The sequence below is a fragment of the Hyla sarda genome, chromosome 9, assembly GCF_029499605.1.
Source record: "Hyla sarda isolate aHylSar1 chromosome 9, aHylSar1.hap1, whole genome shotgun sequence".
Taxonomy (NCBI): domain Eukaryota; kingdom Metazoa; phylum Chordata; class Amphibia; order Anura; family Hylidae; genus Hyla; species Hyla sarda.
This window is the reverse complement of record NC_079197.1, coordinates 84589540-84714274: the sequence shown is the minus strand read 5'-3', so window position 1 is coordinate 84714274 and position 124735 is coordinate 84589540. Positions and strand designations below refer to the sequence as shown.

Sequence of the window (124735 nt, the reverse complement as noted above, 5' to 3'; positions counted from 1 at the left end):
ATATCAAAAGGGCATAGATGCACAGGACAAGAACATAATTCTACCACTGTATAAATCCCTAGTCAGACCACACATGGAATACTGTGTACAGCACTTGTAGACAAGAAAGAGAATCAGAATTAAGGTTTTATTTAGTTTAGAAAAAAAAAGTCCTCTTGGGTGGCTATTTATTTTTCCCTCCCCTGGATCAACACTGTTTTAGCACTGTTCTTCTTAGGTCTGGGGTACCAGCTTACAGCAAAAAGATTATGCCAGAGTACACCCAAGGGAGCTTTTCACATGTTAGAAATGTCATCCAAAAATAGGAAAAAGTGAGGATTAAAGAAAAATAAGTAGATAACTAATATAGATAAAGTCCTTACATACATATAAAAGTAAGAAAGATCTGCTGGAAGCTGTAAATCCCTGTCTATGTAGAGGACAGGAGCTTCTTCAGGGTCCTGTACAGTACATGCAATGTCCTAAAAAAAAAGTAATGGAGCCACCCTTACTTGATGTCCTTAGGAGCAGTTAACTGTGGCGCAGGCAAAGAGTACCTCCCTGTACTGCAGGGGGTGTAACCAGACAGGAATTCAGTGCATACGCTTCAGATATACGGATGTTTTACAAGTGAGTGCCCATTCTAATTGGTCAGTTCTTACAGCCATTGACATGTTTTGCAGATCTGGGCTGTCCGTACCAATGTACACTGCTCAAAAAATAAATTAAGGGAACACTTAAACAACACAATGTAACTCCAAGTCAATCACACTTCTGTGAAATCACACGGTCCACTCAGAAAGCAACACTGATTGACAATCAATTTCACATGCTGTTGTGCAAATGGAACAGACGACAGGTGGAAGTTATAGGCAATTAGAAAGATGCCCCCAATAAAGGAGTGGTTCTGCAGCTGGTGACCACAGACAACTTCTCAGTTGCTATGCTTCCTAGCTGATCTTTTGGTCACTTTTGAATGCTGGTGGTGCTTTCACTCTAGTGGTAGCATGAGACGGAGTCTACAACTCACACAAGTGGCTCAGGTAGTGCAGCTCATGCAGGATGGCACATCAATGCCAGCTGTGGCAAGAAGGTTTGCTGTATCTGTCAGCTTAGTGTCCAGAGCATGAAGGCGCTACCAGGAGACAGGCCGGTTCATCAGGAGCCTTGGAGGACACTGTAGGAGGGCAACAACCCAGCAGCAGGACCACTACCTCCGCCTTTGTGCAAGGAGGAGCAGGAGGAGCACTGCCAGAGCCCTGTAAAATGACCTCCAGCAGGTCACAAATGTGCACGTGTCCACTCAAATGGTCAGAAACAGACTCCATGAGGGTGGTATTAGGGCCCGATATCCACAGTTGGGGGTTGTGCTTACAGCCAGACACTGTGCAGGACATTTGGCATTTGCCAGAGAACACAAAGATTGGCATATTCACCACTGGCACCCTGTGCTCTTCACAGATGAAAGCAGGTTCACACTGCGCACATGTGACAGAGTCTGGAGACACTGTGGAGAACATTTTGCTGCCTGCAACATCCTCCAGCATGAACGGTTTGGCAGTGGGTCAGTATTGGTGTGGGGCAGTACTTCTTTGGGGGGGCTGCATTAGGTACCGAGATGAGATCGTCAGACCCCTTGTGAGATCATATTCTGGTGTGTTTGGCCCTGGGTTCCTCCTAATGCTAGACCTCATGTGGCTGGAGTGTGTCAGTAGTTCCTGCAAGAGGAAGGCATTGATGCTATGGAATGGCCCACCAGTTTCCCAGACCTGAATCCGATTGAGCACATCTGGGACATCATGTCTTGCTCCATCCACCAATGCCACTTGCACCACAGACATTCCAGGAGTTGGCGATGCTTTAGTCCAGGTCTGGGAAGACATCCCTCAGGAGACACTCTGCCACCTCATCAGGAGCATGCCCAGGCGTGGAAGGAAGGTCATATGGGCATGTGGAGGCCACACACACTACTGAGCCTCATTTTGACTTGTTTTAAGGACATTACATGAAAGTTGGATCAGCCTGTAGTGCGGTTTTCCATTTTGATTTTGAGTGTGACTCCATATCCAGACCTCTATGGATTGACAAATTTGATTTCCATTGATAATTTTTGTGATTTTGTTGTCAGCACATTCAACTATGTAAAGACAAAAGTATTTCATACATTCAGATCTAGGATGTGTTATCTTAGTGTTCCCTTAATTTTTTTTTGAGCAGTGTATGTTCAGTCTGGTTTCAAGTTACAATGGTCCAGAAAAGACCATTGTATGTTGGGCCATTGTAAGTTGAGGGATCACCATTACAAAGCCAGAAAAAATATATTTGTAGAGCAAAATAGGGAAAAACAAGAAATGGAATTGTGCAATTTTGAGGGGCTAAATTGATAGCAAAGTTTGATTATGTCTTGCTTCATTTTCTGCATCAGTTGCTGTAGTTTTTACCGATACCATTTTTGTGTAGTGTTGACTTTTTGATCACTTTATTCAATTTTTTTAATTAAAGGGGTACTCCAGTGCTTAGACATCTTATCCCCTATCCAAAGGATAGGGGATAAGATGCCTGATCGTGGGAGTCCCACAGCTGGGGACCCCCGTGAGCTTGTACGCGGCACCCCGTTTGTAATCAGTCCCGGAGTGTGTTCGCTCGGGTCTGATTACCGGCGACTACAGGGCGGGCAGCGTGTGATAGCTGTCACGCCCCCTCCCATAGACTTGCATTGAGGGGCGGAGCGTGACATCACATGGGGGCGGAGGTGTGACGTCACATGCCGCCCGCCCTGTAGTTGCCGGTAATCAGACCCAGAGCGAACACACTCCGGGGACTGATTACAAACGGGGTGCCGCGTGCAAGATCACGGGGGTCCCCAGCGGCGGGACTCCCACGATCAGGCATCTTATCCCCTATCCTTTGGATAGGGGATAAGATGTCTAAGCACTGGAGAACCCCTTTAAATCAAAAATAATCATTGTTGGCATTTGAAATTTTTAGTATTTATGCAGTTATTAATGCAGAATCAGGAATGTGATAATGAATAGTTTAGACAGTCACGTGTGGCAATACACATTATGTTTTAGAAAATGGAAGTGTTATGAACTTTTATTAGGTAGAGGGGATTTTTATATCAAACTTTCTTCTTTAACTCTTTAAACGTTATCCGCAGGATGGGTGATATGTGTCTGATCCGAACTCTGGGACCCCCCCTGCGATCTCCTGACACACCCCCTCCATGTATCTCTATGGGAGAGGCGGAGATGCAGCATTCGTGCATCCCAGTCTCTCCCATAGAGCTGAATGGAGGGGGGGGGGGGGGGGGCGATAACAATTTTCTGTTATCAGAACACTCCCTTAAAGCCACAGCAGCAATTCTACACAAGCATCATGCAAATTATGGTGCAGAACTGCTGCTGCAGATTTTCAGTGAAAAACATAGTATAACATTTAAAAAAAATCTGCAATTGCTTAATTAATTTTTATGTGGATTTCAGTGTTTCCACTGAAAAACTCAACAATAACATTTTATTGTGGATTTTACCTGCATTGAAGGCAATAGAGAAAATCTGCAACTGATACTGACATGCTGATTTCAAATTTACACCCCTGAAGTCAAATTCCACAACACTAAAGTTGTTGTACTTAATATGTTGCAGATTTTCTGCACCCAAATCTGAAAGTATATCTGCCTCATGTCAATGTACACTTACTTTGTCCACATAAAGCAGCGTAATGTGCAGATGTAATTAGAGATGAGCGAACTTACAGTAAATTCGATTCGTCACGAACTTCTCGGCTCGGCAGTTGACTTTTCCTGCATAAATTAGTTCAGCTTTCCGGTGCTCTGGAAAAGGTGGATACAGTCCTAGGAGACTTTTTCCTAGGACTGTATCCACCTTTTCCAGCCCACCGGAGCACCGGAAAGCTGAACTAATTTATGCAGGAAAAGTCAGCAACCGCCGAGCCGAGAAGTTCGTGACTAATCGAATTTACTGTAAGTTCGCTCATCTCTAGATGTAATGCATGACTGATGGATAATGTGGTGTTCTCCCATGGTACATAAACCATTGACCAGGGGAGGATTTGGGTGTCTTTGTAAACCTCAGTTGCAGCTTGAGAAGCAAGTTGTCTTTCAGCGACCAGATCTCAAAATGATACTGTATAAAACCAGATGGTATGTGGACACAAGGAGGTGAAGAAAAGAGGATGTGATTATCATTAAATGGGCACTGTAAGATATAAAAACTTTTGTATATGTTGTACATCTTGGCAAAACAAGTTTTTCCAATATACTTCTTTGCAAAATGTTCAGATTTTATTAAAGAAAACTGCCTTTGAAAATCCCACCACTAGGGGTCCCCATATTGCCTGGGACACTGACCCACAGCAGCATGAGCGTGTCCAAGAGTCATGGACACAAGATGGCTGATTGACAAGGGTGCAGGAGGAACACAGCCTGAAGCAACACTGCTGTAACAGAGTTTTACCAAACATGTGCCTCCAGCTGTTGTAAAACTACAACTCCAAGCATGCCTGGACTGGACAGTTAAAGGATGTCTGGGCATGCTGGAAGTTGTAGTTTTGCAAAAGCTGTAGGCATACAGCTGAAGGCAACACAGCTGCAAAAAGTTGTACAAACACTTTACCTCCAACTATTCCAAAACTACAACCAACTCCCAGCATTACAGGACTGGCAAAGGATGATACACATGAATAAAAAAAAAATTAAATATATATATATATATATATTTTAATATCCATATATACACTGTACTAAACCTATGCACTAATTTAGGAAGATGTAAATTATACACTCACCATATTGTCTTTGGTGGTTAAGTACAGGCACTCTCCAATAATCAGTGTGTGTGTGTGTGTGTGTGTACACGTGTATGTGTACGTACAGCATAAAGCCAGAGAGGGTTACAGAGCAGGGCTGTCAGGCTCACTCCTGAGAGCTGTGAGTCAACAGAGTGAGGGAGGGGGAGGAGTCAGAACAGTGCAGGCAAGAAAGGGACACGTCCCCTCCCTTTGGACGATAAAGAAGACATTAGGCAGCTGTACTATGTTATTTTCTAGTGAAATAGCGGTGATAGAGACATAAAAATTAAATGTTGCTCAGTACCTAATCCTAAACATAACAGTTTTGTTTGTGGGATTTGACAGGTACGCTTTATTATTTTGTTCCTAAGAATGTATCTAAACCTCATTTGAAGGCCTCAACCTTTCCTACTGTGACCAGCTCCTCAGGCAGACTGTTCCATAAATCACAGTTCTTATGGTAAAGAAGGATTGTCGCCCCTGGGCCATTCATATACCGTATTTTTCGCCGTATAAGACGCACCCAATTTTAAAGGCGGAAAATCTGGAAAAAAAAAAGATTCTGAACCATATACAATGTAAAGTATAGGACAGTGATCTTCAACCTGCGGACCTTCAGATGTTGCAAAACTACAACTCCCAGCATGCCCAGACAGCCAACGGCAGTAGTTTTGCAACATCTGGAGGTCCGCAGGTTGAAGACCACTGGTATAGGAGGTAATACTCACATGTCCTCGCCGCTCCAGACCCGTCACCGCTGCCCTGGATGTCGCCCTCCATTGCTGTCGCCGAGTCCCCGGGGTGTCCCCGTCTCTCCGGAACGTGTCTGCTGCCCGGGATCCTCGCTCTCCATCGCCGTCATCACATCGCTACGCACGCCGTCCCGTCATCCAATAGGATGACATGATGACGACGGAGGAGAGCTCTGGCCATGCAGGGGATCCTGGCACGGAGCAATCATTTGCCGATCGGACACAGAGGAGGCCGGTAAGGTCCCTCCCGGTGTCCTGTAAGCTGTTCTGGATGCCGCGATTTCACCCCAGTGGTCCCGAACAGCCCGACTGAGCAGCCGGTTTAGTTTCCCTTTCGCTACAGACGCGGCGGTCAGCTTTGATCACAGCGTCTGAAGGGTTAATATAGGGCATCACCGCGATCGGTGATGTCCTGTATTAGCTGCGGGTCCCGACCATTGATGGCCGCAGGGACCGCCGCAATATGACAAGGTTTTGATGCAGGAAAAATGTGTATTTGCCGTATAAGAGGCAACAACTTCCGCCCCCCAGTTTTGGGGAGGAAAAAGTGCGTCTTATACGGCAAAAAATACGGTACTTAAATAAGTTGATCTTATCCTCCCTTAAACGTCTCTTTACAAGAATAAACAAACGTAATTCCTCTGTCTTTGTCTGTAGCCCATGATTCACATCCCACCTCTAGGAACAGGAATAATATGTGGTCATACCTCAACTGAGAATAAGACCTCTACATATTAAGTCACAGACAGCGATACTGCAGCTTTTGTATCCAAACTTTTATTTCACAATTTTAAAAAATCCATTTACTCATAATTAATTTAAGTTTTCCTGAGTAGGATGATTGTTAATCAGGACCATTCCTTAATGCTGTATTTACACGTGCCAGTTTTGTGACACTTTTTTGCAACAGTTTGCATACAATTATAGAAACTGCTAATTTCAGGAAGAAAATTACACAAATCACAACAAACGAAAACACAAAATTGAGATGTTAAAACCCACTTAGCATTCAGTAAATAACTTATAATCTGCTGAGCATTACCATTTTTTCCTTATCTTTTAGTTATCATAAATGATGCAGCTACTTGAAAAGATCTGTACCTTTTTCTAGAACGTTCTGTTCCGACCACAACGGTTCATTGCCCCAACTGGTTCAGGAGATGGATTACATTTATCTACTTTCAGAATAATTTGTGTAATGATATCTAAGGCATCAAAGTGTTTCAGTCACTTTAAAAAAAAAAAAAAAAAAAAATTTTTGCCCTTTCCGGGAGACATGTCAAAAGTTTTGATCTGCCAGTGTCTGAGCACTGAGACCCTGACCGATGAAAAAAACTTTTGACATGTCCAAAGTTTTGAAGCGACAGTGCCCACTTAAATATCATTTACACAGAACGTCATTACAAAAGGATCATTATACAATCCCCTATACAATTATTGTGCATGGATTATTAGGATGTAGGCTAAACTTTTTCAGATTCTATTATTAAGAGCTGTAGGTGATATTATGTAGTTAGAGGCACTAACATGGCAGGGCACTCCATTAAACAATTATGTATCTACCATTTGTATTCAGAAGCTCCTTTTCCCACCATGGGTGAATGCCAGGATTCCGGGACAAGATCCCCTGATTCTTTACTTTGTGAAATATCCCTTATTTGCAGTAAAAAAAATGACTTTACCATTATCACAGATTAAGTAAGGAGTCTGATTCTCCAGAACATTCATTGGAAGCAGATGCTACCAGGTCACACTGGGCATACGCTACTATGTAAATTGCCTATTTGTGAAAGAAAGGGTAATAATTTAGTATCTCATTGTAATTAGAGATGAGCGAACTTACAGTAAATTTGATTTGTCACGAACTTCTCGGCTCGGCAGTTGATGACTTATCCTGCATAAATTAGTTCAGCTTTCCGGTGCTCCGGTGGGCTGGAAAAGGTGGATGCAGTCCTAGGAAAGAGTCTCCTAGGACTGTATCCACCTTTTCCAGCCCACGGGAGCACCTGAAAGCTGAACTAATTTATGCAGGAAAAGTCATCAACTGCCGAGCCGAGAAGTTCGTGACAAATCGAATTTACTGTAAGTTCGCTCATCTCTAATTGTAATAGTTAACAATTAAAGATAAAAAAGAGGTAAGCAATGTCAGGCGTTGGGAAATTTAGTGAAAGTGCAAAATCATCATGAGATTTCATCTCATAATACTACAGTATAATTTCTGCAAACTGTAATCTGATCATTGTATTTCATCACTGCACTGATCACCCCAGGATTAAGAGAACTTTGCGTTTATACTACAAATATCTACATTTTACATAAACTAAAAATTAGAGCATAAAACAAAAACTTCACACACAAAAGGGAAATGAGTAGAAGTCAAAAAAACAAAAAAACACACAAAAAAAAATCCAGCCGAAAAGTGTGCAAAAGGCTCATAGATTTTACAAAAAAAAAAAAAAAAAAAGTGAACTACTGCAATCACACCAGACTTCCAGGCCAGGAGACGACAGTCAGGGTGACTCTATTCTTCTGCTCTTTTAACATGGGGATCAGCTCTGCATTGCTCATGCCAAGGGCAGACACGCCATTCACTTCAACTATCTCATCTCCGCACCTAGAAGGAGAGTCAAGGATTAGTTTTCGGATTAGAATGTAAAAAAAAAAATCAACAACACAAAGGGTGTATGCTCCATAATTTTGGCAAAAGAATTGAGATGTGGCCCAAAACTTGACAAGGGGCATAGCATACCAGAAAGTGGGCACGGCTTAAATGTGATACTATGTACCAAAATGTGCTCATTTCTGGCTTAAAATTATGTCAACTAAAAAATGGTCTAAAGAGCCACCAGATTTTTCAACCATGTAAACCACTGGTATAAATCTAGAGCTTTCTTAAACTGATGATTAAAGGAGTTTTACTGTTTTAGATTATTAATACTGAAATGGGTTGTCCCCATATAAGGGATAACCAGTCTCTGGATTAAAAAAAGATAAATATCTTCAAAATGGTGATAAAAAAAAAAAAAAAAAAAAAAAAAAAAGGATATTAGAAAACTGTTGAACTTCTCATTTTTATAGTGATCAGGCATTTATAGAAAACGAACATTGAAGGGGTACTCCGGCGTTAAGGCATCTTATCCCCTATCCAAAGGATAGGGGATAAGATGCCTGACCGCGGGGGTCCTGCCGCTGAGGACCCCTGTGATCTTGCACGCAGCACCCCGTTAGAATCAGTCCCCGGAGCACGTTTGCTCTGGGTCTGATTACTGGCGATCACGGGGACGGAGCATTGTGACGTCACGGCACCTCCCCGTGTCACGCCCTCTCACATAGGCTTGCATTGAGGGGGCGGAGCAGTGACGTCACGATGCTCCGGCCCCCATGATCGCCAGTAATCAGACCCAGAGCGAATGTGCTCCGGGGACTGATTCTAATGGGGTGCTGCGTGCAAGATCACAGGGGCCCTCAGCGGCAGGACCCCCGCGGTCAGGCATCTTATCCCCTATCCTTTGGATAGGGGATAAGATGTCTTAACGCCGGAGTACCCCTTCAATGTTCGTTTTCTATAAATGCCTGATCACTATAAAAAGGAGAAGTTCAACAGTTTTCTAATATCCTTTTTTTTTGTCTTTTTTTATCCTTTTGCTTTTTTTTGGATAGGGGATAAGATGTCTTAGCACTGGAGTACCCCTTTAAGCACACTTTCAAATCAATTTAAGGATTTTTTTTCTTATATATAGTGCAGAATATGCTATTATTATAGAATAATGTTGAAGTTTCTGTGTTTGTCCTTATGTTTTATCTGATGTGAAAAGCATAGATTTTCAGCCATATCAATTTCTATTTCTCCACTAAAATGATTTTCTATTGCTGCCTACATTTCTCATGAATCCTCTGACTTTTGCTGAGACAGGGGTGCAGTTTCTCTAATTATATCAATCTGATCATCTGACTAAACTCTGGCAGCCAGCAAACTAAACTGCTGAAACTCATAAGCGGGTTAGGGTCAGTTCACACTATGTGCAGTTTTGATGAGTTTTCTTATTCAAAGTGTTTTTGAGAGAAACATCAGACTAAAGGGATTTTATCTATAATCACAGTTGAGGAGTTTTATGAAAAGTTGATGTTATAAGGCTATGTCCCCATGTTATGTTCTTTACAACGCTTGTGTAGCTTTTACAGTGTATTGGCTAGGTTTTTCCTGTGATTTTGCAAAATTGCTGAAAAAAAATTAAAGTTTTAAAGCGATTTTTGCAATTGCAGATAATCGGCAATATTTTCCTGTGATTTTAGGGAAAATTACAGAAAAATTGCAATGTGTTAAAACAGCTTCAGGGGAGGTGTATGACTACAATACATCCTGATCTTTTAGAGTCAGCAGCAGTATACAGATCTGAGAGGGGAGAGTAAGAGTCTGTGAGCAGCCAGAAGAGATCTGATGATGATGATGTCATACTGTGACACTGATTTCCTGTGGCTCAGAATGGTGATCACATGACCCAGTTACAGAAATGAAACGGAGCAGCTGTGACGGAATTAAATAAATTGCACCATATGACTAGTGATTGTAGGTTTGCATGATATGGGAAAGATAAACCTAGAGTGCCTCTAAATATGTATAATTTTAATTGCAGCATTTCTTATCCTTTAGAATAAATTAACCTTGGCATACAGGTACATGCAGTACATTCAATGGTATAAAGATTAATTTTTGAGAAAATGTTTGATATAAAAAAGGCACAGACTATTGCTTCAAGTTTAATGTGTGTGTGTGTTGTCACTGTTCTTAACTTTGCAACAATTAACCCTATGACAAGAAAGGAAAGTCCAACACTGCAGGTCCAAAGCAAGGAAGCCGTTTTATTGTATAAGAACACACGGACACCAAACGTGGATCACAAGTGACTCGTTTCGGCGAGCTCTATCGCCTTAGTCGCCTTAGTTTGTACGACTAAGGGGATAGAGCTCGCCGAAACGCGTCACTTGTGATCCACGTTTGGTGTCCGTGTGTTCTTATACAATAAAACGGCTTCCTTGCTTTGGACCTGCAGTGCTGGACTTTCCTTTCTTGTCAAGTTTGCATTTGTACGTGGAGTCCACACGTTTCCGTGCACTGAGACGGGGAGTGGTGAGCTGGACACTGCGTGAATTAACCCTATGTGTACAGTAGTCCCTCAAGTTACAATATTAATTGGTTCCAGGACGACCATTGTATGTTGAAACGATTGTATGTTGAGACCATAACTCTATGGAAACCTGGTAATTGGTTCTGAAGCCCCAAAATGTTATCCAAAAATAGGAAAAAGTGATGATTAAAGATAAATATGTAGATAACTAATTATAGATAAAGCAAATCCTTACATATAAAAGTAAGAAAGATCTGCTGGGAGCTGTAAAACATTGTCTATTTCAGTGTTTCCCAAGCAGGGAGCCTCCAGCTGTTGCAAAACTACAACTCCCAGCAGGCCCAGACAGCCTTCAGCTGTCTGGACATGCTGGGAGTTGTAGTTTTGCAGCAGCTGGAGGCACCCCCTTTGGGAAACACTGGTCTATGTAGAGGACAGAAGCTTCTTCAGAGTCCTGTACAGAACACGCAATGTACTAAAAAAAGGAAAATGGAGCCACCCTTACCTGATGCCCAAAGGAGCAGCTAACCCTGGCACAGGTAAAGAGTACAGAACATGTAATACCTCCCTGTACTGTAGGGGGCGCTACCAGACACCAGTCAGTGCATACGCTTCAGTAATTCAGGGGTTTTTACCAGTGAAATGTTCATTCTGATTGGTCGGTTCTTCCAGCCATCGACATCTTTCGCAGATTCCATAGCATTGTATGTTGAGTCTGGTTTCAAGTTACAATGGTCCAGAAAAGAACAATGCGTGTTGAAACTATAGTATGTTGAGGCCATTGTAAGTTGAGGGATCACTGTACTGAGTGTTTTCCTTTTCACATTAAATGGTGTAAACCAAATTTCACTTACTTTAATCGTCCATCAAAAAAAGCTGATGTAGCAGGCACTATTGTTTTGATGAAGAAGGGTTGATTTCCCTTGTTCTCTTCATAACCTCCAACAATGCTGAACCCCCAGCTTTCAAAGGTACTCTTCCGTAATGAAATGTGCCGACACCAGTGCAGGGAGCTGTAATAGAAAACGTTGTTATTAGAGATGAGCAAACTTACAGTAAATTTGATTCGTCACAAACTTCTCGGCTCGGCAGTTGATGACTTTTCCTGCATAAATTAGTTCAGCTTTCCGGTGCTCCGGTGGGCTGGAAAAGGTGGATACAGTCCTAGGAGACTCTTTCCTAGGACTGTATCCACCTTTTCCAGCCCACCGGAGCACCTGAAGGCTGAACTAATTTACGCAGGAAAAGCTATCAACTGCCGAGCCGAGAAGTTCGTGACGAATGAATCGAATTTACTGTAAGTTCGCTCATCTCTAGTTGTTCTACTTAATGCAAGCAACACTGTAAGGCCTCGTTCACACACAGATTTTTTTGGTCCATTTTTTTCAGTTGTTTACAGACCTTTTTTGGACTCAAATGGATGAAAAAAAACGCCTGGGAACATAGCTTCAGTTTTAGAAACATTAAACGCAACCTTGAACGCTATTTAAAAAGCTCACTATGAGCAGCACATTACATCATGAAAACCATACTCAAATGTACACTCAAAAAATATCTGCATCAGTCCCTTTTAAATGAACATTGGGGGAGATTTATCAATACTTTTCTGTGTGCAGCCACGTCACAGCCTTTTTTCCTTTTGCTATGTTTTTGGCTTATGTGCGCCAAATTTATCACAGACTGAGCATGAATGAAAAATCAGCTCAGAACTTGCTGTAGGATGTCATTTTTCTAAGGCAATGCAGATGCGGTATGAATCTTTTTTTTTTTTTTAACGCTTGCGCACTATTTTTGCACCTTTTTAAAAAAGATGCGGTTAATTAATCTCATACACTTCATAGTCAAGAATTGCCTTTTTTTTGTAATTGTCCAAAAATTTGGTGCCAAATCTCAGCCACAAAGGATACCATAACCTTCATTTTTAGCACTTACACCAACCTCTAAATTACACCTAACAGATGCAGCTACATTCATTTAACCAGAAGCAAAAACTCTAACTATGGAAAGAAACACATGCTTATATAGTGAATGTGGTTACCACGTACTTGGGAAGACTAAACCAGTGGATCCAGAGAGGAGACCATATGCCACCAGGGTCTCTAGTCACTTCACCACCTCCTTCTGTAGCCTCTCCATGTCTCTCTATACCGACTAATTCCAGAGTTTTTAGGACCACAGTGTGTGATGCAGCATTTGACTTTAGTGCAGACACCGCATCCAGATAACTCAGACCAGTCAAGTCCACCCCATTGATGCTGAGTAGCACATCACCTGTAAAGATGATAAGAGATTAATAGTTGATGTATCAATGTATCAGGTTCCTGTGGATTGCAAACTAGTTAAAGCATACCTGTTTCAAGATATTTTAATAAACCTGCATGGTTTTGTTGGATTATCTTGTCAGAGTGGTGACAAGATCATTTTAGTGCTCTGCTGCTATTGGGCCCCTGGTAACCCCCAATATACTGCACAGATATTTCTCATTCGCCCCATTTTTTTTAGGGGGGGGGGAGAGATGCAGAATCAGAGCTGGGTTGTTTGACAATAATATATATATATTACACAAATCAAAGTACACACTCCTAGGGTTACACTAAGCAGTGATCTGTTTCTCTTGCTGCTTCTAAAAAGCTAAAGGGTGGAAAAAGGGGGTGTTACAATGCAGCACTTTGGATATACAGTTATGGCCGTAAATGTTGGCACCCCTTGAAATTTTTCTAGGAAATGAAGTATTTCTCACAGAAAAGGATTGCAATAACACGTTTTGCTATACACGTTTATTCCCTTTGTGTGTATTGGAACTAAACCAAAAAAGGGAGGAAAAAAGCAAAATGGAGATAATGTCACACCAAACTCCAAAAATGGTCTCAACAAAATTATTGTCACCCTTAACTTAATATTTGGTTGCACACCCTTTGGAGAAATAACTGAAATCAGTTGCTTCCTATAACCATCAATAAGCTTCTTACACCTCTCAGCTGGAATGTTGGACCACTCTTCCTTTGCAAACTGCTCCAGGTCTCTCTTATTGGAAGGCGCCTTTTCCCAACAGCAATTTTAAGATCTCTCCACAGGTGTTCAATGGAATTTAGATCTGGACTCATTGCTGCCATATCAGAACTCTCCAGCGCTTTGTTGCCATCCATTTCTGGGTGCTTTTTGACATATGTTGGGGTCATTGTCCTGCTGGAAGACCAAAAATCTGGGACGCAAACCCAGCTTTCTGACACTGGGCTGTACAGTGCGACCCAAAATCTGTTGGTAATCTTCAAATTTAATGATGCTTTGCACACATTCAAGGCACCCAGTGCCAGAGGCAGCAAAACAACCCCAAAACATCATTACACCTCAACCATATTTCACTGTAGGTACTGTGTTATTTTCTTTGTAGGACTCATTCCGTTTTCGGTAAACAGTAGAATGATTAGCTTTACCATAAAAGCTCAATCTTGGTCTCATCTGTCTTCCCAGAAGGATTTTGGCTTACTCAAGTTCATTTTGGCAAAATGTAGTCTTGCTTTTTTATGTCTCTTTTTTGTGTCAGCAGTGGGGTTCTCCTGGGTCTCCTGCCATAGCGTTTCATTTCATTTAAATGTCAACGGACTGTTTGCGCTGACACTGATGCTCCCTGAGCCTGCAGGACAGCTTGAATATCTTTGGAACTTGTTTGGGGCTGCTTATCCACCATCAGGACTATCCTACATTGACACTTTTCATCAATTTTTCTCTTCCATCCACACCCAGGGAGATTAGCTACAGTGCCATGGGTTGCAAACTTCTTGATAATGTTGCACACTGTGGACAAACGAAAATCTAGATCTTTGGAGATGGACTTGTAACCTTGAGATTTTTGATATTTTTCCACAACTTTGGTCCTCAAGTCCTCAGACAATTCTCATCTCCTCTTCTTGTTGTCTATGCTTAGTGCAAAGACTAAGTGAACTTCTCTCCTTTTTATCTGCTTTCAGGTGTGATTTTTATATTGCCCACACCTGTTACTTGCCCCAGGTGAGTTTGAAGGAGCTTGAAACAATCTTATTTTTCCACAATTTTGAAAGGGTGCCAATAATTTTGTCCAGCCCGTTTTTTGGGAGTTTGGTGTGACATTATGTCCTATTTGCTTTTTTCCCTCCCTTTTTTTGGTTTAGTTCCAATACACTCAAATGGAATAAATATGTGTATAGCAAAACATGTGTTACTGCAATCCTTTTCCGTGAGAAATACTTCATTTTCTAGAAAAATTTTAGGGGTGCCAACATTTACGGCCATGACTGTATAGCAGTGGATACACTGGTATTTACACAAACCTTCCACATTATACATACAATGGGGAAGATTTATCAAAACCTGGCCAGAGAAAAAGTCTCTGAGTTGCCCATAGCAACCAATCAGATCACTCCTTTCATTTTTGAAAAGGTCTCTGAATAATTTTTATTTTTTTTAAACAATCTGATTGGTTGCTATGGGCAACTCAGCAACTTTCCCCCTGGAGTGGTTTTGATAAATCTCCCCCAATCTGACCAAGAATTAACCTGGCAATAGTTACCACCCATACTGAAATAAGGAGCCTGTATGCAATATAAAACCATAAACAGAAAATCTGGTCAGAGAACGGGGGAAAAAAAAGTTACCGTATTTTTCGTCCTATAGGACGCACCGGCGTATAAGACGCACCCAATTTTTAGGGGCAAAATCTAAAAAAAATAAAGATTTTGAACCCAATAGTGGTCTTCAACCTGCAGACCTCCAGATGTTGCAAAACTACAACTCCCAGCATGCCCGGACAGCCATCGGCTGTCCGGGCATGCTGGGAGTTGTAGTTTTGCAACATCTTGAGGTCCGCAGATTGAAGACCACTGCAGGAGGAGGTAATACTCACGTGTCCCCGCCGCTCCGGACCCGTCACCGCTGCCTGGATGTCACTCCATCGCTGTCGCCGTGTCCCCGTCGCTCCGGAACGTTTCTGCTGCCGGCCGGGTATCCTCGCTCTCCGTCGCCGTCATCACGTTGCTACGCACGCCGACGCACGTACGCGACGACGTGATGACGAGGAAGGAGAGCGCCGGCCATACAGGGGATCCCTGAACGGAGAAGACACCGAGGAGGCAGGTAAGGTCCCTCCCGGTGTCCTCTAAGCACTAACCCGGCTATTCAGTCGGGCTGTTCGGGCCCGCCGCGGTGAAATCGCGGCGGTCCCGGACAGCCCGACTGAACAGCTGGGTTAGTGTCACTTTCCCTCCAGACGCGGCGGTCAGCTTTGATCGCCGCATCTGAATGGTTAATACAGGGCATCACCGCGATCGGTGATGTCCTGTATTAGCCACGGGTACCGGCCGTTGATGGCCACAGGGACCGCCGCGATAGGGGTGTATTCGCCGTATAAGACGCACCGACTTTTCCCCCCCCAGTTTTGGGGAAGAAAAAGTGCGTCTTATACGGCGAAAAATACGGTAGGTCTGTCTGCTCTAAAGATTTTTATACAGATACTCAACTGCTTTCTGGTGCTTTAATACAAGTAACACTAAACATACCATTGTAAACTACAACTATCTTACAATAAAGAATACAAGTCCTAGTGAACTACAGTGGATATAAAAAGTCTGCACACTCCTGTTATAATGGCAGGTTCCTGCGATAAAGAATGAGACAAAGATAAATCATTTAAGAAAGTTTTCTACCTTTTGTGTGACTTATAAACAACTCAACTGCAACACAAAATGAAATCTTTGAGGAAGAAATAAAAAATCCGCACAATAACCTGGTTGTATAAGTGTGCACACCCTCTTATAACTGGGGATGTGGCTGTGTTCAGAATTAACCACATTCAAACTCATGTTAAAGGGGTACTCCGCCCCTAGACATCTTATCCTCTATCCAAGAGAACCCCAGCGATCTCTGCTGCGGCACCCCATACATCCGATGCACAGAGTGAACTTCACTCCACGCCGGATGACTAGCCATACGGTGCTGGAGGCTTGTGGCGTGACATCATGAAGGGGCATGGCCGTGACATCACGAGCCTCCGACGCCGCAGCCAGGTTCTGCAGGGAGATCGTGGGGGGTAGGGGATAAGATGTTTAGGGGCAGAGTACCCCTTTAAATAGATGTCATTACACACCAGCCATCATTTGAAGTAACTCTAAACAATTACAAATAAAGTTCAGCTGTTCTAGTAGGATTTTCCTGACATTTTCTTAGTTACATTTCAGAGCCAAAATCATGGTCAGCAGAGAGCTTTCAAAGCATCAGAGGGTCTTCATTGTTTAAAGATATCAGTCAGAAGGGCACGAAAAGAATTTCTAAATCAGCAGATATACCATGGAATACAGTGAAGACAGTTATTATCATGTAAAGAAAATACAGTGGTCCCTCAACATACGATGGTAATTCGTTCCAAACGACCCATCGTTTGTCGAATCCATCGTATGTTGAGGGATCCGTGCAATGTAAAGTATAGGAAGTTGTACTTACCTGTCCCCGCCGCTCCGCACCAGGTCCTCACCGCTCCCGCTTCTAGTGATGTTATTACGCTGCTGCGCCGGCGCGGCGTGCGTAGTGACGTAATAACGACGCCGGAAAGCAAGGCCCGGACCCTGGAGAAGATGCGCAAGACACCGGAGGATCGCGAAGTGGACCCGGAGCAGCGGGAATAGGTAAGCGAACCTGCCAGGGATGCTTAAACTGCTATCCGACAGCAGCTTAAGCATTTTGCGCTGTCGGATAGCAGTTAATGCGATGGCCCCGACATATAAAAGCATCGTATGTCGATGCTGACATCGACATGCGATGGCCTCTGAGAGGCCCTCGTATGTCGATTTTCTCATATGTCGGGGCCATCGTAGGTCGGGGGGTTACTGTACAGAACAACAGAGACATCACAAAGAATCCGCTAAATGAATGGTCAGGGAGACTTCCAATTAAAATGTACCTTTCTTTAGCAAAAACATTTGTATATAATGTAGAAAATAACATAATATGTATATTTGTAATATACATTGGTTAAGAAAATGTGTATATTTTTCTACTTGCAGCTATTGCTTGTGTGTCTTTGTGAGGCTAGGTTTACAAACAGGTTTTATCCAGCATTTTTTTTTCCGAAGAATGCAACAGCAGTTTTTGAGCCAAAGCCAGAAGTGGATCCAGTAGTAAGGAGAAGTGTAAGTTATGCCTTTATATTTCCCATTCCTTTTAAATACACTTCTGGCTTTGGCTCAAAAACCGCAGTGGCAGTTGCAGTTTTCCAAAAAAACTCCAGTAAAAAACCTGTGTGGAAACCTAGCCTTAGGAGACCAAATACAGGAAGTGTGGGTGACAAGCAGGGCTCTGTGCAGTGAGGCTGTATGACATGCCCCTGCTCACACAGCAGGATGATTGACAAGCCAGGAACCTTCACAGAGCTCTGCTTGTCATACCCTTACTTCCTGTATTTGGACTCCTCACAGACACATGCAGGAGCAGCAGGGACAGCATTTTGTCACCCAAAAATATACACATTTTTTTTTAACCAATGGATATTACAAATATACATATAATGGTATTATCAACATTATATAAAAAGTTTTTGCTAAAGCCAGGTACACATTAAGAGAACTGCAGGAATTTCTGGCAAGTACTGGCTGTGTGCTTAATGTCACAACAATCTTCCATATTATGCATAAGAATGAGCCAAGGGGTAGGATGTAGGATAATAGAAAAACAAAAACAAATCTCAAGTACCTCAAAAGCACATGGGGAAATGTGTTATGGTTTGCTGAAACCCAGGTTAAACTTTCTGGCCATCATATAATTTAAAAGGTACGTTTGGCACATAAACATAAAAAAAAATCCCTCAAAGAGCAGCATACCCTCAGTGAAACATGGTGGTGGCAGCATCATTCTTTGGACTATTTTTCTTCAGCTGGAATTGGGGCCTTAGTCAGGGCAGAGGGAATTATGAACAGTTCCAAATACTTAGCAGTCTTTGCACAAAACCTTTAAGCATTTGTTAGAAAGCTAAAGATGAAGAGGAAGTTTACCTTTCAGCACAATAATAACCCAGAGCACATATCCAAATCAACAAAAAAATTGACATTTTGGAATGACCCAGCAAGAGTCCAAACCTTAATCCAATTCAACATCTGTGTGGTGACCTGAAGAGGGCTGTGCACAACTCGCAATCTCACAGATATGGAGCAATTTTGCAAGGTAAGAGTGGGCAAATACTGCCACATCAAAATGTGCCATTCTAATAAACTCCCACCCGAAAACACTGATTGCTGTAAGAAAATCAAAAGGTGCTTCAACAAAGTATTAAATTAAAGGGTTTGCATACTTATGCACGCTATCCCCCTCAAAGAGTTCAGGTTATAGGTGTGGTGATGGTGTGATGAGGGCATATGGAATTACCCTAGGGGCAGATGGCATTAACCCCTTGTGTTTGTGACACCAGGGCGTGGTTTAACCTCTACACCACCCGAAGGTATACCGCTAGATCCTGGGTTAGGCACGGGAGCAAATAATGACTCTGACGCCAAGTTACGGAACAACCGCAGCTTTATTGAGTTAGACAGGTGTAACAGTCTTAACAGCTTAGCCAGGCCCACGGAGGTGACCAGTGACTTCAGAGACCTTAGGGCTCGCTGGGACTTGTAGTGGATTTGGAGAATTTCCTGCAGGCCCACACTGACTTGACACAGATTAATCTTGACTGACTTGACTGGGACTGACTAGACAGACTTCACCCCGTATGTAGCTTACCAGGTTTTGACGTTCACCTGTTGGGTAGTGGACTTGTGGATGTGTGGCGGCCCAGTATGGGAGTTGTGCCCCTGTACCCTTGCTGCCCTGTCAGGCAGCCCCCTTACACCTGTCCCCTTATGTATATATTGTTTGCCATGTCTTCTACTGTATAATGCATATAGAAAGTGTTATTACTTTAAGAGAGGTTAACATGTGATCACCAGTTGTCATGTGAGTTGTCATGTGAGTGTAACCAAGGAGGTATCAGTGACCATGTGGCTCAAAGGTGACCTATGGGACCCCACCAGAGTCTCCCCTATAAAAGCTCTGGGAGGAGTCTCTTCACTCTCTTGCTGCTGAGTTGCAGTGCAGTCAAGTCCTAGAGTGTGTCTGGAGTCCATAGGAGGCCTCAAGTCAGTCCAGCAGCCACAATTCTACAAGTAAGCTGGTGAGGAGCTCAGACCACAGGAACACAGGAACTCCACAGCCAGCTCTACTGTACTAAGCCCAGCAAACCCTGGCACTGCAAGTGGACCTGAAGAAGGCATGAGTGCATGCCGAAAAGTGTTGCCCCACTGTACCAATACAATTTTTATTGTCCTGTGCTGCTCGAGTCCTCTCTTCATGATGTCCTCCATTACTATCGGTCCCCAGCACTGGGGTCTGATACCGGTAAGAGTGCAGCAGCCAACAATCATAACTGACCCATTCGCACCGATTGCTGTATTAATCAGCACATCATTATACAAGGTGGGTATCTGACTTGGGTGTGGTGAAGGGCATACACCAGCAGATACCCCTCATCAGGGAGCACCCCTGTGTTTTCTATCCCTTTACAAGCATCTGTAATGAAGAGGGAGAGGCGGAGGGAGGGGAGGAATATTGATGAGCTGGGCGGCTCTGCGGCCCGTGGTGGAGACATCAGAGTACCAGTTACCCGCTTGTGCAAGTTAGCACTTCATTAGCAAATAGGGAAAAATGAAGATATCGGCAGAACGGCGGGGCGGATGCAGGCACAGTAAGCATCAAACTGGTCATTGTATCCAGCCAGTACCGCTGGCTAGTGCGGGGGGAGCAAACTGACAGTTTTTCTTTAAGGGTAAGAACTTTTAAAGGTAATTCAGTCAATGGCTCAAATGGGGCTTTTGTAAGACTATTTAGGACAATATTTAAATCCCGGGGGGAACAGATGTTTTTATTACCAGAGACATCCTGACTGCTACTTTAAGACATCTTTTTATCCAGAGATGATCGGCTAATTTATAATCAAAGAGGGCAGATACTTGAACCTTTAAAGTGCTAGGTGTGAGAGGTTTATCTAGACCTCAATATAACACACGTGTAGGGCAATAGACTGCTAGCAGCAAGCCAACTATCAATATCTCATGAGGTGAGCGAAAGGACTTTCATATTAAACAATGGAAAACAGCAGCATTTTCAGTATGTTCACCAGTCATGGCACAACGTTTCAAGGGCGGACCCCCTTAATCATGCTGTTTTCCATTGTTTAATATGAAAGTCCTGTGAGACTGTCTATTTGCAAAAAGGATAAAAGAAAAGAAAAATCGGAAGAATTTCCATTTCAAGAAACGTGAGTCATGTCTTTTAAAGTCGCTCACCTCATGAGATAATGATAGTTGGCGTGCTGCTAGCAGTCTACACGTGTGTCATAATGAAGTTGCATAAAGGAGTTTTATGGAGCTCTGAATATATGGGCATTTATATGTAACTTTTGAATTTGGGACTCAACTGTCACATTGTGCAATTGGTTTATCTAGACCTGCCTGCAGAAAATCTAGGATTTTTGAGATATCAGGGTACCTAAGCACATCAATAGGGTCTTGTACAAATTTACCATAGGCTTTCCATGTTCTTAAGTAAATTTGAGATGTTACCTTCTTTCTACTTGCTAGTAGAGTAGTGATCACACGATCTGAAAGACCCCTTTGCTCTAGGATCCTCCATTCAACAGTCATACCGTCACATGAAGACTTGAGGTTTGGGTATGCAAAATTGTTCCCTGACATAGAAGGATCGGGGTTTCTGGGAGGATCCAAGGGGTTGTAACGGACATCTTTTTCATCTATGTGAACCAAACCCTGCGGGGCCAGAACGGGGCAATGACTATTACTCTCACCCTGTTTTCTCTGATCTTTCTCAAGACCCTCGGGAGCAACCTGACTGGAGATAAGGCATAAAGGAGTCCCCTTTGCCAACACTGAGAAAAGGCATCTATCCCCAAGGGATAGACCATTGGGGGACAGGGAATATAACTTTTCCAGATTTCTGTTCGCCCTGGATGCGAACAAGCCTATCCGAGGAGTACCCCAATGCTGACAAATCTGGGAAACACCGACTGATCCAACTCCCATTCTCCCTGGTTTAGACCATGTCTGCTGAAATAGTCCTCAATGCAGTTTTGGAATCCCTTTAGATGGAGAGCAAATAAGGAACTTAGATGAATTTCCACCAATCTGAAGATATGGGGATATGTTCTCATGGGAGAAGGGGACCTGGTAACCCCTTGATGATTAAGATAAGCTACTACCGTGGAGTTGTCTGACAATATCTTCAGATCCTTTCCCGCAACAAGTGGAATGGATTGAGAAATGGCGAACAGGACTTCCTTCAACTCCCTCATATTCTGAGACTCTCTGGACACCTCTTGACTCCACTGACCCTGTAGGACTAGGGACTCTCCGTGAGCCCCCCACCCCCAAAGGCTTGCATCCGTGGTCAGGTTTTTTTTTTTGGTCTAACCACCAGAGATGGGATTTTTTACTTGGTCTGAGAGGGCTGATTGCCTAACAAATCGGGGGTTCTGTGCCACTGGCTCAGAATCTGCTCCTGTAACCTGCTTGAATGATACTGAGCCCATTGAACCGCCGGGATACAGGAGGTTAACAGGCCCAGAACGGACATAGCCAACCTTACTTAAATCTCCCTCGGTTCTAACAACTGAGAAACCCTCTTCTGAGCCAGAGCTACTTTGGACTGAGGAAGAAAGGAGATTTTGAGGGAAGAATCATGCCCTATCGCTAGGAAGAAGCATATTTGGGATGGAACTAGCTGGGATTTCTCTAGGTTCACTTCCAGGCCTAACTTCAGTAAGATCTCTTGTACTCTGTGGACCTGCTGAATCAGGAGCTCCCTGGAATCGGACACATCAAGAGAAAATCATCTAGATAGGGAACTATGATAATGTCTTGTTCCCTCACATGGGCCATCAGCTTGGTGAAGACCCTGGGAGCTTGGGACAGACCAAAGGGAAGAGCCTGAAATTGCAAGTGCACTAAGGAATTCCCTAGAAAAACTGCCACTCTGAGATATTTCTGGTGACCCTGGAAAATCAGGACATGATACTATGCATCCCTCAGATCCCGGGTGACCATAAAACAGTTCTGACTCAGGTTCAGGATGGCTGACTCGTCTCCATACGGAATTTATCGTATTTCAGGAAACGATTCAGCAGCTTCAGATTGATTATAGTGCAGAAAGAGCCATTTGGTTTTCTTACCAAGAAAAGGGATGAATAGTAACCTCGGCACCGCTTCAGCTCCGGAACTCGAGTCAGAGGCTCCTTTCCCTAGAGGGGAGATTACTTCTTTCTCCAAGGCAGCTTGCTTCCCTGGAAAAGCCTGGAGATCTGTTTGAACAAACCTAGAGGTTGTACGTCTGTATAAAAACAAGCCAACCGGCACCAGAAAGCCTTCAAAATAATTAGAACAATGTTCGAAGCCCGCACTGCAGGGGACCAGGTGTGTCGGTAAGAGTGGAGGTGCTAACAAAGTGAAAAGCATACAGTAGCGTGGTCAAGCAGTTTCACTGCAAAACGATTTGCTGCACTCAGTCAGCTCCACAGAGCTGATGTCTGCTCCCCTCCCTTCCCTCCAACCTGCTTTGACTGTATAGCACTTCGTATTTACAAATAAACCAGGATTTGAAAACCTCCATGCTGTGTCTTGGGTGAGTGCAACAATACTTTTTCTATTACCTGTAATCCTAGAGGTCGGGAGACATGAAAAAAATTATTTTAAAACTATATTTTATTGTAGATAATACCCAATGGCTTGCATAAGTTTTCTCCCATTGTGGTAGAAACTGGGACAACCTGCCACCCACTGGGGACCTCCAGCCATTGCTGACCGGGTTTTTTGGCATTTTCAGGGGTGGTGACTATAAAGCCTCTACCTCTCTTTTGGCCTCTCCAACCTTTGTTCCTAAATGAACCCCTACAATGGTCCCCCCTCCCCTGAAAGAGCTTTTGATTCTGGAAGAGAAAGGAAAGAGCAGACGGGAAACTTTTCTTTCCATCAGAGGTTTATTATAAAACTTGACCCAACTCTTTACCAAAGAGGAAAGAACCTTCGCAATGTATAGTACATAACTTTGATTTGGAGGTAAGATCTCATTTCCAGTCCTTCAATCATATGGCTCTTCTGGCAGAGTTGGAACAAGCCGAGGCTCTAGCAGACAGCTTTAAGGCATCTGCGGAAGAATCTGAAATAAAGTCTGCTGCTGCCACTAAAGTAGGGATTGATTGTAGTAGCTGTTCTCTTAGGGTACCTTCTCTGATTTAATCCCAAGCTGATCAATCCAGACCCTTAGAGATCTGGCTACTGATGTGGCAGCAATCACGGGTCTAAAGGAGCCAGCGGCTGCCTCCCAGGTTTTTCTCAGGAAGCCATCCGCCCTCCTATCCATCAATTCCTTTAGAGAACCTGCATCCTCAAATGGTAGGGCTACTTTTTTTTTGCCATCTACAGGGAGGATCGATTTTAAGGGATCTGTCCCACATCACAGAATTCTCTTGAAAAGGATATTTTCTTTTTATAATTTCTGGTACCACAGCAACCTATTTATCTGGCTTCTGCCATTCAGACTTTATGATAGAAGAAAAGGAATCATGAACTGGAAAGGCAATTCTCTTTTTGAGTGTAAGACCCTCAAACATATGGTCTTGCACTGACATAGGCTCGACTTTATCCTCTAGCTTCATAGGCGCTCTAACCACTCGGACCAATCAGTCCACATTTTCAGTAAGAAAAAGAGCACCACTATGACATGCATCCAAAACTTCAGACTTCTCCTCCAACTCTCCTTCTTCCATCTCAAAATAATCTGCCTCATCCAAATGAACAAACAAGGGCGGCTGAACGGAAGTCACTTTGGTACTCGCACCCGGCTGTACAGATGATCAAGTCGACATACATGCCCTAATCTCTTCTCTGACTACTTTTTGCATGCTCTTGGTAAATACTGGAGACACATCCTCCACAATCTTCTTCACACAGGATTCACAATGGGAACTCATACAAGCAGAATGCAGCTTTCTTTTACATAGTACACATTCCTTACTCTTACACTTAGTCTTTTTAGGAGCTTCCTTAGCCTTAAACAGTAAGTAGAACCACTGTAAAAAATAAAATAAACCATGTGGGACAGTGTCCCCTTACCCCATCATAAGGTACCAGCTTGGCTACCACAGTGGGTTCCATATTCTCAGTGCGGGTTGTTTACTCCATCTGTTCACGGACTGGAGCGAAGTCCTTCTTTTTTAAGGTCTGGAGAGGTCCTGGTACTGGCTGGGCACCTCTCCTGTTTAAATCCCCCACCGGACTAATGCCCTTCCCGGGTGGAAGTCATGGGACCTCCCGTCTCTGGGTATTTTCCCATACACCACAGTGCCCCCATCCTCCTTCCAGTCACGTTGCCGTGCGTGCCTACGCAAGCTCTGCCCCCTCCCCGGCTGCCCGTAGCGAACCAGGAAGAGGACAGAGCCTGTATGGAGACCCAACGCTGAAAGGAGCGAGAGGGATCAGGAGACATGCGCCAAGCACAGGCAGGGAGAAGCAACACCAGGCTCTGCCGCGGCCTCTCAAAAGAGGAACCCTGTAAGTCCCATCTAGACCAGGGCCCCCACAGTCCCCTAATCCCTATATGCAATTCAGTAATGGAGACCTGTCCCGTTCCTCCGCAGGACAGGAAACAGAACTGGGGAATAGCAGATGTTCCTGTTTTCTTTCCTGCGGATGAGGGGGTGGTCTCTCCATGGGTGCCCTCTTGTGTGATAGGGAAAAATAAATAAAGTGTTATTACACTTAAAAGTATTTCAATAAATTTTGCCCTATCATTTATTAAATCAACAGCCCAAATAATCTATAAATGCTTAAATCCATATATAAAAATGAGAAAATCACCTTTCTTTATTCTGCCATCTCTGAACAGACACCCCACCGGCTGTACACTGGAGACATATATGGGAAGTTTGTTTTTATGATCTCGTCCTCCTCCTATGGTAATCCCCAAAGATTCTCTTGGCTCTTTCTTCAGAGTGACTGTTTTCTCCATTAATAAATTTGCTTGAGGCTGGTCCTATATTTAGTGCAAAGAACATAATGCCATGTTGAGTTGTAGTTGCACAATGCACATCCTGAGATACAAGCAATACAGTACATTCAATAAAAGTATCGAAATAAAATGTATCTATATATATAAAACTCAACGTGTGTGTGTGTGTGTATGTATGTGTGTATGTTCCAGCATCACGTCCAAACGGCTAAAGATATTAACATGAAACTTGGCACACGTTACTTATATGTCAACAACAAACATAGGATAAGTGATTTAACCCTTACTCACCCCCATTTGCCAGGGGCGGGGTTTATGTTTGAAGTCCCATACAAGTCAATGGGAAATATATGTTAATGCATAACTTCCAAACAGCTTGAGATATTTCGATAATACTTGGTCACATGTTACTTATATATCCACTTAAAATATAGGATAGTTAATTTAACCCTTAACTACCCCCATTTGTGAGGGTCAGGGTTTTTGTTGAAAGTCCCATGCAAATCAATGGGAAATGTATGTTCCCACATAACTTCCGTACGGCTGGAGATATTTTAATACCTCGTACACATATTACGGGTCGAGATATGAGGACGGGATGGGAGGTCGGGATAGGAGGATGGGATAGGAGGACAGGATAGGAGGACAGGATAGGAGGACAGGATAGGAGGACCGGGATAGGAGGACCGGGATAGGAGGACCGGGATAGGAGGACCGGGATAGGAGGACCGGGATAGGAGGACCGGGATAGGAGGTCGGGATAGGAGGTCGGGATAGGAGGTCGGGATAGGAGGTCGGGATAGGAGGTCGGGATAGGAGGTCGGGATAGGAGGACGGGAAAGGAGGACGGGAAAGGAGGACGGGAAAGGAGGACGGGAAAGGAGGACGGGAAAGGAGGACGGGAAAGGAGGACGGGATAGATGGACGGGATAGATGGACGGGAAAGGAGGACGGGAAAGGAGGTCGAGATATGAGGACGGGAAAGGAGGTCGGGATAGGAGGTCGGGATAGGAGGTCGGGATAGGACAACAATATATGAGGATGGGATATGAAGTCAAAAGCTTCCTCCTTTGTTTATTTTCCTCGCCAACAAGGATTAGGAAGGAAAAACCGGGCAATGCCGGGTACTCAGCTAGTATTTAATAAAAAAAAGAAAAACCCTGTCAACTGAGTTTTAAGCACATTTACTTAGACACCTTAGTAGAGGTGCCTTTTAATGCATGTAATAATGTTTTCTGGTAAAAAAAAATAAATAAAAAAAAAATAATATATATATATTTATTTTGGTGCACATTAGGAAAAAAAATATAAACAAACAAGTCATTCTTACCTACTCTGGTTCATCTGCATCTCCTGTTTCACAGACCTCCGGTCCCCACTGCTCACTGTTTCTGCCTGTTACCAAGCTGGGGTGTCAGAGCAGGACTTACCCACTCAGCCTTTCAGTGGTTGAGGCGGGACACCACTGGGGTCAGTGATTAGCAGAGTGGGCATGTCCTGCTCTAACTCCCGTACTTGGAAGCAGGAAGAAACTGTAAGCAGTGGGGTACCAGAAGTCCGTGCAACAGGAGTTTTTCTTCATGCCCAGCATATATATATTATTCGTTTTACTGAACAGTAAATAAAGAACTGTACAAACAATGCTGCGAATATGATCAGTAACATCAGCATCCCTTTTTTGGGAGCAACAATAACATAACATAAAAAACAAAAGATACCACATATGGTCAGAAGTACCAAAAAAGAACATACATGTCAGTATTAATACTCAGATCTGTTACATTAATAGTGATATCAGTAAATATATGGATTGGAAAACATCACCGGTCCAGGTTTGGCTGTGCTGACCCCTACGGATCGCTAGAATGATTTGGGAGAAGAGCAGCTGAGAACTATACTCCCCATTTTTCTGTGTTGCTGCTGGAGACATTGTAAGCCTATGGAGCCCATCTCCTGCAGCTAGATGAGAAAGGCAGCTGCACACTTCTGCCCGGCTGAAAATCTCTTTAAAATTGATCCAGTCAAGTGAATAGCTAAATATTTTTTTATTTCCTGCAAACTCAGACTTTTGAGTGACTTTTTAAAAAATAGCAACCATGTTTTTCCTCTAAATAGTAGTATAATTATTGTTAGGAACTCTCCTGAAAAGCACCTGTCAAGGTTTTAACCCTTTTCTGCTATATGACGTCACAGCGGGAAGGTAGTTAACGCTCTGTGATGGGTATACACATTACAGAGCATTAACATGTTCAGAAGTAGCAGGAATGGAGATCACCCACCGATTGTCATTCACAACCAAGTACCCACTGAAACTGTCAGGAGCATAGCTCCAATCTTGACAGTTAACCCTGTAGAAGCTGCGGTCAGTGAGACCACCACATATACAAGTCTGACAGGGGGAGGGGGCTCTGGCTGTCACCCATCGCATACCCCAAATTGCAATCACAGGGTTCTGATGGTTGCCTTGGCAACCAGAGCCAAGTATGGTGGCCTGTGAGGCTATCAAAATACACAAGAAAGTTTACGTTTTTAAATTTCACCTCCACCTAAAGGGTTAATAAAGTTTCTAAATCCTATTACAAATTCTTTGATGGGTGAATTTTTTTAAAATGGGGTGATATGAGGGGATTTCTAGCATGCAGGCCTTTCAAGTCCACTTCAGAAATGAATTGGTCCGTTGTAAAATAGATTTTTGAAGTTTTTATGATTTTTTTTACATTTGCTGTAATGCTTCTAAGCCCTCTGACGTCCTTAAAAGTAGAAGGACTTTAAACAAATGATGCCAACATAATGTAGATATATTATAGATGTGAATTATTAGCTAATTTATGTGGAATGACTATCTTTCTTAAACCCTTAAAGGGGTATTCCGCCCCTAGACATTTTATCCCCTATCCAAAGGATAGGGGATAAAATGTCAGATCGCCGCGGTCCCGCTGCTGGGGACCCCCGGGATCAAATTCATGAAAAATTTGAAAAGTTTGCATTTTTCTAACTTTGAAATGCTCTGCTTGTAAGGAAAATGGACATGCCAAATACATTATATATTGATTTCCATATACAATATGTCTACTTTATGTTGGTATCATAAAGTTGACATGTTTTTACTTCTTGAAGACATTGGAGGGTTTCGAAGTTTAGCAGCAATTTTCAAGAAAATTTCAAAATCTGAAGTTTTCAGGGACCAATTCAGTTTTGAAGTGAATTTGAGGGCCTTTAAGTTATAAATCCCCTATAAATTAACCCATTATGAAAACTTTTCACCTCAAAGAATGTAACAAGGGGTACAGTGGGCCCTAACTCCTCACAGGTGTTTCCCAACATTTCCTTAAAGTTTGAGGTTTAAATGAAAAATTTGTTTTTTTACACTAAATTGCTGGTGTTACCACCTGCGGAAGACCTGTGCAGCGATGATTTTAATTTAAAGTGGGATGCCTTTTTTTATTTTTTATTTTTTTAAACAATCAATAGATCTTAGTCGTTCAATTATAGAAAGGAGACAAGAGCTCCTAGTGCAATTGGACACTAAAATCGAGTAGATACGTACAACCATTGACACCTATGAGAAAAACACCCAGTATCTCAAATTTCAAGAGAGCCTTTGTAAGAAAAAAAAATTAGACAACATAGAAAAAAAAAAATTATAGGGAAAAAGACAAACAAACAACTATTGACGTCTTGTAAGAATCCAGCAGTCAGTGATGAGACACCATCCACTCAATATAATATTCCCGTGAACAATAAATATGCACCTCTTGTGGAGGGGCATAATGATCGCAATCCTCGTTTTTTAGACCAACGTCCAACCCACAATCAGTCACACCCGAGGACACATTGTCACCATCCGGACTGGTATACAGCCACTCCCAAGCACGTGCCACACTACAAACGGAGACAGTCTTACAACCACTAAAGACCCCAACCCAGATACACACATCACTCCCACCCACCATTACCCCGAACCTCACCTTCAGCACTACCAGCAACCCCCGGATTCTCAGACCAAACAAAAAAAGAGAACACGACGAAGTAGAAAGAGACGTAGAAGAACATTATCAGCTCAAAGCCAAAGCCATAAAGAAGTAACTGACAGTACTATTTTTTATTTAAGTGCCACCCAACTGAGTCCGAATCAAATGAGTTTGCTTGAAAGGGCCTAAAGTTTGCTCTCATTAAATCATTGAACAAATTCGACACCTATATTGGCATTCAAAAATATAAGAAAATTGTGTTTAAAAGAATATTTTATTAAAAATCCAGTCGAGACATCTAATAAAAATATTGAAACAAACAATTTAAATTTTCAACATACCCCTCTAAATAAAAACTTACATTTTTTCCAAATAAACGAAATGGGACCAGACTTGATAGCCTTTTCCAAAGCAGTAGAGAGAGAGAGAGAGAGAGAGAGAGAGAGAGAGAGAGAGAGAGAGAGAGAGAGATCTAAGAAAAATTAAACCCATTCAATCTAAATGGGGCAATCTGACTTCCAGGGAAACACGAGCCATTCAAGAATTTCAGCAAGACTTATCCATCACCATCCCTCCCGCAGATAAAGGCAGGGAGATAGTGATTTTGGATACTGATAAATATCATAAGGAATGCTTATGTCAATTATCAGATAACAACACCTACATACAGCTCCCAAGAGATCCAACAAAATATTTTGAGTCTGACTTGACCAGGTTATGTAAACAAGCTCTGGAGAGGGGAATTTTGTCCAAAACAGAATATGAATTTATAGTCAAAAACCATGTACACACTCCAATTTTTTATTGTATCCCTAAAATTCACAAGAGTCTCATTTGAATTTTTGGGTATCCAGTAATTGACATCGAATCTATCATACTATTTTGATCAATGATTACAATCTTATGTTAAGGAAATCTCATATTTATGGGATACGACACATATGATCAACATTTTTGAAAACACACCCTGGGAACAAGGATGGATATTGGCTACACTAGACGTAAGTTCCCTTTATACAGTTATAAATCACACACAGGGCATCAAAGCTATAGAACAAATTTTACAACAAAAAACTTTCTCCATCCTGAACAAATTCGATTCATTTTAGATGGCATCAAATTTATTTGATCCCACAATTATTTTATGTTTGGATTTAATTTTTATCTTCAGAACAATGGCACCGCCATGGGAACCACGTTCACCCCCAGCTAAGCCAATTTGTTCATGGCAGTTTGGGAAGCCAATACCATCTCACCCATGCTGGGGGAGAGCCTGGTGTGCTGGCATCGATACATTGATGATATTTTTGTAATCTGGAATAAGTCAGACTCACTACTTCAACATTTGTTTACATCCTTGAACACTAATGTTTTTAATTTATAATGTACCCCACATGTGAGCACTTCAGCAGTTGAGTTTTTAGATTTATTAATCACCGGCACCCCAACAGGTCTTGTAAGCAGTACATATCATAAGCCAGTGGCCAAAAGTGGCTTTATTTTACACACCAGCTGCCACCTGCCACGGTGGCTTCTAAATGTACCTACCAGTCAGTACCGACACCTTAAAAGGAATTGTACAATTCCTGAACAATTTGAAAAATAAGTTGTAGTTCTAACAGAGCAATTTGCTTCTAAAAAATACCACTACACTACAGAACTCTTTAGAGAAAGTAAGGTTGTTAGACAGAAGAGAATTTTTTATGGACAAACCCATCGAACCACCTACCAGTACATATCAACAGACTTCAAAACTCATTCTACCATTTAATACACAATATCAATAGGTGGGAAAAATTATAAAAAGAAGATACTGGCCACTGCTTAAACAGGACAGAATTATGGGAGATTCTCTACCTGAGAGACCACCAATAGTTTACACTAAAGCGCCCAATCTAGGAATTACCAAGTTGCCTCTTCCATAAGACACAAAACACAAAATAGGTCCAGTACCATTTTAGACACTAAAGGCTTTTTACATGTGTGGCCATTGCCCTAGTTGTAAGATCACAAAATTCCCTAAAAAAACTAAGTAATTTCCACCACCAACACGTCTGAATGGAAAATCATGAAGTTTCTTACATGTTCAAGCAAAGAGGTTATTTATCTAATTGATTGTCCCTGCCACAAGCAGTATATAGGCAGGACCTTACGACCATTGAAGACTCGCATTATGGAAACATGTACAATATTCGAAAAAAGAGAAATCACCCCTTGCTTTACACTACAACGAATTCCATGCTAGTGACTCAGGCCAGATGACATTCACTGCCCTAAAAACGGTTTAACAAGACTGGCGAGGAGGCAATTACTTAGCTTAGATGTCCAAAGCTGAAACACGTAAAATTTTCGAATTTATTCACTTACACTTTTTTTTTTTTAGATGAGGGCTGAATCAGTAGGAGGGTGGGCCTTTCCTCACGGCCCATCGTTGTCAGGCTGTTTTCCAGCACAAGGATCGACCCTGGCGATCTGTCCCACTCTCTAATATTTATCTATTACAGCACTCTAGGCACCACCAATTCACATATCTCGATTTTAGGTACCCTCAAATGTACATGTTTTGACATTCTTCGATCTCTCTTCCCCATATATATTTTTGGAAAATGTTGCATTCTATTTCTCATCTAATACTTATTTTATGAATATACTGTTTTTCATGCTTATAATCAATACAACTACCTCTATCTATAGAAATAGATCCTTTTGAGGATTCCTAAATATGTGGTCAACATCTTTATTGTATGTATCTATATTGTCTACTACACACACACACACATACATATACACGTATATATATACACACACACACACACACACACACACATTGACTACACTATCCCCCTTTATTTTATTTATTTTTTATTCTCTTTATTTACACATCTTTATTTACAATTTTCTTTCTTTATTTGTAACATTTATCTATTACAGCGGCTACTCTAGGCACCTATGATTGATATATCTCGATTTTATGTACCTCCACTTGACATTCTTTCATATACACACACACACACACACATTTTATATATATATATATATATATATATCGCACACACACACACACACAAACACATTTACTGCCCTATGCACTTTATTTTAGGCAGAAAGTGTGGATCCACCCCAGTTTTTCCTTATCACTTTAAGAGCAGCACTAATGAGTAGGTCTATATAAAGCTCATATCCAGCCCTATCAGCACCTTACTGCAAATACGGTATCTATTTTACTGAAGAAGGAACCTATGGAGGTTCCGAAATGCATCTAATATAGATTTAGCACCGCCACCACTGTAGTACTACTGTACTACATTTTATTTTATATAGCTCTCTGCTAATTTAAAAAAATTTCTTTTTGGAGTCCTTGTCCATACCTTTTGGGAAACCTCAGACATGGTGCGCAGACTTTACACAAGGCAGACGCCAGCTCGCCGACTTCATCTGCCGTACTTGCATACTGCATTATGTGCCGGCCAGTGCAACAAGAACCACATACCACAGCACAAGAAGAACTACACACCGCAGCCAGCACCGCGGACCAAGCAAGATATCCCCAGATTTGCCACATCCAGGTCTCCATACTAAGAGGGCTTGCGAAACTCCGCTAGCAGCCACTCTCACTGCAAGAACCAGGGAGGACTTGCTTAAACGGCTCAGGGTGAGCGGTACCGTGTACCAGTATCTATTACAGGATCATCTCTTATTTCATTTGCGCATTATTGATGAACATTGTTAACAATCGCCACAATCTTCGCATACATACCATATGTTTATTCCATGATCTACATCATTCCGCATTACACACAGGACTAATCTTTCCCCCCCTTTATATTGGAACATTATTATCAGCATTGTTTTTACTGCAGTTTAGTGGTGGCCCCCTTTTTCAGGTTTTTAAGGTTTTATGTATATTTTATGCAGCTTTTCTTTGCATCATTTGTACATTTATCTTACCATAACCACACACAAGGGCCCTGTGGGTGGACTGTGTATATGCATTTGGCCACTTCTTTTATTTAATACAATAAATTAATTGATTTTTAACTCCTCTATATCCATATATTTTTTAGACCTTGAGCTCCAAATTCCTTTCGCGTATTTCTGCTGGTGTTGCCCCAAATTTTGCATTTTCACAAGGGGTAATAGGAGAAAAATCACTCCAAAATTTGTAGCCCCAAAATTTAAAATACTCTGCTGGCGAACTACAGGGCTCAGAAGGGAAGGAGCAAAATTTGGCTTTTGGAGAGAGAATTTTGCTGAAATGGTTTTTGGGGGGCATGTCGCATTTAGGAAGCCCCTATGGTGCCAGAACAGTGGGAACCCCTAACATGGCACTCCATTTTGTATACTACACCCCTCAAGAAATGTAACAAGGGGTGCAGTGGGTCGTAACTCCCCACAGGTGTTTCACGACATTTCGTTAAAGTTTGAGGTTTAAATGAAAAGTGTTTTTTTTTTTTTTTTTTTTACACAATATTGCTGGTGTTACCCCAAATTTTCACAAGGGGAAATAGGAGAAAAATCCCCCCAACATTTGTATCCCCATTTCTCTCGAGCAAGGAAATACCCCATATGTGGATGTAAAATACTCTGCTGGCGAACTACAGGGCTCAGAAAGGAGTATTTTGAGAATAATAATAGGGGTTTAGCACGGTGGTGAAATATAAAACTACACCTGCTAAAGTATTAATCTAGGGATATAATGAGAATTCTTTTTAGTTTTGTTAGGGGTTTAGCAAGATGGTGAAAGTATAAAACAACACCGGCCAAAGTATTCATCTAGAGCAGGGGTCTCAAACTCGCGGCCCATGGAATGAAATTTTGAGGAACGCACAGGGGATCTGGAATTTGTATCGCCCAAAGCCCGGAACAAGCAGGGCTAAATGCCAGAAGACTTCACACACTTTGGCAAACACTGCCACATGGGACCCGGTGCACATATGACAGGGCAGCCAGTCTTGCCCCATCACTAAACTGCTAATTACATCTGCCTGCGGGGACTTCCTGGTGGAGGTGCACACGGTGAGTGATGTAATCGCAAGCGTCGCGCAGGGACGCCGACGTCCTACTCAGTGCATGCGATGACGTCACTTATAGCGTGCACCTCCGCCAGGACTTCCCCGCAGGCAGATGTAAGTAGCGCTGTGCAGGTGGGGAATCTGTGCTACGGCTACCTAATGTGGGTAAACTGTGCTGCACTACCTAATGTGGGGAAACTGTGCTACGGCTAACTAATGTGGGGAATCTATGCTAAGGCTACCTAATGTGGGGAATCTATGCTAAGGCTACCTAATGTGGGGAATCTATGATAAGGCCACCTAATGTGGGGAATCTGTGCTACGTCTACCTAATGTGGTGAAATTATGCTACCTAATGTGGGGAAATTGCTGCCTTCCTAATGTGGGGAAACTGCTGCCTACCTAATGCTTAGCAGTAGCACCCCCCATCATCAGTCAGCTCATGCTATTACCACAGGAGGGGTAGGGGGAAAGGGGGGGGGTTACTGGTGGATGTTGGGGGTGCTACTGCTGGTGGGGGGTGTTGCTGGCGGACTATGAGGGGCGCATGATGGTGGCATTATATGTGAGGGGCGCACTCAGCCGCTACCTCCAGTGGCCCCCAGATAATTTGAGTTTGAGACCCCTGATCTAGGGGTATAATGAGAATTATTTTAGTTTTGTTAGAGGTTTAGCAATGTGGTGAAAATATGAAACTACACCGGCCAAAGTATTCATTTATAGGTATAATAGGACATTTTAGTTTTGTTAGGGATTTGCCAATTTGATTTTTGGAAATAATGTAATGGAGAAAAAGGGGAAATTACTGAATTGCTCACTAATAAGTAATAATGTAATGCGTTTAGGGTTATCCAAAGTAATTGTAAAAATAAGACGTGTGTTGAATTTTGAAACCTTCTTGAATGCACAGACCGGGCTTGTGGGGACATGTCTTACAGTAGTGTATGGTGTCTCTTCTAATGACAGGTTTGGAGCATACCCAACACCTCTTCTGTATCCTACTCCCCCATTTTCTATGGGGAACTACTCCAGGAAAATGTTGCCCTGGTTTTATTCTGCTCTCCGATCCTGTGGCGCTGCTTCCTTCCCCTTCCTGATCCCCAAACAGATAGGCCTTGATAACATTTTCCTGAAATTGCAGGAATGTCCCTGTATTTCCTGCACGTTTGTACAGCACAAATAAATTATACATGGCAATTTGGAGGAGATGCAGTGCCAATTTCTTATACCAGGTCTGTGTTTTGCGAAGGGTAGTATATGGCTCCAAGACCTGATCAGACAGATCCACCCCTCCCGTGAACTTATTATAGTTCTGAATACAATCAGAACTTTAGGGGCTCTGTGGTACCATGGACCTGGACAGGGGTGAATCTGTCTGGGTGTATGGTGGTTAGTACAAGGACATCATGCTTGTCCCTGTACTTGACCAGCATCATGTTATCCTTATACACAGCCTTGCTTTCCCCCTTCTTCAACTTTTGCCATACAAAATTTTAGGGAAGATCCCTTTGGTTTTGCCTAATGGTACCACAGGCCACAGTACCCTTGGCAAACAGGCATTGTAGTAATGGGACACTAGTATAAAAATTGTCAAGGTAGATATTATACCCTTGATCTAGCAGGGGGTGAACTAGATCCCATACTATTTTTCCCGTTGTTTTAAGCACAGGGGGACACACTGGGGGCTCTATTGTCGAGTCTTTTCCCTCTTAGACTCTAAATTAGTGCATGTAGCCTGTTGCTCTCTCGCATAATTTATAAAGTTATACCCCATACTTGGCTCATTTGTTAGGCAGGTATTGCCTAAAGTGCAACCTTCCCTTGAAGTGCACAAGCGACTCGTCCACTGCAATTTCTTTTTCAAAGGTGTACACTTCTGAAAATTTTTGGTTTAAATAGTTGACAAGGGGCCGAATTTTAAATATGCGATCAAAACTGAGATCACTAGGGGGTGGGCAATTTTCATTATTAGCATAATGTAAGAATTTGTGGAGGACTTCAAACCGAGCGCTTGGCATGACAGCACTGGTATGGTAAATCATATTATTACTCCAATAAGAGCGAATTGTGGGCTTTTTAATTACGCCCATATTTAGCGAAAGGGCAATGCTAATCGACTCTTCTGAAAAAAAACCTTGTTTTAACCCCGTGGTGTTAACACGCATGCCTGCAGTGGCCACAAATTCAGGCAAATTGGGCATAAAGCTAGAAGCTGGAGCCCACTCAGAGATGGTACTAGGACCTGGCTCAGTACTATGCCTAGGATGGTGGCGAGGAGTTTCCTCCTCAGAATCAGTAGAGGAAGAAGAAGAGGGCAAATATAGCAACTCTTCAGTGTCTGAAACTGAGGAAGATGCCAAGGAGGCATATGCCTTCTCAGTGTTGTACCTGCAACGCCTTGACATATTTTCAGAAGACACTTTTAGTTTCGAAAAAACAGTGGCGAAGTGTCTCTGATGTACCAACACTAGTACAATATATATTTTATTGTATTTTATATTTAATTTTTTTGCGAAAAAAACCAACAACAAAATGTAACCACGCTGAAACAACAAAACTGTCACCACTGTCCTGAACCAATCCCTAGAACTAAGCTTGCAGTGAGACCAGTATGGGAAAAAACTAGAAACTCTAACAGCACCACTAGTGTTATTATATGTCATTAATATATATTCTTTTTTTTTAAATATTTTAACCGAATAAAAAAAAGGAATTAAACCCACAAATGGTACCGCTAATAGGAACAAAAAACTGAAGCAAACTGTCACTGCTATCACAAATCAGTGACAAATCACTACCACTGTACTGTTATAAAGCAAAACTTTAGCGCCACTAGAAATCAACACACAGCTGAGAACTGTCACTGCTGTCACAAATCAGTGTCGGACTAGGTAAAAACGTTAAAAGGGTAGTATGGAGGTGTAAGGTGGTGATGGGATGAAAGGGTGACAGACACTTCAGGGACACTGACAGTAATTTTTATTATTTGTTCTTCACTGTCACTGTTATGGTCAGTGACAGACTTAGATTTCTTCACTGTAGCCTGTGCACTATCACAGGCTACAGCAGCTGGTGAATGAATGAATGAGAAGAGGGTGAGGGTGAGGGCAGCCTTCAGTGGGTAAGGGGCACTGCTGGCACTGTAACACTTTTAAATAACCTTTTATATAACTGTCCTGTCACTGTTATATGCAGTGACAGTCACAATTTAGCTCTTCAATGCAGCCTGTCAGATCCCCAGGCTCCAGCACAAGGGATGGATGGAGTGAGGGCAACAACAGGGGTAAGGGGCACCACAACTCTTTTATATAACTTTTTCTTTAGCTTTTATTTTATTTTTTTTAAACACAATTTTATTAGTTTTCAATCAACTGAACAACAGACAGATAAACAGTTCCGGTAGACCCTCCCCCTCCTCTACCCAACATAGTCATGCCAAAGGAACAGCTGTACAAGAACTGAAACAAATATGAATATTTGAGCGAAGGGGGGCCCACCCAGAACAACCACACATAAAGACCACACTACAGACAAGTCCATTCCCACACACACACAGCCAAACACACCCTAGGGGCTCCACAATTCCCATCTAGCCATTCAATGTCTGTGAGGCTCCCAGAACTGGAGGATCAGTAGAGACATCCAACAACAACCATGGTGCACAGACCTTGTCAAATTTTTTGGGACATTTCCTACTGACATAAAGGGCATGATATAAGGGGACATATTTGTTAACTAGGGCTATCCACCGGGCCAGAGGTGGTGAGGACACATCCTTCCAGGCCATCACTATAAATTTGCGTGCACAAAACAATAGGAAGCTGACCAAAATGCATGCTCTGTGCACCGAGGACCAGCAGGGCTCTGTGCACCGAGGACCAGCAGGGCTCTGTGCACCGAGGACCAGCAGGGCTCTGTGCACCGAGGACCAGCAGGGCTCTGTGCACCGAGGACCAGCAGGGCTCTGTGCACCGAGGACCAGCAGGGCTCTGTGCACCGAGGACCAGCAGGGCTCTGTGCACCGAGGACCAGCAGGGCTCTGTGCACCGAGGACCAGCAGGGCTCTGTGCACCGAGGACCAGCAGGGCTCTGTGCACCGAGGACCAGCAGGGCTCTGTGCACCGAGGACCAGCAGGGCTCTGTGCACCGAGGACCAGCAGGGCTCTGTGCACCGAGGACCAGCAGGGCTCTGTGCACCGAGGACCAGCAGGGCTCTGTGCACCGAGGACAAGCAGGGCTCTGTGCACCGAGGACAAGCAGGGCTCTGTGCACCGAGGACAAGCAGGGCTCTGTGCACCGAGGACAAGCAGGGCTCTGTGCACCGAGGACAAGCAGGGCTCTGTGAAGTGAGGCTCTGTGACACACCCCTGGCTCACATATCAGGATGATTGACAAGCCAGGAGCCTGCACAGAGCCCTACTTTTCCTGCCCATACTTACTGTATTTGGTCTACTCACAGAGACAACAGGCAATGGCAGAAGGGACAAAAAATGTTCACCCACAAATATACACATTGTTTAACCAATGTATATTACAAATATACATATAATGTTATCATTTACATTATATAAAAAGTTTTTGCTAATGACAATGTGGTGGCCCAGTATGAGAGTGGTTACCCAGTACCCTTGCTGCCCTGTCAGGCAGCCTCCCTGCAGTGTCCCCCGGCCCCCCCCCTGCATTTGTTCTACTGTAATTGTATATTATCCCCTATGTTATGTATATAAGAATGTTGTATCTTTAAGAAAGGTTAACATGTGATCATGTTAGTTTTAGGTTGTCATGTGAGTTTTCATGTGGAGGTATCAGTGACCAGGTGACTTAAAGGGGTTATCCACCATAAGGTGATTTTAGTACGTACCTGGCAGGCAGTAATGCACATGCTTAGGTAGGGTCTGCACTTGTCTTGGGGCTAAATGGCTTTATTGTGAGATTAACATAATATTGTGGCTAGCTTTTTGTGAACTGGTATTTCCTGTTTGACTTTTCTTTTTTTGACTACAAATCCCACAATTCCATTTTCCTTCCTCCCAAACATCAGCCATCCCACCCATTGAAACTTAAATGGGTTGCATCCATTCAAAAGACCTGTCCCTTTCAATCAGGGTGCATACAGCTGTTGCATTAGTTGCTGATTGATCTCTCTCCCACCAAGCGATCACTCCACCCATTGAAGCAGACAGGCTCCCTGTAATCAGCTGACTAGTGAGTCAGGTCTCGGCCGCATTGCAACCTGGGAAAAATCTGAGACAACAGTCATTTTGTATGCTGGTAAAAATAAATATTGGAGTGAAAATCACAGAAGAATTGTGAGAAAACAGTCACATACAGGTACAGACACTATATTAGGAACTACACTAACTTTACAGCCCCTGTAGCATAGTCAAATAAAAAAAATTTAAGGGTGACCAATGGGACCCCACCAGAGTCTCCCCCATAAAAGCCCAGGGAGAAGTCTCTTCTCTCTCTTAGTTCCTGAGTCATTGCTGAGGTGCAGTTGAGCCTAAGATTGTGTCTGGAGTCATAGGAGGCCTCAAGTCAAGTCTTCAGAACAAGTTACAAGTAAGCTAAAGTCACAGCTTAGTCTTTCTCCATTTAAGTCAAGTCAGTCACTGTCATCTATTGTCAAGTCAACGTGGCCTGCACTAAATTGTCCAAAACCACTGTAAGTCCCAGCAAGCCCTTAAGGTCTCTGAAGTCACTGGTCCCCTCTGAGGCCCGGCTACACTGTATAGACTGTACCATTTGTCACTCAGTAAAGCTACCGTTGTCGGTAACTTGGCGTCAGAGTCATTATTGCCCCCGTGCCTAGTCCAGGATCCAACGGTAAACCTTCGGGTGGTATTGAGGATAAACCGCACCCTGGTGTCACAAATACAAGGGGTTAATGCCATCTGCCCCTAGGGTAATTCCATCTGCCCTGCATCACACCCCCATACCACAACAGGTACATTTTAAATTCAGTAAAGTGTGGCACCTCACCCATTGGGACAAACAATTTGAAAATGAATAGCTCACCCTCTGTGTGGACTTCCTTCTACATGGCTGTAGACTTGGCCTCTTCCGTGCATGGACAGGACTTTCGCCATTGCTACTACTACTGCTACTTCCAGATGAAGTTCCTTCTTCATTGACTATCATTGGCTGCACAATGCTTTGTCTAAGGACAACAAAGTTAACCCGTGCCTCACTCATCTAAAAGAGGACATACAAAACAATAATCATTCTGAAGTTCCATAAAGAAGGTAAACAGTACATATTTAAAGTGCAACTATTCCCTCTGTATGAGGTACTGAGCTGCCCACCTCAACAGCGAGGGCATAGAGACATGGGAAAGACTTACCTTTACTTACTGTGGCCCCGATGTGTAAACTTATGTCGTGGCTGTTTTCTAATCCAGTGAAACAGTCAGAGAGACCAGGCCCTGACCTGCTCCCAACATGGAGCCCTGTACGTCAATCACGCGGGTCAGGGTGTGGTAGACGATTCGGCTGGATAAGAAAACAGCTGCAATATAAGTTTACAAACGTTGCCCATAGTAAGTAAAGGTACCGCCTGTCACATCTCCTTATGCCCTAACGGAAAAGGCCGCTCTGTACCTCATATGGAGGGGACAGTTACACTTTTATAAAATTCAATAGTTATGCAGAGCAGTGTAATTTACATTCTTATATACTATATGGACCTGCTATATTTCCTGTATCTGCTATTAAGTGCAATGCGAGAGAACAATTAACTCTTTCAGCCAATCACCAGCTTTGAAAAATATTATGTCACACACAACACTTTTCAGAGTTGCCCACTGGCAGTGAGGGGTCATATGATACACCATTTGACTTTATAAAACTAGGACATGCATTTCTTTTAGTCCCCTTTTTGGCACTTGGGGTTGGTGAGAGTGTAGTTGTACTACCTAATATTACTCTACAGTATAAGGATATCACACAAATGTCATTTTTATAGGTCTGTTAGGCTTCTTTCACACTACCGTTATGTCCCTGCATTTTAACAGCCGTTTTTCTGCTGAAAGAGGTCATGAAAACATTGACAAAATAACTGAACATAACGGATGCTAACGGCTGACCAATGTCCGTTGTTTTAACGAGCATTCTGTCAAAATAACGGACATGTTCCATCCGTTATCACCCATTATGTCATCTGTTATAGTCTGTTATTTTAGGTCTTATTTTGTATGTGCAGTACAAATAACAGCTAATAATGGACGTTAAAATAACGGGCACTAATGGATGTCAATTGTGAACATAGATTTCACCCATAGACTTCAACGTAAAAATTTTAACGACCATTATTCCACCATTATTTTGGACGGGGAAAAAAATTAGTGCATGCACCTTTTTTTTGTGCCATCAAAAATAACGTCCGTTAGTCATAACGGGAAATAACTGATGCTGCAGGATGGTCAAAAATCCCATCCCACTGAGATTAATGAGATTTTATGATAGCCATATTAGGGACTTTTAGACGGGAGTTCATAACAGGAGTTTTTGGAGGGTGACAACAGTAGTGTGAAAGGGGCCCTATAGTGACAATTTATCTTTAATCATGGTCCCATGACAATAAGCTGATAACAAAGTGCCCCCTGCTGGGACCACTAGGGTTATATTCAGGGCTCAAGTCCTGCAGGAACTCATGAGAACGGAGTTCCTGCAATTTTTCCACAGCAGGAACGCAGTTCCCATTAGCAGGAGTCATGCAGGACCAGCCCTTAAAGGGTTACTCTGCCCAAAGGATAGGGAATAAGATGTCTGTTCGCGGGGGTCCTGCTGCTGGGGACCCCGCAATCTCGGCTGCTGCACCCCAGACGCTCCGTGCCGGATGACTGGTTATGCAGGGCAGAGGCTCGTGATGTCACAGTAATGTCCCCTCAATGCAAGTCTATGGGAGGGGGTGTGACAGCCATCACCCCCCCTCCCATAAACTTGCATTGAGGGGCCATGACGTAATGAGCCTCTGACGCTTCCCTCAATGCTCTAAATGAACGACGAGCGGCAGGGAGAAGTGGGGGTCCCCAGCGGCAGGACCCCCGGGATCACACATCTTATCCCCTATCCTTTGGATAGGGGATAAGATGTTTAGTACCCCTTTAAGTGGAAATCTAGGGTGAGTCTCCACACTTTTGTTCCCAGGACTTGACCCCTGGTTATATTATTTGTGGGGAAAGCGTTCCATTTCCCTGCAGTGCCACTACAGGAGACATTTTTTCCTGATTAGAAGCTGATGAAATAAAACATGATCTTTTTTTCTATTCAGTTCCTATTTTCTTATTGTAATTTTTTTGCTTTTTTTTTGTACATTGTTTTGGCAGATGTGCTGTTTAAACAACATCTAGAGATATGCTTTACAGCAGGACCCATGGACATAGTCAGCAATAAAATGGACTTGTCCCATTCAGACAAATTGAAGACGCTACTGAGAATTCTTGGTGACCCTTTCAGAGGTAATTCTACAGGAAGGGGGATGCTGATCTGTGAATGGTGGTTGATCCAGTATTATCTCTACTTGTGTCACCTTTGATTGAACTTGTCTGTTCTGAGAAGAAAAGCATTAGTGGAAAATGATCTATACAGAACAGAAAGTCTCAGCTTAGTTTTAGCCCTTAGTATCACCTGGATAATCTGTGCTGCTGTCTCAGGAGTTCCATGCCGGAGATCATGACCATTAATAGATAAGACCTTATCATTACACTTTAGTCTTCCATCTTTTGCAGCGAGGCCACCATCTAATAAATCTAGAACAAAAACACCTGGCTCTTCTGTTTTCCTAACCAGCTTGATCCCTAGAGGTTCTGAACGATCCCGCTTCAGTAGAGTAACTTGGATCACTTCTTTGCATGCACTAGCTGCTGTGGTTCCCTCTGCTCGTTGAGCTCTTTGTGAAAAACCTTTCTCTTGCAGGGCAGTGAGGCATAGGACAGAAGAAGGCTGTCGGAGCAAGACAATTGCTTGGCTGTGGGACACATTAGTAATGTTTATTCCATTAACCTGAAAATTGAAAAAATTTATTTGTTATTAGCTACAAACATATACAAGTAAAACAGCTCCCAGGACCATGGGACCATGGGACCATGACCATAGCTTTGTTTCTTATGCCTATTAAAAATACATGCACACCTGGCCAAACATTCATGTGCATCAGGAAATCAAATTTTTTTTTAACACTTTTTATGTCCCCATAGGGGACCAGTCATTGCAATCAGTTGATTGCTAATACTGTGCAGTGCTATGCATAGGACACAGCACTGCTCAGTATTATCGGTGATCTTCTGCTCTGGTCTGCTCGATCTCAGAGCAGAGCAGAAGACCCCGGGAGACGGCCAGAGCAAGGTGAGGAGACCTCCGTCCGCCATGCTGGATGATCGGATCCCCGCGACACCGCCGCGGGCGATCCGATCATCCATTCAAAGTACTGCAATGCCGCAGATGCCGTGATCTGTATTGATCACGGCATCGGAGGGGTTAATGGCGGACTTCCGTGCGATCGCGGATGCCCGCCATTACCGGCGGGTCCCTGGCTGCTGCTCGCGATCATGTCGGCGCGTAAATGTACGTCATGGTGCGTTAAATACCACGTCACCATGACGTACATTTACGTCCATTGTCGTTAAGGGGTTAAGGACGCAGCCCTTTTTTGCAAATCTGACTGTCTCACTGTCACTTTAAGCATTAATTACTCTGGGATGCTTTCACCTTTCATTCTGATTCCGAGAATGCTTTTTCATGACATATTCTACTTTAACATCATGGTACATTTTTGCCGCTATTTGCATCCTTTTTTGGTGAAAAATCCCCACATTTCTTGAAAAATTCATTTTGCATATTTCTAACTTGGAAACTCTCTGCTTGTAAGGAAAATGGATATTCCAAATAAATTATATATTGATTCACAAATACAATATGTCTACTTTATGTACTTTAAGTTGACATATTTTAACTTTTTGAAGACATTAGAGGGCGAAAGTTCAGCAGCAATTTTCAACATTTTTAACAAAAATTTCAAAATCTGAATTTTTCAGGGACCAGGTAAGTTTGAAGTGGATTTGAGGGGCCTTTCTGTGAGAAATACCCCATAAATGACCCTATTATAGCAACTGCACCCCTCAAAGTATTCAAAATTACATTCAGAAAGTTTGTTAACCCTTTAGGTGTTTCACAAGAATAGCAGCAAAGTGTAGGAAAAAATCTAAATCTGCATTTTTTACACTAACATGTTTTTGTAGACCCATATTTTTTTTTATTTTTACAAGGGGTAAAAGGAGAAAAAGCCCCCCAAAATTTGTAACCCATTTTCTCTCGAGTAAGGAAATACCTCATATGTGGCCATAAAGTGCTCCGTGGGTGCACTAGAGGGCTCAGAAGGGAAGGAGCGACAATGGGATTTTAAAGAGCGAATTTTGCTGAAATGGTTTTTCCCCCATGGCGCCAGAACAGCAAAAAACACCCCACATGGCACACTATTTGGAAATCAACACTCCTCAAGGAACGTAACAAGGGGTACAGTGAGCCTTAACACCCCACAGGTGTTAGACGAATTTTCAATAAAGTTGGACATGAAAATTTTTATTTTTTTCACTAAAATGCTGGTTACCCCAAATTTTCATTTTCACAAGGGGAAATGGGTAAAAATGTCCCCCAAAATTTGAAACCCCATTTCTCTTGAGTAAGGAAATATATCATATGTGGATGTAAATTGATCTGCGAGTGCATTAGAGGGCTCAGAGTGGAAGGGGCGACATTGGGCTTTTGGAAAGCAAATTTTGCTGAAATTGTCTTTACGGGGCATGTCTCATTTAGGAAAGGCCACGGTGCCAGAAAAGCAGAATACACCCAACATGGCATACTATTTAGGAAACTACACCCCTCAAGGAATGTAACAAGGGGTGCAGTGAGCATTTACACCCCACTGGCTTTGACAGATCTTTGTTACATTTTTCATTTTCATGGACCACTGTTCCAAAAATCTGTCAGACACCTGTGGGGTGTAAATGCTCACTGTACCCCTTGTTAAGTTCCGTGAGGGGTGTAGTTACCGAAATGGGGTCACATGTATGTTTTAATTTTTTTGCGTTTATGTCAGAACCGCTGTAACCAACGGCCACCCCTGTGCAAATCACCAGTTTAGGCCTCAAATGTACATAGTGCGCTCTCACTCCTGAGCTTTGTTGTGCGCCCGCAGAGCATTTAACGCCCACATATGGGGTATTTCCGTACTTGGGAGAAATTGAAGTATGGGGCAACACCAGAATGTTAGTGTAAAAAAATTAAATTAAATTTACACTAACATGCTGGTGTAGACCCCAACTTTACCTTTTCATAAGGGGTAAAAGAAGAAAAAGCCACCAAAAATTTGCAATTTCTCCTGAGTACGAAGATACCCCATGTGTGGCCCTAAACTGTTGCCTTAAAATACAACAGGGCTCCGAAGTGAGAGAGCACCATGCGCAGTTGAGGCTTAGAATAGGGATTTTCATAGGGGTGTACCCGGATGCAAGCGTTACACTTGCCTCCTCCACCAAAAATACTGTGCGTCAGTTTTCCCCAAACAGGGTGTCTCCAGCTGTTGCAAAACTCCCAATACACCATGGTGTAGTGTATATGTAGGGTTTTACTCTTTATTATGTGGTAGTGAAGTGTAGTGTTTTTAGGGTACATTCCCATGGGCGGGGGTTTACAGTGTGTATAGACCGTGCATGCTGGGAGTTGTAGTTCTGCAACAGCTGGAGGCACACTGGTTGGGATTGGGAGACACTGGAGTTAGGTAACAGACTAATGCTGTGTATCCTCACCACTGTCTGTTTCCTAACTCAGTGTTTCCCAAATGTGTGCCTCCAGCTGTTGCAAAACTACAACTCCCAGCATGCATGGTCTGTCAGTGCATGCTGGGAGTTATAGTTTTGCAACAGCAGGAGACACACAGGTTGGGAAACACTGAGTTAGGAAAAAGACAATGTTTCCCAACCAGTGTGCCTCCAGTTGTTGCAATACTACAACTCCCAGCATGCCCACACAGCCGGAGGACATGTTGGGAGTTGTAATTATGCAACAACTGGAGGAGAACAGTTTGGAGACCACTGTGTAGTGGTTTCCAAACTGTAGCCCTCCATATGTTACAAAACTTCAACTCCAAGCATGCCTAGACTGCCCAAGCATGCCAGATGTTGCTGAACTACAACTCCCAGCATGCCTGGACAGTCTCGGCATGCTTTGAATTGACATCTGGAGCGCTACAGTTTGGACACCACTGTATAGTGGTCTCCAAACTGTGCCCTTCCAGATGCTGCAAAACTACAACTCCCAGCATGCTGAGACTGTCCAGGCATGCTGGGAGTTGTAGTTCTGCAACATCTGAAGGGCCAGATGTTACAGAGCTACAAGTCCCAGCATGCCTGTTCTGTCTGGGCATGCTGAGAGCTGTAGCTTTGCAACATCTGGAAGGACACAGTTTGGAGACCACTGCACAGTGGTCTCCAAACTGTGGTCCTTCAGATGTTGCAAAACTACAACTCACAGCATGCTCAGACAGCCAAAGGCTGTCTGGGCATGCTGGGAGTTGTAGTTTTGAAACTCCTAGAAGCTGCAGTGAAGATCACTTTACGGCGATCTTCACTGCAGCATCTGACACAGCCGCACCACCACTTGCCTGCCGCCAGTCCTGGTCCCCGCGTGATCGGAGGTAACTGCTGCCGGTCCCCGCCACCTCCACGGCCCCCGCACCTCGCCGCCATCTTCCCCAGCTCTTCCCGGGGCGGGCAGAGAGGGGGAAATAAACTTTCACCCCCGCCCCTTCCCTGCGATTCCCGATCAGTCCTGATTGGCCAACCACAGGGGATAGGAGGAGGTAGTCTCTGACAGCTCCGATCATCCCTATTTTCCGGGCTATCGGGTCAACAGAGACCCGATCAGCCAGGAATCGCCGCAAGTCGCTGATCTGAATTGATCGGCGATTTGCGGCGATTGCCAACATGGGGGGGGGGTCCCCCCAGGCATTTGCACTGGATGCCTGCTGAATGATTTCAGCAGGCATCCTGGTCTGGTCCCCGCCTGCCGCATGGCGGGGAACGAAATTCCCACAGGCATACAGGTATGCCCTTGGTCCTTAAGTACCAGGGAGCAAAGGCGTACCTGTACGCCCTCTGTCCCCAAGAGGTGAAAGGAGTTCTCTGGTGGAAATTTTTTTTATAAAAATAACTGGTGCCAGAAAGTTAAACAAATCTCTCTATGACTTCTATTTAAAGTCTTAATCCCTCCAGTACTTATCAGCTGCTGTATACTACAGAGGAAGTTGTATTTCTTTCTGGAGTTCCTTTCTGTCTGACCACAGTGCTCTCGGCTGACACCTCTGTCTGTATCAGGAATTGTCCAGAGCAGGAGCAAATCCCCTTAGCAAACCTCTCCTGCTCTGGACAGTTCCTGATACGGACAGAGGTGTCAGCAGAGAGCACAGTGGTCATACTGAAAAGAGCCCCAGAAAGAAATACAACTTCCTCTGGAGCATAAAGCAGCTGATAAAAACTGGAAGGATTAAGATTTTTAAATAGAAGTAATTTACAAATCTGTCTGACTCCAGTTGATTAAAAAAAAAAAAAAAAAAATGTTTTCCACTGGTTTAACCCCTTTCAGAATATGTTGTTGGTGGAAAATAAGTAGAAGACAGAGGTTAAGTTTAGTAAAAACAGAATTCTTAAACTGACTGGAGCTGTTTGATAGCTGTTGAGGGTAACACTACCCAAATCAGAAAAGCTTGGAAAGGGGTTGTATAAATGAATTTCACACTTAGTTTTTATTCACTTTTACCACGTATACCAGGGGACATGTTGTAGATTAACTTTTATTGTTTGAATGACTTCCAAATCAGCATGGAAACTTTGTTTATTCACCAACAAGATAATGTTCTTCTGCCAGCCTCCTAGCTTTCTCATTTAATCTACTGTGAACTATGTATGTTATCTCCATGCCATCTATACTCAGTGGGGGACATTTATCAAAACCTGTGCAGAGGAAGAGTGGTGCAGTTGCCCATAGCAACCAATCAGATTGCTTCTTTCATTTTCCACAGGCCTCTGCACAGGTTTTGATAAGTCTCCCCCAGTGTGTTTATTTGTCCTAGTGCCTATATACATGTGTATATTATAAACCAGCTGTCCCTGAGAAGCACATTACATCATGAGAGATTAGTATAATATACAATTATGTCTTGCTGGAGGAATGAATCTTATTACTAGTAATTGACATATCTCAAACCTCACCTCAATAATGCCTCAAGGGATTTTTAGTTGTTACACCCATTCCATAAATGGAGAGGATGAACGTTGTGCACTCGGTTGTAAGCTGATGCCTTGTGCCTAATGGTTTAATAAGGAACGGTCAGGCTGAAATGACTACTTCTATGAAACTGCATAAATGTAAAACTTCAGGAGCCCAAATTTTTTTTTTACCTTTATTGTCGTCTTACAATCTAGAGTTTATAAGCACAGTCTAATATTTTGAGAAACTACATGTGCACATTAAACTTAAAGATCTTACCAGTGACATACTCTCTGGAACGGGATTGCACAGTTTTTGGCAAATTCATTTATATGCCCTTTAAAGGCTTCGGGTATCTTTGTGTAGCTCCAGTGCTTTATGTTTAGCTCTAAAAGAAAACACTTTGGGGGAGTATGCGGGCTCAAGATGCACCAAGGTGCTGGCCTCTTAATAAACCAAGCTCATTGGTGACAGTGTGCGCGTAGACTCCAGCAGTAATGTACGCCAGCATCTGCCATAAATTATAGTAAATGTACTGTGCTGCAGCTGCCTTGACCACTTACACTTGGACCTGCCCACTTAAAAAAAAAGTGCCAAATGTGGTGTACAACCACCAAAATGTCTAATTTTTGCACAAATAAGCTTTGCACAACAATTTGCAACTGACACATGCATTAGTAAATCCCTATCTTTGTGTACACCCCAAAGGTAGGGATTTGACAAGTTAAACATTTGACAAGACAAGCTCAGTATGCTTTCTGTCAAAATAAATGACACCATAGCAGGACCTATTGGCCCCATTATAAGTTGTGGAAGGGGGGGGGCGGGGGTTTGATCAGGCTCCATTGGTGTCCATAGATCCAAGACAAAGTCATTCTCACCATTCTGCTCCTATGATGGAACAAAGAATCGATGATACAGATGTCAGCCTGATGGGGTTGACAAAAGTAGAGTATACTATTAAGGGAGGGCAAGCCATATGAGACATAACATGTTTCACAGTGGCAGTGAGCTCTGGACTTGTAGGTCTACAAACGTGCTAGCAACAGATGAAGAAACCGCTATAAATATCTGCAAAAAAGGTGCAGATATGCTTTAAAGGGAATATATCACCTAGATATAATTTGTACTGATATGAGACAGATACTGAAACCTGTTCTTCTCTCTAATATGTTTCTATTTTCAGATTGTAATTTATTTATTAAATTTGTGCACTTTATTTTGGGGCTCTTTCTTGCCTGAGCTGTTTTTTTTTAACATAAAAACATGATATACAGCAGGCCTAATAGGCCCAGGTGACATGGGACTGAAGCTGCCCCATTCAGATTAATGGGAAAGGGCATGGTCTAGGCATACTTTATGAACTTTTCAGAGATCATTCTACAGAGGAGGAAGCTGATCTGTGAGCAACAGCTTTTGTGTACCTATACACTGTTGTCATCGCATTGAACTCCTGTCTGTGTTGATAAGGAGAGCACTGCTGGGAAGTGATCTGTACAGAATAGAAAGTCTCAGCTGACTTTTGGGCCTTGTGGCCAGAATAGAATCTAGATGTTACTCAGATATGAGGGTTTATAGTCAGTCTGACAATTTAGTTAAAGGAGAAGTGTCATGGTGATTTTTTTATTTTTTTTTAATCAACTGGTGTCAGAAAGTTAAACAGATTTGTAAATTAGTTCTATTTAAAAACTGTAATCCTTCCAATACTTATCAGCTGCTATATACTACAGAGGAAGTTCTTTTTTTTATTATTATTTATTTTCTGTCTGACCACAGTGCTCTCTGCTGACACCTCTGTCCATGTCAGGAACTATCCAGAGCAGGAGCAAATCCCCATAGAAAACCTCTTCTGCTCTAGAAAGTTCTGACATGGACAAAGGTGTCAGCAGAGAGCACTGTAGTCAGACAGAAAATACATTCAAAAAGAAAAGAACTTTCTCTGTAGTATACAGAAGCTGATAAGTACTGGAAGGATTAATATTTTTAAATAGAAGTAATTTACATATCTGTTAAACTTTATATCACCAGTTGATTTTAAAAAAATATACCCCTTTAATGATTAAATGGCCGTGGACTTTAATAATGGGAGTGACTGGGCAGGATTATAGAGGGGGTATAAAGGTTTAACATTCAAATAACATTGTTTGTGGTTTGTATAGGAATAGTACACCAAGAATGTAACTTATTCATGTACCTTCCACTGCTAAAAGTGCATCAATAAATGTTTACGTGAAAGAGAAAACCAGTTGCGTAATGCTGAAAACACATTTATATCTGCAAGCTCAGCCATTACTGTAAATATATAACTTATTTCCAAAAAATGTATGGTACATGCACCAGTGGTTGGTACAAAAGTTATGAAAACAAAGAGTGTTAACAGCTGCATGCATGTAAATAAGTCACCAGTACGCCCACCACCCTCTTAGTACAAACAAAGATGTCCATTCTCTCCAGAATATATTCTACAGGAAAAAAAAGTAGGAGGTACTTGTTGACATTGTGCCCAAAATAAACAAGCCCACAACCTGTATAAAGCTTGCACATTTTTGCCAAGCATCAACTAATTCTTCATATAGAGGTGTTTGGATTGAACAGGCCAACTAATCCCTCATATACAGGTTTATGGATCGAACAACACAACTAATACCTCATATACAGGTTTATGGATTGAACAACACAACTAATACCTCAAGTTTATCATGCTGTAGGATAAGTGTTATCAGTCCTTAGTGTGGCAAACTTGGAAGGTGCCAAGCAATCTTCATAGACCCCCATGACTATTAGAATGAGCAGGGAGAAGCATGCGGCTGAGCTTTTCACTCCCCAGCTCCGATTGCACTGGACGGACTATGGAGCCCATATCTAGTGTTAACAAGATGGAGATCGCAGAAGACAGGGAGTGAAGAGCATAGCAATGCGCTTATCCCTGCTTGTTCTAATGATCAATGGGGGTCTTAGCACTGAGACCCTAACCACAACTGTTGACATGTCTATCTGATAGTTCAAAAGTTTTTTGTTTTTTTTGAATGAGATGAAAACTTTATCTGAAAACTACAAGCCTAAGAAACCTGCATAAAAAGAAAGAACATCTCAAATAAGAGTAATCTAAGAAGCACTGAGGCTACATACCTCTACCTCTATGGTCAAAAGTGCAGTCTACATTATTCAGTTTCTTATGCCTAGATATCAGGGGGTAGTAAAAAATATATAATAAAGGAGAGGTTATATTATCAGCTGGCCTATTCCTGAAGCCATATTATAGCATGAACCAAAAGCTTTTGTGTACGGCTAAAGTACAGTAAAATGTAGATGAATAACTAGTCAACCAAGAAGAATATTTGGTAGAACATACCTCCAGAATGTGGTCTCCTGGCATAAGCCGACCATCTGTTGCAATCAAGGAATCTTTAAGCACTTCCTGTACCACAATATTTCCCAGAGGAGTATCTCTACCCCCAACAATCCGCATGCCCAGCTCCTCTTCAGGGTCATCACGATGTATCTCGATTGTACTTGTCTCAGCTACTAGACTAGTCCTGTGAGGTTGATCTTTAAATTTAAAAAAGACATGTACGTTTAATAAAAATATTTGATAGAAACTACCTCCATTCTGAATGCTCACCAAACTCTGCATTTACCGTCATCATGTTCATCAAATGCTGGATTCACCAGTCCTGGCTCAGATGTCCCCAGAGAAACCACAGCAGCCAGTGAAGATTCTGCTAGAACACTAGCAATGTCACTTGGCTGGGATGCATCAGCCTCACTGGGATCTTTGATGGGGGTGATCTTCTTCTCTCTTTCGGCTCTGTATTTTCTGAGGCCTGCACATCTGATACACAATAAATAAATCAGTAAGTCATTTTAGCAGTCACTGCCACCTTAAAAAAAAACATTAAATATAATGCACCACTACTGTCTAAAAATGTGAGTGTAACAAGAATAAGAAGCTGTGATAGGAAACTTCCACTTCATGCTCCCTCCATACAGCTGTAAGGGGGAGAAATAATAATCTCCCCACCTCATAGCCACTAACACAGATTGTGGAGTTAAGAGACTAAATTGTAATTCTCTTATTTTACAGCGTCATCTGTAGCTATTCACAAGCATGCAGAGTAATTATTTTAGTAGGAAGGATTTATACAGCATGCAATGACATGTACTGTGTTACTATTATGGATACTATGGGACCTAGTGGGCTTTTAGTTTTTATGTTGGACAAACTGCATACAGTGTAAATCATATGTCAGTGATGCTCATCCTTTGTGAAACAATTTACATCATATTATCAGCCATGTGAGAAAAAATATTTTTGTTGCCCCAAACCCTGAGGGAAATAAACAACAAGAAAGTCTGTATCTTCTTTAATAAATATATACATTTCTAAGACTTTGTATATTTTGTAATGATGTTCCACAAACTTCAGGACAAATATTGGATAATTCACTGTGTCTTGAGGTTTATTAAAAGCATGCACTTTGGGCATAAAGCTTTGCTAATGTAAAATTGTTTCTGTAGACCTCATGACACGAGGGGGTAGGGGGGAGTTTATTATGCTCCTGAAGAAACGCCCCCAGCCTTCAGGAGAAGTGCAAGCAGAATGAGAGTAAAGTAATACATAGATCAAAAGCTATTTTGCATGTAAAAGCATGCAAATTATTATGTATACAGGTCTTAGGGCACATTACTACACAGACTTAAGCATATTTTAGTTTCTTTCTACTGACAGTAATGCTTTAACTTTTGTATCAAATGAGTCTACTAAAATGTATTTTGCATGTTGTCTGAAGACACAGAGTGGTTGAACATTCATCATATGGGAGGTTAATCTCTAAGCCTACGGTATTCCTTAGTCAGATACAAGACACAAGTTCAATCTATAAGTTATTAGGCCAGAACTTGGCTGTTTCCAAGTTTTCAGGTCAACAACAAGCGTCATAGTGAGAACATTGTGACTCCATAAATCAGTGTAATATTTACAGAGCGGTCCCTAGGCCGGGACTGTGTAATCATTTACCAGGGACTTGGCTTATACCACGCACCCTTGATCATCACAAACATACAGTTCAGTTAACTCAATATAAGGGAATATTGGCTACCTAAGCTTGACTTTATATATCTATGCTTCACTGATGCCAACTCTAAACACACTTTACACTATTATAATACAGTGAAAGAAAAATTATTTTATCACCAGATAAATTGAGCACCTCCTGCCATTTGAGACCACGTCTTTGTTGTTGTTTAAAAATTATTTTATCCTCTGCTGATTTTGTATGTTTACCCACTGACCTAGAAATGTTCAGTTCATAATAATAATGGGAGGTTTATTTAACCCCTTAAGGACTCAGTGTTTTTCGTTTTTGCATTTAAATTTTTTCCTCATCACCTTCTAAAAATCATAACGCTTTCAATTTTGCACATAAAATTCCATATTATGGCTTATTTTTTGCACCACCAATTATACTTTGCAGTGACAGTCATTTTACCCAAAAATCCACGGCGAAACAGAAAACAAATTCATTGTGCGACAAAATTGAAGAAAAAATTTCCTTTTGTAACTTTTGGGGGCTTCCGTTTCTACGCAGTGCATTTTTCGGTAAAAATAACACCTAATCTTTATTCTGTAGGTCCATGTGGTTAAAATGATACCCTACTTATATAGGTTGGATATTGTCATACTTCGGAAATAAATCATAACTACATGCAGGAAAATGTATATGTTAAAAATTCTCATCTTCTAACCCATATAACTTTTTTTTTTTTCTGCATACAGGCCGGTATGAGGACTATTTTTTTGCGCCGTGTTCTGAAGTTTTTATCGGTACAATTTTTGTATTGATCGGACTTTTTGATCGCTTTTTATTCATTTTTTCATGATATAAAAAGTGACCAAAAATACGCTATTTTGGACTTTGGAATTTTTTTGCGCGTACGCATTGACCGTGCGATTTAATTAATGAAATTTTTTTATAGTTTGCACATTTCCGTACGGGGCGATACCACAGATGTTTATTTTTATTTACACAGTTTTTTTTTAATGGGAAAAGGGGTGATTCAAAGTTTTATTAGGGAAGGGGTTAAAAGACCTTTGTGAACTTTTTTTTTTTCACTTTTTTTGCAGTGCTATAGCTCCCATAGGGACCTATAACACTGCACACACTGATCTCTTATGCTGATCCCTGCAAATCCATAGCTTTGAACGGATGAGTGAGATAGGGGCTCGATTGCTCAAGCCTGTAGCTCAGGCTTGGAGCAATCAAACCCCGATCGGACGCCACAGAGACAGGTAAGGAGACCTCTGCTTGAGTCCCAGATTTTATTGCGATGTCCCGATCAGCCCGACTGAGCTGCCGGGAAGCATTTACTTTCTCTTTCAGACGCGGCGGTCAAACTTGACCGCCGCATCTGAAGGGTTAATAGCGTGCGGCACAACGATTGGTGCCGCGGGCTGTTAGCCCAGGGTCCCAGCTATGAATAGCAGCCGGGACCGACCCGGTGTGATGCGGGGTCACGGCGTGACCTTGTTTTATACACCTGGACCGGGCTCAGGGCGTACAGGTACGCCCTGAGTCCTTAAGAGGTTAAACTATGAAAGACCGAAAAACTAAAAAAATACAGAAAGACGCATTTCAGATAAGTTAGAAATTGATTTGCAATTTATTCAGTGAAATAAGTTTTTGACCCCTTTGCAAAACATGACTTAGTACTTGGTGGCAAAACCCTTGTTGGCGACCACAGAGGCCAGACGTTTCTTGTAGTTGGCTACCAGGTTTGCACACATCTTGGGAGGGATTTTGTCCCCCTCTTCCTTGCAGATATTCTCCAAGTTATTAGGATTTTTTAGCTCCCTCCACAGATGTTCTATGGGACTAAAGTCTGGAGACTGGCTTAGAACTTAAAGTGCAACTGTCATGGAAATTATACCCCCCAGACTAATAACATGATAGTATAGATGATGATACGTTTAATGCAGCTGTACTTTTGGCTGCTGTTTATCACTCTTTATCAGCAGAAAAATTGCTTTATTGTGAGTTCAGCAACAGACGGATAGGCGTGGCTGGGGATCGTAATGCCCCGCCTCTGCCACGCCTATCCCCTGTAAGTGAGCGCTGGACCACTGTGGGATTGACACACAGGTCCCCACCCCCCAATGTCCATGATGTGCGGGCCAGCGTGACTCCACTGAGCCTATACATATAATGTGCACCTTTATGTTATATGAAATACAGTGCCCGTACTCCTCTTCTTTCTTCTCATGGTGCCGGAGATGCGCTGCTTCTGCTTTCACTATAGGCAGTGAGCTCGCTCCCTGCCTCTAGCACTTCGCAGGCGCACTGAGCTGGCGGCAGACAACGGGAGCGAGCTCTCTGCCTATAATGAAAGCAGAAGCAGCGCGTCTCCGGCACCATGAGAAGAAAGAAGAGGAGTACGGGCACTGTATTTCATATAACATAATGGTGCACATTATATGCATAGGCTCAGTGGAGTCACGCCGGCCCGCACATCATGGACATCGGGGGGGTGGGGACCTGTGTGTCATTCACACAGTGGTCCAGCGCTCACTTACAGGGGATAGGCGTGGCGGAGGTGGGGCATTACGATCCCCAGCCACGCCTACCCAACTGTTGCTGACCGCACGATAAAACTATTTTCTGGCTGATAAAGAGTGATAAACAGCAGCCAAAAGTACAGCTGCATTACACATATCATCATCTATACTATCATGTTATTAGTCTGGGGTGTTATAATTTCCATGACAGTTGCGCTTTAATGTGCTTCCTTTTGATCCACTCCAATGTTGCCTTGGCCATGTGTTTTGAGTCATTGTCATGCTAGAATACCCATCCTTGACCCATTTTTAACGCCCTGGCCGAGGGAAGGAGGTTCTCACCCAAGATTTGACAGTATATGGCCCCATATATCGTCCCTTTGATACAGTGAAGTTGTCCTGTCCCCTTAGCAGAAAATCACCCCCAAAACATAATGTTTCCACCTCTATGTTTGACAGTGGGGGTGGTCTTCTTGGGGGTCTTTGGCAGAATTCTTCATCCTCCAAACACAGCGATGCGAAAGTGCTTAATTTTAGTCTTACCTGACCACAACAGTTTCACCCAATTCTAGTCTAGTTCAGGTGTTCAATGGCTTCAGTCGTACTTTCTTAAGCAGGGGGACCTTGAGGACACTGCCGAATTTCAGTCCTTCACAGCATAATGTCTTACCAATTGTTTTCTTGGTGACTATGGTCCCAGCTGCCTTGAGATCATTGACAAGAATACTTGTGTAATTCTGGGCTGATACTGTTCTCTTGGTCATTGAAACACCATAAGGCGAGATACTGCATGGAGCCCCAGACCTAGAAATTGACAGCTATTTTGTGTTCTTCCATTTGTGAATAATCGCACCAGCTGTTGTAAACCAAGCTGCTTGGCAATGATCTTGTAGCCCATTCCAGCCTTGTGTAGATCTACAATCTATGGTCTTGGCCATGTGGAGAGTTTGGAATCTGATTGATTACTTCTGTGGACAGGCGTCTTTTATACAGTAAAACTTAGGTGATTACTAGCATTTCCTTTAAGAGAGTGTTCCTAATCTCAGCCTGTTACCTGTATAAAAGATACCTGGGAGCGAGGTGCAGGTGTCTCAAATACATGTGCTCAAATACTTCTTTCACTGAGTAAAATGCAAATCAATTCATCATTTATGTGAAATGCATTTTTCTGGATTTTTTTGTTGTTATTCTGTCTATCACTATTCTAATAAACCAACCAATAAAATTATAGACTGCTTATTCCTAGGTCAGTGGGCGAACATACAAAATCAGCAGGGAATCAAATATTTTATTTCACTGAAGTTCACAGGAGAGTTAACCCCTTAAGGACTCAGCCCATTTTGGCCTTAAGGACTCAGACAATTTAATTTTTACGTTTTCATTTTTTCCTCCTTGCCTTCTAAAAATCATAACTCTTTTATATTTTCATCCACAGACTAGTATGAGGGCTTGTTTTTTGCGCGACCAGTTGTCCTTTGTAATGACATCACTCATTATATCATAAAATGTATGGCGCAACCAAAAAACACTATTTTTGTGGGGAAATTAAAACGAAAAAACGCAATTTTGCTAATTTTGGAAGGTTTTGTTTTCACGCCGTACAATTTCTGGTAAAAATGACGTGTGTTCTTTATTCTGAGGGTCAATACGATTAAAATGATACCCATTATTATATACTTTTATATTATTGTTGCGCTTAAAAAAAATCACAAACTTTTTAACCAAATTAGTACGTTTATAATCCCTTTATTTTGATGACCTATAACTTTTTTATTTTTCCGTATAAGCGGCGGTATGGGGGCTCATTTTTTGCGCCATGATCTGTACTTTTTTTTCATACCACATTTGCATATAAAAAACTTTTAATAAATTTTTAATAATTTTTTTTAATAAAATGTATTAAAAAAGTAGGAATTTTGGACTTTTTAAATTTTTTTTCGTTCACGCCGTTCACCGTATGGGATCATTAACATTTTATTTTAATAGTTCGGACATTTACGCAAGCGGCGATACCAAATATGTCTATAAAAAATGTTTTTTTTATGCTTTTTGGGGGTAAAATAGGAAAAAACGGACGTTTTACTTTTTTATTGGGGGAGGGGATTTTCCACATTTTTTTTACTTTTACTTTTACATTTTTTTACATTTTTTTTTACACTTGAATAGTCCCCATAGGGGACTATTCATAGCAATACCATGATTGCTAATACTGATCTGTTCTATGTATAGGACATAGAACAGATCAGTATTATCGGTGATCTCCTGCTCTGGTCTGCTCGATCACAGACCAGAGCAGGAGATGCCGGGAGCCGCACGGAGGAAGGTGAGGGGACCTCCGTGCGGCGTTATGAATGATCGGATCCCCGCAGCAGCGCTGCGGGCGATCCGATCATTCATTTTAATCGCGAACTGCCGCAGATGCCGGGATCTGTATTGATCCCGGCACCTGAGGGGTTAATGGCGGACGCCCGCGAGATCGCGGGCGTCGGCCATTGCTGGCGGGTCCCTGGCTGCGATCAGCAGCCGGGATCAGCCGCGCATGACACGGGCATCGCTCCGATGCCCGCGGTTATGCTTAGGACGTAAATGTACGTCCTGGTGCGTTAAGTACCACCTCACCAGGACGTACATTTACGTCCTGCGTCCTTAAGGGGTTAAAGGGGTATTCTGGGGAAAAAACTTTTTTTTTTTTTTTTTTTTATATCAACTGGCTCCAGAAAGTCAAACAGATTTGAAAATTACTTCTATTAAAAAATCTTAATCCTTTCAATAATTATCAGCTGCTGAAGTTGAGTTGTTGTTTTCTGTCTGGCAACAGTGCTCTCTGCTGACATCTCTGCTTGTCTCGGGAACTGCACAGAGTAGAAGAGGTTTGCTATGGGGATTTGCTTCTAAACTGGGCGGTTCCCAAGACACGTGTCATCAAAGAGCACTTAAACAGAAAAGAACAACTCAACTCCAGCAGCTCATAAGTACTGAAAGGATTGAGGGTTTTTTAATAGAAGTAATTTACAAATCTTAAGCCACTAGAAAGGGAGAGAGCACACCGTGCAGCTAAACATGCAGAGGCCGGAAGAAGGACGTTCCTACGTCCGAAACAGCTGGCGTAGCCTCTGAGCGCCCCTTACCATCTCAGTCTATGTCGTGGTGATCCCGGACCTCGGGCTTGCAGCTGTTTACCCGCGGTGAGTGCACGCTACCTCTTTACATTGTATAATTTACAAATCTGTTTAGATTTCTGGAGCCAGTTGATATATAAAAAAAAGTTTTGGCCTGGATAACCCCTTTAAGGCCCTTTCACATGGGCCGATTATTAGCAAGAAGTTGACAAACAAGCAAATGTTTAACCACATTTTTTTGTGGCCCATAAACGTGTAAACAGACGTTATGCGGCCAATAATGAGGACTTTAAAGGGCCACATGACTGATCGAGCCTTGTGAAGGGTCTGTTAACGAGCACCGAACAGAGATTGGGGCTCTTTTGCGGCAAGTCAGCCAGTCTAAAAGGGGCCATACACATTCAAGTATGTGTTCCAAAAATAGACTGAAAATAATCATTGGTAAACTGCAATTTGTCCATTAAAGTCTATGGATGCTGCATACCTTTTTACTGATTGATTTTTGCTGCCGTAATACATTAATGCAGATTAAATGTAGACACTTGAATCGAGTCTGATCCTCAGTACTTCTGTCCAAAATAAGTGACACGCTACTTACTTTCACAGCAGGATTTCACCATGTTCAAATTTTCCATATTGGAAAAAAAGGATTATGGAAACCCCATTCATATGCACAGGATGCAACTTGTTATCAGATTTTAACACTTGTAAATGCAATGTAACATATTCTGAATCGCATTGGTTCCAATATGACCCAGTTTGACCCATACTATCTGACCATTTAACTAGTTGTTAACACTGTTTAACTAGTTGCTTTATTGGTGGATCTGCACTTTTACACGGCTCAAAAAAAATAAAGGGAACACTTAACCAACACAATGTAACACCAAGTCAATCACACTTCTGCAAAATCACACTGTCCACTCAGGAAGAAACACTGATTGACAATCAATTTCAAATGCTGTTGTGCAAATGGAACAGACAGCAGGTGGAAATTATAGGCAATTAGCAAGACACCCCCAATAAAGGAGTGGTTCTGCAGCTGAGACCACAGACCACTTCTCAGATCCTATGCTTCTTGGCTGATGTTTTGGTCACTTTTGAATGCTGGCGGTGCTCGGTGCTTTCAATCTAGTGGTAGCATGAGACGGAGTCTACAACCCACACAAATGGCTCAGGTAGTGCAGCTCATCCAGGATGCCACATCAATGCGAGCTGTGGCAAGAAGGTTTGCTGTGTCTTTCAGACCAGTACATCAGGAGGCGTGGAGGAGGCCGTAGGAGGGCAACAACCCAGCAGCAGGACCGCTATCTATGCCTTTGTGCAAGGAGGAGCAGGAGGAGCACTGCCAGAGCCCTGCAAAATGACCTCCAGCAGGCCATAAATGTGCATGTGTCCACTCAAACGGTCAGAAACTGACTCCATGGGGGTGGTATGAGGGCCCGACGTACACAAGTGGGAGTTGTGCTTACAGCCCAACACTGTGCAGGACGTTTGGAATTTGCCAGAGAACACCAAGATTGGAAAATTTGCCACTGGCACCCTGTGCTCTTCACAGATGAAAGCAGGTTCACACTGAGCACATGTGACGGACGTGACAGAGTCTGGAGACGCCGTGGAGAATGTTCTGCTGCCCGCAACATCCTCCGGCATGACCGGTTTGGCGGTGGGTCAGTAATGGTGTGGGGTGGCATTTCTTTGGGGGGCCGCAAAGCCCTCCATGTGCTTGCCAGAGGTAGCCTGACTGCCATTAGGTACCGAGATGAGATTCTCAGACCCCTTGTGAGACCATATGTTGGTGCGGTTGGCCCTTGGTTCCTCCTAATGCAAGACAATGCTAGACCTCAAGTGGCTGGAGTGTGTCAGCAGTTCCTGCAAGAGGAAGGCATTGATGCTATGGACTGGCCCGCCCGTTCCCCAGACCTGAATCTAATTGAGCACATCTGGGACATCATGTCTCGCTCCATCCACCAACGCCACCTCATCAGAAGCATTCCCAGGCATTGTAGGGAGGTCATATGGGCATGTGGAGGCCACACACACTCTCCTGAGCCTCATTTTGACTTGTTTTAAGGACATTACATCAAAGTTGGATCAGCCTGTAGTGTGGTTTTCCACTTTGATTTTGAGTGTGACTCCATATCCAGACCTCCATGGGTTGATAAATTTGATTTCCATTGATAATTTTTGTGTGATTTTGTTGTCAGCACATTCAACTATGTGAAGATGAAAGTAATTCATACAATTAGTTCATTCATTCAGATCTAAGAAGTGTTAGTGTTTCCTTAGTTTTTTTGAGCAGTGTATATGTCTCTTCAGTTTAGCACATGCAGGGTACTACTGGAAAGAATGTGATACTGTGCATGTGTTGTATTATAATGAACATGCAGGCAAGACATGCAGCTATGATCAACAGATATGTAGAGCAGGGTTTAAAGGGGTACTCCAGTGGAAAACTTTTCTCTTTTTTTTTTTTTTTTTTTAAATCAACTGATGCCAGAAAGTTAAAACAGATTTGTAAATTACTTCTATTAAAAAATCTTAATCCTTCCAGTACTTATTAGCAGCTGTATACTACAGAGGAAATTATTTTCCTTTTTGGATTTTTTTTCTGTCATGACCACAGTGCTCTCCTTTGACACCTCTGGTGTCAGGAACTGTCCAGAGCAGGAGAAAATCCCCATAGAAAACATGTGCTGCTCTGGACAGTTCCTGACACAGACAGAGATGTCAACAGTGTGGTCGTGACAGAAAAGAAATCCCAAGAGAAAAGAATTTCCTATGTAGTATACTGCTGCTAATAAGTTCTGGAAGGATTAACATTTTTTAAGTAATTTACAAATCTGTTTAACTTAACAAAAAAAGTTTTCCACCGGATTACCCCTTTAAGCCGCCAGTGTACAGTATACAGCAGTATAGCATAGCATTCTTACTACTGACACTGCACATGCCCTGGCCCCAGCCATCACGCCCCCTCTCATAGACATGAATAGGAGATAAGATGTCTAGGGGCAGAGCACCCCTTTAAACGAGTACTCTGGTGCAGACTACTCCTGCTCCGTCCTGCCTGGGCTGCAAAAAAAATGAAAATGAACCATCTCTCACCTTCCTGGGTTCCCGCGGAGCGTCACTACAGCTGATCGGTCTTCCGGTCCATCCTCTTCATACTTCCGGGTGTAACGAAGCGTCACATGGCGCTCAGCCTATCACCGGCTGGTGATAGGCTGAGCGCCATGTGACTCTTCGTTCACACAGAAGTATGAAGAAGATGGACCGGAGGACCGATCAGCTGTAGTGACGCTCCGCGGGAACCCAGGAAGGTGAGAGTTGGTTCATTTTCATTTTTTTGCAGCCCGGGCAGGACGCAGCAGGAATACTCTGCACCAGAGTACTCCTTTAAGCACTGCTCCAACAATGCAAATGCATGCTATTTTATGACAAATGCTGTAAATCTGAACATCAAATAGACAAGTCTCTGTGTAGACCCTTAACAATGCTCAGGTGTGGATATCCACCGTCTCCACTAGAGACATCTAATACCAAAAAGCATGAGCTGTATTGTATTTCATCTTTTGAAGAAATATTCAGACACTGTTAGATGATTCATTCTTGTTTCCTTTTATTTCCCCTCTTCTGTAAAATTCTAAGCTTGTAAGATAGTAATAGGCAAATTCCTGTCTTACAAGCTATGAATTTTACAGTACAGACGAAATAAAAGAAAACAAAAAAGAATCATCTAACAGTGAGTGTCTAAATATTTATTCAAAAGATGAAATACAATATAGCTCATGCTTTTTTGTATTAGATGTAAATCTGAACATATCTGTCCCAGGTGCCAGGTCTAAGAAGTAAGCAGTGAGGACAAACATGTTATACAAAATTACAAGCATTGAGATGATCGGAAAAAAAAAAATGTTGTCTGGATGTAAATATGAGGTGTAATTCATGTAATTTTATGCAGGCTCCACCAAAAGTGTCACCTTCCAATATGATGTACGGTTGGTCCTCATCTCCTAATGTAGACGTTGCAGTCTAGCCTCAGCCATAAGGTAAAGAATCATGTTTCTGTAGAACTACTATCAGTTATACCTGTTACGTAAGTGGGGCTCCAGCTCACATCGCTGCATCACTTGTTTGCAGTCAACCAGGAAGGGGCAGATGACAGTCAATTTATCTAGCAAATTTCTCACCAACAGGCTAGATTTGTGACAGTCCTGGAAACACAATTTCTTTCGGTCCATAGGACAAAAGTCCTTCTCATGTAGAAAATTTTTTAGGCACTTGTAGCAGTAAGTGTGACCACATGGAGTGTCCATAGGTTGGAGCAATGGCTGCAGGCAGATGTGGCAGACCAGCTCATCGTCCACCTCATCTTGGAAGTTGTAGATGTGGTTTTCTGAGGACACGTGTGGCTGTCCACAGTCACGACAAAGGTCAAGGGCCGTGCAGGTTACATCCAAAGGGTCAGCCATTGCCTGGACTTTTCTTCAGCAAACAACGTGCTGCCAGGCTTACAGTCCAAGTGTCTACAACATGATTCACTATGGAATAAAATAGAAATAGTTATTAAAGGAAGAAAGAAAGAGATGACTGCTACATTGATTATTGCTTAACAACAGACGAATAGTAAAACGGTAAAGAATGCTAGAAAGAAGTGGTGCTGTCACATACTATAAACAGAAGCCAAACACATGAAAATTCGAGCAATAGTTTCTCTTCTAGTTGCGGATTTACTTTGCAGATCAGATCGTGGCCAACCAATGAGATCTACAAAGTTATCTCTAGCAATTGATTTGTACAGTAGATCTGAATAAATAAGGAGAAAACTACACATATACCCAGGATACATTATGTTAGGTCGTGCCTATCATTCAGTGACTCACAGAAAGACATCTAAGCACTGAAACTTAATCCACCAGCTCTGTCCACATCATAATGCAATTTACTAGATGTCTGCGCCTCCTGCTGCATTGCTAGTGCTGTATGTGAAGCAGCAGAACGAGGGAGGTAACGGATAATCTGCAATATGCTAAATACCTGCATGCTCCAATGTTCTGATATACAGGCTGTTCCTCTGGTGGACATGGCCAGGACATGTCGTGTCACACACAATGTTACAGGCCTGGCTGTTCGGCACAGATACTGACCACAGGCTAGTCACACAGGCTAGTCACACAGGCTTCTTGTTCTCTCAGTTACCAGTCAAGGAATCTATTGTTTAAGAAATATTTGCAGCACAAGAACAAACAGAGGAAACCTAGCAGTAGGTGTGTCACAACCCTTCCCCAGCTGCCTGCTCGTACCATTCACCAGATCACTAACACAGCTATGCGGAGGGGTGATATGATGTCAATACCACCTTCCATACATGATTACAATAATAATAAGAGGGTGTTGTGATGAGGATTACTATATACTACAATATACAGTACAGTTCTCTGGAAAACAGTCTCTAGATTTGTTTTAGCCATATTCATGATGACATTTTCTGAGCTATATGTTTTTGGATGCCTTAGGGACTAGGGTAAATATACAGTGACCCCCCCCCCCCCCCGACCTACGATGGCCCCGACATACGATCATTTCAACATACGATGGCTTCTCAGAGGCCATCGCATGTTGAAGGCAGCATCAACATACGATGCTTTTTTATGTCAGGGCCATCGCATAAACGGCTATCCGGCAGCGCTGACTGCTTCAGCTGCCACTGGATAGCCAATTGCGGTGCCCCGTGTGGTCCGCTGACGATCACTTACCTGTCCTCGGGGTTCCGTAGCGTACTCCTCGGGATCCCCAGCATCGCAGGCACTCTCCATCGTCATCATCACGTCATCCAATAGGAGCGGCGTGCGTAGTGACGTGATGGTGGTGACTGAGAGCGACGTTCCCAGGAAGCAGAGACCTTAAGGAGCATCGGGGACACCCCGGGGACATGCTGGTTGTTGTAGTTTTGCAACATCTGGAGGTCCGCAGGTTGGAGACCACTGTTCTATACTTTACATTGCATGGATCCCTCAACATACGATGGTTTCAACAAATGATGGTTCATTTGGAACGGATTACCATCGTATTGAGGGACCACTGTACATGACTGTCTATATTGCCATTTTCCAACACAAATCCAAATGTTTTACATGTAAACAGTGCTGCAGATTTAGAGTATGTTCACACATACTGTACCTGCTGCAGATTCTAGGCTATGTTAATAAATTGTTGAGCACAGCATCAAATTCACAACATCGAATCCACAGTAAATATGCAGCTTGTGAACATAACCCCTTAAAGGGGTACTCCACTGCCCCATCATTTGAAACATTTTGTTCCGAACGCTTAGAGCAGGCGGCGGGGGTCATGACGTCAAGACCACGCCCCTCGTGACATCACACCACTCCCTCTCAATTCAAGTCTATGGGAGGGGGCGTTGTAACAACCACACCCCCTACCATAGACTTGCATTGAGGGGACGTGGTGTGACGTCATGACCCCCGCTGCCCGCTCCAAGCGTTCGGAACAAAATCTGCAGCACTGTTAACATGTAAATGATCACGAGGGGCGTGATTGTGACATCATGACCCCCGCCGCCGGCACCCAGCTGCGGGACACCTGCGATCAGACATGTTATCCCCTATACTTTAGAAAGGGGATAAGATGTCTTAGGACGAAGTACCCCTTTAAAGCAAATTTCATCCTTATACACTGAAAAGGGAAAGATTAGCTGTGAAATACGCAACAGAGATTGACATGCTGCAGATTTTATTATTCACACTGCTGGTCAATTTCTGTGCAAAAAAAAAAATTTTAAAAAATCCACACCATGCGGATTAGATTTGTAAAATGATCTCCATGTACCTGGTTCTGTAATCCGCTGCGGTGGTTACCTGCACAAATCCACAGCGAACTCTCCATATGTGATTTCACACTACATGAAGGAAGAGGTAGAACAGCAATGCAAATGTAGAAACTGGGGCTAGATTTGGACTAAGATTAGATTAAGATGTATAACTAATGCAAAGCTAAAACACAGCTCAGTATTAAAAAAAATTGCTGTTAAGTGCTACCTAGTCTAGAGACAGCATTTTCTGAGGGTTATACACATGAGAGGCTTGTATGCATTATAAGAAAGTGTCAGTGTGTGAAGATCCCTGCACCCATCCTTTTTACCCATCTCTTATTCTGGAAGAGGATGTCAGATGGCAACAGAAAAACATAGAATCACCACTACTTCTTCATAGAAAGCTATTCTAGCACATGAAACAGATAAAAGCAATGAAATGTAAGCATCGGCTGTACCAGACATACCAACCACTAGAAAGCATTGTTCTTATTTCAGGTAAAGAAATGACCGTACATCAGGGATGGATCCTAATATCTTTCCTCCTGGTATAGAAGCAGCTGCTCTGTACGTGCACAGCACTTATAGTATACAGTATATTGATGAGAAGCCTTCATTCATTACTATTCACTAGAGCATGAGCTGCAGCTTTTTTTAGCCGTGTCACTCACAAAGGAATAGGTGATATACACTCCCACACATCAGTGAAGGAAGCCAGAACAATAAGGACAGATTCACACTTCTGCAAGAGGAGATGCAATGGTAAAATATTGGAGTCAATATGTAATCCATGAGAAGATAACAGCTCTGCCAATAGTTACACAATATGTAAAAGGAAAGAGCCACAAATCACATCTCCGGCTTAGGCTATGGAGAACTTCTTAATGGGTCTTTATTGTATTACAATAAATAGATTCTTGGTTCATTACAGCACAGTCACCCCAACATAAGGGCTGTCTCCATCTACCTGCTCTAATAAAGTAAAGAATCCAAGACCATCTGCTCCACTCTCTATGTTTCAGAATGACATTGCCAATGTTTTAGGTCTAAGATATTAATAGTATCAAATTTTTTAGAGCCCCAAAAGACCAATATCACCCAGGGTTATAGGCCCAGAGATCAGCCGAGAAATGAGCAAACACTTGGTCGATGGCAGGTGAATTCTTTTGACATGTCTAAAAATCCTTGTTTGTCAGCCCCACATCTCCATATACAGCCAACATCTGATAAAAGTAAAGGGTGATACAAATACAGCCCTACCTGCACAATAGTTGAGACTTGTTATAGGCTCCCTAAGAAAGTGCTGATCTAGGAGGTTGGTGGTCATTGAGAACAACTTATTATTACAAAGTGCAATTCTGGCTATACATATTAGATAAAGGTTTCCCAAACCCGCCAAGTTTGGGGAGACTGGCATACCATCCAATGTGTATGGTGGCATCCTAACTCTCCCCAATGGCAGATGTCAGGGAAGGTAAGGGTCAGGTGGTTGGATGTTAACAGCCCGGCCCTTTTGCTCTAGGGAAGATCAACCACTAACAGGTTTCTGCTTTTCTCCCCTCTCACCACTGAGAATGCCTGCAAGCTAGGCTGAGCTCAATGGGAGATATTTATCAAAACCTGCCAGAGAAAAAGTGGCCCAGTTGCCCATAGCAACCAATCAGCTCACTTCTTTCATTTTTAACAAGGCCTCTGCAAAATGAAAGAAGCAATCTGATTGGTTTCTATGGGCACCTGGGCAACTCCTTTGCACAGGTTGCAATAAATCTCCCCCAATGTGCGTAAGTAAGGAGGCATAGGGAGCTATTTGCTCAACAGCTATCTAATGTGTAAGGCCGGCAATTTTTATGCCACAAATGAATTGCAGAAATGTCCTATGTATCTTAAAGAAAACCTATCATATACCAACTCCTACACAAAGAGCTCCCAGTACCTTATCGTACAGTTAAACACCTTTCTGAGCATGTCTCCAGACACCTTTACACTGATTTGTTTCTTGTTCATTTGTTTACTGAATGAATAGTTAAAGGGAATCTGTCAGCTGTATTTGGTGCAAAGAGCTGCAGACACCGATGGATCGAGGTTTAGGGTATAAAGGACTGTACCATCCATGATTGGTTGAGCGGGCTGTCACTGCAGTAATTAACTTGTCTTAGAAGCAGGAAGAAGCTGGTGCAGAGGGGGACCAAATGCCTTCACAATGGGAGCCCTGAGGGACCGAGGTAGGTGACATCTTTTGGGGTTTGTGATTTTGTTTTATTTTCATGCTGTCTCCAGCAGTATATGAAGTTTTTTGAGTATTCTGAAAAACCCTTTAAGGGGGTCATACATATTAGATAGAAATAGGTTGGTAGTTGAACATAGGATTACTACCCAGTGCCCCTTGTAAAGAACACAATTCCCAGAATGCAATTTATCAGGGAAAGTTCTTCGTAGAGATCAGGCCAATAAGAAATGCTAGATTTAATTTCTGAAGCCTGCAGAATTGGAGAAGTAGCACTGTAATACAGGTTTTAACTTTGGATGACTATTTACAGTCTGCTCTTTTATCAAAAGAAACCAGCTTCATTTCTTGGTGTGTTATAAAAGCATGGAACTTACATAGAAATAAAACATGTAAACCACAGATAGAGATCACATAAGATGCTTAATGTTTTTATTTTGTTTCATTGGTTTGCACATTCCAACAATTGCCATACCAGGGATATATATATTGTTTGACAGATCAGGCCAAAAAGTAAATGAAGTTCAGAAGTTGGTGTTGAGTTGTTTAGCAAAAATATGCAAGAATGCACTAAGCGCGCTGATGCAATATTAGAATAAACTGGCATAGTCAATATCATTGTCTGTATTAAATGTATAATGATATTTTACTTGGCAACATGGGGCTCAAAATACCCCCAAAAAAACAAAAAAAACTTATTCCAGTGTGGGACCCATACCTAGCAATAAGAAGGCTTTGCAGCTCGTCCACAACTAGTTCCTTCAGCTGCTGTGAAACCTACAATATATGTTGTCAGGGCTCGATGGGACTGCAGATTCAGCTGAAGACCACTGATTTGCAGATCATTTATGGAGTTGATTAAAACTCCTCTATTATAGCGCGGTCAAAGGATGTATCAAATTATTTCTCTTAAATTTAACTATTACTTTTACTTGTCCTAAGGTTAAAAAATGAGCTCTGAACATGTGTTGTTTTAACCTTAGCATAAATAAAAGTAATACCTTGAGTCATGAAAAATATTCAATGAATCCTTTGATGATAGCGCTTACAAAAGAATAACAAAAAAGGGGCGTTCCCTAAAATGATATTGTTAGGCCGATGAATGATACACCACATATATGTCAAATGAAAACTAACCTTGTAAAGTTGTACTCGAGTATAGGCACAACTCTTGGTTCTGCTTATTTATTGTACAGGATGTCTCCAGTGAAAAGCTGCTGCACCGCAGGCAGAGGCAAGGATGGAGATTGGGGGGTGCTTGGGGTCAACTTTTTTAGGGTGAGTGCCCAAGCAACATGTCAACAGCTTAGGATTTTTGAGTTATCATTAGAGCCCTAGGCACACATTTCCCTGTGCCATTGCCTTAGAATGTTCCAAGAGAAACCCATGCTCCAAGCTTTGATTTGTGACCAACTCCCTGGTCCTGGTTATTCAAAAACCCATGATGCTATGCACACGTGAACCTGGAGGGATAAGGAGTTCCAGCTCAATTTTGAACCTGTTTCTGTGATTATTGGCAGTATATGTTTTTTTAGTGTGAAGAGGATATATATATATATATATCTAGATGCAAATCATAAAATGTTGGAGTATCTTGTAATACCTTTTTTATTGGACTTACAGCATTTTGTAGAGAAGCTTTCGGGATTCCTCCCTTTATCAAGTCCAAAGCAAATCTAAGCTCACAAGCAGAAGACAAAGGTTACATCTCACAAATATGCAGGGGTTAAGACAATAGATGTGGAGAATTCACAATAAGATGGGCCATAAATTGTCCTATTATAGGAACAAGACTAAATAGATAAGAGTGAGAAAAAGGGGAGGGAGGGGGGAGCAGCGGAGAGACTGGTAATTAAGCAGGACAAAGTGAGATGCAAAAGAGAATTCAGTACAGGTTATAAGAAATTTTGATAAAGAGATAAAAAGCTCAGATCCACATTGAGTCCCCTGTTTTTCGAGTCAAAAAACAGTATCATTTTGGCTTCAAAAGTCTTTCTCTCGTGTGTTTTTGAAGTTCCCTCTCAGTATCCTGATTGTAAGGTCATGTATGGAGTGACCTGATTGGGTAAAATGGTGTCCAACTGGGGTGCAGTAGTCATTTTCTTTATGGCGGTTGATGGAATGTCTGTGTAGGTTCATCCTTTCGTTGAGTTTCCGTCCAGTTTTCACCAATGTAGCATCCCATGTCCCACTTGGTGCATTGTATCATGTAGAACACATTTGGGGATGTGCAGGAGTATAGTGCCCTGTAACCTAATCACCAGTCTTTCCCCTGCTCCCCCTCCCTCCCCCTTTTTCTCATCCTTATCTATTTAGTCTATGTTCCTATAGCTGGACAATTTAGGTTTATGTAAATTCTCCACATCTATTGTTTTAACCCCTGCATATTTGTGAGATGTAACCCGTGTATTCTGCTTGTGAGCTTAGATTTGCTTTGGAATTGATAAAGGGAGGAATCCCGAAAGCTTCTCTACAAAATGCTGTTAGTCCAATAAAAAAAGGTATTTCAAGATACTGCAACATTTTTTGATTTGCATCTGCATCACTGGACTAATACGGCTACTCAAATTTACTCATACATATATATATATATTATATATATATATATATATATATATTTTTTTTTTTTTTTTTTTAACCTATATTATTAAAAGTTAGATTTTAAGAGATCTTTCTATAGGAGTAACTTTGATGTTGTTGCACCAGATCAGGTGTGTTGCTCCTTAGTTCCTATGGACTACTGGAGCCCACCTTCAATTAAAGGGGTAGTTCCATCTCAAATAACATAGTTAAACTTGCAGGACACTTCAGTTTCAATGTTTTTACAAATACATTTATTTAGCAAATTTGACAACTCCTCCAAATATTCTTGCTTCTTCCCACCCCTTGCTGACATGTCTAGGTTGCAGACCACCACTCTACTTTAGAAGAGGTGGTCTGGTTGTGATTGTTTACATACATTATAATATATATTCAAAAACAATGCAGCACTACTTCACCATTAGATGCCCGGTGCCAGCGCCTCGATCAAAGTCCATGTAATAGAAAACATGCTTGAAAAAAAGCTCCAGTGGGGAGCTGAAACGTCGTTTTGAATTTTGACATGAAGGAATATATTTTTTACACTTTTTTGCAATTTTGGAGTGCTGCGCCATTGTTTTCTATATATATATATATATATATATATATATATATATATATATATATATATTTTTTTTTTTTTTTAAATAGTGTCAGGTGTTGGTTGGGCTGGTGTGTGTTTGTGTCTGTATACACACACGCACACACCAGCCCAGCCACCACCCGACCATATTTATATAGACAGACAGACAGATACACACCAGCCTGACATCTCTTCTAGAGTGATGTGGTGGCCTGTAACCTAGGCAACAAGCTGCCAACAAGAAAAGTAAGGAGCAGGAATATCAGTAGAAGGCTGCAAATTTACTAAATGAATATATTTTCAAAGATATTTAACATGATGTTCCTACACCTTTAGCTATGTTAGTTAAGATGGGAATGCCCCTTTAACTTCTCTGCAGCACAGAAGATACTCCTGTGCTTCTCTTTTTTTGGACACAAATTTCTGTATGCACCATGATCATTTCTATTAAACTTTTGAATCTTAAAATGTAATTATTATTTCAACTCAGCTCCCAGAGAAAATATGCAGCTTCAGTCTAAGCAACATCTGACTTACACTGAAAAGTGTGGCACCTTCTTGCACAACAAAAATCTCTACATGATGAATTGTATGTTATATAAGAAAATGTGCCTATGAAGCACTTTATCCCATTATCTTCACAATGCCCTGTAGCCTTATAACTAAGGCTCAACCTTGACTGTCTTTTATATGAGTAAAGCAGCTACTGGGATATATAAGGAGCTGGTAAAGAAATCATTGTGATACTTTTCCAGATCCATTTCCCATTTGGTCTGTAGGGTTCTGACCATACATAGAGAGTAAAGTATCTATATTAAACTCTAATAAGGCTTTCTTTCACAACCCAGCTGTGACCATGTATAACCTGGATTAGAGATTACTGATTATTTAAAATGCACTGTCCGTTCTCAGCAGCCTACAAAACAAGAAACCAAGCCCCATGCATACTAAATAATGAACCCTGCTTGTATAGTTCTTGTCATGTAATGAATATAATTATAGCAAACACACTATATTAATAGTAAAGACTGAAAAAGAAAGCAGACAGTAATTCCATATAATTCCCATTACTTCATAGTGACTCACCTGGAGGAGTTACCTGTAGCTTGTGTACTAAACACAGCCAGACTGACATGACTAATAAACACTCACTCCTACTGAAAACTGGCTCATTGGCTGCTCATCACGTCTTACACTCACATTGAGACACATATATTCCTTGAAATAATAAATGCTAAAAGGTCGGATATGAAGAGAAATATAAAATTTAAGACATGTTTACATACACTACTCAAATATCCATAATTTAGGGACACTTCGACATGCTCCTGATGTATAAAACATATGCATATAACAGAAGTAATGTTAACACAAATTAAGAACAGGGCCAACTCTTCATGCATATGCTTGCAGATACTAAGAGGTCTGTTTTCTGTCCAATTTACATTAAAAGGAGTTATCCAGCATAGACCATTTTTTTTATATTTTTTAAAACATCATCCCCAGGCTGCCAGCATGTAAAACAAAAACCTGTACTTACCTGCCACCGTTACCTTGGTGCTCCGGTATCGCTGCTCCTGTCTGATGCGGTCTTCTTCCTTGTTGCCAGTGGTTAACAAGTTATACTATTGCTCAGCTAAAAATCATCTGCAGCAATATCCTGCCTTGGTCGGTGATAAGCTGAGCTGCAGTGTCGTACTGAGCCCCACCAGGAAGAAGACCGCTGCTGGGGCTCAATACGTCACACTGCCACTCAGCCTATTACTGTGGCCAGAGATTAGCTGAGCTGCAGTTTGGAGTGTTGACCCCTGGCAACCAGGAAGAGGACCCCAGCAAAGACAGAAGGAAAAAGCAGCCTGGTGGAACCCAGATACCATTTGAGAAGTAGTGATGAGCGGTATTGAAAATTTGCAAATATATAGACGAATATTCATCCTATATCCGCGAATTTCGCGTATTCGTTCTATTCGCATATTCGAGGAAGAAAACAGTGAGTGGGTGGGCAACTTTACTATTGGTTGCTAGGGCTGTTGTTGATAACCTCTGACAAGTGTATTTGCATCATTATAATTGGCCCACAAGTGAAAAGAAGGAATATGCAAATATTTACATATGCGAATATGTGGAAAAAAGTGAATATTTGTCATTTCGAATATATAGCGAATATATTCGCAAATTTGCGATATTTGCAAATATTCGCGCTTAACACTATTGATAAGCACCTTTCAACCAGCTTTTAATAGAGATATATTAACCCCTTCATGACCCAGCCCATTTTCACCTTCATGACCTGGGCATTTTTTGAAAATCTGACCACTGTCACTTTAAACATTAATAACTTTGGAATGCTTTTACTTATCATTCTGATTCCGAGATTGTTTTTTCGTGACATATTCTACTTTATGTTATCGGTAAAATTTCACTGATATTTGTATCCTTTCTTGGTAAAAAATCTAAAAATTTCATGAAAATTTAGAAAATTTTGCATTTTTCTAACTTTGAAAGTCTCTGCTTGAAAGGAAAATGGATATTCCAAATAAATTACATATTGATTCACATATACAATATGTCTACTTTGTGTTTGCATAAAAAAATTGACAAGTTTTTACTTTTGGAAGACACCAGAGGGCTTCAAAGTTCCGCAGCAATTTTCCAATTTTTCTCAAGATTTTCAAAATCGTAATTTTTCAGGGCCCAGTTCAGGTTGGAAGTGGATTTTAAGGATCTTCATATTAGAAATACCCCATAAATGACCCCATTATAAAAACTGCACCCCCAAAAGTATTCAAAATGACATTCAGTAAGTGTTTTAACCCTTTAGGTGTTTCACAGGAATAGCAGCAAAGTGAAGGAGAAAATTCTAAATCTTCATTTTTCACACTCGCATTTTCTTGTAGACCCAATTTTTGAATTTTTACAAGGGGTAAAAGGAGATAAATCACCCTAAAATTGGTAACCCAATTTCTCTTGAGTAAGGAAATACCTCATATGCGTATGTAAAGTGTTCGGCGGGCGCAGTAGAGGGCTCAGAAGGGAAGGAGCGACAATGGGATTTTGGAGAGTGAGTTTTTCTGAAAGGGTTTTTGGGGGGCATGTCCCATTTAGGAAGCCCCTATGGTGCCAGAACAGTGGACCCCCCCACATGTGACCCCATTTTGGAAACTATACCCCTCATGGAATTTAATAAGGGGTGCAGTGAGCATTTACACCCTACTGGCGTTTGACAGATATTTGAAACAGTGGACTGTGCAAATCAAAAATTTTATTTTTCATTTTCACAGACCACTGTTCCAAAAATCTGTCATACACCAGTGGGGTGTAAATGCTCACTGCACCCCTTATTACATTCCGTGAAGGGTGTAGTTTCCAAAATGGGGTCACATGTGGATATTTATTGTTTTGCGTTTGTCAGAACTGCTGTAACAATCAGCCACCCCTGTGCAAATCGCCTCAAATGTACATGGTGCACTCTCCCTTCTGGGCCTTGTTGTGCGCCCCCAGAGCACTTTGCGTCCACATATGGGGTATCTCCGTACTCGGGAGAAATTGCGTTACAAATTTAGAGGGTCTTTTTTCCCTTTTACCTCTTGTGAAAATGAAAAGTATAGGGCAACACCAGCATGTCAGTGTAAAAAATTTATTTTTTTACACTAACATGCTGGTGTAGACCCCAACTTCACCTTTTCATAAGGGGTTAAAGAAGAAAAAGCCCCCCAAAATTTGTAAGGCAATTTCTCCCGAGTACAGCGATACCCCATATGTGTCCCAAAACTGTTGCCCTGAAATACGACAGGGCTCCAAAGTGAGAGAGCGCCATGCGCATTTGAGGCCTGAATTAGGGATTTGCATAGGGGTGGACATAGGGGAATTCTACGCCAGTGATTCCCAAACAGGGTGCCTCCAGCTGTTGCAAAACTCCCAGCATGCCTGGACAGTCAATGGCTGTCCGGCAATACTGGGAGTTATTATTTTGCAACAGCTGGAGGCTCCGTTTTGGAAACAGTAGCGTACCAGACGTTTTTCATTTTTGGGGGGGAGGGGGGCTGTGTAGGGGTATGTGTATATGTAGTGTTTTTTACTTTTTATTTTAGGTTAGTGTTAGTGCAGTGTAGTGTTTTTAGGGTACAGTCACATGGGCAGAGGTTCACAGCAAGTTTGCCGCTGGAAGTTTGAGCTGCAGCGCAAAATTTGCGCCATCTCAAACTTGCAGCAGTCACTGTAAACCTCCGCCCATGTGAGTGTACCCTGTACATTCACATTGGGGGGAGGGGGCAAACATCCAGCTGTTGCAAACTCCGAGCATGCCCTTTGGCTGTCCGTGCATGCTGGGAGTTGTAGTTTTGCAACAGCTGGAGGAACACTGGTTTGGAAACACTAAGTTAAGTAATAAACTTTCAAGTGTTTTGCAACCAAACTTAGTGTTTCCAAACCAGTGTGCCTCCAGCTGTTGAAAAACTACAACTCCCAGCATGCATGGTCTGTCAGTGCATGCTGGGAGTTATAGTTTTGCAACAATTGCAACAGCTGGAGGCACTGAGGTAGGAAACGGACAATGTTTCCCAACTAGTGTGCCTCCAGTTGTTGCAAAACTACAACTCCCAGCATGCCCAGACTGCCAAGGCATGCTGGAAGTTGTAGTTCGGCAATATCTGAAGGATCAGATGTTGCCGAACTACAACTTCCAGCATGCTTGGGCAGTCTGGGCATGCTGGGAGTTGTAGTTTTGCAACATCTGGAAGTCCACAGTTTGGAGACCACTGTATAATGGTCTCCAATCTGTGCTCTTCCAGATGTTAGAGAACTACAACTCCCAGCATGCCTGGACAGACTGAGCATGCTGAGATTTGTAGTTTTGCAACATCTGGAAGAGCACAGATTGGAGACCATTATACAGTGGTCTCCAAACTGTGGGCCTCCAGATGTTGCAAAACTACAACTCCCAGCATGCCCAGAAAGCCAAAGGCTGTCTGGGCATGCTGGGAGTTGCAGTTTTGAAACTCTCAGAGGCAGCAGTGAGATCGCTTTACGGCGATCTCACTGCTGCCAATGAAGATGCCGCCCTGCTGCCGGAAACTCTCCGCCGGGACGCAGCGCAGCCGGGACCGCATGGAGGACGCCGGGACCGCACGGAGGACGCCGGGACCGCTCGGGACACCACTCCGACGGGTAAGTGATGTCGGGGGACGGGTCAGGGACACTTAGCAGAGCGGTGTGTGTCCCGATCCCCGTGATCGGAACTCACACACCGCGCTGCTAAGTATTCTGATAGCGAAACGCTGCTATCAGCTAGTCAGATTTGACCAGCTGATAGCAGCGATCGCTGGGGGGGGGGGGGGGGGGGGTGGGGGACAAAACCCCCCGTGGTCGCACGGTAAGATGGCTGGCTATCAGTGATAGCCACCATCTTTCCGGGCGCTGCGGGATGCCGCGAGTAGCGGCAGTAATGTCCATGACGTACCTGTATGTCATGGGTCGGGAACACCTTGCCACCCATGACGTACAGGTATGTCATAGGTCGGGAAGGGGTTAAAGAGGACCTGTAGCCAACCAAAAAAAATATTTAGATTTTACTGCCTTATAGTAAATATCAGGTGACTGACGGGAATATAAAAGCGTGAATGTTTTTACACTGAGGTGCATGTATGCCTATTACACACCTCCTGACTGTAAAATCCCACCCATCACTTCATATTCACTCTCATTAATAATGTTAAGTACAAACCTACCTGTCTGATTCCCTGAATTTTCAGAGAAATTAAACCCACATATCTGTAAAAGGTGTGCGATCAGGGTACTCTAAGCTATTTAAAGATAATCCAGTCTCAATTTTTGAGTTGCCACAGTTTTTCTTTAACCCCTTAAGGACTCAGCCCATTTTGGCCTTAAGGACGTTTTCATTTTTTCCTCCTCGCCTTCTAAAAATCATAACTCTTTTATATTTTCATCCATAGACTAGTATGAGGGCTTGTTTCTTGCGCGACCAGTTGTCCTTTGTAATGACATAACTCATGATATCATAAAATGTATGATGCAACCAAAAAACACAATTTTTGTGGGAAAATTAAAAAGAAAAACGCAATTTTGCTAATTTTGGAAGGCTTCGTTTTCACGCCGTACAATTTATGGTAAAAATGACGTGTGTTCTTTATTCTGAGGGTCAATACGATTAAAATGATAGCCATTATTACATACTTTTCTATTATTGTTGTGCTTAAAAAAAAAATCAAACTTTTTAACCAAATTAGTACGTTTATAATCGCTTTATTTTGATGACCTCTAACTTTTTTATTTTTCCGTATAAGCGGCGGTATGGGGGCTCATTTTTTTGCGCCATGATCTGTACTTTTTTTTGATACCACATTTGCATATAAAAAACTTTTAATACATTTTTTAGAATTTTTTTTAAAATAAAATGTATTAAAAAAGTAGCAATTTTGGACTTTTTTTTTTTTTCGTTCACGCCGTTAACTGTACGGGATCATTAACATTTCATTTTATTAATTCTGACATTTACGCACACGGCGATACCAAATATGTCTATAAAATGTATCTTTTACGCTTTTTGGGGGTAAAATAGGAAAAAACTGACGTTTTACTTTTTTATTGGGGGAGGGGATTTTTCACTTTTTTTTCACTTTAACTTTTAAATTTTTTTTACATTTTTTTTTTACACTTGAATAGTCCCCATAGGAAACTATTCATAGCAATACCATGTTTGCTAATACTGATCTGTTCTATGTATGGGACATAGAACAGATCAGTGTTATCGGCGATCTTCTGCTCTGGTCTGCTCGATCTCAGACCAGAGCAGGAGACACCGGGAGCCGTAAGGAGGAAGGTAAGGGGACCTCCGTGCGGCGTTCTGAATGAACGGATCCCCGCAGCAGCGTTGCGGGCGATCCGATCATTCATTCAAATCGAGCACTGCCGCAGATGCCGGGATCTGTATTGATCCCGACACCTGAGAGGTTAATGGCGGACGCCCGCGAGATCACGGGCGTCGGCCATTGCCGGCGGGTCCCTGGCTGCGATCAGCAGCCGGGATCAGCCGCGCATGACACGGGCATCGCTCCGATGCCCGCGGTTATGCACAGGACGTAAATGTACGTCCTGGTGCATTAAGTATCACCGCACCAGGACGTACATTTACGTCCTGCGTCCTTAAGGGGTTAATAGACCATATGCAAGAGACAGATGTCTGCACAATCTACACTTTCTCCCTCATTCACAATGCTTTAGAGACCACATGGGGCGGACTGACACTCAGGGCCCCTGGACTAAAAAAAGTAAGGGCCCCCTGCGATTCCCTGCTGCTGGTCACACTTCAGCCCCTATTCTACCCAAATCCCTCCACCACCCTACACATAAACTAAATATTATATATAAGAAACATTTTAAAGGTAGGTAAAATAATTTTCCATGACCAATAATACCAGTATAAAAGGAGTAAATATTTACCACCACACAATATCTGGATATTACCATCATACTTTACTGAATTAAACCACTATACACAGAGCAGTATACTATACAGGATCTGTATACAATACAAGTGATTAAATACAGGACCATATGGCGATAGATATCAGCTGCACACAGGATCTATATACCATATACTGTAAGTGATTACAGTTACATCTAGGAACTCAATATTACATATTTTCTGATCAGCAGCATCCTCTTTCCTTTTCTTCTCCACCCTGATCTGACCGCCATGTCGATCTCTAAACATCTGCAGGACAAACATGTCAGAATCTGCATTTTTCCAGTGCCCTGCCCCCTCTACACAATATTCCCATCTATAAGCCCCTGTTATAAAGACCTCCTTGGTGTCCTGAACAGTAAAAGGGAAGGTAGGTAGGTAGCCAAGTATATAGTTTGTATATAGGTAGGTAGCAAGATATGTAGGTAGGTAGTTAGGCAGCCAGGTATGTAGGTAATTAGTTAGGCATCTATAGAGAGATGCAAAGGCCACAGCACCAGTCTGGAATCTCCAGTCAATGAAAATAGTGCTGAATTAGGCAGGGGGAAAACTGAACCTACTACAGAGTGCCAAATCCATCTGGACCAGGAGCACTTATTTTTTGCCAGCTTGATAGCGAAAGCAAACCTCACTGGATGAGATTTCCTTCTCCATTGCCTCTCTGTGCTTATAGGAGTTGGAAGTCCAGAATCCTCAAAAAAAAAAAGCCTCTGCCTTCTGTCTATTTAAGGGCGATGGAGGAATAAAAAGACTGAGTCTAAAAACTGGAAAACACAATCATCACTTTCTTAGGGTTCTGTCTGGGGATAGCCCAAAAGGTTTTCCTAGAAGCCAGACAACGTGACAAATAGGTAGTTTTAGTTTATAGCCCTGGGAAAAAAATGGCAACTCAACCATTGTAGACTCTTCTAAGCTTTTATGGTATGAACAAGATTACGCTATTTCTTATGTTTCACCAGGAGAGAGGCATAAGCTAGTTCCTTGCAGGCATACATATGGTTGTAGGAGCATTTAAACCAGATAGCCACAGGGGTGTGGAAATTTAATAAAAACTACCTGTCCACGGGACTAAAATGGGACTCTAGTTTTTTCCTCCTCGCCCTATAATAGCCATGACTACCTACTATAATGATACCTTTTAATTTTTCAATAACATATTCTCCGAAATAAAAAATATATATAATCGGTGAAGTGAAATTGAAATAGTAAAAGATAATTTGGTGGGTTTCTTTTCTACGCCATTTACCTTGTGGTGGAGCTAACATGTTTTGATACTTTAGGCCGGCCTGATTACAGCAATACCAGATTTGTATAGTTTCATGTTTTACTAATTTTATAAAAAAATTCAGAACTTTAAAAAAAAATATTTAATAGCCATTTTTTGACCCCTGTAGCTTTAAAAAAAAAAATATTTTTTCACATACCAGGCTGTATGAGGGCTAATTGTTGCGCCATAATCAGTTTTTTTTGTATCAGTATCATTTTGACGAAGTGGGTTAGCCCAAGAAACGTCGTCCGTCGAGGGTGCACAGGGGTCCCCAAATGGCCGCCGGCAACATACTAGGAACAGGTAATGCATTCTAATATGTATACTAATATGCTATGTATGATATTTTAGCATATCTGGTATTGTGTGTATATATACGGAGGAGGAATTAAGACCTTTTATATGTGTGTTGCCTACATTATTTAATTATGTATTATCCATACGGCAGGGGACACTGCTGCTTATTGGGGTGCATGTTTTTTATGGGTTAGGGGTATCTTTCCTTTTTGAGCTGTTTTGATAATTATGTAATAAGTTATTTAATAAAGTTTTTTGGATTGACAGTAATTGAGTATATTCTTATTGGTAGCAAGTGTAGGTTTATATTTATGGTAGTAGTTGCTATCCATTGGTAAATGAGAATATATTTTATCTTTCCTTTGGAGAGTGTAGGTGATATATAGTTCATAATATAGTGTCTGTACCTGTGTGTGACGGTTTTCTCACAATTCTTCTGTGATTTTTACCACAATATTTATTTTTATCAGCATACAAAATGACTGTTGTCTCGGATTTTTCCCAGCTTGCAATGCGCCGAGACCTGACTCACTAGTCAGCTGATAACAGGGAGCCTGTCTGCTTCAATTGGTGGAGGGATCGCTTGGTGGGAGAGAGATCAATCTGCAACTAATGCAACAGCTGTAGGCACCCTGATTGAAAACCACAGGTCTTTTGATGGATGCAGCTCATTTATGTTTCAATGGGTGTGGTGGCTGATGTGTGGGAGGAAAATGGAATTATGGGTTTTGTAGTCAAAAAAAGAAAAAAGTCAAACAGGAAATACAAGTTCACAAAAAGCTAGCCACAGTGTTATGGTAATCTTACAACATAGCCATTAAGCCCCAAGACAAGCGCAGATCCTTCCTAAGCATGTCCATTACTGTCTGCCAGGTACGTACTAAAATCACCTTATGGTGGATACCCCCTTTAACTTTTTTTTCTGGGATATTCTAAAAATTGCAATTTTTTACATTTACGTCATTTACCGTATGGGATACATAATGTAATATTTTAATAGTTCGTACCATGACGCATGCAGCGATACTAATTTTTATTATGTTTACATGTTTTTATATAGGAAAAGGGGGTCATTTGAACTTTTAACATGGAAGGGGTTAATTTGTGTCTTTTAAACTTTTATAAAATTATTTATTTTTTACACTTTATTAGACTTTTAGGAGGAATCATTAGATTCCTTATACAGATCAATAGAGTTCTATTGAACTCCATTGATTTTTGTGCTCTGTGATCCCCGCTATCGTGCTGCGGGAGGGCAATCCACCTCACTAGCACACCAGGGAGCATTCACCTGTCCCTTTAGATGCCGCTGTCAGCTTTGACAGCGGCGATCTAAAGGGTTAATAGCCAGCTGCTGCGATCGCCGCATGCTGGCTATTAGCAGTGGTGTGAGGTGGAAATTTAGGGAGGAGCTGTCGCAAGTCTGCACGGATCGCAAATTTCCACCTCACAGCGGCCCCCGGCTACTGAGAACAGGCAGGGGCTGCATAGTATGGAGCAGGCAGGAGTCGGGAGCCCGCTCTATACAGACTGCTGAGCGCCGCCGCGCTTGTCAGGTCCGGCCCCGCTTGCCCGAAACCGGGCTAAGGGCTGGAAAAATTCACCTGCCTGGCACCTGGAACTGCATGTCTCGGGCGTCGGGCGATAAGAATTCCACATCCCTGAGCCATTTGGATGAGGTTTGCCCTAGTAGTTGCCTTATGGGCTACACAGACAATTGGGGGAGCTAGGTCATCTGATGCATTCAATTCAAAATAGAATTTAAAATCCTTCGTAATTTCCTCCACATTAGTTGGATTAGTCAGGAGAAAAACTATGTTTAACATAAAACTTGATGTAAAGTGGTGATTTTCTGATGACACACTCCCTTTAAGGCCTTGTGGGCACGGATATGATACCTTGGAAAAACAAGCCATAATTTTATTTTAATAGTCAGCGCAGCCATTGAGAAAGGTAGAGGTGTGTCACAACAGCAATCATACAGCCAGTAATCTCCTCAATTTAACATTCCAGACACTGTATACAATTGTATTGATGACCACTAGAGAAGACTAGGACAGCTACAGTCTAAATTGTTCTCTAAGTACATAACTGCTAAGTATATAACTACAGCAATTCAGGGCTATGTCAAGTATTATGACTACTGACAGAACAATATGAGGAAAAACACAATTTACTACAAGTACTTAAAAAGCAAAAATATATACTATTATCTGAAGACTTAATCCTAGCAAGTAGAATGCAAACTCACAGCAAGGTAATTGTATCAGAAGGGTATGGGAATCAGGGCTGTGGAGTGAAACCAAACTTCCAACTTCTCAATTTTTTTCTTCTTCAGCTCAGATCACTTTATAAATGTTAAAGGGGTACTCCACTGGAAAACACTTTTTTTTTTAAATCAACTGGTGCCAGAAAGTTAGAAGTCATTTTCAAATCTGTTTATAAAAAATCTTAATCATTCCAGTACTTAGCTGCTGTATGAGGAAGCTCTTTTCTTTTAAAATTTCCTTTCTATTTGACCACAGTTTTCTCTGCTGACGCCTCTGACCATGTCAGGAACTGTCCTGAGCAGCATGGGTTTGCTATGGGGATTTGCTTCTACTTTGGACAGTTCCTAAAATGGACAGCTTCAAGCCCCCAGGTCTACTGGGATTATATAGTATACTTGAAGCTAGCTTTGTACTTTGAATTCCTGTGCCCGGCTCCTTACATGACAATGCGCTCAGCCTATTATCGGTCGAGGCGGGACACCGCTGCGGCCAGTGATAGGCTGAAGGCTCTGAGATGTCCCAACACCAGAAAGCAGCAAGAGCAGCGGAGAATAGTGAGGCCAGTTCCTTAGCAACGGGGGAATGGAGGACAAAGGTAAGTTAAAGTTTGTTTTTTAATATTTGCAGCCTGGCCATTGCCTAGGTCTTATTTTCGTTAGGGCTTATATTGCAGCCCACCCCAATCCAGCTAGGGCTTATTTTCGGGGTAGGGTGTATTTTCGGGGGAAACACGCAGGAATGTTAGTGTAACATGTGGTATGATGTATAGCTTAGGGGACCTGTGCTGTATAGTGTGCTATGATGCTATGTATGGTGAATGTATTATTTATTGTATATGTAAGATGTTTAATAAATAAAGTTATTTTCAATAAAAAAAAAGCTAACAACAATGACAATTGGCTGCACAAAAGATGTGATCTGTCAAGTTTACTCATTAATTGGCTGATTGCTGCCACTTTTAGGCTGTGTTCACATGATGCATTTTTTTTAGTGTTTTTGATGCGTTTTCCCCATTATTCTACCGTGATCTTGGAAAAAGCACTGCAAAATATGGCCAATAGTTGTAAAATAGTATAATTTGTGGTGCAAGTTCGCAAAATTCACAAAAAATTTGCAGTAAAAACACATAAAAACGTGGAAGAACAGTGTTACGTAGGGGCAGGGAACAGTGAAGCCTTAACTTACCCACAGCCACTGTGCTTACCTATTGCCTATCCGCCCTAAGTGATGCATCGACAACAATGATGACAAACCCTCCCTGCTAAGTGCCGGAGTCGAGTCCAGTAGGAGTAGGGAAACAGCTGGAGGCACACAAACTAACAGATACACTAAGACACACACGGTTAAATCAATGTTAGTCTAGCCGAGGTCGGTACCAGGAAATAGTGGAGTACAGGAACATAGCGCAAGAGAAGAGTCAAGGTAAAAGCCAAAGGAATAACCTTTCACAAACAATGAACTGATCACTGCTTCTAGATTGTATAGGCAGGTGATCAGGGATACACCTCCCTCATAGGTAGCAGAACTGAGAACCACACCCAGACGAAACAGGTGAGCTCCCAGCAGCTCCAGCCCAACTAGAGTCATTAAACTCTTCGTGTTTGGCCAGAGCCAGATGTTACAAACAGCACCATGTGTATTGGTGTATTGAAGTAAACCGCACCTCTGCATCAGACAAACCTGATGTAAACACAGCATATATATCTGAATTCCCTATTGAAATCAATGGAGAAAATCTATTTTCTGCAGCATGGAGAGGAGATTTAGGCTAGGTTCAGACATTGCTGTAAATGGGATTCTGCTGCATAGCTTTTGAAGTAAAAAATAAAAAAAGGAAAAAGTTTTTATCCAGCTGGGAACTTTAATTTTGCCTTTATGTGTTACAAAAGGATTTTTTTCTGGTTTTACTTGTCAGGGCTTCTTTAACAGGATATGGAACAATACTGCATACGGATATTACTTACTGAGAGAACAAAGAAGATGTCAATTGAGAGTGTTAGAGAAAAAAACAACTCATAAAAGTAAAGCACAGAGGGCATTATCTTATGGCAGATGAACAGAATAGACAGAAAACACTTTAGTCAGTATAGCTATCCTCTTATAGCTTTCACCAAATTAATATATAATTTACACGATTTGGCACCACAATAGACACTGGATCCACCCTATTTATCATTGGCATGTGCCAATTTTTGTAGTTATGAAATCAGTAATTATGTTTTGAGGTCAGACGCCAATGCCATATTGATTTGGTGGTAAAAATCCAAGTGTTTGTGTACAGCAAAATGCTTATGAGAATCACTGATGAGGTTGTTAAAGGTTTTCTTTTATACAATGTCATAGTCATGTGCCAGGGAAGGAAAAATGGCCACCCAGCAGTAACAAGACACAGACAGGAATGGCACATAATAAAAAAGGTAATTTAACCTTTGTTTTAATCATTTATTGCCAGTGCCAAATTAGGGGGGTCAGAAAAGCCCTTAAAGGGGTATTCCAGTTAAAAACTATTTTTTTTCATATCAACTGGATCCCGAAAGTTAAACAGATTTGTAAATTACTTCTATAAAAAAAAAAATCTTAATCCTTCAAGTACTTATCATCTGCTGGAGTTGTTCTTTTCTATCTTACAAGAGTGCTCTCTGCTGACACCTCTGTCTGTCTCAGGACTGTCCAGAGTAGGAGCAAATCCCCCCAGCAAACCTTTCATGCTCTGGACAGTTCCTGAGACAGACAGACAGATGTCAGCAGAGAGCAGTCAGTTTTGTAAGCCAAGTAAGAGCTGGTGTAGATTTGCGCCTAATTAAGCGCAGTTGCGACAAAAGATGTGACAAACTGAAAAGTTGCACATCATGAATTTCTTACCACTGCAGGATATCACCTGAAAAATGACTTGGTATGTTCTTTTAGAAACACCTTTTAAGCAAAAGTCGCAATGAAAAGTCTCAAAACAGAATCTGAGACAAACTGTGAGACAAATGTGCACCCCAAAACCACAAAACCAATGATAAATTCCCCCCATAGTTAGTAACTGTATTTGAGGTGGAAGCTGTACCGATTTTCACTCCAAAAAACACAATCTAAATTGACTGCAATGGGAGACAGGAAACCAAGCAGAAAAAAAGGAACATATCACTTTCTGTGAAGTACATTCTGAAGGTCCTATGAAACTTAAAGGAGATCTGTAGTGGTCTGAACTTTATCCCCTATGCGAAGGATAGGGCATAAGTTTTAGATCGTGGGGGTCCGAGCGCTTGGGCCCCCGCAATCTCCTGTACGGGGTCGTGGCAATGCACAGTAAAGGGGGCATTCCTTCCTATCTCTATGGGATTCATGGAGGAGCGTCCTGGCTGCTGCATCATGCGGGGACGGAACACCCCCTTTCCTGGACATTGCCGCGGCCCCGTACAGGAGATTGCGGGGCCCCAGCGATCGGACCCCCACGATCTAAAACTTATCCCCCTATCCTTCGGAGAGGGGATAAAGTTCAGAGCACTACAGATCTCCTTTAATTTATGCCCCTTGCAGCTCAATGATGCACAAAGTGTGGAATATTTCCATGTGTGCGAGCCCCAAGAGTATGTTCACACACTGCAGATTTGCTGCAGTTATGCTGGATATTTTGACTTCCTGACTGAGGTTAATTGGGAAAATCAAATCTGCCAAAAATCCGCAGCAAGTGAACATGTTGTAATAAGCAGAGCTGCTAGTGTCTGTCCGCTATTCCCAATCTAGACAAATAAGGTAAAGCTGGGGAACGTATAAGGCACAGCTCACAATGATGTCTGAGCAAACAAGCAAGTTGGCAATTGTGACTTTTCCACTTTGGACGGTCTGTGTACAAAGACTTTACTCAGTCACACCCAGGGCATCAGCTGGCTGACATTATTAAACAATCTTTATGCATAATTCTGTCCTATAGTTCTTAGTGTCTTTGTACACTACTGCACAGTGTTTGTTTGTTTTTTATCACAAAACTCCCAACAGATGTAGCAGAGCCATAATTATCATCAGGACTGTAATCATACAAGTAAAAAGACAGAAGTACATACCCCAGGTCCACAGTCCTCTTCTCTCTCCTTAGAACTCTACTGTTCGTCTGTCCCACATTCATTCGGCCCTGGCAATCTCCCCCTTTTTGCAAAAGTTAATACTTTGGCCTGCAAATAGGTGAACAAGCAGCTGAGAAAACTCCTGCTTGCCAAAACTATCCAGTCTCCTGTGACATGCCAGGAATGTCCATCTTATTAATGGGCAAGGGAGGGGTTGTGTAGGGGGGAGTAGTAAGGAACCAAGGAGGCAGAAGGAGCTTCACTTTCCTGAAATGTATCTGGCATCTTACACTAGGCTGTTCATACAAGCTCCTTATACACTTTACATGTTCCCTAAATTCACAACATTCAGTCTATGTGTATTAGAAAACTAGAAGCTGAAAATGCATCAATCCTGGACCTCAACATTAAGAAATTCTACTTTGCTGTATAAGGCTACTTTCACACTGCCGTTATGACATGACAACTGTCAGGGAAACCGGCGAGAATAGCGGGAGATGAAAATACTGCAAGCGCCATCTTTTTCTCCCGCTACTTCTGCTCCAAAACAACGGCAGCTTGATGGACCCCATTGCCTATAATGGGATCCATAGGCACCCGTTGTTGCCTGCTGTGCCCTGACCAGATAACGGCCGTTAAAGGATAAAAAAAAGAGAGAGAGAGAGAGAGAGAGAGAGAGAGAGAGAGAGAGAGAGAGAGAGAGAGAGAGAGAGAGCTGAAAGGGGTACTCCGGTGGAAATTATTATTATTATTATTATTTTTTTACATTTTTTTAAATCAACTGGTGCCAGAAAATTAAACAGATTTGTAAATTACTTCTATTAAAAAATCTTAATCCTTCCAGTATTTATTAGCTGCTGAATACTACAGAGGAAATTCTTTTATTTTTGGAACACAGTGCTCTCTGCTGACATCACGAGCACAGTGCTCTCTGTTGACCCCTCTTTCCATTTTAGGAACTGTCCAGAGCAGCATATGTTTGCTATGGGGATTTTCTCCTACTCTGGACATCATGACCATGCCCCCTCAATGTAAGTCTATGAGAGGGGGCATGATGGCAGTCACACCCTCACATAGACTTGCATTGAGGGGGCGTGGTCATGATGTCATGAGGGGGCATGGTCAACCCCCCTGCAGCATGAAAACAGTGTTCAGAAAATTTACTTCCGATCGCTGGCCAGTGGAGTACCCCTTCAATGGTCTTTCTCAACAGGGTGCACTGGCAGTGTGAAAGTATTCTAACACAAAGGTGTTCACAAATGACAGCAGAGTTTACACAGTGGATAAGAGAAATTACAGATCAAGAAGACGTAACTACAATATGATGATGCAGCCACATAAAGGAGGGTGTCTGGTTTGTGTACTGGATACTTGTCTACCTGGAAACCTTATTAGGGAGATATTGTCAACTTTCCTGACATATGATCCCCCCCTTTATATGAAGAATGCCTTCAGCAGCATTGACTCGTGGGTAATGCAAGTAAACTATACTGAAGATCCAGACTGCTGTTAGGCTATGTTCACATCAGCATTACAGAGCTCATAACTGGGCTGGATGGTGGATGCGACCCCAGACACCAACAGATCCTGATGTTAGATGTCCATTATTTTTCAGCATTTTAGCAGAGAAAAAAACCTGATGTGCAGGATTTTGCTCTTCATTCAAGTCCCGGCATTTCAATTGAATTAGGGAACAGAGCTCCCTGAATTTCTAATGCTGATGGGAACATAGGGGGAGATTTATCAAAACCTGTGTAGAGAAAAGGCAGTGCAGTTGCCCATAGCAACCAATCAGATCTCTTCTTTCATTTTGCACAGGCCTTTTCAAAAATGAAAGAAGCAATCTGATTGGTTGCTATGGGCAACTGCACTGCTTTTCCTCTACACAGGTTTTGATAAATTTCCCTCATAGTCTTAATATTCATGGAACAAACTTAGTCCCCTTTCACACTGCCGTTGCTCCCCGTAAAGAACAGCCGTTAAAGTCTCTTTTTTTGTGACTTTAACGGCCGTTCTCATGCCGGGGCACAACGGGCAACAACGGGTCCTGACGTTGAGCACCGTTGTTTTTTGACGGGAATAGCGGGAGAAAAAGATTGCGCAAACAGTATTTTTTCTCCCACTATTCTCCCCGGCTCCCCCGATGGAGGCCAAATTGCTGTGTCCTAACGGCAGTGTGAAAGAAGCCTTACACATAATGTACCAGACATCAGTCAGTAGTTCGTACACAGGAGGTCCTGGAGTGGGGGAATAGCCTACAAATATCAGAGAACTAAAGGTCTCCTCTTTCCCTAGGAGTCTCTAACACACACTGACTTACTGGAGCGTCACCATCTTTTGATGGATACATATGTGATCAGCTGAGAAACGTTAAATTGAAATAAAATGAATCAGCATTTAATGTTTAGTGTATAAAAATAAAAAACTAGCTAATACTTTTACTACACAAAGCAGAATAGACTTTTCATGTCATCACTTTATAAAATAAGCTGAGAGTTGAGGTGCTATTATATGAGTTAACCTGCCTGAGGCAAGAACTGTCTACCAGCTGAATCCAGACAATAGGGATTCCCCAGGAGGGCATCACCTGGTGCTGTGTGCAGGAGGGCGAAGAAGAAGAAATGTCAGCGCCAGCCAGTGATGACAGCCTGGTGACTCACTACACTGACAGTACAGGCCATATACTCTGAATGAAGAACATTTATGTAACTGGCCTTTTCTCATTTCCAAAAAGAAAGCAGATGGGTACAGGAGAAGAAAAAAAAGGGGTTCATAGGGAAGTAAATAGTAACCACATTGTCATCAGCTCGACATAAAGTAAGGAAAACAGCGCACCCCTCACAAGTAAGAGGAGAGAACAAGAGAAAAGGGGAAGAGAAAGGAGAGAAAGTAGAAACAGAAAGGTCTGAACAGGCCCTTATGTCTTGTCTTCCTACCAATAGAGAAATATCATCAGTTTAATCAGTATGCTGCTAGAACTATGACATGCTCAGCCTTAACTGCAGGGTTCTAGTTTGCCATCTAAAGTGTGAGACCCCCCCCCCCCACCCCCTCCACCTTGTACAAAATGTAAGAAGCTTTTTGCTACAAAGTTCAACTCCATGCGATGTCAATGTTAACACAACCATGCATTGCTTTATGTTGCCTCGCTTGCTATACAAATTCCTTAGGTTACATTTATCTGATTATTATGCAAGTTATCCACACAGTAGAATATTTTCTCTGGTTGGCAACTAAAAGGTAACATTTGTGTAATATTACTTAGAAGCTATTTAACTGTATCAAAGTTTGTACGGTTTGTATGAAATGTGTAGCCAAACAGAGCGTGTGGTTCTATACTATTATAGATACACTTCCTCCTTAAACAGTTGGGTATTGACATATTTCAGGATTTTGGTATGGCTTGATATGGCACACAGCAAATTTTTGCTGGTTAAGTGATTGTACAGCAAATGTGTAATAAAACGAACATGTACATCATCTTCATAATACACATACGCCACCTCCCTTACACGCGTACGCCACCTCCCTTACACGCGTACGCCACCTCCCTTACACGCGTACGCCACCTCCCTTATAAACATACGCCACCTCCCTTATAAACGTACGCCACCTCCCTTATAAACGTACGCCACCTCCCTTATAAACATACGCCACCTCCCTTATAAACATACGCCACCTCCCTTATACGTGTACGCCACCTCTCTTATACGTGTACGCCACCTCCCTTATACGTGTACGCCACCTCCCTTATACGTGTACGCCACCTCCCTTATACGTGTACGCCACCTCCCTTATACGTGTACGCCACCACCCTTATACACGTACGCCACCTCCCTTATACACGTACGCCACCTCCCTTATACACGTACGCCACCTCCCTAAAACACGTACGCCACCTCCCTAAAACACGTACGCCACCTCCCTAAAACACGTACGCCACCTCCCTAAAACACGTACGCCACCTCCCTTACACATACGCCACCTTCCTTTTATGCGTACACCACCTCCCTTATATGCGCACGCCACCTTCCTAATACACATACACCACTTCCCTTATACGTGTACACCACCTCCCTTATACGTGTACGCCACCTCCCTTATACGTGTACGCCACCACCCTTATACGTGTACGCCACCTCCCTTATACACGTACGCCACCTCCCTTATACACGTACGCCACCTCCCTAAAACACGTACGCCACCTCCCTAAAACACGTACGCCACCTCCCTAAAACACGTACGCCACCTCCCTTACACATACGCCACCTTCCTTATATGCGTACACCACCTCCCTAATATGCGCACGCCACCTTCCTAATACACATACACCACTTCCCTTATACGTGTACACCACCTCCCTAATACATGTATGTCACCTCCATTATACACGTATGACACCTTCCTTTTGCTTGTCCGGTTTTTTAACCCATTATATATAATTAAGTGTAGAAGTGTCACTTCATGGTATTATTCTTACAGCCGTCAGACTCTACTGTAGTCATAGACATGCCTCAATGGTCTCTTGTGAAGCACAGTTATCTATTACAATGTTACAGGTTAATGGCTAAACTAAAAGTCAGAATTGCAGAGAAAACTTATAGGTTGTTTAAATTTGCTTAAAAACCAAACTTTTTTTGAAAGAAAATTTTTAAGTAACAAGAACATACAAGAAGTTTGGTTAATGTTACCATCTTAAAATCAAAACGACTAAGGCAGCCAAAAATGGCATGAGCAGGGCAGGAAGGCAACATTTACTTAAAAGAAAGAAAAAAACAACTAAGGTACTTGCGTGTCTATTACGCTTATAAAGACTTCCTTGTATTACAAATGCTGACACCAACAAAGCTACAGTAAGCATTTCAACCACAGGAAATTCTAACTCCTAGCAGTTCAAAGCCAACCAACTAAAGAGTAACGTAACACAGCAGCGGGCATAAAGTCCTCAGTGTGTACAGTACAAAGCAGCCTATTCACTTTGCTGCTACGTGTATGTAGTGACCTGTTCTCTCCAAGGGCGTATGTCCCATAGTGGCAGACCATGCAGCTTCTATGGCCCTGGTTCGTCCCATTCTTTTTTCTAAAGGTAAGAATATGTGCAGAGCTCCCCTCTCTAGAGAACTACATTGTCAGGAAATTTATGGAGGGGGTTATTGACCAATGGGTCATAAAAAGCAAGGGGAAATAAATAACCTTTCTGATCTTGGGGTAACAACACCATTATATGAGGCCGATATCAATATTTGCTAAAGGACATCCTTTTCTTTTATGTATACCACTCTCTTTCCACTAGAAAACAGAGGCAAGCTAGCTCACCAAAGACTTAAAGGGGTTCTCCGGTGCTTACACATCTTATCCCCTATCCAAAGGATAGGGGATAAGATGCCTGATCGCGGGAGTCCCGCCGCTGGGGGACGCCCGTGATCATGCATGCGGCACCCTGTTTGTAATCGGTCCCCGGAACGTGTTCTCTCCGAGTCTGACTACGGGTGACTACGGGGCCGTAGGCGTGTGACGTCACGCCTCCCCCCATGTGACGTCACGCTCCGCCCCTCAATGCAAGCCTACGGGAGGGGGCGTGATAGCTATCACGCCCCCTCCCATAGGCTTGCATTGAGGGGCGGAGTGTGACGTCACATGGGGACTGATTTCAAACGGGGTGCCACGTGCATGATCACGGGCGTCCCAGCGGCGGGACTCCCGCGATCAGGCATCTTATCCCCTATCCTTTGGATAGGAGATAAGATGTGTAAGCACCGGAGAACACCTTTAAAAGGGGTACTCCACTGGGAATTTTTTTTTTTTAAATCAACTGGTGCCAGAAAGTGAAACAGATTTGTAAATGACTTCTATTAAAAAATCTTAATCCTTCCAGTACTTATCAGTTGCTATTATGTTTCACAGGAAGTTCTTTTCTTTTTGAACTTTCTTTCTGCTTGATCACAGTGCTCTCTGCTGACACCTCTGTCCATTTTAGGAACTGTCCAGAGCAGGAGAGGTTTTCTATGGGGATTTGCTCCTACTCAGCAGAGAGCACTGTGGTCAGACAGAAAGGAGATTCAAAAAGAAAAGAACGTCCTGTGGATCATAACAGCAGCTGATAAGTACTGAAAGGATTAAGATTTTTTTAATAGAAGTAATTTACAAATCTGTTTAACTTTCTGGCACCAGTTGATTTAAAAAAAAAAAAAAGTTTTTCAATGGAGTACCCCTTTAAATGCCTGCAGAGGTCGGTTCTACTACAGTACAAGTAACACCTAGAAAGAAGCAAATCTTGTTCTATATCTCTCACCATATACATTGCACTGCTGTGCCGAGATTAAAAATACTAATGTCAAGTGTCACATATGAAAGATTCGGTTCACATATTGTTTTTTAATTCGCACTGAGCATATAAATGCTACTGGCACACAAGCAAAACATATCTCTAGGCCCCTATGTACATAGTGTATGCCGAGTGTCCTTTTAGCACACACAGGGCTGGTAGAATTGATATTCTGGCACATGTAAAAACTGCAGAAGTCACAGCACATTGCTGCATGGCAGCGCTTGACAAATCCCAGGTGCCAGGTCACCATGGCAACTAAGAATTTCACTCTGGCGCCTAGGTTGTCAGCCCTGTGACCTGTGTACATGAAGTTGCCCGATGGCCAGGATGACAGCTTGGACTTTTGACGCTCTCAACATGCACAACCTTTCCTGAGGTATTCCTCTTGCCTTCTGGGATTCATTACGTGTGAAGGACAAGAGCGTCAGCCAATAAGAATAGTCAGAACTGTCTGTAATGAGGCCTGAAATAAGGGATGAGGGTCAGAATGACGCCGATGGACAATGGTATATCCTAATGAGCTGTCCGTGAGGGCATAATACTGAAGCCTTTCCCATTGTTGGGATGACTAGCCTGAACCACAGCACACTGCTTTCTAAGAAACTCACCCCTTCCTGACCATTGACATACATTTATGTCATGGGTCGTCTGAAGGAGTATGACACGCTCCTGGGAGCCCGCATCATACTTGGCAGGTACAGGCTGCTATGTGCAGCGGGCACCTGCCGTTAATGTTGTCAGTCATTTAGACATCGCAACATTTAAGCAGTTATGGCATGGAGGTCCCATCGCGCCCCTTCCCCCACTGCCTCTAGGCTTTGGTGCCGGCTGTCAGTCAGCAATTGATACAGTTTTAGGTAGGCTGTGACGAAAGAGTGCAGATTTCATAGATCAATGTGATGCTAGAGGGGGTGTTCAAAATAGATAATCCACAACACATTGGTTTTGTGACCTCACAAAATCTGCCACATACTGGAAAGAGATTGAGATTGGAGTTATTGATTCTTCCTGTCAACCTTTGTCAGACAAGATCCTCATGAAATAAAAATAATTAGTATGATATAGTGCACATTTTATCAATTATCAATTATTGCACACAAAAATTTGGCATTAAAAAGTTGCACATTTTTGTGCACCAATTTTTTATGTAAAACACAGGGAAAGTTGCAAATGTTTACGCAAAATGGGGCTTAAACAAAAATTTTCAATCTTTACACTAAAGCCTTGATGAAGTTTCCCAATTGTATTTAAGTTGTAAAATTAATATGATGCTGGAGCCCATAAAAAAGAAGAAAAAACAAACCTACCTAGCCCCAGTCCTCCACAGCTTCTGTTTAGCTTTATCTGGTCCTCCAATCTTCTATCTTTTTCCTGCTTCTGGGACGAGTGCTGGGTGCAGGACCTGCCAGCTCAGCCAATGACTGGCCGCAGTGGTGTTTTATCTTAGCTAGTGTTAGGCAGAACAGGCAAGTCACCAAGTACTCATCTTGGAGGCAAGAAGTCGACAAAAGATCGGGGGGACTGGACGTAGCCAAATGTGAGCGACGTGGGGCCAGTGGGACACCAGGGCTACTTAAGGATATAGTTTTTTTTTTTTCTAGGACCCACCACCAAATAGATTTTTATACTAGCAACGGAATACCTCTTTAATGCCCGATCAGATACCCTGGAATGCCCAGCCAGCACCTCCTCTTGGAGAAAATCTTAGATAGCAGTCCTTAAATAAATGCAAGATAATATTTTAAAAGAAATTAGAAGATAACCATCACTTACACAGTGCGATTTACATTTACCAGTTATGCAACACTACAGTATGAGCTCACAGACAAGCAGTGCTGGATTGTTTACACCTAACGCCCTATAGCTATTACATTCCTTCACTGTATAGATAGAAAGTACTGAGGATAAGTTTGTTTCATTTGCAACCAGTGTGAATAACATTTTACGTATGGGCAGAGACTTGTTATTGAAATAAAAACAGCTTATATGTACATTCCTGGCTTCCTGCAGGTCTTCGGTGTTGGGGCACCCCGTCCACAGGTTGGTGTCTGCCGAATCTGAGAAGACACTCTTCTTTCCAGTGCTGCAGACATCAAGTTATAGCGTTGCTCCACCAGTCAATGATCGCAGTGGTGTCCCACCTCAGTCAGTGATTGGGGGAGTTGTGCTATGAGATACATCACTGCAGATGCTACGCTCTGCAGCTCTGGGAGAAGTAGAGACACTGGCCTGTGGATGGTACACCCGGCCACCAGGAGACCTGTGGGGAGCCATGAAGGTATGTATAAGCTTTTTTTTCTTTTCTTTTTTTTTTTAGCAAGCCTCTACCCATAGGTGAAATTTTATTAACACTGGACAACCCTTTTCAGTACAAGTTATATATTTCCATATTTAAACATTGTAGTGAATTTTATGTGGTGTGCCACTGTGGTGAAATGGCGGGACCACGGGTGTTGCGGTGTGAATGGTGGGATCAGATGTTATTAACCTGAGGGTCGGATGGTATTAACCCGTGTGTGTTCGTGACATCAGTGAGGTTTTCGGGTTCTGGAACACCACACGCCTGGATTCTCCGCTATCCCATGGGCTAGTAGTGAATTAAGAGTCCACAACCACTTCGGGTCAAACGGAGGCTTTACTGAGTAGAAGACAGGTGTAATTATCTTCACAGCTAAGGCCAGATTTCCCAGAGAGGTGGCCAATACCCAGAGGACCCCGCAGCTTGCTGGGCCAATACTTGTAATAAACTTGCTTTGACTTGTAATTAGACTTGACTTTGACTTGTGCAGGACTTGACTAGTTTCAGTGACAGCAGACATAGACTTGTAGACTTACTGGATAGACTTTAGCTTTGTGGTCTTCCAAATGCTGAACACTTGTCCTGAGATCTCTGGTAGCTTCCTCAGCAAAGACTTGTTCTCAGATTAGATGGTAAGATCCAAGAGAGCGAATTGCAAATGGCCACCCCTTTATATAGTGGGGGGCTGGACTAAAGCCCATTGGTCAAGCTGTGGGTCATAGGTTAAGCTGGTGCTCTCTGGGAGAACATGTGACAACAGATCATGTGACTGCATAACATGTGACAGACTTACTCACAGGTCCTTGAGATCTCCCACAGGTCATGTATACTATCTAGACATAGGTATCCTGTCTATACATTAAAGTGACATACACACCATATACAACAACAGGGAGGGGAAAAAAAAAGAGGAGATCCTGCAGGGGAGCCCCCAGTTCACTGAGGGACTCAACCTGACAGTGCCTACAGGTAGTATAGGACCATGTACCTGTACTGGGACATTACATTTATGTGTTGGCAAACTACATATCAGTAATAGCTGCAATGGGACATTCCATAACAGATAATAATATGTTATTATACCAGCAACTTAAAGAAACACTCCAGGATTTTTTTCTTTTTGTATAGGTAGTGCAGCATAGGCTATTATTAGAGATGTAGAGGTCCTTGCTTATGAGTTGTGTACACCCATTTTGGCTGATGTGACAGGCAAGGGTTTTAAGCCATACTAATTCCTATTTAATAACATAAATGATTTCCTTGCTGCCAATACTTCCCATGAATGCACTGGCTTTACAGAGAGAGGGGGTGGTACAATTCACCTAATGAGGCCAACCTAATCACAGGGCTAGACTCTAGCAAGCAGAAGCCTAAACTGCAGAGACTCATAAATGGGTAAGTGTCAGTTCACACTACAAGCAGTTTTCATGCATGATCTTAATATTGCCATGAGGACAAAGTGATTCAACCGATAATCACAACTGAGGAGTTTCACAAAGATTTGAAATCTTAAGGCTGTGTTCAAACATTGCACTTTAGTGCATTTCTGACAAGTTTTAACAGCATCCTGGCCCGTGTTTTTGCTGCGATCTTCCAAAATTTGCTCAATTGCAATAAATAGCACAACTTTTGTAGTGATTTTAGGAAAATCTAAGCAAAAATGCATCAAAAATGTAATATGTGAACACAGCATCAGGTGAGGCACATAACTACTATATATACTGATCCCTTTGAGATAGCAGCAATATACAGATAGAGCTGCATGGGGATGTTTATGATGTCATCTTGTAAGGCCGGGCTCACACAACAGAATTTCTGCACTGAATTCTGCATGAATTTATAACCAATTCACTTCAATGGAATTCCTGTAGGGAAATTCTGCAGCTGAAATTCTGCTGTGTGAATGGGACAGCAAAATCCTATTGAAGTGTATTGGCTATAAATTTATGCAGAAATTCTGCTGTATGAATGCGGCCTAAGTCAGCTGAGACACAATTTCTTAGACACATTAAAGGAGTAGTCCGCCCACAGAAATCTTATCCCCTATCCAAAGGATAGGGGATAAGATGTTTGATTGCGGGGGTCCCGCCACTGGGATCCCCCGCGACCTCCGTGCAGCACCGAGCATTCTAAACAGTATGTTTAGAATGCTGGGTTTCCGCAGTCAGAAACGTGGCGTCATGCCCCCTCCCATAGACATGAATGTAGGGGGTGTGGCGAAACATCACAAGGTGGTGTGGTAGAGGGTGTGGTGCAAAGGGCAGATGGAATTACCCTAGGGGCAGATGGCATTAGCCCCTTGTATTTGTGATACAGCTCCTCCAGGGCTTACATGAGGAGACTAGCAGGGAGCCCATAGGTCACCCCTGGGATCACCTGGTCACTGGTAGCTCCTGGGCAACAATCACATGGTACATTTCTTAAAGCAACAACACTATATAAAACATAGCAAAACATATATACAGGGGAGGGGGGGGGGGAGAAACAAGCACAAGGGGCCCAGAGGACACTGAAGAGAGGACACCGGACAGGGCAGCAAGGGTACGGGGTAATACCTCCCGTACGGGGCCACCACAGTGGCATGACGTGATATCACATCTCCGGCAGTACATCCCCCTGATCACGGCATCTATATGGTTAATTCTGCCGAAACTGGCGCAATCCTGGTCTCCGTGATTGACAGCTGAGTCCCACCGCAGATCTCCTGCAGTGCATCACGCTGTGCAAGAGTTCGCTAGGACGTATGCATACATCCTGTCGCTCGAACATGTCATAAGCTGGGAGGTATGCATACATCCTGGGGCGGGTAGGGGTTAATGGGGTTGTCCCCATTATTGGCTGATCACTGCGGGTTTAGCAGCTGAAACATCTGGCAACCAGTTAATAGCCGAGGAAAACGTCGAAAAAATGTGGTATTACATGGCCAGCACTGAAATGTGAAGGGGTTATCCAGTTATAGAAAAAAAGAGCTAATTTCTTCAAAAAGGCAGCACCATACCTGTCCGGTTTGTGGAATTGTGTGTTGTATTACAACTTGGTTATTTTCACTTCAATTGAAGTGAGCTGCAATTCCACACACAACTTGAGGACAGGTGTGGTGCTGTTTTTTTTAAGGAATCATTTTTTTTTTTTTTTTTTTTTTTTTTTTTTTTAACCCTGTATAACCCTTTCAATGCCTGGCAAAAAAAATGAAAAAAAGAAAAGGAAACAAAGACTGTACTGTATTTTCCAGAGTTGGGGCTGTGATCTCCATGGCTCTAAGCTCTGGCTAATAGTGGGTGGGGTCTTAAGAAAGGATCTCACTTTATGATGTCCTTGTATACTAATAGGCTATATTCACATGGTGGAATGTCCTCATGGAAAATTTTCGTGTGGACATTTCACAGACAACAGAGCGCTGGTAGAACATGCAGGTGCTCGAAATGCGCCATCTCAGACTGAAATGCATTTCCTTGTGGAATCCACAAATACAGTGAACAGGTTCAATCAGGATTTCCGTACAGATAATGCTGCCGCGGAAATTCTGCCGTGTGAAGAGAGCAGCAGAATCCCATTAAAATCATTGGGACTCTGCAGCCGTGTAATGTCTGTGCAGAATATTCATGCGGAATTCTGCCATGTGAACATACCCATACACCTCACGGGTATGTTCCCATAGCATAAGAAATACATTTTTTATTCCTACATCTTTTTTTATGTGTTTTGAGTGTTTTTTCTTTGTAGTATAACACAATATAGTATGCAAAGAATACACCACAATAAAATATCACATCATTTTTTTTTTAATTTTCCCCATGATATGCAAATCAGCAGCTTGAGGGAATGTTTACACATCATATTTTTCCCAAAGGGAAAAAAATCTGATGCATATGCTGACATTTGAAGTGCATGTCATTTATTAAGGCATATTGAAAATGCTTGACCAAAAACATTTGTCACAATGCAAAAAGGGAACAATAATATGGGCACAGTACTCTGCATAAACTTCAGTATACATTTTCCATTTAAATCAATCATCTGCCAAAAATACACATAAAAAATGCTGTGTGAAATATGTGGACTTTACTGAAAGCATAGTGTGCTACATTGGGATATGCCAGGGCCATGCTAAATGTGATATGGAGAGAACCCAAGACTATTGAAGGATAGGATTAGGGTTAGCATACTTACATTGTGTGCTCATTTATCTGTTTAAATAGATTTAGAATTTATACAGTACACTCTCATGGGCTGGGTTGTCACTCCATTTATTTAACTTTTAGTAAATATAGCTCTAGTATGTGTTTTATAATGTTTGTTATTTCATGTATGTTTACTGCTTTCCCAGACTGTAAAGTGATTCAGAATACACAGATGAATTGTAACATTATAACCACCAGTATGATACTATGTAGGTCCCCTCTGTTCCACAAGACTTCTGAAAAGGTCCTGTGGTATTTGGCACCAACACATTAGCAGATACCCACCTATCTAATGCCATACATTGCTAAGGCCAAAGACTGGCTGCAGTGGCACAAGCTACATAGCGACTCAGGTCATGTGACACAAAGATTTTAGAAATCCAACGTTGCTTGTAAGGTTAGTTAATGATGTTAGATATGAAAGTATGACCATGACACAACAGTCGCAAAAAGTCCATCTTTAATGCATTTTTGGTCGCACACACGTTTTTCATTACTGACCTGAATGCAACTTCTATTTTTTAACAGCAAAATTGCTTTCTAAGGCTGCATTCATACCTTGTTTTTTACATTACGGGTGCTGGATCCGGCTGGGGTAGGGGCAAACCGGGCTCTCCCATACCCCAGCCGAACCAGCGCGGAAATCCATTTACTTTAATGAGCCAACCGGAGTCAAACCGTGACACCGATCGGCTTATTTTGGACCCGTATACGGTTTTGTTACCAGACCTAAAACCGTAGTATACGGTATATACTGCATATGGGTCAAAAATGAGCCGACTGGAGTCACCGTTTGACTCCGGTTGGCTCAAAGTATATGGATTTCAGCGCTCGTCTGGCTGGGGTACAGGAGAGTCCGGTTTGCCCTTCCCCAAGCACGATGCGCCACCCGTAACGTAAAAACGAGGCATGAATGCAGCCTAATATAGTGACGCAACATCAAGTCACACAGATATTTTGGTTGTGCGACAGATAAGATATGCTGTTGTAGGACACATTTCCCTGTGTTGCCCTAGCCTATAGCCAAATAAATTGTAAGGCAGGTGGTTTCATGGACTGGACTTGTTTTTCCAGTCAGATGAGACGTTTGGGGACTTTAAAAGCCAAGTCAACACCTTGAATTATTTGTCATGATCTTCAAACCATTCCTGACCAATTTTTGCAGTGTTGCTAGGGCATTATCCTGCAGAAATAGGCCACTGCCATTAAGGAATACAGCCAACTTAAAGAGGACAACTTGGTGTTCAGTAGTGTTGAGCGGCATAGGCCATATTCGAATTCGCGAATATTCGCGAATATATGGACGAATATTCGTCATATATTCGCGAATATTCGCATATTCGTTATATTCTCGTTTTATTTTCGCGTATGCGAAAATACGCGCATGCGAAAGTTAGTATATGTGGAAATTCGCATATGCGAAAATTAGCATATGTTAATTTTCGCATATGCGAATTTTCGCACGCCAGTCTCACACAGTAGTATTAGAGCCTTCTTTACACCACACAAGCTGGAAGCAGAGAGGGATGATCACTGTGATGTGTACTGTGAAAAAAAAAAAAAAAAAAACGAATATTCGTAATTACGAATATATAGCGCTATATTCGCGAAATTCGCGAATTCGCGAATATGCGATATTCGCGAATAATATTCGAATTGCGAATATTCGCGAGCAACACTAGTGTTCAGCGGTACTGAGCCACATAAAACAATTAAGGGGCCTCAGTCCTTATCAAAGTGCACGTGAACCCTTCAGAACAGCTGATCAGGAGGGCTACCAAGAGTCAACCCCCAAACAATCTAATATTGATGGCCTATCCTCAGGCTAATGGTTTAGGTAATGAGTACTTGGTACATCCTGGGATATCTGTGCATGGATGTTTGAACAGTAGGGGTTGTCTAAAAGTGTTGCTGATCATGCTTATCCCTTTATAGCAGCTATTACTCTGTGAGAGCACACCTTCAGCAGGACGATGCACCATCCACAAGAGTTGTATTCTCATGGACTGGTTCCAGAGACATCACCGTAAGTGTTCGGTTTTCTTGGCCTTCACAGTCCCCAGATGTTTATCCAATAGAGCAACTCTGGCACAAAACAGAATGAGCTGTTCAGAGCATATTAGAACCTTTATCTGATGTATTGGCAACTGCGAGAAGCTATCCAGTCCATGTGAGCCAATAGGCCATTGGTAAGTAAGACTCAGGACTTTCTGTGGTCTGCATACATTTAGTGGGATTGATCTGAGGTCTATTCATACAGTAATTGGATGTGATGATGGAGTTCATATGCACTATTTGTGTTGAAAGTGTCATAGGTTTGTAATATATCTTTTATGAACAAGCAGTGCGCAAGGACAAAAAAGGTAGCATGGCGGCTCGGTGGTTAACTCTGTTGCCTAAATCCTTGGTTCAAATACAGGCCATTGCCATGTAGCTTGTGTGTCCTCCCTACGTTTACTTAAAGGGGTTGCTCCATCTCCTTACTTATGCTTTTTCCAGCAACCGTAAGTGGTCGGGAAAGCCACAGAAGCAGTTAATTTACACAATTTGCATAGCTTTCATTGACTTTACTGGGATTTGCGCGAACAAAGTAGACCTGCGGGGTGCTCTGTTTATGTAACTCTGGAAGTCACCTGTTACATGTTCTACAATGGTATCTTGTTTTGCAGAATTGTGGAAATATCCTGTAGTTTTGTAATATCAGGACAAGCTACTTATGGTAGAATACAACATCTATAACATTACTGTAAAACTTATTTCTGCAGAGATAAACACATACCCAAATGAATAAGGGTATGTCCATATGGTGCATAATGGTGTGGAGGAGAGTGGCACAGCTTTCAATGTGCAGCGGAACAGCAGTGAAAAATGCCTGTTAAAGGGGTACTCCGGTGGAAACCTTTTTTTTTTTTTTAAATCAACTGGTGTCAGAAAGTTAAGCAGATTTGTAAATTACTTCTATTAAAAAAGCTTAATCCTTGCAGTACTTATTAGCTGCTGAATACTACAGAGGAAATTATTTTCTTTTTGGAACACAGAGCTCTCTGCTGACATGACCACAGTGCTCTCTGCTGATATCTCTGTCCATTTTAGGAACTGTCCAGAGCAGCATATGTTTTCTATGGGGATGTTCTCCCACTCTGGACAGTTCTTAAAATGGACAGAGGTGTCAGCAGAGAGCACCGTGGTTATGATGTCAGCAGAGAGCTCTGTGTTCCAAAAAGAAAAAAATTTCCTCTGTAGTATTCAGCAGCGAAGCTAATAAGTACTGGAAGGATTAAGATTTTTTAATAGAAGAAATTTAGAAATCTGTTTAACTTTCTGGTACCAGTTGATTAAAAAAAAAAAAAAGTTTTCCACCAGAGTGTCCCCCTTGAATACACGAGGGCTTGCCATAGTTTTACAGCAGCACTTTGTGATTACACCCTAAGTGTAGTATGTTTTATTAAGGCCAATTAATAAATCATTCTAACATTGTATTGCATGTCATGAAGTCAATGCGTCTTGGGAGAAGAAGAGAAAAAAAGTAATATTTGGGAGAATCACCAGGATAAGATGACTGATTTACGATCTGTGTGATACAAATCCATGAATACCAGCACACAACCTGCGTGTTAGAACAGTTTGCTTTCCTCTGGAAGTAAAATGTTTGGCGGACACACCAAATACGCATTATTGGACAGCAGACAAATTTAAAATAGTTACACGCACTACGCCCTGGCAAATTCTTACAAAGCAATATATATATATGATGTGTGGACTCAACTTACCTATGCTGGGTACTGTTGACATGCTGAGAAACTTATCACAGCGGTATAAACAATGCACCTAATCCAATAATTGCTAAGTGCCAGCTATAAATATGTCAGCAATAGGTTGATGGAGATAAAAGGATACTACATTTATGGGAATCAATGCCAAGCTCTTTTCAGGTTAAGTCACTACAAGCATGAAAAAGAACAACCTTGGTCTAGTTTCTCAAAAGTGTTCTTACATGCAGTACCAGCGGCAAAAGCTAGTGCTTGTGAATTTGATGTTTGCAGACAGGACCTGGGTGATTTAGACAGTGACATGTCCAGATGAAGCCCCAATTATCTGTGAAGCAGAAGAACTGATGCTTGCCATTCACTGGTCACTGTGGGCTTCACATGGACTTACCACTGGTAAGAACTGTCCCTGCTGACAATTAGAGATGAGCGAATTTACAGTAAATTCGATTTGTAACGAACTTCTCAGCTCGGCAGTTGATGACTTTTCCTGCATAAATTAGTTCAGCTTTCAGGTGCTCTGGCTGTGCTGGAGAAGGTGGATACAGTCCTAGGAGACTCTTTCCTAGGACTGTATCCACCTTTTCCAGCACAGCCAGAGCACCTGAAAGCTGAACTAATTTATGCAGGTAAAGTCATCAACTGCCGAGCCGTGAAGTTCGTGACGAATCGAATTTACGGTAAATTCACTCATCTCTACTGACAATACAGAATCACAAGCACTAGCTAAAGCATCTAGCACTGCATGTAAAGCTCACAAAAACTTCTTAAAATGCAATATCTGTGATGCAACTGGATATTACAAGAAGCTGTTTAGCTCTTGTGTGGCATCATTTTGTACAGCCATACTGTTAGCAGTGATCCTTAAAGGGGTACTTTGGCTCAAGACATCTTATCCCCTATCCTTTTGATAGTGGATAAGATGTTTTTCACCAAAGTAGCCCTTTAAAGGGAACCTATCACTAGCTTTTACCTATATAATTGGTGGCAACACGTTATATAGGGTAAAATAAGGTTTCTTACCATGTCCCGGTGTCCTCCTGACCATCTGAAAGTGTAGAAAATTAGCTTTGAAAGTGTCCTGTGGTGTATGCTAATTAGGCTTAAAGTGTACCTGTCAGACCCCTCCCCCCCCCCCCAAAAAAAAAAAAACTGTTATATGCTGCTCAGTACCTCATCCTGATCATGTACATTTTTATGTGTCTACGACCTATATTTTTCTCAGAATTACCTTTTATATACTTGCCATTATTACTCAGTGAGGTTTATGCAGAGGCATGGGGCATGTCCCTCTCTTCTCCTCACTGTGATGACTCCTCCCCATCCCTCACTCTGATTCACAGAGGGTCAGGTGCAAGCAGAGCAGCTCTGGACCTGCCTGCTGCCCTGTCAATCACTCAAGGTGTCCGAGTTGTGTCGATGACCACTGGACACTGCAGGACTGGTATGTGTCCCAGAAGGCAGGGGGACCCCTAGTGGCCACTTTTTGAATGGCTTTTTTCTGTATGAAATACTGAAAACTTTCTGATGAAAGCAATTGAAAAACATATTGTTTTTGCATGCTTTATAACATATCAAAAGTTATTATATCTGACAGTGCCCATTTAAGTAGTCCTCCGAGCATGTGTTCCAAATAAGTCACCATTCTCCAGGCTGTAATCACATCTACTCAGACCGTCCTCACCGCTCCCATCACAGAGATCTTGTTCAGGCCCAGAAGCTGTGATATCCCTGGGCATGAAGCAGCTTCTGGGCCTTCATGGGATTCCAACTCTGGCGACTACTTGAGCCTAATTAGTCTACAGTGCAGGACGCTTTTAACGCTCATTTTCTACATAATAGCAGGCAATCAATAGTACACTCTGACAGGGTAAGAAACCTTAAATTTCCCTAGATAACATGTTGCCATCAGTTATATAGGGTAAAACCTGTTGACAAATTCCCTTTAAGGGATCATGATTAGTAATTGACTTGACAGGTTCAAAGGGGTATTCCAGGCCAAAACTTTTTTTTATATATATCAACTGGCTCTGGAAAGTTAAATAGATTTGCAAATTACTTCTATTAAAAAATCTTAATCCTTCCAATAGTTATTAGCTTCTGAAGTTGAGTTGTTGTTTTCTGTCTAACTGCTCTCTGATGACTCACGTCCCGGGAACTGTGCAGTTCCTATGGGGATATTCTCCCATCATGCACAGCTCCCGGGACGTGACATCATCATTGAGCAGTTAGACAGAAAACTTCAGAAGCTAATAACTATTGGAAGGATTAAGATTTTTTAATAGAAGTAATATACAAATCTGTTTAACTTTCCGGAGCCAGTTAATATACATAAAAAGAGGTTTTGCCTGGAATACCCCTTTAAAGTACGGCATTGTGTGGATAGGAGATAAGTACTTAGGTATCAGAGTTCACCTTTAAGTGGTTTGTTGCAGATATTCCTTCAATAGCTGTTGGATGAACAGCTATCTCATCTGATGCTCCCATACACGTGAACATTTGGCTCAGTTAAAGGGTACCTCTCATCAAAAAAACTTTTGATATATTATATATTAATGTATGCAGAATAACTTTACAATTGCATGTTATAAAAAAATATGCTTCTTTCTATTTAATTTTCCACTTTGAAGAAATGACCACTAGGGGTCTCCCTACCAGTCCTGGCAGCAAGCATTTCAGACTCATGCTGGAGTCCTAAACGCTACGAGCTGCCAGTCTGCTTTATTCACAAAGGAGAACACTCAGAGCTGCCAGCCTGCTTTGTTCACAGCCTGTTTGGCTGTGAACAAAGCAGGCTGGCAGCTCTGAGTGTTTAGGACTCCAGCACGAGTCAGAAATGCTTGCTGACAGGACTGATCGGGAAAAATACAATAGAAAGAAGCATATTTTTCATTAACATGCTATTGGAAAGTTATTCAACATTCATTAATCTAAAATATATCAAAAGTTTATTTGATGAGAGGTACCCTTTAAACATTCATGTGTCCTGCATAGTGAAAAGGGAGATAAGCTGCTGCCACACAAATTTAGCATGATCTTACCTCCTCATAAACAAAAGGGTAGGTGAAATCCACTATGCCTGACCTTTCTCCTATCCCGACATCATCTGTCAGGGGAGAGTGAGAAGACATCTAACCAGTGGATTTGGGTGACTTTTGACTAATGTCTATGGAGCCTTTATTTTCTTTTTCCCCACTGATAACATGCATTTTTATTTGAAGTAAGCATGCATGAGAATGCTAGGGAGGGGGGTGGGAGAGATAGCTACAAGCTGGCTTTACATGCCAAAATACTATACTTGTCAAAAAATGTTCATGTCCTTGTCTTTAATGGGAATACACTACAGTTTCCATTGTGTATTGTGGAGTGTATGGTTTTGCATGTATGTATGAAGTATGCATTGATAAGCAAAATGTCACTTACTCCAAACATATTCCTTAGAAATGACCCCAATTCACCCAATTTAATAAGATTAAAAGAAATCTATGATCATAATGATCCCCCTCTGAGAAAGATACATCATGTGACCATTCCCTAGGAGCATCACTGTGCTTTACCAAATGCTGTACACCAATCACATAGGCGAAAAATTTATGATGAAGTGTCAGCACCTTTGTCTAAGCGGTGGGCGCTCCCAAATACACCATCTCACAGCAATGCATTTCCATGTGGACTCCTCAGAAATAATAGACATGTCTAATCTTTCTGCGGACTCCGGAATCTGGATATCCACTGCAAATACATCCGCCATGTGCCAGTGTAACAGAATCTCACTGAAATCCAAGCGAAATTCCACACGGGAATTCCATTGTGTGAGAATGGCCTAATAGAGAGGTCAGCACCAGGTGTTTTAGAAAACCCTTTTAGAACAGGTACAATGCTGGGGTGTGACAGGCACAGTCTGTTGGGATATATTTAGCTACAGATACATGTGACTTTATAGTCCCTGGTACATGTTACATAACATACCAAGAAGAAGAATAGATATAGAATAGAATAGAAAACAAAAAAAGAAAGTCATAGAAGAAGGTGTAGAAAGTGACTGATTTACAGTAGTGTTCAGACACAATAGGACTGATGGCCGGTAAACATATCAAGTTCGCTGTCACATGACAGCCAAGACCAGTGGTCGGCAACCTGTTGTCGGGTTGGGAGATGTATTTTCCCGACAGCTGGAATGCACAGGTTGCCATTCACTCAAACAGATTTTTCATACACACATGCTGGGAGTGGTAGTTTTGCAAGAGCACAGGATACAGCTCATTGGACTAAATCCATAAACCTATAGGAACGCCGGTCCATACAGTCTGGAGAAATGTCCCATACTACAATTATGTCGTAAGAAAATAACAGGACTCCAGACCTGTCATAGCAGCAGCAGCAAGTGAGCGAACGACTTAGGCGTAGAACGACTTTCCCATACTGGCCCATATGACAAGCACAGGTAGCTGGGGAACTACACGTCACAGCATGGCCTGCCCTCATGACAACACCTGGAGCCTATGGTAAACAAATGGGAGCGTAATCCAGCTTCTTCCTGCAGCCCAGGGCTGGTGGGAGGGGGACCACCGCAGCCACCGCATTGTCCCCTGTATAGAATAATAACGTATATATAGAAATATTCTAGGTGCTTACCTGGTGCGACAGCTGCTTCAGCCGGGAAAGTTCCGAGAGCCTCACCTGGGTGGAGGGGGAAGTGACTCACACACCGGGGGAGGAGCGGTAACCTGACACAGGAGAGCATCCAGCTATGGTGGAACTCACTACAGACACATATGGCGTCCGCTCACCTGTATACCACATACAGCAGGTCTCCATGGTATCCAATCACATGACTGCACTCATTGTCCACTCACCACTAGGAAAGTTACAATCTGAATTATATTGTCTCCTACTATATGCAAAACGTGTTTCCCGGGCAAATTTTTGCCGTGTGAACACAGCCTAAGCCTTCTCCACCTAAGCCTTTTCAGATCTATTCCTAGCTTTGTTTTCAACAATTGCAATTAAAAACAGGAACATGTGAACACAGCCTTTAAGCCCAAACAGGACCGATATACTGTGAGGAAACATAGCCTTAGGGTTGATATATGTGTTAGCTATCATATATATAGCAGTGTTTTCCAAACAGTGCACCTCCAGCTGTTGCAAAACTACAACTCTCAGCATGCCTGGACAGCCTTTGGCTGTCCAGGCATGCTGTGAGTTGTAGTTTTGCAACAGCTGGAGGCACACTGTTTGGAAAACACTGATATGTAGTGTGTTTAAGGCTGGCTTCACACCACGATTTGACCTTCCGATGCATAGATACAATTTCGGAAGCTCAAATCGCCTGAAACGTATCTGTGCAGGGACAGGTACTGACAGATACGGAGCCATTAAAGGGGTACTTCACCCCTAGACATCTTATCCCCTATCAAAAGGATAGGGGATAAGATGTCTGATCGTAGGGTTCCCGCCGCTGGGGACCCCCGCAATACAGCATGCGGCACCCACCTGTTTCTGGTCCGGAAGCGCTGAAGGGTCTGGGTCCCGACCACGGAAACGGAAGTTCGTGACATCACGCCTCCGCCCCCATGTGACATCACGCCCCGTCCCCTCAAGGCAAGTCTATGGGAGGGGGCGTGACGGCCGCATCGGCAGGACCCCCGCGATCAGACATGTTATCCCCTATCCTTTGGATAGGGGATAAGATGTCTAGGTGTGGAGTACCCCTTTAACTATTATGGGGCTGCGGACCCGATCGTAGTCTGATAGTGACTACGATCTGGTCATTTTCTCAGCATGTCAAATTGCTGACACGGACTGAAAATCGTGGTCTGACATGCTGAGAAAATGACCAGATCGTAGTCACAAGCAGACTACGATCGGGTCCGCAGCCCCATAATAGTGAACATTGCAAAAAAAGGGTTAATAAATGTGATTTAATCCCTTCCCTAATAAAAGTCAGAATCACCCCCCCTTTTTCCATTGAAAAAAATAAACTATGTAAATAAAAATAAATATAAATACGTGGTATTGCCACGTGTGTAAATGTCCGAAATATAAAAATATACTGTTAGTTAAACCACACAGTCAATGGCGTAGACGTAAAGCAGTTCAAAGGTCCAAAATAGCGTATTTTTGGTCCCTTTTTATACCATTAAAAAATTTATAAAAAAGTGATCAATAAGTCTAATCAAAACAGAAATGATAAATTATCGCACATACCGCCCCGTATGCAGATGCAGAAGAGGACATTTTTAAACGTATACATTTTCCTGCATGTAGTTATGATTTTTTCCAGAAGTACGACAAAATCAAACCTATATAAATACGGAATCTTTTTAACCGTATGGACCTACAGAATAAAGATAAGGTGATTTTTAAGGGTACGTTCCCACACGGCGTATTTTGCTGCGTATTTGCTGCGTATTTGGTGCTGCGTATTTTCCTACCCATTGACTTCAACAGAGAAAATAAAATACGCAGCAGCAAATACGCAGCAAATACGCCGTGTGGGAATGTACCCTAAAAGGTAAAGAGGAAAAAAGGAAAATGCAAAAACACTGAGTCCTTAAGGGTTAAAAAGTCCTACTCTTCATGTGTGAATAAGTGCTCCACAAGACATTTTTCACCTATATCCAACAAAACATTAAAAAGGTAAATTTCTACTAGTGGTGCACCGAAAATGTGGGATGTGCTTGGCCAAAAAAACGAATCCAAAGTGACTTGCTTCACCCACTTTATGAAACAAAAACAAAAAATGAACTGATTTTGCTGGATATCCCTTAACACGATAACTAACTAAATAACTAACTACAACTCCCAGCATGCCCTGACACAGACTATGGCTCTGCAGCTAACCAAAATTACGTCTCTCATTATGTTGCACTAATTATAGTTTTGCAACAGCTGGAGGTCCACAGCTTGAAGACCACTGCATTACACAGTCATATATTCTTGCTAGAACATGCTGAAGGTTGTAGTACATATAGTACAACACCTATATAAGAAATGCACTGCATGATAGGAGTGGTTGTACCTTAAAGAGTACCTGTCACCAAACTAAACTTTTAATATATTGTTCCTTATGTAATTATACAGGGTGGGCCATTTATATGGATACACCTTAATAAAATGGGAATGGTTGGTGATATTAACTTCCTGTTTGTGGCACATTAGTATATGTGAGGGGGGAAACTTTTCAAGATGGGTGGTGACCATGGTGGCCATTTTGAAGTCGGCCATTTTGAATCCAACTTTTGTTTTTTCAATAGGAAGAGGGTCATGTGACAGATCAAACTTATTGGGAATTTCACAAGAAAAACAATGATGTGCTTGGTTTTAACGTAACTTTATTCTTTCATGAGTTATTTACAAGTTTCTGACCACTTATAAAATGTGTTCAATGTGCTGCCCATTGTGTTGGATTGTCAATGCAACCCTCTTCTCCCACTCTTCACACACTGATAGCAACACCGCAGGAGAAATGCTAGCACAGGCTTCCAGTATCCGTAGTTTCAGGTGCTGCACATCTCGTATCTTCACAGCATAGACAATTGCCTTCAGATGACCCAAAGATAAAAGTCTAAGGGGGTCAGATCGGGAGACCTTGGGGCCATTCAACTGGCCCACGACGACCAATCTACTTTCCAGGAAACTGTTCATCTAGGAATGCTTAGACCTAGCACGTTCCCTGAGTTATTCCAGCAAGATGGTGCACCACCACATTATGGGTGTCAGGTCCGAGCATTCCTAGATGAACAGTTTCCTGGAAAGTGGATTGGTCCTTAGACTCCACTCGCTGGCACAGCCCGCATCATCTGCCTCACAGGACCAGCGGATCTACTACATCTCCTGCTCCAGACCACCGTGGTATTACGGATCTACTACCACTTGGATACCTGTCGTCTGCGGTGAGTCTAACAACATGCTGGTGTTGCCCCATACTTTTTATTTTCACAATAGGTAAATGGAAAAAAAGACCCCCAAAATTGTAACGCAAAGTACGGAAATACCCCATATGTGGACGTAAAATGCTCTGTGGGTGCACAACAAGGCTGAGGAGTGAGAGCGCACTATGTACATTTGAGGCCTAAATTGGTGATTTGCACAGGGGTGGCTAATTTTACAGCGGTTCTGACATAAACGCAAAAAAAATAAATACCCATGTGTGACCCCATTTTGGAAACTACACCCCTCACGGAATGTAACAAGGGGTATAGTGAGCCTTAAAACCCCACAGGTGTTTGACGAATTTTCATTAAAGGTGGATGGGAAAAGGAAAAAAAATGTAACTAAAATGCTGGTGGTACCCTAAATTTTTCATTTTCACAAGGGAAAATAGGAAAAAAAAGCCCCCCAAAATTTGTAACCCCATTTCTTCTGAGTAAGAACACACCCCATATGTGGATGTAAAGTGCTCTGCGGGTGAACTACAATGCTCAGAAGAGAAGGAGCGCCATTGTGCTTTTGGAGAGAGAATTTGTCTGGAATTGAAGGCCATGTGCATTTACAAAGCCCCCTTGGTGCCAGAACAATGGACCCCCCCATGTGACCCCCTTTTGGAAACTACACCCCTCATGTAATGTAATAAGAGGTACAGCGAGCACTTATGCCCCACAGGTGTATGACAGATTTTTGGTACAGTGGTCCGTGAAAATGAAAAATGTTATTTTTCATTTGCACAGCCCAATGTTCCAAAGATCTGTCAAACACCAGTGGGGTGTAAATACTTACTGCACTCCTTATTAAATTCTGTGAGGGGTGTAGTTTCTAAAATGGGGTTCACATGTGGGGGGGGTTCCACTGTTCTGCCACCAGGGGGGCTTTGTAAATGCACAAGGCCCCCGACTTCTATTCCAACCAAATTCTCTCTCCAAAAGCTCAATGGCGCTCCTTCTCTTCCTAGCATTGTAGACAACCAGCAGAGCACTTGAAGTCCACACATGGGGTATTTCCATAAGAAATGCTCCCCAAAAACCATTTCAGCAAAATTTGCTTTCCAAAAGCCAAATGTGACTCCTTCTCTTCGGGAGTTACAAATTTTGGGGGACATTTTCCCCTACTACCCCTTGTAAAAATTTCAAATTTGGGGAAAAACCAGCATTTTAGTGAAAAAAAAATGTATTTACACATCCGACTTTGGCGAAAAGTGCGGGATGTTAAGGCTCACTGGACCACTTGTTACGTTCCTTGAGGGGTGTAGATTCGGAATAGGTATGCCATGTGTTTTTTTTTCGCCATTCTGGCACCATAGGGGCTTCCTAAAGGGGACATGCCACCAAAAAAACATTTCAGAAAAACTCACTCTCCAAAATCCCACTGTTGCTCCTTCCCTTCTGAGCCTTGTAGTGCATCCACAGAGCACTTGACATACACATGTGAGGTATTTTCTTACTCGAGAGAAATTGGGTTACAAATTTTATGGTGATTTCTTGTAAAAATTCAAAAACTGGGTAATTTTGAATACTTTGAGGGGTGCAGTTTTTATAATGGGGTCATTTATGTTGTATTTCTAATATGAAGGCCCCTGAAATCCACTTCAAAATGGAACTGGTCCCTAAAAAATTAATATTTTGAAAATTTTTTTACAAATTGGAAAATTGCTGCTGAACGCTGAAGCCCTCTGATGTCTTCCAGAAGTAAATACATGTCAACATTATGATGCAAACATAAAGTAGACATATTGTATATGTGAATCAATGTATAAATTATTTGGGATGTCCATTTTCCTTATAAGCAGAGAGTTTCAAAGTAAAAAAAAAAAAAGCTACATTTTCTAATTTTTTTAAGTAGAATATGTCATGAAAAAACTATCTCGGAATCAGAATGAAAAGTAAAAGCATTCCAGAGTTATTAATGCTTAAAGTGACAGTGGTCAGATGTGCAAAAAATGCTCTGGTCCTTAAGGTGAAAATGGTCTGGGTCCTTAAGGGGTTGTGTATTCTCCTACCCAGATCGTGAAGGAGAGAAGTTCCTGCACCCAAGTAAGATAATGCCCCCTTTCTCCCTTCCTATCTGCCCCCAGGCCATGTCACTTTTTGCTAGTCCTACATTAGCTGTTAGAAGATCAGGGAGCATGTATTTTGGAGGTCTTTATATATCCAGCTTGTATACTCCCTGATCTTATGAAGCAGTAAGTCCTGCAGTGGTCAGGCCCCTCTCATACTCGGGCCCTTGGGCAGTGCCCGAATGCCCAATCTGTCAGTCCACCCCTGGACAAAGCTCAGGAAGTGCATGTGGGGTATGGCAAGGCACAGCTCTTGAAGGCTTCAGTGACCTCAGCCTGCTGGGGAACGCCCTCTTTCTCCTGCCGGGAGCTCACACAATGTGAGCATAGGCGTGCGCATGGGGTGTGTCGGGTGTGCCTGGGCACACCCTAATCCAGCCCAGGCTCCCGTCACATTCGGGACATCCAGGGAGCGTAGGAACCGGGGGGACACATCCCACCCAGAAAATCATGCAGGGGGACAGATCATGGGGGAAATCCCCCCCAGTTCTGCCCGCAGACTTTGCTGTATTATATGCTCCCTGGGTCTATTTAACCCAGGGAGACATTCATAGCTGGTCACTCACGGCCGGAGCTTCTGGACTGCGTGCGCACACAGTTCAGAGAAGGCCGTGACCTCTTCCCAGACGCAGGCGCCGATCATCAGCGCCTGCACTGTGGAGAAGAGAGAACGCGGCCCGGCTCTTCTGGAGATAGCTGCGTGGGACTAGGTGAGATTTTTTTGTTATTTTTTTCGGTACTCTCTGGGATGGGGAATTGTGTGGGGTGGTGACTGAGGGGGAGGGGGGTTAGGGCAAATGGGGCTTTTAGTCACAATACACAGTGTTACTTCACACTCTACTGGACCCTTTTCACATAGACACGCTATAATGCAGTTACTTCTGTGAATGTTTATTACTGCTCTTTATTTTGCAGTCCAATTATATGTGAGTTAATGTCCTTTGTATGTTTAGTTCACAAATAGAGCAACTGATGGAGGGCACTTCATACAATCATAGATGCAGAGCCTCTAGTGCAGTGGTCTCCAACCTGCGGACCTTCAGATGTTGCAAAACTTCAACTCCCATCATGCCCGGACAGCCAACGGCTGTCAGGGCATGCTGGGAGTTGTAGTTTTGCAACATCTGGAGGTCCGTAGGTTGAAGACCACTGCTCTAGTGTTATTCAAAGTGCATATATAATTAGGTGTTACTGTTTTTTTGTGTAAACTGCGCATTCATAAACATAAAATGCATAACTTTGCCTTGATGTCAGGACCCTTCTTGTATAATTGCACAAAGTCCTGTGTATTACATCGGGTCCCTATATTAGCACCAGGTAATGTATTCACTGTTCACTTTATTGCAGATGTCCCAACACTGCGCTATTGCACTAGTGCCCGTCACTCCATTTCCTAATCCACATATGTACACAGCTTCCTTTGTTATGCATTGGCTGCAGATTGTATAACACTATGCCATTGCACTTCGCTGTTTCCTAGGTAGTGGTAGCTGGTTTCAAGTATTTGGGCTCCGTTCACATTGCCATAGGTGATCCTACATGCTTTAATTAATCAGGGATCACGTTGTAGCGTGTATTCTTCTAATATCGCTTCACCAGCCACCAGTGACGGGCACTAATGCAATAGCGCAGTGTTGGGACGTGAACAGTGAATTCATTACCTGGTGCTAATATAGGGACCCGATGTAATACACAGGACTTTGTGCAATTATACAAGAAGGGTCCTGACATCAAGGCAAAGTTATGCATCTTATGTTTATGAATGCGCAGTTTACACAAAACGTGAAACAGTAACACCTAATATAAGTCACCCTATATATGCACTTTGAATAACACTAGAGGCTCTGCATCTATGATTGTATGAAATGACTCGATCAATTGCTCTATTTGTGAACTAAACATACAAAGGACATTAATTCACATATAATTGGACTGCAAAATAAAGAGCAGTAATAAACATTCACAGAAGTACTGTAACTGCGTGTCTATGTGAAAAGGGTCCAGTAGAGTAAGTGTGAAGTGTCACTGTGTATTGTGATCTGACTTTGCCTACATGCTATCTACCTAGCTATCAACTACCAATCCCCACTATCAACTGACCTAGCTAACTAAAAACCAACCTACATACCTTATAGACACTGATTTGAATAGAGACCTTCCATATGATAAGATATACCTTTTATTAAGTTCCATTTAAATATTGACTTACACTACAAAATAAACAGGCTATCACCTATGGTTTAGCATGCATTTATCATATTGCACTTGAGTATACGTAGTCTCTCAGGATAAACTCCATATAAAGTGAAAAAACTGTATAAAAACACACAAGATATATACACAAACAATTCCAACGGGAGGTATGGTCCAGGTTTATCTTCTATTCTGTTCTCACTATCGGTCAGAGCTGAGGTTTTTCTTGTTACATGACATAAATTCCTTTATGTATTAATGTTCTCATTAATGCCACTGTTCACACGTAACTCTGTTTATTTACTGTATCTGACGACATTCATTCTGGGGATAAAGGAATTTATGTCATGTACAGAACAGTGTTACGCCGAGCGCTCCGGGTCCCCGCTCCTCCCCGGAGCGCTCGCAACATCCTCGCTACTGCAGCGCCCCGATCAGATCCACTGACCGGGTGCGCTGCGATACCGCCTCCAGCCGGGATGCGATTCGCGATGCGGGTGGCGCCCGCTCGCGATGCGCACCCTGGCTCCCGTACCTGACTCGCTCTCCGTCGGTCCTGTCCCGGCGCGCGCGGCCCCGCTCCCTAGGGCGCGCGCGCGCCGGGTCTCTGCGATTTAAAGGGCCACTGCGCCCCTGATTGGCGCAGTTGTTCTAATTAGTGTGTTCACCTGTGCACTCCCTATGTATACCTCACTTCCCCTGCACTCCCTCGCCGGATCTTGTTGCCATCGTGCCAGTGAAAGCGTTTCCTTGTGTGTTCCTAGCCTGTGTTCCAGACCTCCTGCCGTTGCCCCTGACTACGATCCTTGCTGCCTGCCCCGACCTTCTGCTACGTCCGACCTTGCTCTTGCCTACTCCCTTGTACCGCGCCTATCTTCAGCAGTCAGAGAGGTTGAGCCGTTGCTAGTGGATACGACCTGGTTACTACCGCCGCTGCAAGACCATCCCGCTTTGCGGCGGGCTCTGGTGAAAACCAGTAGTAACTTAGAACCGGTCCACTAGAACGGTCCACGCCAATCCCTCTCTGGCACAGAGGATCCACCTCTTGCCAGCCGAATCGTGACAGTAGATCCGGCCATGGATCCCGCTGAAGTTCCACTGCCAGTTGTCGCCGACCTCACCACGGTGGTCGCCCAGCAGTCACAACAGATAGCGCAACAAGGCCATCAGCTGTCTCAACTGACCGTGATGCTACAGCAGCTACTACCACAGCTTCAGCAATCATCTCCTCCGCCAGCTCCTGCACCTCCTCCGCAGCGAGTGGCCGCTTCCGGCCTACGACTATCCTTGCCGGATAAATTTGATGGGGACTCTAAGTTTTGCCGTGGCTTTCTTTCACAATGTTCCCTGCACTTGGAGATGATGTCGGACCAGTTTCCTACTGAAAGGTCTAAGGTGGCTTTCGTAGTCAGCCTTCTGTCTGGGAAAGCTCTGTCATGGGCCACACCGCTCTGGGACCGCAATGACCCCGTCACTGCCTCTGTACACTCCTTCTTCTCGGAAATTCGAAGTGTCTTTGAGGAACCTGCCCGAGCCTCTTCTGCTGAGACTGCCCTGCTGAACCTGGTCCAGGGTAATTCTTCCGTTGGCGAGTACGCCATACAATTCCGTACTCTTGCTTCTGAACTATCCTGGAATAATGAGGCCCTCTGCGCGACCTTTAAAAAAGGCCTATCCAGCAACATTAAAGATGTTCTGGCCGCACGAGAAATTCCTGCTAACCTGCATGAACTCATTCATCTAGCCACTCGCATTGACATGCGTTTTTCCGAAAGGCGTCAGGAGCTCCGCCAGGATATGGACTTTGTTCGCACGAGGCGTTTTTTCTCCCCGGCTCCTCTCTCCTCTGGTCCTCTGCAATCCGTTCCTGTGCCTCCCGCCGTGGAGGCTATGCAAGTTGACCGGTCTCGCTTGACACCTCAAGAGAGGACACGACGCCGCATGGAGAATCTTTGCCTGTACTGTGCCGGTACCGAACACTTCCTGAAGGATTGTCCTATCCGTCCTCCCCGCCTGGAAAGACGTACGCTGACTCCGCACAAAGGTGAGACAGTTCTTGATGTCAACTCTGCTTCTCCACGCCTTACTGTGCCTGTGCGGATATCTGCCTCTACCTTCTCCTTCTCTACTATGGCCTTCTTGGATTCCGGATCTGCAGGAAATTTTATTTTGGCCTCTCTCATCAACAGGTTCAACATCCCGGTGACCAGTCTCGCCAGACCCCTCTACATCAATTGTGTTAACAATGAAAGATTAGACTGTACCGTACGTTATCGCACGGAGCCCCTCCTAATGTGCATCGGACCTCATCACGAAAAAATTTAGTTTTTGGTCCTCTCCAATTGCACTTCCGAAATTCTCCTTGGACTACCATGGCTTCAACGCCATTCCCCAACCCTTGATTGGTCCACAGGAGAGATCAAGAGCTGGGGTACCTCTTGCTTCAAGGACTGTCTTAAACCGGTGCCCAGTACTTCCTGCCGTGACCCTGTGGTTCCCCCTGTAACCGGTCTCCCTAAGGCTTATATGGACTATGCTGACGTATTTTGCAAAAAACAAGCTGAGACTTTACCCCCTCACAGGCCTTATGACTGTCCTATTGACCTCCTCCCGGGCACTACTCCACCCCGGGGCAGAATTTATCCTCTGTCCGCCCCAGAGACTCTTGCTATGTCTGAATACATCCAGGAAAATTTAAAAAAGGGGTTTATCCGCAAATCCTCCTCTCCTGCCGGAGCTGGATTCTTCTTTGTGTCCAAAAAAGATGGCTCCCTACGTCCTTGCATTGACTACCGCGGACTTAATAAAATCACGGTAAAGAACCGCTACCCCCTACCTCTTATCTCAGAACTCTTTGATCGCCTTCAAGGTGCCCACATCTTTACCAAACTGGACTTAAGAGGTGCTTATAATCTCATCCGCATCAGGGAGGGGGACGAATGGAAAACTGCATTTAACACTAGAGATGGACACTTTGAGTATCTGGTCATGCCCTTTGGCCTGTGCAACGCCCCTGCCGTCTTCCAAGACTTTGTTAATGAAATTTTTCGTGATCTCTTATATTCCTGTGTTGTTGTGTATCTGGACGATATTCAGATTTTTTCTGCCAACCTAGAAGAACACCGCCAGCATGTCCGCATGGTTCTTCAGAGACTTCGTGACAATTTTTCGTGATCTCTTATATTCCTGTGTTGTTGTGTATCTGGACGATATTCTGATTTTTTCTGCCAACCTAGAAGAACACCGCCAGCATGTCCGCATGGTTCTTCAGAGACTTCGTGACAATCAACTTTATGCCAAAATGGAGAAATGTCTGTTTGAATGTCAATCTCTTCCTTTCCTAGGATACTTGGTCTCTGGCCAGGGACTACAAATGGATCCTGATAAACTCTCTGCCGTCTTAGATTGGCCACGCCCCTCCGTGCTATCCAACGTTTTTTGGGGTTCGCCAATTATTACAGACAATTTATTCCACATTTTTCCACTATTGTGGCTCCTATCGTGGCTTTAACCAAGAAGAATGCCAATCCTAAATCCTGGCCTCCTCAAGCGGAAGACGCATTTAAACGGCTCAAGTCTGCCTTTTCTTCTGCTCCCGTGCTCTCCAGACCTGACCCATCTAAACCCTTCCTATTGGAGGTTGATGCCTCCTCAGTGGGAGCTGGAGCGGTCCTTCTACAAAAAAATTCCTCCGGGCATGCTGTTACTTGTGGTTTTTTTTCTAGGACCTTCTCTCCGGCGGAGAGGAACTACTCCATCGGGGATCGAGAGCTAATGGCCATTAAATTTGCACTGGAGGAATGGAGGCATCTGCTGGAGGGATCAAAATTTCCAGTTATCATTTACACCGATCACAAGAATCTCTCCTATCTCCAGTCTGCCCAACGGCTGAATCCTCGCCAGGCCAGGTGGTCTCTGTTCTTTGCCCGTTTTAATTTTGAAATTCATTTTCGCCCTGCCGACAAGAACATTAGGGCCGATGCTCTCTCTCGTTCCTCGGATGCCTCGGAAGTAGAGCTCTCTCCGCAACACATCATTCCTCCTGACTGCCTGATCTCCACTTCTCCAGCCTCCATCAGGCAAACTCCTCCAGGGAAGACCTTCGTTTCTCCACGCCAACGCCTCGGAATCCTCAAATGGGGTCACTCCTCCCATCTCGCTGGCCATGCGGGCATCAAAAAGTCCTTGCAACTCATCTCTCGTTTCTATTGGTGGCCGACTCTGGAGACGGATGTTGTTGATTTTGTGCGGGCCTGCACTGTCTGTGCCCGGGATAAGACTCCTCGCCAGAAGCCTGCTGGTCTCCTTCATCCTCTGCCTGTCCCCGAACAGCCTTGGTCTCTGATTGGTATGGACTTTATTACTGACTTACCCCCATCCCGTGGCAACACTGTTGTTTGGGTGGTCGTTGATCGATTTTCCAAGATGGCACATTTTATTCCTCTTCCTGGTCTTCCTTCAGCGCCTCAGTTGGCAAAACTATTTTTTGTACACATTTTTCGTCTTCACGGTTTGCCCACGCAGATCGTCTCGGATAGAGGCGTCCAATTCGTGTCAAAATTCTGGAGGGCTCTCTGTAAACAACTCAAGATTAAATTAAACTTCTCTTCTGCTTATCATCCTCAATCCAATGGGCAAGTAGAAAGAATTAACCAGGTCCTGGGTGACTATTTACGGCATTTTGTTTCCTCCCGCCAGGATGACTGGGCAGATCTTCTACCATGGGCCGAATTCTCGTATAACTTCAGAGTCTCTGAATCTTCTTCCAAATCCCCATTTTTCGTGGTGTACGGCCGTCACCCTCTTCCCCCCCTCCCTACTCCCTTGCCCTCTGGTTTGCCCGCTGTGGATGAAGTAACTCGTGATCTTTCCACCATATGGAAAGAGACCCAAAATTCTCTCTTACAGGCTTCATCTCGCATGAAAAAGTTTGCGGATAAGAAAAGAAGAGCTCCCCCCATTTTTTCTCCCGGAGACAAGGTATGGCTCTCCGCTAAATATGTCCGTTTCCGTGTCCCCAGCTACAAATTGGGACCACGCTATCTTGGTCCTTTCAAAATCTTGTGCCAAATTAATCCTGTCTCTCACAAACTTCTTCTTCCTCCTTCTCTTCGTATTCCTAATGCCTTTCATGTCTCTCTTCTTAAACCACTCATCATCAACCGTTTCTCTCCCAAACTTGTTTCTCCCACTCCTGTTTCCGGTTCCTCTGACATCTTCTCCGTAAAGGAGATACTGGCCTCCAAGAAGGTCAGAGGGAAAACTTTTTTTTTGGTTGATTGGGAGGGCTGTGGTCCTGAAGAGAGATCCTGGGAACCTGAGGACAATATCCTAGACAAAAGTCTGGTCCTCAGGTTCTCAGGCTCCAAGAAGAGGGGGAGACCCAAGGGGGGGGGTACTGTTACGCCGAGCGCTCCGGGTCCCCGCTCCTCCCCGGAGCGCCCGCAACATCCTCGCTACTGCAGCGCCCCGGTCAGATCCACTGACCGGGTGCGCTGCGATACCGCCTCCAGCCGGGATGCGATTCGCGATGCGGGTGGCGCCCGCTCGCGATGCGCACCCCGGCTCCCGTACCTGACTCGCTCTCCGTCGGTCCTGTCCCGGCGCGCGCGGCCCCGCTCCCTAGGGTGCGCGCGCGCCGGGTCTCTGCAATTTAAAGGGCCACTGCGCCCCTGATTGGCGCAGTTGTTCTAATTAGTGTGTTCACCTGTGCACTCCCTATGTATACCTCACTTCCCCTGCACTCCCTCGCCGGATCTTGTTGCCATCGTGCCAGTGAAAGCGTTTCCTTGTGTGTTCCTAGCCTGTGTTCCAGACCTCCTGCCGTTGCCCCTGACTACGATCCTTGCTGCCTGCCCCGACCTTCTGCTACGTCCGACCTTGCTCTTGCCTACTCCCTTGTACCGCGCCTATCTTCAGCAGTCAGAGAGGTTGAGCCGTTGCTAGTGGATACGACCTGGTTACTACCGCCGCTGCAAGACCATCCCGCTTTGCGGCGGGCTCTGGTGAAAACCAGTAGTAACTTAGAACCGGTCCACTAGCACGGTCCACGCCAATCCCTCTCTGGCACAGAGGATCCACCTCTTGCCAGCCGAATCGTGACAAACAGAAGATAAACCTGGACCATACATCCTGTTGGAATTTTTTGTGTGTATATTTTGTGTGTTTTTATACACTGTTTTTGCACTTCATATGGAGTTTATCCTGAGAGACTACTTATACTCAAGTGCAATAAGATAAATGTGTGCTAATCCATAGGTGGCAGCCTGTATATTTTGTAGTGTAAGTCGATATTTTATTGGAACGTAATAAAAGGTATATTTTATTGTATGGAAGGTCCCTATTCAAATCAGTGTCTATATTATTTATGTTCTGGGAGACCCATCATTTTAACCTGAAAAGTGTTAATTCCTACTGGCCAATCTAGCTAACAACCTACCTACCTGGTTTCCTACTTCCCTGGCTATCTAACTACCTGGCTACCTACATAGCAAGCTGGCTACCTGCCTACCTACCTGGCTATGTAGCAACCTGAATATCTACCTACCTAACTATCCATCTACCTAACTACCTGGCTGCCTACCTAGCTATCTATCTACCTAGCAACCTAACTACATGGCTACCTAGCTAGCTAACAACCTACCTAGCTAATTGCCTACCTGGCTACCCAGCCAGCTACCCACCTATGTTGCTAATAACCAACCTTGCTACCTACCTAGCTATCTACCTAGCAACCTAACTACCTACCTGTATGGCTATCTACTTAGCTAGCTAACAATCTACCTAGACACTTAACAAGCTATCTAGCTAACAACCAACCTAGCTATGAACATACCTAGCTACTGACATAGTTGCAACCTACCCATGTAGCTAGCTACCTACTTACCTATCTAGCTAACAACCTACCTACTTTCAGACGTATTTATCTAATGAGGGGGGTCTATGGTGGGGGATAGGCCTACTTAATGGGGTACCTACTATTCCTTATTATGAGAGGGCATTGCACTGGAAAAATGTCAAACATGTTTTTTCTGCAGATGCTAAAGAGACGGTTTTTACCTGGAAGAAGTTGACATGTCAGTCTGATCCAGATGCACAAGAAAAGGAAAGAGGACATCGCTGATCAGAAATTATGTTACCTGTGAGTCCCTAGATGTAACTATCATCCCCTATATGGTATACAGATCCTTTGTACAGCTGGTATCTACCTTTATATGATCCTGGATACAATTACTTATATGGTATACAGGTCCTGCAACAAAGTCCAAGACCACAGCACCAAAAATTATAAACTGATACGTGCAAAAGAGCTGTAGTTTATTGGTTCCCCAAAAGTTTTTTTTGAGGAATCAATAAATAATAGCTCTTTTTTTTTCCAATTTTGGTGCTGTGGTCTTGGACTTTCTTGCATGTTTGGTATCCGGATTGGCTATCTGGATGACTACGGGGACAATGGATTTATCTAGTGCTGTCTTATCTGTTTATGTATGTGTGCATGCAAGCAAGAGTGTATTTGTGTGTTTGTATATGTGTGTGTATGTATATGTATGTATGTATGTATATATATATATATATATATATATATACGCATGCGTGCGGCGTGAGTTTGTGCTTTAGGGTGCTAGGGTGCACACCCTAATGCAATAGGCTGCGCACGCCTATGAATGTGAGCAAGGGGAAAGGTATGACCCAGAGGTTTTCAAAGGGCAGGAGGGGTGTGAGGAGTAGTTAGGAAATATAATCTGAGTTAGTTTAGAAAATATGGTTTGATGAGAGGTACTCTTTAAAGAAGGCTTAACTAGGCTGTCACAGGTCCTTACTCATGCTGGTTCTTGTAGTTCAAGCATAGATATGGGGGGGGGGGGTTGAAATAGACAATAAGGCATGCTAGGGCTTGTAGGTTAAGCACAGGCAATGACATGAAATGGTGTAGGATAGTGAGAGGTCTAATAGTTGTAAAAGATCCAAGAATGAATACCCCCAGCATCCCTGCACCCCCAATTATCTTTTCTGTGTACTGATCCTGCTTGAAGTACTATATTTAGTACTTTGCACCAGGAAATGACATTTTGCACCCAGCACGTCAGGTGATCGAAACAAGCGCCCTCCATTCAGCTCTATGGGTGAGGCGGAGACACAGTGTTTGGTTTCCACATCTCCCATAGAGATAAATGCAGGAGGCGTGTTTCGACCAGCTGACGTGCTGGGTAAAAAATTTGCATTATCAGGGCAGAGCTGGGGCACAGCCAGGGGCCCCCTGAAGCGAGATCGCTTAGGGTACCAGCGGATGGGCCCCCTGCGATCGGACACTTATCCCCTATACTGCGGATTTGGGGAGAAATTTTTTTTCACTGGACATCTTCTTTAAGCTTGCGGAAAAAGAAGTGACATGCCGCCTAGTTCCACTTTGAATTTTCAGGACAGGACCCCCCCAAACCCTCTACTGTTTGAAGAAAGCTATGGCACAGCACTGTACAGAAAGGAGGGTTTGGGCTATATTCACATACACTAATATTGTAAGTTATTAAAACAACTTTCTTTCCCCAGGTTTATTGGTACAAACATAAACCCGCTGCAAAACCTGCCAAAGAGAAAAAATTGTGTGTCGGAGGGGGGGGGGGGGGGGGGATCGCCAGAGAATCAAGATAATAGTAAAATGATATAGATAGATATAGATTTAACTCAGGGCATCAGAAAGGTAACATTGGAGCAAGTGATATTATCTCAAAGATGAA

At 42.8% G+C, this 124735-nt stretch overlaps 1 protein-coding gene across 10 annotated transcripts; it reads right to left on the bottom strand.

Annotated features, from left to right (window-relative positions):
• Positions 1-7588: 7588 nt before the first annotated feature.
• LOC130290669 (ligand of Numb protein X 2-like) lies at positions 7589-108504 on the bottom strand. Of its 10 annotated transcripts, none has more exons than XM_056538607.1 (10): positions 108449-108504; positions 63743-64194; positions 52621-52814; positions 52335-52531; positions 43349-43723; positions 40740-40916; positions 25588-25762; positions 12715-12940; positions 11524-11682; positions 7589-8157 (listed from the first exon to the last, which is right to left on the bottom strand). In XM_056538607.1, the coding sequence occupies exons 2-10, from the start codon at positions 64123-64125 to the stop codon at positions 8022-8024; spliced, it is 2022 nt and encodes a 673-aa protein (XP_056394582.1). In that variant the 5' UTR covers positions 64126-64194; positions 108449-108504; the 3' UTR covers positions 7589-8021. The 10 variants fall into 10 exon arrangements, with proteins under 10 accessions (XP_056394582.1, XP_056394586.1, XP_056394581.1 ...); XM_056538611.1 differs by lacking the exon at positions 108449-108504 and adding an exon at positions 96402-96421; XM_056538606.1 differs by lacking the exon at positions 108449-108504 and adding an exon at positions 95209-95323.
• Between the last annotated feature and the right edge of the window lie 16231 nt (positions 108505-124735).

Excerpts from the sequence above, each read along its gene's own strand:
- LOC130290669 (XM_056538607.1), bottom strand. The coding sequence starts at position 64,125 with ATGGCTGACCCTTTGGATGTAACCTGCACGGCCCTTGACCTTTGTCGT. Across the intron at positions 43,724-52,334 it reads CAGGAGACCACATTCTGGAG|GTTAATGGAATAAACATTAC; the intron begins GTATGTTCTACC and ends TTCAATTTTCAG. Across the intron at positions 12,941-25,587 it reads AGATGGCAGAATAAAGAAAG|GTGATGTGCTACTCAGCATC; the intron begins GTGATTTTCTCA and ends TCATCTTTACAG.